Source organism: Thermobia domestica, chromosome 1 (genome assembly GCF_964235325.1).
Source record: "Thermobia domestica chromosome 1, izTheDome1.hap1.1, whole genome shotgun sequence".
Taxonomy (NCBI): Eukaryota; Metazoa; Arthropoda; class Insecta; order Zygentoma; family Lepismatidae; genus Thermobia; species Thermobia domestica.
In genome coordinates, this window is record NC_137454.1 from 186,654,873 (window position 1) to 186,797,281 (window position 142,409).

Sequence of the window (142,409 nt, forward strand, 5' to 3'; positions counted from 1 at the left end):
AACATTAATACTAGATAGTAGCATCACAACACTATTATCCAACTCCACCACAACGACTGATAGTCTCCAAAAAATTTAATTCAGTCACCCAGACGTAGTTAAGTGTGTCCTGGAATCTGTGATAATTTCAGGTTTTTCCCCGCGGGGGGATTTCAATATAGAGGTAAAGTATTGTAATCTTAGAAGTAATCCACGTTGAGCACATAACTAGATATATTGCTGCTAGACAGGGGCGTTATTTCAGGTTTTGCTTTGGGGTGCAACAAGAGAGGAAGAGGGGGATAAATAGATGCACATCTCCACTAGTCTAGTGTGTACATTAGCGCGCTTGCACAAGGTTCTGGTTAGATCCCCAATAGAGAAACATTGAACATACTACAAGGTTAGATCGTTTATGATTATAGCTTAAGCTAATGTTTATACACAATAAATATTTATTTAAAGAAAACACTTGCACCATTCATACTGTAAACTTCCTCTTTTTTTATTATTTCTTCAAAAATGAAAAAAAAACATTTATCCACATTCCGATCTTTTGGTGCTGTACATTTTCAAACCATTTTAAAGCTATATCCGTGTGTTAGCTATATATTCATTAAAGTATATTATATCACCTATAGTTCATATTGTGGAGCACAAATGGAATAGAAGTCACACATCATTGACACATTGCTCATTTTTCTGCAATATCTTAAAATCAATCATTTAAAGAACAAACAAATTGACAATTAAAATCCGTCTCTATTCAGTTCTAACCATCTTTCCCCATATATTATCAGTGGCGTCGGAAGCATTTTTCAGCTGGGGGAGGGGCAAACTGATTTTGAACTACTGTCTTCAAAATAGACGCGGGAATGTGACATAAGTAAGATAATAACAATGAAATAAAATCTTTGAGTTTTACGTCTCACGGTTATGCCGGTTAGGCTAAAGGAGACGGTGATGACGAGTAATGAATGAAACGGTGGAATGAAGAAAGTGGGATGAAACGGGAGAACCCCGAGAAAACCCACGCACACGGTGTTTGTCCACCACAAAGTTCACTTGGCGGATAAGTAAGATAATACGAATATATGTTCGTAATGGTTGGATAATAATAATAATAATAATATAATGCAGCTATAAACAGTTTCATGAGGGTAAAATTTCCATCTACGAGAAGCATCTTGGTTTACATCTTTAAGATGAATAAATCCAGTGCCAGTTTTGTGCTGGATTTTGGTATGATGTAATAATTTTCAACCATTTAAATCACAGTTAAAAACATACAAAATAGTAAAAATTGTACTACTTATAAAAACCGTCTGTTTGTAACTACAATTTTTACCATTTTATCAGGGACGGCACTAAGGGTGGACTGGGGTGGGCGACCGCCCACCCGATGAATGGCCTTGCCCACCCATCCGCCCACCCCAACAGAAGTAGAATAATGAAGGTGACATCTTGTACTTCAAAAGCAACAGGTATTACTATTGATTATAATGTAATAGGTTCTAGGATTCTGTTTAACTCTGCAATGAACAATGCTTTTATTTACAAACATAATTCCAGATACAGCTGAACGCCAATTTACACTGGAATAAGCAGTCTTCACCCCAAAAGTGAACATTTCCTCTCATTTGAGAAAATTGAACCACTTGCACGTCATTATGGATGTGATGTTGATAGTGCAGAGATGGAAATGAAACTTCTCCCGAAAGTTTTGAAACGTTATGAGGAGGAAATGCAATGCAAAATTACCTCCGTTTCTTAGTTTACTGAAGTGATGGATCGTTTCAAAATTGCTTTTCATGAAATTCACAAATTAGCCGTAATTACTGTCACCATTCCTGTATCTAGTTCACCATGAGAACGTTCTTTCTCGTGTCTTAGACGGGTTTAAACATATCTAAGAAATCGAATGGCAAACTGTCGCCTAAGCAATCTTTGTTTCCTTTCAGTAGAAAGAAAACTTGTAATGAATATTGCTGTAGAGAATGTGGTAAAATTGTTCGATGTTGGACATAACAATCAATGCAATGTACTCCATTAAAGTGCAGGTATTGTAAGCTTGTTCGTACCATGTGATCAGCCCTTCATAGTTTAAAATACATTCTTGTTTCTGTGGATCATGATGAAGTTTTGTTAATTGCTATTTACTTCTTTATCCAATTTATAATTTTTTTTTCAACTTGAGTTTCAAATTGAAAGATTTCTGTGTAAGGCATGATCAAACAATTATGCTGTCGAATTTCCCTATTCTTTTAGTAACATAGATCTTTGCTGTTGCAAATAGAGATCACGTCAAAAAATCTAATGTGCACAAATTAAGGATATAGAGAGAAAATATAAATGATTTATACTTTTTTGTCTCCTGCTTTTTTGTAATAAATCTTCAAAGATAAAAATGTTTGCAATAGCCTATTTTATTATTGTTTTACTTTACTTACTTATTGTGTATTTTATGATATTAACGAAAGGTAGAGTATTGTCTGTTAGTCTGTGTTGTTTGAACATTCTTTTATTTCTATGCATTCATGTGTATTCTTGGAGGGAGAGAAGGTAAAGCTGAACTTCATCGACTACACAGTACACGCCGTTATTATTGTTAAAAAAAAAAAAAAAAAAAAAAAAAACTGGAAGTAGAGGTAGTGTGTCTGCTACGCGGAATTCGGTAGATCGAGCATATAGCCACGAACTCCCCCAGCCCATCCTAAGTCTTGCATTTCTTCAGTCCCACCAGGCGAATGCCGGAATTGTACCTTCTAAGACCAAGACAGCTGTTTTCCACACCCTTGTCCCTCCCCTATTTCGGTCTGAGCCTTAGCTAATTAAAGAGTTTAAAGATTGAAACTTAATTATTGTCCAAAAAAATGTCTACATTGCCCAGTTCTTATTTTCATTGTCCGCCCACCCAGCAACTAGGTCCGCCCACCCGATCAAACTTTTCTGGCGCCGTCCCTGCATTTTATATACATATTTTTAACTGTGTTGAAAATGCCCATACGGACATTGTTCGGATAATGGATTCCACTTTTCTAATGTGCTCTGAATTTCTCTGCGGCCTTTCCAGTTCTTGAACCCTATGGCGAGAAAAGTCTATTCAGCTCCTTGCATCAACATTTTACCTGTCAAATGATATGCCTTATACAGTCAAAACACAAAACATAATTTCTGACTATTATAATGTAACCAGGAAATGTATGAAACCATTTCTCGCGACAAGATCGGCGTGCAGTTCATGAAAAATTGAAATCCTTCGGCTGAGTTTTATTTTTTAAAACAGGAATTTCGAACTTTTTCCCTTGATTGGTTACACAAGATCATCCGTCAAGTTCTTTAGGCAAGTTCTGTATGGGAGTGTTGGGGGAATTTGTCGCCAATTTGCCTGACACTTTGCTCAATTTGCTGCTTGGAGGCGTTCATGGAATCCTGTACTTCAAGTCAGGCACATTGCAGAGAATTCTGAGATGTATTTTGTTGTTGTGAACTTTCTGTATGGCACTGGTTGTGTGAAATTTTTTCATAAATACCAGGAAGACTTATATTTTTCGATACTTTCTTTGTTGATGATGTTAGCCTTGTGTCAAGAAGGGTTCTTTTCCGGTTAGGCATAAAGTAAGAAATAAAGTAAGGAACACATGTGTAACGTATGTATTTTCTTGCATCCCAACATAAACAGCAAACGATTTAGTAACGCAAAGTTAACTCTTTTATTTCAATGTCAGACTGATTTACAGGTTTCAGCACTCTCTCTTACATGGCCCAAGGAAACGTTATGTGATTAGGGTAGTTAGGGGATTCAAGCGATCGTTACTGTGTGTAAATGTGTAAACTGAGTGCTCCTTCCGAGAACTTAAGCAGTGTTCATTTTTTACCTGTTGTGCTGGTAAAATAACACAAATCCAAAGACAAAGATAAAAGAATCCAAACACAAATGTCACGTGAACCAAAATTTCAACTCTATAAATAATAATTGTGCGCTGAAAAATTGTTGCTAAGGTTCGTCAACTAGTAATTAGACCATCGACTTTGTGGATGGGATAGGATTTGAATGTTTATGGGCCCTTCAGCAAGTTAGCCCTTCACGTGACTAAGGGATGACGTCCCTCGGCGAGCACACAACTCGGAAAAGGAAGAGAGGAAGGAAAGGAAGAAGTAATTAGAAGATGAAGTTACTGCCCGTAAAGAACGTACCATCCCAGCATTTGCCTGAGGGAACCGTGAAATAACCTGTCAGGATGACTGGTATCGGGGATCGAACCTTGGATCTCCCACTGCGCCATGGATGCTCGGTATTGACTTTGTGGGGCTGATAAACTAATAATAATAATGCTTACATTATTCTATAATCACAAATCATTGGATCCACAGCAAACAGAAAACTATTTAGAGAAATACCTATATTTTGATTTAAAATCCAAGAAATTAAACATAAAGAAAACGTTTCTATCCTATTTTAAAATTTAGAAGAGCTGTCGCATTTGTTTTAAAAATGTTGTTCATTTAGTCCTATCTTTTCAGGGGTAAAACTGAGGGGGAACGCGAGGGGACGCTGTCTCCCCACCTTATGTACGGCGTCCCCCAATTCTTAAAAAAAAATTACAATGGGCAAAAATAGTCAGAGGACGGCGTGACGTCATGCCGCTACCTACCGTCCCCTACTTTCTCAGATTCAATTTTACCCCTGGTGTAATATGAAGAAAATAAATTGATTGTTAGATATAGAACACTCCGTGCTTCCAAACATTATACTGTATTTGCGTTTTAAAAAAAGGCACAGAAACATGGAGAAAACTAAATTCATGAAAGAGGAACACCAAAAGAAACAGTATTATTACACCAACGCGGTTGGGGCATTAACTCAACTACGAACAATATAGTAAACTGTATAATTCCTAAATGTTACGATATTCTTTTAAAACCATCTGTACTGTATATACGTATGCAATGGAAATGTCTGATTCCCACCCTCTTGTTTCTTTTAGTTCAATATACAGAATAGTTGGGATTTCGGGGGAGGTCCGGACCCCCAGGACCCACCCCCGCATACATCCCTGTCGGAAGTGTCCTTAGTGACGTTTGTGAACGTCTCCCCTCTTCAAGCAAGAACGTCTTAAATACTGTCATTCATTAGTACTCACAAGGGATACATTTTTCCTCGCTATAAAGCTTACTGCACTCTGCATATTGTTTGTAAGAATAATTTAAATTTATAGAAAATGTATTTAAACATCCTGTTACGCATTTAAACTATTATCTTTTTTAAACTTTAAAATCTCAATCAACGACTTGTTTCATATTGCTGATTTACGATTACTTAAACAACAATTCTTAAATAATATACAGTGTTTTGAGAATGTACACAAATGGGAAAAAAAGAGAATTTTCAATTATTTTTCCTAAATTTTTCTGTCTAATGTGGCGTGAGAAAAAGCGCCCGTTCTCATGTCTCAAATAGAAAGATGAATCTGGAATAGAGAATGTTTTCACATTACCATCAAGAAACAAAATTTAGTTCATATAATCACTTTTATCCGATGTTTACACCGTCTCAAAGTGGAGGGGCAAAACAAGTACTTTGCCCTCCATGAAAATTTCAGGGAGGGCAGCTGCCCCCTTGCCCTCCGGTTCCGATGCCCCTGTATGTTATCTTTGTAATAGATGTATGTGTATGTGTGTGTGTGAAACTCAGGGGGGCAATCACCCTTCCTTCCCCCTTAAATGATACCCCTGCTCCCGGAAGGAATTATATAGATCCGAGGATTTTCCTCCGGGCCATTATCACTGCATGGAATGATAACGTTAATTGGAATGGATTGAAGGTTAGGATTCCTCTCAGCACCGAGGCAATATGAGACGTGAACCTACAGCTTAGCGTGGGATTCGAATCACATGAGTTCGCTCAGAGAATCGAACCCGGGTCTCTTGCGCCACAGCCGCGTTCTCTAACCATATAACCACGAGAGAGCTGATTGTAACAATTTAGTATTATGATGTCTTACATAGAAATTGTGTTCCTCATTCCTGTTTTAAATGTAATGTTCAAGAGAGAATATTTAGTGTAATGGCTTAGTTGTATTACAATGAAATGCTATAAATTACCTTGGAACTGCTAAGAGCCGAACTTCAAACTGTCACATGCGATTCTATTCGCATTCGTTAAATAGCATAATGATTCTTTAACTAACATTCGTATACAGTTTTAAAGACTCATTTTAAAACAGTTGATTTTCTTAGGTTTAAAGTCCGACGATTAAGCAACTATGATTATGATACTGAGTGAAATGATGGACTGAGAAAAGCAGAAAGAAGGGAGAAGACCCCGAAAAAAACATAAACACGACGTTTGTCCACGACAAAGCCCAGTTGGCGTGAACTTGGATCGGCCAGGGACCCCACACACCAGAAGTGAGAGCTCCAGCACTGGAAAATGCATTCCGATAGCTACGTTGGTAAAACGGTCAATTCTCTTCACGAAATGATACGTTTACTTTAACGAATGTTTATCGAATAAGTAGTAAGTGCATGCGTGTGGGTAGGCGCGCATCCAGAATTTTGTTAGGGAGTCCCAAATCGAAAGTATGAACACGCAGGGTGGGTCCCTTGACAAGGGCGCCGATTTCTCTGTAAATTTGGGGGCCCCATTCAGATGCAAAACGTATATATATATATATATGAAGATTTTTAAGACAAATTACATTCAAATTATGCCAAATGTTGTATATTCATAAGTACAATAGGGGCCCATATGAGCTGTGGGGGGCCCGAGCCCCCCTATCGGCGCCCTTGCCCCTTGAGTATGCAGACAACACGTAAGTATATTAATTAAAATGAAGTAGATTCAGTGTTTAGGAGAGGTCCATACTTGGTGAACTGCCGTGGGTTTGCCTCCAGGGCCGGATTTAAGGGGGTGCATCGGTGCACGTGCACCTCCCCTTCGTTGTAAATATACTCTATCTAAAATGGTAAGCTAGCAGTGAAAATAGCAACGCTTTCCGAAAATTTCTGCTGTCATTTTTCCATTTGGTCTCAAAGCGGAATTTTGCAAAATCAATTGTTTAAATCAATTTTCTGAGTGTTGAAGGAAAAGGACTCACCGAGAACAGACACTTAGCATTTCCAGGGCAATCCCTCATTCACACTTCACACGCCTAAAGATCTTTAAAGAATCAAATTTAATTCAAATGTATTGGTGGTTATTGGAGTACCCCCGTCAGAAAATCCTGGATCCGGCCCTTATGCCTCTGTATGTTTTTTTAAATATATTGTTAGTTTTAGTAAAGGGCTCACAATAATGTGACATCAAAAAGACTAGTGGGATAAGTTTATCCTGTAAATTGTGCCAAACAATAGCCAAAATAATAGTGGAATCCGAATAGCGCAAAATAAGTTATCGGGTCTATCATTATGAGCACAAGTACTCATCCTTCGCTCGGGAAGAATAAAACTTAATGAATACAAAACCGAGATTTTGAGTATTTCACAATTTTCCTTTAGAGGCGGAATGGTAGAAAGTAATGAAACATTTGTTCCCTTATGTGTAATGTAAATTTCAAATAGCGAATTCAAATAAATAAATAAATAACGAAAATTTTAACATATTAAAAATTACACATTTCCCTCTTTAAACACTGAAACCACACATTTCCTTATTAATTAAGAGTTGAAGGAAATAGACTTACCGAGAGCAGACACAGCATTTCCAGGGCAATTCCTCATTCACACCGCATATGCTTAAAGGTATTAAAAGAATCAAATTTAATTCAAATGTGCACCCCCGGCCCTATGTGCCTCTGAATACTGAATTTCCCATCCTCAACTTAAGCAATCCTAACATTGAGCATTTTTTCAATAAAGAAAGATGCAGTTGAATATTATGGAAAGTGTGACTCTTCACGCGGTGAGAGTAGGTTTAATGCAAAATATTTCAACCCACTTCGCCTTAGGGCATGCATTTGAATGAAACTGTAATGATAAGAATCCATAAAATCCATAAGAATCCATTTTACTTTTGGCATAAATTTTGAAACACCATACTTCCACTCAATACAAACTTTAATGGAAGTGACATTAAAAAAAAAAAAAAATCATCTTGGCAGAGATACTGTTTCAAAAATTATTTCAAACGTAAAACCCATCACACGAGAGTTGAACTTGAACTAAAATTGCTTTTGGATATGCCAATATTCATCTCAGCGACCTCGAAAACTATGGATTCGACAATAATATCAGCCGTTTCCGAGTATTTTTACAATTCATCCTCTTCCCACCTCAACTCCGAGAGGTGTCTTATCCTCACTGCAAGCTGAAATTGGACTTGATGGCGTCTGGATGTTCACTATTCATATCTGTGGCCCCTGAAAATATGATTTCGACATTAATATCTGTCGTTTTCGATTATTTTTCCATTCTGTACACCGCTGGTAGAACTAGGGGTGTATGTATTACTCCACAGTACTCTTTTCTTTTGTATTGTAAATCGTATGTACCAAGTTTGTTTGGAATTGCTACAAGTGTTCCAGAGTTATGGTGGAATATGAATATATACACATATACATACATATACATACATACATCTTTATGCAGATGTACTGGTACGTACGAGAAACGCCTTTAGCGTAGCTCCTGTCAAGAAATAAAGAACTAAGTAGGACTAACAACGATGCAACGCTCAGTGTTGCTTCTCTTTATTCCAAGGTAGGTAGCATGGCCATTGTTGCCTAAGCTTGTCTTAAATGTCATCGGAACTGTCACCAATAAACTTAGTGACCCGGAAAACTATGGATTCGACTGTAATTTCGGTAATTTGGACATTTTATTTTCCACTCCTTTTCAACTTCATGTTTATGGGCTCATGTTTATGGCTGTACTTGTACTCAAATATTTTCGGAAATATCACTATTCATCTCAGCGATAGAGAAAATCGTGAATTTTACACTAATGCCAGTCATTTTAGACTATTTTTACAAGTTACCACTTCGCACCCACCACAGGAGTAATAATGGGATCTTAAGTTGTACCTAAACATCATCAATAGTGTCACTATTCTTATCAGCGGCTTCAAAAACTATAAATTTTATACTAGCATCTATCGTTTTCGATTATTCAGTGTAACTGGCAATGTTGCCGACAGACTACGGTCAGGTCCGCCACGAACCGCGACAGATGAGAGATATCCACAATTGTGCTTGCTCTGAGTGTGAAAAGTCCCAAGCGCAGCACTACCACGTGCTTCCGTAATGAGGATTCTCCATGCAAACAAGTGGCATCCCTTCAAGCTGCAGCTTGTCTAAACGTTTCAGAGGATGATCCAGATCGGCGCATGGAATTCGCCAATTGGGCTTTGTCACAATATGACCGAGATCCGCATTTCCCAGCCAGCGTTCTCTTCACAGACGAGGTAAGCTTTTATTTGGATGGGGAAGTGAATCGCCAGGACATGCGATATTGGTCGGATGCAACCCACATGCGATCAATCCCTGCAAGAGGGTTAACCCTGCTCGTATCATGGTGTGGTGTGACATATGGAACACGTCGATCATAGGACCCTTATTCATTCCTGGTACCCTAAATTGGGTCCGATATCTGGACATGTTACAAAAGTTGGTGTTTTCGTTGCTTCTCCGCCCTGATGCCACCTTGCCGCGATATTTTCAGCAAGATGGTGCCCCACCACACTATGCGCTGCCTGTGCGGCAATGCTTGGATCTGCATTTTCTCGACGTTGGATCGGTCGCCGAGGCCCTGTGGAGTGGGCAGCCCGGTTGCAGGACCTCACTCCCTTGGATATTTATGGGGACATTTAAAACACCTGGTGTATCAGGAGAAGATTACGTTGCACACCTACAGGGACGCATTCAGAACGCCTGTGATAGCATCATCCTCGATGTGTTGTTACGGGTTCAGGAGGACTGGATTAAGAGACTCCGGTTGTAAGTTGCAATGGACGGGCAATATGTGGAGCACATCCTGTAGGTGGGACTTTCGAACGACATAACTTTGGAACGGTACATGATAGCGCATTTCTGCTTGCGGGAATGCATTTCCCTGAAAAGCAGTGTTAATTGATGTGTCACATGCCTACCTTCCCATTTGAAAAATAATAACCTGAACCCAAGATGGCCACCATTCACCACGCATGCATCAATCGGTAGCTCCTTTACGCAAATCCGCCCTCCGCTAGTCAGATTTGATTTAACCATATTTGTTTGCAAAATAATCCACTGTACAAAGACTTATGGACCACCCTGTAGATTAACAGACATGTCTAGTTTCGTTATACCCTGAAAAGAAAAAAAAATATCTTGAAAACTATAAACGGATTGTAGCTTTCCACGTTCCAAAACTGAAGTTAAGAAATAGAGTGAAAATAAGCTGTATTTTTATATGATTTCAGGAATGATAGGTGATATTTGATTCTCAAAAGTATCTTGTTTCTTGTTCCCTCATAATTTATATTCTATAAATTAAAAAAGAATGTCATCAGCATTAAATTATCCAACTGCAGTAGGCCTATTCCTGGCACACAATCTGAAGGTCCTCCGGAGTTGACTATCTGCTCTCCCTATTTGGAACTATGGTAAACTAAACTGCTATTACATGCCATTCATGTGCAGGATACATCCTATAGCAACTGGTGTTCCATTGCAGCCCCCTCACACTTTAACTTTGCCCCTACACAAACTTTTCCGGTAGAAAATCTATTCAGCTGCTTGCTGGGGGTGATTTTAGCTACATGCTGCTGAAACAGGAGCAGCACCAGAAATTTTGAAAGGATGTAACTCGTATTGAATTTTTATTTCATAACGTACTGATTTATTACTTCCGTTCTACAACTTGTTAAAAGTCTCTGTATAATTCAATTTGAAGTGGCTGGCTTTTATTTATTTACATTTAAAAAAAAATATATGTATCTCTGTCCAGTCAGTAAAGGTTTATAGGACATCATCACAAAAACCATCTCAAATAGACGATTTAGTTCCTTTTTTTCTTCAGTAAGTTGTACCTTTGACCTCAAAGGTCTGTATTTCTTACACAAAGGACTGTATTCATTCTTGCACAAAACGATGATTAGTTCGGAGGGCGCAAAATATTACTCGCTGTAACACTTGGGAATATTAGCTAGTTCCATTAGCAACAGACTGAGAGCAGATATTTGGTCTAATATATTTTTAAAAAATATATCGTTTCGCCTCGTTAAAATAACTCAAAAAGTTATATTTTTTCTTCAGGGGGCGCGTCCCTGCTGGATCCGCAACTGTCACAAACTATTGGAGTAAGTCTCTATTCTCCGACAAACTACACACAATGTTCTATAAAAATCTGAATGTGTTTAATAAATATCCAGGAAAATGTTGCATAAAATTAGTGAGAGCATGCCCTTACTATTGGTCCATTTCAACTGAAAGCAATTGAAACAATTAAAAATCCCCCCCCAAAAAAATTATACTGTATTCTACAAAATTGTATATTTTACAAAAGTTATCATAGAAGTTTTACAAAGTGGTGAAAAGCAGGGAAGTAGCTTTGGAGGGGCACGGGGGGCACCGCCCTCCCCCAAATCTTGGCTTGGCCCCCTCAAACATTTATTTAAAAATATGTTACAAATTGTTTTTTATCCGACAATAAATGAAAACAATATCCATAGTAAACAAATTATTCATACCTCTAAGAAAAGGTTATTTTTTAAATGCATTTATAGGCTATTTCTTAAACATTAAGTGAACAGTAATGTGAGTATAAGATCAACAACTTTGGGGCTGGAAGTCATCTTCTTTAACATTGCTAGGTTCTTCCAGCCCATAGTGATTCCAGTCTTATAGTCGCCTTGAGGTACTAAGGGCTAAAAATCTATGCGAATGCACTTTTTATAGCCGACTAACAAGTAAAGGGTCCAAATGGATGAATTGAGATGCAGGATGAGACTGCGCCTGATAGAGTATGTGAAAATATTTTTATGTGCAAAATTATAGTGGCTGAGCGCCATGAGGAACGGAGGGGAAGGGGTCAAAGTTGGTGGGAGAAGGGCTATGTTATGTTATGGAAATGATTCCGTGCATTTTCACACGGTGCAATCTCGCACGGTGCTCATTATCGAGCAATTTCACAGGTCGCATTAATCAGTCAGCAGGTGTGGTGCATTTTCACACGGTCCATCTGCAATCACGTGATTCACCCTGAAACTCCTTTCACTACAAGGGGAGGGAGGACAGAACAAGTATGAACTAAGTAAGAACAGAGAAAGAGCAAATACGAGTTAAATATGAACAATTGCAATTAATACTAGAGAAGCTAGAAAAAAGAAAAAATTAACAAACACACGTTATAATAAAGAAGAGGAAAATAATTACAAAAATAAAATAAAACTAATAACGAAAATAATAGCAAATTAAAGTACATGAAAATAAAAATTCAGAAAAACAAATAATCTTGCGAAAACAGACTAAAATGTGTTACTGGTTTCCACTCCAAATTGATATCGTCTCTGCAGGTCGACTTTCAAGGCATTCTGCGGCTAAGTTGATCAAGATCTCTATTTTCGGAAATAATGTATGGACAATAAAGTCATTCTCCACAGCAAAGAATAAAATAAGCACTTTGTTAATGAAGTCGGAACCCATTGTTTAAAAATAGAAAGATGAGTTAAATAAACTTTTATTTTGTGATTATTCTTTTCCTGTTACTGCTTAGTTATCTCTGCAGGTGCGTATGGCCATGGTATACCTGTGAATCATGTCATTGGAGGGTGGGGGATAAATAGGGTATAAAAGAATCGCCCTTGATGTCTAATTCCTTAATTTTAGTGTTTTCGTTGTTGGGTGAACATAGTGATTCAACGTAGAAATGGAGTTTATAACAACTAGCAGAGGTAATCGTCTCTTAGTTCATGCAGGGTTCCAGTACTACATGCAGAGAGAGAACAGGGATCATACAGTATGGGTAAGTATCGTATTAATAGAATTAGGATTTTCTGTAAAAATTCATGTTTCCTTTTTTATGTTCTTAATTTCTTTTCTTTTTTGGGGGGGGGGGGGGCGCGAAGGCTTCATATAATATGACTAGACATCGGATTTTTATGCAAATGCGTTGTTTGCTCGTATGCATCTCTGTTAAATTTGGTAGGGGTTTCTAGAAATAATAATATAGTCCGAATTTGAAGCTTTGTAGTGCATATAAATGCATATTTCAAAGGTTAGAGCATATATCAGTACTCAAGAGCATATTCAGCACATTTTATAAGTTTTTATTTCAGATGTATGCTTACAACATGGAATAAATCCAGTTTTAGTTTATATTTTCAATACATTTACATGCCTATGCAACGGAAGGGCTTTTTGCATGAGAAGATGGAAGAATTCCTAATTTATAGACGACCAATAATGTTAGAAACCGATCACCAGAGCAGAAATGCCCACAATTACCAAAACGTTAAGAGAAATCTGATAATAATAATGACATTGTAATATCGTGTCGACATCAATTCAGAAACAAGAGATACGAGTATTGCTACTCAGTGAATGCTTAGCTCTAGTTGGTGAAGTTCGACACGAGCTCCGGTCATTTTCTGGTAAATTCGGGCACTCCTTGAAAAAAAAAATGACGGATCTTATTGGGAGAAACTCCAACTAAAAATAATTGAAGCCATGGGAAAATATCTCCAAGGGTTAAATTTCAATTTGCCAATATATATATATATATATATATATATATATATATATATATATATATATATATATATATATATATATATATATATATATATATATATATATATATATATACTACACTTGCTCCTCTGCGTAAATATTGTATAGTAACATCTATTGATGTTAATAGTTCATTTTCTGGCTACAAATGTCATAAACGGATACCAAAAAATGAAGAGAAGCATCTTGTGATACACTGTAAGGCTAATTGCGGGAAGAGTAAACCCTTGAAAACGATTATTATTATTATTATTATTATTATTATTATTATTATTATTATTATTATTATTATTATTATTATTATTATTATTTGTACAATGGAAACGTGTAGACTCGTATTATTTCGTCCCGGCGGGAGCTCATGTGGTTCGGATTCCACGTTAATAAGTAGGCCCACGTCTCATATAGACTCGATGCTGAACGGAACGTTAAACTCAAAATCAACTCAACTCGTATTATTTCGTGTTAATTGAATCCACTGTAAAATACAAATGTCAAGAAAACCAGAGATCGTGTTCTCATATAACTTAATTCCATTATTTGTGTGTGTTTTAAAACGTTAAGAGTATGTAACCTATAACTATTATAAAAGTAAATTCTAAAAAGAAGTCCCTGAAGTTGTATGCATATTTCATAAATTTTAAGTGCATAAAAATCCGATGTCTAGACATGACATGTTCTCGTAATACATGTTAGTTTCTTTTAATGAAGTAGGTTGGCTTATATTGTGGATTTAATACATTCTTAGTTTCCTTGGTGGTTGTTTTCATAAACTGGGCACCGATCGTCTAAGGCACTCGAAAATATGCAATAATGTATGGTATCTTACTTTATGATATCTTACATGTATGATGGTATTTTGAAAATTTCGTAACTTTTAATCTTTATCTGAATTACAAGAACAGTATCTGTATTACTTTTAATCTTTATCTGAGAGGACAGTATACTTGCTTCTCTAAAGCATAAATATTTTTTCACGTTGTTTTAGTACTTCTAATATAGTAAAGCCCCAATTATCCGCGGAATTTGGTAGCAAGGGCACCAGAGATGGCGAAAATCTCCGATAACCCAAAAATATTTCAGCATAAACACTGTTTTATTGTACGAACAAGACATAATAAGACGAACAAGACGGAGCTTTACTGTGTTTAAAAATTAACTTTCTTTCATGTGATATTTTGCCTAAACAAATATCTACACATATATAATTGCGTAAAAGGAAGTAATAACACAAATTCGCATGTTTTTATGTTTCATTTTTTAAACAAAAGATACTTATGAATAATAATTTATTTTGTACATTTGTAACCGAGCAAACGCTTTTTTATGTGTGTGTACGTATATGCGAAAATACATTTCAATTGTTTATTTCAGAAGCTGATGTTTTTTTTATTATTATTATTTTAGCTATGCATCAACAGACAGAAGGTAAATTGCCATGGCAGGCTCAATCTGCCCAAGACAGAAGATAAAATAGCAGTTGTGGAAAGAGATCATCAGTGTGTACCTGATGTTGCAGTTTGCGAGATACGAAAGCGACTTTCAAATTGCAAGAAGAGAGCAAGAGACGAGATCCTTACACCAGTGTATGTTATCTTCAAAGAAGAAATGGCTGTTCCAATTAATCAAGGTCTGGACCTAGTAACCTCCATACCATCGTATGATCAGAAGAAAGGGGGTTTAAATGGTGTTAGAAGGAAATCACTCGGCATACATCAAGGTGCACCGACTCCTAGAAATATCTGCTTTCCCGATTATATGATTCGGTTTGAAGATGGTACCTCGTTTTTACAGTACGACGCACTGGAAGGAGACGGACGAATTCTGTGTTTTGGTTACGAGGGTTTGAAACCAGCACTGAAGGAAAGCGAACAATGGTTTTTTGACGGAACGTTCAACAGTTCCTGTAAGTATTTTTCCCAGTTATACACCATACATGCAGACATAGGAAGCACACATGATAAGACACTGGTTGTACCGGTCTTGTATGCATTGTTGCCAGATAAAACAGAGCGAACATACGAACAACTGTTTACATTTCTTAAAACGTGGTCTGGCCAGAACGAACCTCGAGTGTTAAAAATAGATTTTGAACTTGCTGCAATCAATGCGTTGCGTGCAGTGTTTCCCAATTCACAGGTTTCCGGCTGCCATTACCATTTCAACCAGAGTATCTGGCGGAAGATTCAGAGTATAGGTCTCGTCGAAGAATACCTCCACAATGAAGATGTACGCCATCATGTTCGCATGTGTAGTGCATTGGCATTAATACCAACAAGCAGGATCGATGAAGGTTGGCTCACCGTCATGGAGGACTGTCCATCTGGCCAGAAAATCGAAATGTTCAACGATTATTTCATTGAACAATGGATGGATAATCCAAATGTTCCAAGAGAAATATGGAACTGCAACGGTCAAAGGCACAGAACAAACAACCCAGTGGAGGGTTGGCACAATAAGTTAAATCGCACCATATCTAAGAGTACACCACATATCTTTGAGCTTGTGAGTGTATTAAAAGCAGATGCGACAGCTAGTTTTCATGCTTTCGCGAGACAGGGCTTAGACTGCAATTCGGAGAAGCGTAGAAAATTCACTTACATCCGTCTTGACGAACGATTGCAATTAGTCCTGGAGAAGCTAGAAAATGGCGCAGACCTTAAAAATTGCTTGAGAAGCTTGAGCTATCTCCAAAAGCTAAGATAATGGGCTATGAACTGTAAAAATGGGTTGACGACGTACAAAAGTAGAAGGTTCCATCTTAACGACGTGCTGTTCGCTCGGAAAATAACAAGATGACAAGGTTCGTCTTAGAACCGCCTTGGAGTATGGAGCTAATATTGTGTGTTTTACAAATCACAACGTTTTTCTATGCTCTAGGGCGGGCACATTTTTCTTCGATTGTTGAACTACCTGTCTGAATTATCTGATGTGCTGCTTATTTTATTCTTTATTTATTTTAATATTCTATCTTCTGTCCCTAATTATTTTAATTTTTGATTATTCTTTATTTGTTCTTATTTTCATTTGCTGTTCTTTATGTATTAATATCAATTTCCGATAGTTTCTGTTATTTTTTTTTATTTATTTCAATTTCTTATTGTATATGCTATTTTTCTCTTCTTCTTTACTATTGTTTTTATTTGCTGATTTCTTTGTTCTATCTTGTTCTTTGTTATTTTAATTTCTGCTTACTTTCTTCATTATTCTTTTTGTGAAAGTGAAACATTTTCTAAGCTCTCCTTCTCTAATATTAATTGCAATTGTTCGTATTTAACTTGTATTTGCTCTTTCTCTGTTCTTACTTAGTTCATAGTTGTTCTGTCCCCCCTCCCCTTGTAGTGAAAGAAGTTTCAGGGTGAATCACGTGATTGCAGATAGACCGTGTGAAAATGCACCACACCTGCTGACTGATTAATGCGATAACCAGGACCGTGTGAAATTGCTCGACAATGAGCACCGTGAGAAAATGCACGTCACCATGGAAATATATCAAATAAACTGTTGAATCGTAAAAGTAGTGAAAGATAAACAACTCAAACAGTGGCAGTTTCACATATTGACAAGGAAAAAAATGGGCAAAGTAGATGAGGAACCTCCGCCGCTATTTTGAAGTCCGTCATTTTGAAATACTTGATATTAATTGAAATGGAAAGATAGTCATATGATATACTGGTATCAATTAGGGCCAACATGTTCTAAAAAGGCCATTATGAACTTTAGTAATCGTTATCTGCACCGTACTTATTTGGAAAATTTAGGACCATCTTTATAGTTATTTACGAAAATTTAGGAGAATGATAGTCGTATGTTGAAAGTTTAGATTATCACAAAAACAAATATAAGTTAAACATACATACAAGAAAAGAAAACTAACAGTGAAATTTGATATTCAAGTTGTATATTAGTACATTATTATTTATGACATTACTTCCAATTTGCTTTATACAGTGCCGAAGAGAACTGTTCTGGTCTGGAGGTACCGCTTCCGCTTTTTCTTTCTTTCTTTCTTTTTTTTTTCATTTTTGGTCGAAAACTGTGGAGTTGATATAGCTACCTTTTGTTAAATGATATACTTACTAATATAGATCATAACACAATAAAATCTGATAGATTGGAACGCAATTATTACGTACTGTACGTAGACCACTATCTTCTCATCACTTGCTATATTTTTCACTCACCTTACTTTGTCCACTTTTGTAAGCAACAGAAACTTGGGACGAGCTTAGCATGTGATATCTGGATGAAAAGTGGACTACTGCAGTCGAATGTGTTTTTATGATAATCCAAATTTTCAACATACGAGTATCAAGCTCCTAAATTTTTGTAAATAACTATAACGATTATCCTAAATTTTCCAAATAAGTACAGATAACGATCACTAAAGTTCATAATTGACTATTTAGAACATGTTGGCAGTAATTAATATATCACATGACTACCTTTCTATTTCAAAGAATATTACATATTTCAAAATGTCGGATTTCAAGATGGCGGCGTAGGTTCTTGATCTACTCTGCCCATTCTTCTTTTGCCAATATTTGAAACTACCACAATTTTCATTGTCTATCTTTAACTATTTTTACGATTCAACAGTTTATTTGATGTGTTTCTATAACATAGCAAAGCCCTTTTCCCAGCAACTTTGACCCCCTCCCCCTCTGTTTCTTATGGTGCTCAAGCGCTATAATTTTGCACTTACACATATTTTCAAATCCTCTATCAGGCGCACTATGTCTCATCCCGCAACTCGATTCATCCATTTGGACGCTTTACTTGTAAGACAAAACTGAAAGATCATATTGACTCAAAGGCTAAGAGGATCCCTCTTCCCCATTTCTGGGTTTTGTAACGTAGTATCTTATATTTTAATTCGTTTTACGAGAAGGTATTGGGTGTAGATTTGCTCTTTTTATTAGGATGGAATATGCAAACTATTTAGACCATGTGTTCTTGTAATTAAGTTAAATATAGAGAGATTTATAAAATCTGGATATTTTATTTCACATGGAACAAGTGATAAGCAATTGGAGAGTACCTGCAGCGAAACTGATAAGGTGCAAGTTGTTACTGAGGAAAATAGTCATTCGGACTAGTGCTGTCGAAATCGGTTTTTGAAAAAACCGAAAACCGGTTTTTGAAAAAAGTGAAATTTCAAAAAACCGAAATGTCGGTTTAAAAACGGCTTTTGCGGTTTTCGGTTTTCAGAAAATCGGTTTTCTGAAAAACCGAAAACCTCAAATGTCACAAAACTCGACAGCACTAATATCAAGTAACGACGAGAAAACAGCAAAGAATCTTTCCCCACTCCGGCTCAGTTGCCAGATGAAGGGAAATTTCCTTCGGTGTAGGGAGAAAATGCTCAAAATTTGCTGACGGGAAAGAAGGTATTTTTTCTTAAAATGTCTTAAAGTGTAGGGAAATTCTTGGTGAGTATACTTTTACAATTGGCAGAATAAAAAAATAAGTTGCAATTTCTCACAAAGAGGCACGGCTATCGTTATTGGGAAGTAAAAAAGATCTTATATATAAAAGAGAACGCACAAATCCTTTGTTCCCTCATCACGCTAATACGGCTGAACCAATTTCTTTCATTTTTGGGGGGTTATTAGGATTTGGACCCTAGATGGTTTTTATCATATCACTTTAATTTTCAATTACCAGTGTCTTGAGATAATTGACCATTCAAGTGTCCATAACGTACAAATCCTTTGTTAGTTCATCATAGGTAAAAATAAACGTATTTATATGCAACCCGCATGACCGTGTCACTCGGCGGGTTAACATAAATGACAGGCGATATAATGTTAACATTTACTGCAATCTACTATGGTTTTTATCATATCACTTGAAAGCGAAAAAGTAAAAATTATCTAAGTAACAAAGTTTATTGCGTTCCGGGGTGACCCCAGCGAAGCGGGGTGAACGCTGCTAGTACAGAATAAAACATGATCGGTGTTTCCTTCACTTATAAACTATTGCAGGTGCCTGGGACTTGCAATAAAAAAAAAAAAAAAAAAAAGTGAACACATGCAAAACCATAACATTCACATTTATCGGAGTGGCAACAAATCAACAATAAAATTGTGTATTGCGATTGAGATTTTCTTTCTTTCTTTTCTTTTTCTTTTTTCTTTTTAAAGAAATTGAGGTGGTGCTTTTTTGTTAACAAAAGAAAGAGTGGCAGTACTATTTTTAAAAACAAGGGGAAAGAGTAATAATAATATAAAAGATCTCAGCTAAGTGGATATACCTTATTTTCTATTTACCTTCGTGTTGCCATATTACCCTATTTTCAGGTTCTATATTCGTTCCCCGCTTAAACATATCTTAATCACGAAAAACCAGCCGCTTTTGGGATTGGAGAAAAATCTAAGAGGACTTAGTTGATAAAGTGTTGATATATTCAACGTAAACCGCTACGGCTCTGACAATCTCAATCGCGATTGAGTTAAATTTGGACTCGCGCTCAGGCTCGGGCTCTGGGCTATCTGAGCAGTGCGTGTGTGCAGGACCATTTGCTAATAAGATATCTGCTCTAATGCACAATTGTTATCTTTGTGTAGTTCATGTGTTTTTAATGTAATGTATTGGAGGTTCTAATGAATGAATATTCGTTTGTAGATGTGGCAAACATACTTGAATTATTCATGCCTTCATAAGCTACAAGAATGCCGAACGACAATTTCAAGCGTCGTTTGTTAGCCAGGGCTAAACTCAGTTTGAAGCAAAATGTACATTGTGGAAAACAGTTTCGTTTGAAAAGTAGGATGCAAGGAATCAAACTGGACCTTACCTGATTTTTATATATTAAATATTTTGTAAATTAGACCACGAGGAACACGAATCTGAAGGAATTTTGACATTCCGAATTTCGGAACTCGAGATATTCGATCATAAAGTGATCACGAAAGCAAACTGGACCCCACCTGATTTTTATATATTTTGTAAACTAGATCACGAGGAACACGAATCTGAAGGAATTTTAACATTCCGACCCCCGGAACTCGACATATTAAAACTTAAAATTTAATATAGACGCTATCTATCTACAGAGCCGTAGCTAGAGGAGGGCCAGCGGGGTGGCAGCCCCGGGCGCTGATAGCAAGGGAGCGCCGAAAGAGCAAGAAGAAAGAAAAAGTGTTGGAAAAGAGCAAACGACGCGGCGCCCCGTATAAGTATTGGCGGCCTATTAAATCAATATTGTTGTCGGTTTGTAAATAGATAAATTTGTTAAAAATTCTCTTTCTTGCTCCATTCGCAATTAACACGTTTCAATAAGAGTCACATTTTTTTTTACTTATTACTTTGATTTTTTAATGACAATGTGATATAGAAATTGCCGACTAATGACTTATAGTGTACGCAGGAGCGTTTTCAAAATCAGAATCGGTCAAAGTCTGAAATACGTGTTCGGCGTCGTGATGGTGATGAGTTTGCTTAGTTAATCATGCTTTTCTATTCAATCGGATTAATCATGATGGTGGAAATAAAGGTATGAAAATGAGAAGAGTGAAGAGACACTTGCAAGTTGCGCGGGAATGTTAAAAATGAAGGAAACAAGGATAATAATAACATTTTCGAACTTGCAGAGAGGAGCTTAAGGGGTTAGAACTTAACCCAACGAATTTCATCTTTTTCAAAGACCAGTGATTTTTCTCTATTCCATTGACATTTAAAATGCTTCCAATTTGAAGGAATTTATTGGGATCATTTCTCCATCAACTAGTGGTATCGCCAGGATTTTTTCTGTGCATATGTATCTAGTTATGTTTTGTTTTATCTATCTACATACAACAATATATATAATGTGTGTGTGAACGTGTTTTAATGTACTTTTAATATGTTAATTAATAATAAGTAATCTTAAATTCAGAAATTTCATTCATTAAGGAATTAAGGAATTACTAAAATTTCAAACATATGTAGTAGCTAAACTATATTTTGGATTTTAAATACAAACATCAAGCATATTCACCTTCATCGAAATTAACAAAGAAGGCTCCTTTTGAATTTCCGTTATACTTCACTTTTTTTAAAACCGTAAAAGAACTAATTAACTTTATGGCCTATGGAACCCGGAAGTTCAATGCCACGTTCATAAAACCTCTACAATGACTTCTATCCTTACTCAACTGGATCCAGTTTCTACTTTGTATTACTATTTTCACGAGATTCACCTGTCCTCCCATCTGGGCCTAGGCCTTCCTAAAGGACGTTTTCCTATTGGATTTCCAATCAAAACGTTGAAAGCGTTCCTGCTTTCTTCTATTCTCGCTACATGACCTGGCTCCCTAAGCCTCCTAGATTTGACGACTCTAACAATGTTTGGTAAAGGATATAAATTATGCAATTCCTGGCTATGAAGTTTCCGCCATTGCCCATTCCCGTTCCTATCGGGTTCCAATATTCGTCTCAGGATTTTATTCTCAAATACTTTCAGTCTGTCGGAACCATACAGAACAACAGACATGATTATTGTTTTATATATTTTAAGCTTCAAATTCCTCGATATATATCGCGACAACAAAAGATTTTGAACTGAATAATAACTGAATTTCCTGCTTTCAGTCGATATCTAATTTCTTCATGGATATGATTTTAATCCTAGATACTTGAAAGTATCCACTTTATCGAAAGTATTATTTGATACTTTGACGCATCCGTAATTTGCAGTATCACGATTACAGCGAACTTCCATATACCTATATTTAGTTTCTTCTGCATTGACTTCTAAACCTGCAAGCGTTCAATAATGCCTGTGCATTTGTTTCTATTGTTCTCCTTTCATCCTCTATTAAATTTACATCATCAGCATATGCCATAATCTGGTGAATACCACTTAGCTCTAGGCCCTGGTTGCTATCTTTGATTTTCCTTATAGCATACTCCAGAATAAAATTGAATAATAATAATGTCGACAACGTATCTCCTTGTTTCAGGCCATTCTCGACGTGGAAGCTCGTGGACAAGAATTTTCCTACTCGAACTTTACTTTGGGATTCATTTAAACATATCTTAATTACTTAATTACATATCTTAAACATATCTTAATTCATTTAAATATAGCTTTTTCGATATTCCAAATTCTGCAAAAATGTTGTAATATTTCTTTCCTAAAAGATTCGTGAACCTTTCTAAAATCAATAAATAATTGATGTACCGTAGTATTGTATTCCCATCTCCTTTAGAGTATTTGTCGAATGGTAAATATTTGGTCGATAGTTGATCGATTTCGTCTAAATCCGCACTGATATTTCTAATCTCCAATAATTTCATCTGCGTATGGGACCAGTCTTGCTAATAGAATGTTTGAAAGGATTTTGTAGGATGTTGACAAAAGAGAAATGCCTCGATAATTATTACAATCTGCTTTGTCGACTTTCTTGTGAATCGGAACAATGATTCATTCTTTCCACTCTTGTGGTAATTCCTCCTTGTTCCAGATAAGAAGAGTGAGTTTATGTATTTTGTTCCATAATCTTTCTCCCAGCTAAAATTAACTCAGCCGGAATTTCGTCTGTACCAGGAGATTTGTGTTTCTTTAAAATTTCTTTATAGCGATCGTTCTGCTGTGTACATTTCTTTTTCCCTACGAAATGCATTTTTAGCTGCGTGTTAAGCAAATCGTCAAAGAAATCTTTCTATCTATTCAAGATGGCATCTGTATTAATAAGAATTGTTCCGTCATATCTCTTTCAATTATACGAGGTTGATACCCTTTCTTAAATTCGATGATGTCCTTCTACATGTCTCAATTTTTTTACTATTATCTTCAAGTTCATTAATTTTAGCCTTCAAAAAATCGCGTTTCTTTGATCTATACATTTTGGAAGTTTTTCGTCTGATGTCAACGAAATTTTGGATACTTATATCGTTCGAATTTTGTACCCAATGCAGTTTCACCGGTTTTCCCTTCTCCGCTAGTTTAATACATTCCTGGTCGAACCACGGTTTGTTCCTGTAAGCGTAGACATATTTCCGCGTGCCCCATTTTTTATCTTGCTGAAATTTTACTGCTATCCCTAATTTGAATCTAAGTATCCTCAACACTAGTGCTGTCAAAACCTTCTAAAACCGAGAATCTATTCGACACTTCAATCTGTTATTCATCTCTAGCCTGGTTCTCCTCTAATTTCTTTAAACTAAACCTCTTCGTTTTTAGATGCTGAATACTTTCTTTATTCAGCAATAATCTTTCTCTTATTATCGTTGCTACCAGATAGTGATCAGTGTCAGTCAGGTCCTCTGAATGACCAAACATCAATTATGCTAGACTGAACTTTTCCATCTACGAAAAGGTGATCAATTTGATTGTGTATTCTTCTATCTAGCGAGGTCCATGTGTATTTATGAACATTGCGATATGTGAATTTTGCACTCTTCACGATAAGGTTTTTCATGTTGCTAAGGTCACGATTCTAACGCCGTTCTCATTACTTTCGTTATGAAGACTTTCTTTCCCTTTCGCATAGAAATCCCCTAATGGAATTTTCATATGGTATGGTGGGAGTTGGACAAATACCCGTTCTACTACTGCGTAAATACTGTCTTTTATATCGTCATCCTTATCTTCTGTTGGGACATGCACATTTAAAACAACAATATCACACCACCAACTCTTAAAGAGTAATAAAAGAAAATCTATCATTAACAAATTCAGCCCGTTTAATTGTGGTATCAAAGAAATCGAAATTAAAATGCTATTTGTGTGGTCATATAAAGAATAAAATTACAAAAGTCTACAGTTATTACTGGAAATTACGGTAATGCTGTCACCTAATTCGAACATTTTAAAAACACATAGTTTCTAATGTATTGACATTCCATTTCTTATCGATAGTATGAAACGTTGTAAATAGCTGTAAATTTTCATAATTGTTCTTCAAATGGATTTGTATACAATCAAAGGTAGTTATGTGAAGTTTTAGTCCAAAAAACCTCTTGAAAACAGTTCACTTTCAGTACATCCTTTTGAGACGAGATAGTATCAACTTTTGTCTCGTAGGCAGCTCTATTGGCTCAGTTACTATAAATGGAAAATAAAGTTATTAGATGAACGGCTGGTTAATTAAAAACGATCTCCCATCGTTTGGTCTAACCGCCAATTTGGACGAAATAAGGATTCTTGTTTTGCCTAATCCTCGTTTCGCCTCAAATGTCGAACAATTTTTAAAAATCGCAGAATTTTACAATTTTCAGAAGTGGATTCGTCTAGTAACTCCAATGCTTGTTCCTGATTGTTAAGCAAAACAACCTTTGTGTGCAAATTGCGCACTCGAAGCAGTCAAGACGCGAGAAAGGGCAAGGAAGCAGGCGTCCTCTGGGGACATCGTCTGCCCCCAAACATGTCGTATTGTAAGATAGATTAAGTAATATAAAACTATTATTTTCGATATGTAAAGAAATAACTATATCTCCACTTGTCTTCGCCTACTCAAAAACAAAAATTAAAGCTAACGTCGTCGGTGTCCAGAAGTACGGCAGAAAGACATCTTTCACAATTTTTTTATGATGGAAACTTAAAACGGAAGTAATTTGTAATATCTCTGTTAGAAAGTATTTTGAAAGATGTGCTATTGTTAATTTCGCTTTCTGTTTGGAGTGTATTAATATTAGAGACACTTTTTATTGAAATTTAACCATATTATTCACAAGAAGTTTAAACTTATTTCAATTAACTAACTCTATGGCCTATGGAAGCCGGAGGTTCAATGCCGCATTCACAAAAGCTCTCCACCAGGGAGTAATCTACACCCCCCAACACCCCCCTAACACCCCTCCAAATTTCTTTACACACACCCCTGGATGGAAAAGGAATACTCCCCCAAATCCAATTGTATCAATCAGTATCATATAGGTTATTTATTAAATCAAGTTAAAAAAGGTTTAGCGTTTAGGAAGGAAGACAATATTCTTATTTATTTATTTCACTTCAAAATACGAAGCGACTTCTTTCTCATGTACGGCTTCGAGAACCACATGACCTCATTGTTTCGGGCGGTGTTTCGATTGAAACAATTGACAAAACAGACCGCTGATACCTACCCTTCTGGGCTCCGCGGTCGATTCCGAGAAAATAGATTGATGGACAGATGCAGATGACTGACATCGTCTTGAGCGGTCATTCACCTACCTCCTCCTCAATAAAGAAAAATGTGACAATATAGTAATAAGCCTATACCAGATTCAGTTGGTAAGTGCTACTCTGCAACAGGCTCGCAACCAGAGGGGGGCTAGGGAAGGCCTGGCCCCAGTGTTGCCAATTTAGCTACTTTGTCGCTAGAACTAACGACTTTTGGAAGTGTCTAACGACAAAAATTTTTATTTAGCGCCTAGCGACAAATCTAGCGACATTTAGGAATTGAAATATTTTGTTCTATATTTATATTAAATATAGTTCTATATTTATATTTATATTAAATATATAATTTTGCAGTTTGTGATACTAATAATTACTTTTACACACTCGGTTGCACTATTGCTATGAGCGACTTACTTCGTTGGATTCATCGCTGCTATGAGGATTATGCCCTTCTTCACTGCGGTTCGGAAATCCGAGAATTTCCCGTATCTAACTAGTTGCGTAATAGCTGGTAACCTCTTGCATTGCAAAGTGCGTACAGTGACAGTGACGCTGGAGAGCATTATGCTTTTCTAGTTCAGTGTAGTGCATGTGATTTAAATATTAATTTAACTGCGCTTGTATAATATAAATTATACAGAAATTTAATGGGGTGAGTTTGGTGATGTGTTCCAATACGAAAGCAACATGAATTTCCCACCCCCCAAAAAAAGATAATCGTACAGTCAACGTTATAAGAGGGAATGGGAGAAAGCGATCCAAAATGTTAAGTATTTGCAAACTTTTAATGCTATATTTATTAATTTTGTATTCTTCAAAGCGCATAGTGCAGTGGTTTTTTCAAGATGGTCAGTTTTTAAAAGAAAAAAAATACTCGAGTCTTCCATTGTACATGGAAAATATTTAAATTGTTTTAATTTCTTTGTAAAATTATATAGCGACTTTTTTTAGCGACTTGGCAGGAGGCGTTTAGCGACTTCTAGCGACATTAGAGTACTAAACTAGCGACATTTAACACTCGCGAGTTGGCAACAGTGCCTGGCCCTCCCTAAATTTTTCATGTCCCCTCCAGACCTCAATACAAAATGCACAATTTAGATATTTGTAAGAGAATTTTTAATAACTTGACCCCTCCTAACTTATTCATGCCCTCCCACCAAAGCTCTGTGGCTGGTTTCGAGCCTGCCCTGCAAGTGGTGTATCAACGGACGAACGTTAGAAGGGTGTAGTCAAAACGTTTTAGAAATGAAGAGATCGGTCGAATTAAGAATTATATATATATTTTAGACTGAGTCTAGTGATATGCAGGAACGCAATTGGCGCTAGCTTAATTTTTTGTAAAGTATATTTTTATTCACGTAAATTTATTGAGCGGAACAGGGTTCATAGCGAGTCACTTTTTTAACTAAAATTTACTTTTTTTCAAGTTTGTCACTAAAAGTTACTTTTTTTTCAAATTTGTCACTAAAAGTTACTTTTTTGAGAGGTAAAGTGACTTTTTCGTGTGATTTATGTTTTACATTGGCAGTTTTCTAAGAAAAATATAAAAACAAATGGAAAAAGGCAGAAACTTATTACTCATTACTCTTCTGAAAGCTTCAGCACTTGCTGCCACATGTGAAACAGTCAGCTTTATTCTCGCTTCAGCTTTTATTCTTTCTAAAACACAGTGGACGGTTGGTGGGTGCTTAAGCTCTCAAGGTGGGGTTGAGAATCCTTCTGTGTCTATTCTTTCTTCTATCATAATAGTCTTTGAGTCTTCTCTCGTAATAGTTAACGCTACGCTCAACGTTGTGTGTGTGTATTTGTGTGGTTCATCATGTTCGTCTTGTGTTATGCTTCTTGTATGTTCTTCTTGTAATGCACTCCTTCCACAGTACTACACAGTTTTGTTGACATTTAAATGAAGTTATTTCAATTGTGGGCTCGGTTTCTGCAAGAGGACATTTCCTACCAGGAACTGAGCCAAAGTTTGGCCCGGCGTCAACGGAGTCGCCACCCTCACACATAATGGTTCGGGAAATCAATCAGAATAAACAGGATCTCGACGACATGTGAAGCAACAACCTAGGAACTTATCCGAAACGCAAATAATATGGAAACAGAATATAGATTTGTTATATATATTATAACTAAATTTGCAATACTACCATCAACTGAAATATCATTACCATTCTGAATTCAACATTTTAATACATACAGTATAGAATATTACAACAGGTAAGTGATTTGTTTCATTACATTGAATCTTTTGATAATAGGTTGTTAGTAATACATATATATATTTCTTTGTTTCATTTTGTTAGATTAGGTTAATTTCTTAGTAGATTAATTAGTTTAGATTTCATATAAAATATTTATATGTATATGTTCCTATGTATATATTTTACATATATATATATTCAATGCTCTTTTTCTCATTGCAGCTTCGGCGCAAGTATATTTATATAATTTGTTCAGGAAACAATATTAAACAGCGGGAACAACATCAAACACGAGGTAAGTATTTAACCTTTAACTTTTCTTTTAATAATTAAAATACGTCGTAAACATATGCATATAATATTTGCAATATTTTATTAATCTCTCTTCTTTTCATATAAAATTATTTTCTTCTTGTCTATCTTTTCTTATTATTATATTAAAATACATTATTCTTTATTTATTTATTTATTATTATTATTATATTTTACAGGTACGCTGATTCTCCGCTGCAACCACTACTGTTAGTTCCCAAATAATCACAAACGTCAAGCTACTCTTTGCATTGTCTCAAAAGAACCATTCGTCTGGTATTTAAAATATTAAATAAATTGGTGCGCCGGAATTCCACATTTCTACAGAACATCTACAACTGTATTACTAAATTCAAATTCCAACTATTCATCTAACATGTGATTAAGTTTCATAACATATAATAAATTTATCGCACAAGTTTGATTACTCAAAATAATGGACACGTAGTAAATACTGAAGAGTTTAACGTGAAGCTTGAGATTTTGACTATTTTAATCATATTTTACTTTAAATCATGTCATCCTAAAATAGTGGCAGATATTATAATAAGGGGAGAGAGAAGAAATATCTCTCCCGAACAAACGTACAACTATCTATTCATGATCATTTTCTCACCTTTTTTAAACTTCCGACATTTGCAATTTTTTTATCTCATTTTTTTCCCAAATTATTTATTTACGATTCGAAAACATTAATTACTTTTTCTAAATTTATATCATACGGTGCGGATTGGAATCCTTATCACCACTTTATAAATATGTAATGCGCTGTGGTATAGATTCGGAATAGCGGCGCATTACAGACTCCCCGGTGTGTAAACAAAAATTTTATCACTTGATAAAATTTTTCGAAATTGAATATTCACATTTTCTCTACAGTTTTGTGACTAAATAAGGACCAACTCATATGAAACAAATTTTATACATTTCCCAACAGTCATCATTTTCTTGTAAAATAACGTAATCACAGTAACAACAACCAGTTTACTTAAAACAAAACTTACTGGCATTATTAATGGTTTTCAAATTGAACAGGACACTAAATATCAGAACAGTAAATAACATTAACACATAATATCAAAACAGACATACCAAAATATAACATCTTTGGAAGTTTAGGGTTAGCTTAGGATGAATCAACCTGTATCGAATAGAAATCCTTGCAGTCTTATCCGAAACCATGCTTTACTAGTGTCTGTTATATTTTTTATTTTTCTGTGTTCTTTGTTAATTTCCAAATCTTTCTTTGCTTTATGTCTTTCATGTTTCCAATCTGTTTTTGACTTCCTCCTTCCCATTTTCTTATTTCCTAAACACATCTTTTTCTTCTTATTTTTCTTTTCTCTTTCATTTCTGGATTTCATTCTTTTCTTTCTGCACTTCCATTTCTGAATTTCTATTTTTTTCTTTCGCCTTACTTCTCCGCTTTGTCTTTCGAATCTTAGTTTACTAAAGCTTAATTCACATTGTAGCAATTGTTTTATTTTTCTTCTCGTCCTTTTCCGGGTTTGGAATCTTCCTTTCTTTATTTTTGGTGTCCAACATGTAGGAACTTTCTTTCTTTGTCTTTTCCTCATTCTGTTCCTTTCCGCGAATTTTCTTTTTCTTTTCCTTCTTGCATTTTTTCTCTTTTGATGGACTTCATCAGATTCATTTTTCTTCCTTCGATATCTTTCACATCTTTCAACATTTGTTTTTTTTATACTTCTGTTTCTTTAATCGAAACCTTGCTTCTCTTTCTTCTTCCGAGTTCTCATCGTTAATATCGTCATTCTTTCCAATTTGATATTTTCCTTTTTCCACATGATAATATTGTCCCATATTGTGAAACTGGTATTTCTCCTGTAATTGTATTTGCTCCTCGTAATTGCTCTCCTCTTCCATGTGTTGATTTGCTTTATCTTCTTGACAGAGTGTGTTACTTCTATCCTCATTTACAATCATTGTTTCATTTTCGATTTGTTCTTCAGTTAAAATATTTGGCTTTTCAGTGTCTTCATTGTCTATAAAATTATCTTGGTGTTTCTCTTTTTCATCTATTTTTCCAGTGTTAACTTCACTGTTCTTCGAATCTTTCACTTTGTCCATCTTGTTATGATAACAGGATGAGAATTGAGACAAACTAAGACTCGTATTCAGTTCTTTCAGAAACTGCATATTCTGTTTGAACATAAACCGCCAAATTTCATACAGGGTCATCTCATTAAAATCAATCTCGTCAATATCTTTCTCTATCGTCTCGTATTCTTCAGTTGTTGCTTCCCGAAAAACAACAAACGGAATTTTTTCATTATGTGTCCTATTGTGAACTTTCATTAGTTTCTCTCTTGTAGACTTTCTTTTCATTTCTTTTAAGCTCTTTTTCAACTGATCATCACTCTCTTTATTAATCTCTAAACTTTTCTTCTCTCTTCTTTTATGTTTGTCCTCAAAATCTCTCCCTTTTAATTTTTTCCTATCTTCTGGTTCACATTTCTCCTCTTTTCTTCCAACTTTTCCACCAGTGCCTTCTTCCTTTTCTCTCTTCTTGATTTTCTCATTTTCAACATGAGAACTTGTTTTCTTTTTAGCTTCTATTTTACTATCTTCTTTCTTTTCACTCTTCTTTTCACTCTCAATATAGCTTTTCAACTTCTTTATTTCTCTTTTCTTTTCCTCAATTCTACTTTGCAGATCGGATTTTATTTTCTCTCTGTTAGTTTCTATATTGTTACTTCCTTTCTTTTCTCCCTTATGCTTCTTTTTGCCTTCCATATTACGTTTCGACTTTTTTCTTTCTTTTTTATCTTCTTCAATTTTGTCTTTCAGAACGGGTTTTGTTTTCATACTATTGGTTTCTATATTCCAGCTTTCTTTCTTCTCTCTATTCTTCTTCTTTTCATCTTCAATATCACGTTTCGATTTCTTTTTTTCTTTCTTCTGATTTTCAGTATCGCTTACCGTTTTCTTCCTCTCCTTTTTAGCCGTTACATCTTCTGTATCGCTTCTAGTTTTCTTTCTTTCCTTTCTGGCCTTTACATCTTCTGTATCGCTTCTAGTTTTATTTCTTTCTTTTCTCGAATTACCGATTTCAGTATCGCTTCTTGTTTTCTTTCTTTCCTTTTTGGCCTTCTCTTCTTCATTATCGCTTCTTATTTTCTTCCATTCTTTTCTTACATACTCTTCTTCAGTATTGCTTCTTATTTTCTTTCTTACTTTATTCGGGTTCTCTTCATTTTTCCTCGAGTCTCTCTTACATTTTGCGGAATCATTTCTGATAATTGTCGTCTCTTTCTTCTCTTCTTTGTGTCTATGCTTCCGCTTTTCTTTCTCCTTTGATTCACTCTCACGATTATATTTATGTTCTCTTTTAATTTCTTCTTCTTTATCGTAACTTTTATGTTTTCTCTTCTTATTATCTTCTTTATTACTTTCACTTTTGTTTGATTTCTTCTTTTCCTTTATATCTTTTGCATTATCTTTTACTATTTTCTTCTCCTTTTTCTCTATATCTTTTAATTTGATTCTTTCTTTTTCTTCTTGGTGTTTACGTTTTTTATCTTCTTTATCATCGTCTTCAGAATTCTTATATTTACTAATATTACGAACAATTGCCATTATTTTCTTCTATATTATAGCTCGGAAGATCTTCATCTTCTTCCCCTTTTCATATCTGCCATTTCTTTTCTTTTTTCTTTTTTTTTCAAAATATTCAAATTTATTTTCCCAGGTTACTATCACATTATTCTTGTTTTCCAACAACGTTGTTGTCACAATCCAATCCTGATGACTGGGATCGCCATTTTACTGTAATGCACTCCTTCCACAGTACTACACAGTTTTGTTGACATTTAAATGAAGTTATTTCAATTGTGGGCTCGGTTTCTGCAAGAGGACATTTCCTACCAGGAACTGAGCCAAAGTTTGGCCCGGCGTCAACGGAGTCGCCACCCTCACACATAATGGTTCGGGAAATCAATCAGAATAAACAGGATCTCGACGACATGTGAAGCAACAACCTAGGAACTTATCCGAAACGCAAATAATATGGAAACAGAATATAGATTTGTTATATATATTATAACTAAATTTGCAATACTACCATCAACTGAAATATCATTACCATTCTGAATTCAACATTTTAATACATACAGTATAGAATATTACAACAGGTAAGTGATTTGTTTCATTACATTGAATCTTTTGATAATAGGTTGTTAGTAATACATATATATATTTCTTTGTTTCATTTTGTTAGATTAGGTTAATTTCTTAGTAGATTAATTAGTTTAGATTTCATATAAAATATTTATATGTATATGTTCCTATGTATATATTTTACATATATATATATTCAATGCTCTTTTTCTCATTGCAGCTTCGGCGCAAGTATATTTATATAATTTGTTCAGGAAACAATATTAAACAGCGGGAACAACATCAAACACGAGGTAAGTATTTAACCTTTAACTTTTCTTTTAATAATTAAAATACGTCGTAAACATATGCATATAATATTTGCAATATTTTATTAATCTCTCTTCTTTTCATATAAAATTATTTTCTTCTTGTCTATCTTTTCTTATTATTATATTAAAATACATTATTCTTTATTTATTTATTTATTATTATTATTATATTTTACAGGTACGCTGATTCTCCGCTGCAACCACTACTGTTAGTTCCCAAATAATCACAAACGTCAAGCTACTCTTTGCATTGTCTCAAAAGAACCATTCGTCTGGTATTTAAAATATTAAATAAATTGGTGCGCCGGAATTCCACATTTCTACAGAACATCTACAACTGTATTACTAAATTCAAATTCCAACTATTCATCTAACATGTGATTAAGTTTCATAACATATAATAAATTTATCGCACAAGTTTGATTACTCAAAATAATGGACACGTAGTAAATACTGAAGAGTTTAACGTGAAGCTTGAGATTTTGACTATTTTAATCATATTTTACTTTAAATCATGTCATCCTAAAATAGTGGCAGATATTATAATAAGGGGAGAGAGAAGAAATATCTCTCCCGAACAAACGTACAACTATCTATTCATGATCATTTTCTCACCTTTTTTAAACTTCCGACATTTGCAATTTTTTTATATCATTTTTTTCCAAATTATTTATTTACGATTCGAAAACATTAATTACTTTTTCTAAATTTATATCATACGGTGCGGATTGGAATCCTTATCACCACTTTATAAATATGTAATGCGCTGTGGTATAGATTCGGAATAGCGGCGCATTACATTCTTAAGAGTAGGTGATGAATTTGAATATTTCACGTTTTTGAGAACTCTTAATGTTAAGTTAAATATAATGTCTGGGATGAAGAAATTCGGAAATAAGCCAGAACTGGTTCCACTTACTCAGAAGCTTTTTACATCTGTTAAGTCTGCTTACCGTAACTACAAAGCATACTTTGAAATCCTAAGAAAGGAGGAAGCTCAAAAAGAAGTAAAGAAGAAACAAAACAAGAAACAAAGAGAGAGGTGATGGAGAAATTGACAAAGAAAAAAAGGGTCATGATGAGATTTTGGTCATTTTATCGTGTGCTTTCGGCCATTTTTGGTCACTTTTCAACTATTTACAAGAGGCCAGAGACCACTATGAGCCCTGGGATTATTAAAATTAGGGTATATTAAAGAAGACAAAACAGAAAGATACAAAATATTTGTAAATTGAAAAACTGGATTTCTGGAAAACAACTAAATCAATGATTAATTTTCTTATGAAATATATTCAGAGCGAATAAGGTAGCCAGGATAGGGCAGGAACGGAGATTAAGAGATCAAATTATATTAGAAAAATTAACGTTAACAACAGGGTTAGAATATTAAAATAATGAAATTGGAACTATGTACAGTATTAATTACTAAACGAATGTGATTTGAGCATGGGACGAGGGAATTTTTTTCCCAATTAATATTTTGGAAAAAATCACCCACTAAAACTTGCTGGGGTGAATAAATTGAAATAATAGCAGAATTTTGCAAAATAATTACAATAATGCGTATGTAATCAATTCACATGTAATTACTGGGTGAAATATTTGAGGTTAATTCCTAATACAGTGAAATCTCTCTTAACGGGCATCTCTCAATAGTGGACATTTTCATAAGAGGACAAACTTTCTTATTCTTCCATGCCATAAATATGTGTGGTGTGGTGTTATGAGAGAGAACGCTTCCTTTTAGGGATACCTCTCATTTACGGAGAAATGATCGGTTCCATTGATGTCCGTTTAGAGAAGTTTCACTGTATTACTTAGTTTAATAATAATAATTAATGCCCAAATGTGTGAACTTACTTTATTGAACCTACCACTGCAAAGATCTGATATTATTATTATTATTATTATTATTATTTTTAGTAGTAGTAGTAGTAGTAGTAGTAGTAGTAGTAGTAGTAGTATTGCAATAGTTGCGTAACAAAATATACTGTTTTCTTGTTTGAGTTTGTTTAAAAATTATATCACTATTCTGAGAGCACACCCCCCCTTTTATTTTGAACACCCCCCCAAGTAAAAATTTCTGGCGTACTTACTGCTCTCCACTGACTTCTATCCTTAGCCAACTGGATCCAGTTTCTACTTTGCATTCCTGTTTCTGCGAGATCCATCTCAATATTGTTCTCTCATCTGCGCTTAGATCTTCCTAATGGTCCTTTTCCGATTGGTCTTCCAGTTAACACTTTAAAAACGTTTCCACTTTCTTCTATTCTAGCTACATGACCTGCCCACGTGAGCCTCCTAGACTTGATGACACTAACCATGTTTGGTAAATGGTATAAATTATGCAGGTCCTTATATCAACACATTTTTTGTTTATTTAAAGGTTATTTAAAAATTTCAGTAGTCTACTTATTTGTGTTCTGTATTATCTGATTGTTTTCCTGTTTTTATGGCGTAGAATTTCTATGAAAATACAAAAGACAGGATGATCAACAGGGTGGAGGATGGTATTTTAGATAGAACAAACGATTATCCAAACCATCCACAGCTGTGCAAATGAAGCATGAGTAAGTGGAGAACGACACTCTTATGGAGATTCTCCAATTAGGTTATCAGTGTGTAGCTCAGAAAAGAAAAAGTGGAAACGGATGAATGATTGACTTAAAAAAAAAAAAAAAAACTTATAAGCAATATGAAATGTTCATTTTTCTCTTTGGATCCTATGTCATATTTTATTAATCTATATGTCTAGATTACTAAGATACCTAATTAACTGTTTACTTTTAATGCATAATTAATTTGATGATGTTACTTTACATTTAATACCTTTTACATCAATAAGTACTCTGGCTTGTTTCCTCTTATAAGGAACGCCATGGATATATAGTTGTAATTGTGGGAAGGACCTTTGGAAAACTCTATAAATAACTGATTTATTCTATTAGATTTTATTAAGAAGTTCGTCATACGATATTTTCATCTGATTAAGTCGATTATATTAGCAGGAACTAGTATAAACTCTAATGTGCATATAACATGTTGGGAAGCCGCATAAATTTCAATACCAAAAAATAGGCCTACTATTAAATTACGTCTCACCCTCGTAGCTTAAGAAAACTCTATTGGTTACATAACTTAGAATTTTCTAATTATTTAACATAAGCCTGGAAACATAGGGAAATGTAATCTCTGCATAATGTGTTAAATATGTTGGCCTCTCTGTTGCACACATTAGCGGAGTCTAATCATCCAGAATGGCGAGAGATGTTTCATCGTCTGAAGACAGCCATGTGGGATTTCAGGGATAGCCTCCCCAGCTTCCTTAAAAAAATCCATTAATTGTTGAAAATATGACGGGTGAGCGTTGGGGATGCACTCTGTTGGATTCAGCAGCCACCTTTCGTAGTCTCGCAGTCGTTGTTCACTCGTGACTTGGGTACTTTCCACCTTGCCTACACTCATAGCTATCTACAACAAAACAAAAAGTATAATACATTTTTTTAAAAAATCATGATTTCCCTATGTTTCCAGCCTTACGGGACACCCTATAGAATTTATTTGACGGAAACTAACTTGACAGACGACTTTCTATATAGTAATTGTAATATCACAGTTTCCTGTTTCAAACTTTATAATTTAAATTGGATATTCTGCATTAAAAAATATAAAAATTGTATAATTGTAGTTTGTTAAGGGTGTATATTTGATTATTCGTAATGTTACAAGAGTTATACAAAGTTACAATATACTCAAACGTTTACGATGTATCCTTTGATATTGATTTTCTCTTCTCTCTCATTTCTTCTAATTTTCGTTTTAACTTTTCAATTTCAGGAGAACAAACAACAATATTATCCTTTGGTATTTTTTTGCTCTTTTCCCGCTCTTCTTTCCTAAATAATACAAAAATACATTCATTAAAAACAAAATACCTCATTAAGGTTATCAAAACTTTTTGTTTTCTATATGATTAATGTAAAATGAAACAAAATAGCAGAATCTTTCAGGGAAACTATTATTGGACCATTCCATACATATTTTGTAGATTTCGTAATGCCATATCTCTAATGTTTCTTAGAATCTATCACATGATTCTCCTAGTAATATGTAGTTATTTGCAAAGTTTGGGATACATATAATAATCAAAAAAGTGTCAGTATTGGAATGGAAGAAATATTGAAGTATCGAAAATCCAAGATATTATTAAAAATATAACAGAGCTTTCTTCCGGTTAGAGACAACTAAGATGCTAATGTGCTGTAAAGAGTAATAAAAGTAATAGTATGCAGCTAATAAAAATATAACAACTAGGGAAATGTAAAAGTTGGCAAGAAAATATAACATTATTTACGCAAATCTCATGCCCTCTCCAAACTTAAATCCTTAACTAATAAGTTACTCTACAGCGCAAAAACCTGTGTCCATTAATTTTAACGCATTATTATAAGTACACACTACACTCACTTCACTCAACAGAGTTGTTAAAACCAAACCGAATTTCGATGGCAAATAATTTCGGAACCAAAAAGACTGCACACAATAATATATAATATGTGTACTAATCTTGTGGAGTTCTATCACCATACTAATTTCAGTTTAGATTGGATGAATTTTATCGATCTTGTACAATATATTTTAGATCTCCTTGTGATTGATTTTTAAACAAAAATCGAATAAGGACGAAAAAAATGTTTAATGATACTTTTGGTTCGAACTGCGTTGAATTTCCTTCTGCATTCAAAAAAAGGAGGATTGGCCACCTCTTACTTATCAAATCCTGTCTAGAACGTATATTTTCATAATTTCTTTTACCATACTTCACTAGCCATATTTTTTACTCTATAGACCAAAAATTAGTGATGAATGGTAACGTATATGAATAAGTGATTCTGTTGTAACGTATATGTAGCATTTTATTGTGTAGTGTATATTTTACTCTTTCAGATTGATTCTTCTTTGTTTTTATGGTGCTAGAAAAAGAGTAACATGGGGATGTAAGGTGTTCCTTCTTTGTGATTCTCAGGGTACGTTTATAATTTGGAGTTTTTTACGAGTAAAAATTGAGATTCCTGATTATCTGAAAGATAGTAGTGGATGTGGTTATATTACCTTCTCTCTAGCTCAGATTATTCTCGACAATCAGAATTTCAAGATGTATTTTGATAATCGATTCTGCAGTCTCTCCTTAGTAGAAGTTGCATTTGTCTAAAAGAGAAATTCAATGAGTTGGAACTGATCATGCGAATCGAATACTGGGCTGCACTTTTTCGACAGACGCTGAACTCAAAAGAAGAGGAAGAGGGTCGTTGGAAGAGAAGCATTCAACACCCGATAACGTTGATCTGCGTGCTGTGAAGTGGCACGATAAAATATCTGTAATATTGCTCCAGTGCCGAACCATGTGTGAATATTACAAAGTATAACAGAAAAATAAAATCACATGTAGACGTACTGGGTCCTACGGTTATACTTGAGTATAATACGCACATGGGAGATGTAGATGTTCTGAACTCCCTTGTCCCATTATACAGAATATATATTCGATCAAGAAAGTGATATCGCAGAACTCTTTTCTATACATTGGAATTTTGCTGCATCAATGGATGGCTGCTTTATAGAAGACATTGCCAACAACTGGGTATCCATCGTAAAGATCAACTTAGCTGCTTGTATTCAAAGCGCAGGTCGCAGAAGATTGTGTATAGTACAGAAATCTCAGGAAAGGAAGCGAGGGTGCTCAAGTCGCAGCATTGACAGTCTAATTGAGGTAAACAGAAAGAAAGATTCAACGACCGTCTCCCTATATCTGCAGTCAGAAAGAACTGTGTACACCATTGGCCTGAGTTTGTAGATGCAAGAGGGAAGTGGAAGGAAATTGCAAAGGTGCGCCAAAAGTGAAGTGCGAAACGTACAAAGTGCTGTTGTGCTTCACTACAACGAAAAACTGCTTTCAAGAGTTTCATTTAAGGAACAATGATATTGCGAAAGGAAAACTATAGCAGGGCCAGCAAGAGATGGTCTCTGACGTTTCTTACTACATGTGGAGGACTAAATGAAGTCCCTACATTGGTACTAGTGTTACCAACCTCAGACACCATTAATTAAATTGCCACTATAGACGTCACTGCGAGCTGTCAGTGAACTTCTCTTGCTGGCCTGCTATAAATCCAAAAGATATATGAGCTTGTGTTTCTTTTACATTATAATTTATGTGAATACGAAACAATACGAAGTTATACTGTAGTCTCATTATTACTGGATGCTTTTTTTTTTAAAAAAAAAATTAAAGTTTGAGACAATTCAAAACATAAATGTAAAGGGAAAAGTATGAAACATAATTTAGAATACTTCCAGAAATGTAACACTTATAATCTCTAAAATATGATATTGTATTTGTGAAATATTCTCAAAAAAATGTACATTAAAATAGAATATGCATTGTACATAAAAAATGACGTATTATTGCATGATGTGATCTCCAAGTTACAACCCTGTCATACACAAACGGATTGAGGTAAGACATTTGTTCTTACTTCAGTCCTTTTCTGACATGAACCTAAATAAAATAATTCATGCAATATAGGGTTACCATTGGCATGAGCGGTATTCTGTCGTGACGGGACGGAACTGTTCCAATTAAAGGCAATACACTTTCAAAGACAAGACATCATGACACATTTTCCAGACGAGACAACCTCAACTCTTATCTCGTACTGTACCCTAGTTAGCTGTGGAATAAAATGGCCGTTTCCAGTTTTTTGATTACCTCTAGTGTTTATAAGTGCTTCAATATGTTTGTTAGAAAAAGAGCTTCTGGAAATGGGCAAAGAATTTCATATACTATTTTCTAATAAGTGAATACTTCTTTCTTTAAGGATTGTATACATACGAGAAAATAATTTCTATCTGAAGTGTAGATATAATTTCTTTTAAGAAGTTTGGTTTACCGAAAATTCCTTTATATAGTTTCCATGTGTTCATCCGAGAGACAAAATCTCAAGAATTACCTGATGGGTTCTTACAGTCAATTTTGGCCAGATTATAGAGGGTCAAGCTAGGAATCGAGTTCACTGATGAGGGTGATTATCCAGTTGATCCTAAGATATGGATAGTCAACAATCGGTTACCAATGTATTTCTATGAGAGTAATTATGGATATCATCCTTGCTTGACAGACTACCTGCATTGCTGTTGAGATTAGTGGGTTAGTATAAAGTTCAGGATGCAAAATACTAATCTGATCGTGGAATACAATGCTAAAATGAAACTAAATTACTTCTGGAAGATTTAAATATTTTCTATTTTTAGATATTCATTTAAGTTAAAGTATATTTCACTTAATTTGAGGTAAAATGCCTCCTTTAAGCCTAGGCTTAGTAAAATTTAGTCAATTAAGGAGATTGAATTACCAAAAACTAAAACTCATTCACGTAGTATACACTGTTACACTATTACTTGTTTAAAATTTTTACTTATATGGTCTATTTAAACCCTAAAGAAGATACTAAGCTTTATACAGAAAGAAAAAAAAATCATTTACCTGAGCTGTCGATGGTAGTTAATAACTTCCATTGTAGTAGCAAGCATTTCTTCTTGTCTCTGTCGCTCTTGTCTTAATTGTTCTTGTCTTTCTTCTAATTCATTTTGCAGTTCCATGCGCAGGATGAAAACTCTCTCCTTCAGCTGCAAAATATACATCATCATTAAAACCATACATAAATCAATGGACGATTCTAAATCTGGACTATGAAAAGTCGAAGATTTTCGACTTTTTGCGTCAACGAATTATCCTAATTCTGGGTCTTCTAATTCTATGAACGCACTAGTGAAGTATTTTTGTTTCAGTCTTTCGATTTGCTACCTTAGATCGATGTGCTGAACTTATCAGTGTTTTCGTTTTGTTTTAAAGTGTCCAAAAAAATATCAAAATTGTTATCTTAAATTATTAAAGGGAGCATAAACGAGCTTCTATCATTCGACTTAACTGAATCTGAGTGAATGTCAAGCTGTTCTATGATAACTCTTCTAAAAGTCTCTTATTCGAATTTAATTCAATAGTATTCATTTTCTTTATTGCTTTCCAATAATCAGCATTACTTGCAGTTGAAATTGGTCAAGGATAGGGTACTAAAAGGGAGTAAGTTCCTTTTACCAGCTCCAAAACCATGGCGAAGGGCGGTAAGAGGCCCGGCCTACCCATTTACTTTCAGAAATTATAATTTATAATTCATTCATTGTCCTTGCACAGAATGTAAGATAATTTTCCAAGTTGAAAAATGTTTGTCCGATGATAAAGAAAATAAATAGTGGCTAGCACCACTGTTGTGAGACCCTCCAAACAGTGTCTCAAACTGCAGTAAAATTACTGATAAGCTATTCCCGAAAATCCCTACGAGAGAGACCGGCCTTAGCGCTTATCGACTTTCGTTTCTGCATATGTGTACAGCTGTAAACCATATAATTTGCAAAATGTCTGCGTAATGAATTGAAGGAACCACTGACAATAGGTAAACTTGCTTATTCCGATCTGGGTAAAGTAATTCCTGAACAGCAGTTACTTTGTAAGGTCGTAATCGTGCTGCCTTGGCAGCTTTCTGGGACGTAGAGTAGCTTAGTTCAGGACTTCAATCCTTTGAAGTATTTTCACGGTTTTCCAGTTACCACATTGCTTACATACATTGAACACTACCACAACGAATGGTGCATAACATTTTCATCCTTCCTACGTCATTTGCAACAAACTGCATTAAAATTGAATATTTTTTGTAGATGTTATGACCGAATGAAATCCCCCGTTATGTTTCTGTTTGAACAATGTCTTTTTAACATCTATATTTCGGTACATTAAATAAGTATTCCCCATCGGGATGAAATACAGGCTTAAAAACTTCTTCATATTATACAAAAAAAAAATCTACATTAGTATTAGCAACACAGTGGCAATGATTGAAATAAGGCAAGTTGCATCAATACATAGTTGAAATTATGGACCCCGAATGAATTATGAACCGAATAAAATTGAGACTTTTATTAAACAACCCAAAATATAGATGTTGATATACCGGTACATTGTTTGTTTACTCAGAAGCATTAAGAGGATTAGTTATTTATCTCTCTATATAAAACTATTATTAGTAGAGACCGGATGTTTAGGCACTAAAAACCTGGAAAATAGGCAGGCAAATAGGCACTAAAAATTTAAGAAATAGGCAGTAAAATAGGCACTAAAATGTTACTCGGAATAATGAAAATGAATACTCAATATAATTAAAAAATAAATTCAAGTCATAGATAATGTTCAAAGAATATAGAAACATACTTCTTTGTTAATATCTTCTTTTATTGTACATATAAAAACGAAGCTTGTTATGCATTCCATATATACTGGGAGAACCTGAAAGATGTGCACATACGTCAGGAGGTGATTGATGATATCAAAAGAAGACAAAAAGTCCTTTTGTATGTTGTCGAATTCCGCATCGTGTAGGAGTGACAGGGGGCGAACTTGGAATCCAAAATCAAATCCTGACAATTGGAACGAGACATAAAGGCGTGCACATACTTCGGGAGGTGATTCCTGACATTCAAGAGGACTTTTTGTCTTCTTTTCATGTCACGAATCACCTCTCGAAGCATGCGCACATCTTTCGGTTTCGTTCCAATTGTCAGGATTTGATTTTCGATTCCAAGTTGGCACTCTGTCACTCGTACATGACACGGAATTAGACACAATACACGAGGACTTTTTTGTGTTCTTTTGATATCACTAATCACTTCCCGAAGTATGAACATATCTTTAAAGTTCACTCTGTATATATATTGCAACGTATCACGTGCTTGTGTTTATAAACACCTAATATACACATATATGTGTGTATTATTTATGTTATATAAATTACATTTTTCCCAATGAAGGCTTAATTTGAAGAAAACGCATAGAATAGGCAACATTAGGCACTAAAGCAATTATTTAGGCAGTAAAGGTCGAAATAGGCAAAATAGGCAAAATAAAATTGGCTTAAATCGAAACTATAACCCCCCATATAAACTTTAAAACGTTATTTTTAATCATATCTTTAATATTAAAGAATAGGCATTTTGCCTAACATCCGGTCTCTAATTATTAGATATATGGACATTATGTATTAGATATATAGGTAAGCTTAGGATCTTTTTCCAATGAGTGCCTTTTTTTCGGTTGTAAGATTTTCCGAACATTATACTAGAGCTATTTACGTATCTGAAGTTAAAATTGTAGAAATCTTATTAATCTGAATTAGGTAAGTGTGGAGCGGTGTTCGAGGTTTACTAGCCTTTTCCAATAATAACTATAGAGTCCAAATGAGAACATCATTACTTCCATTTAATTACAATATCATGTTTGGAAATGTGATAATTTGAAAACTTTTGTGAAAGAATTAAAATAAGCGTACCCATATTACCTATCTTTGATAGTGGTAATTATTACTTGAGTTAAAATTGTTCCTTGCAGGCAAGCACAGGGCGTTGTCATCAGTTTAAATACACATTAGACGTGAATCATAAAAATTATAATATCAACCACCTTTTTCCATAAACTGTTAATCCTTTGTAATTTCCATTTTATTTTGACTATATTAGTTTCTTTGCTAGTGGCGGAAGTAAGCATGACTAAACGTTATTGTTTTGTTTGCAGAAGAAAATAATATTAGTACCTCAGCTAATGACATTTCACAAAGCAGTCCTATACCAGAACTCTGCGTGTCATCAAATGCTTCCTTTTCAGCAGATATGCTTTCCAGAATCTTAATTTCTTTAATCATTTCAACTCTTCGAGCAAGTTCCTCTTGTTTCTGGAAACAAACAAACAAACATAGATAGATAGATATAGATATAGATATAGATATAGATATAGATATAGATATAGATATAGATATACATATACATATACATATACATATACATATACATATACATATACATATACATATACATATACATATACATATAGACATTATATTTAACCTCTACATTACATTACAGAAAACACAGAAACATAATAAAACATAGAAATCCTGTTTTCATTTTGGTGAACCACAAATTTTCGAACTCTTTCTGAATTCATCTACTGAAGGAAAATATTCTCTTAAATACTGTAAACCACTGACGTAACAAAATCCTAACAGCGTAAATATTAATTTAAACTCTATCTAACACCTTTAAATGTCTTATAAGAAAACCTTTTTCTTTCTATTCATAAACGAACATGAAGTGTAATAAACTGCTACAAAATTCTCACTTAGAAAGACTAATTATTAATCATATTTCAGAAATTTTGAAATGTATTGTTCATGATAAAGACAAGCATATAACATTAAAGGTAATAATAATAATGTAAAGTTCATTTGTACATGAATTCATCCTTTCTATATAACCCTATTTTTTCACTATTAATGAGCACAAAGTGAAAGGCATTTTTAAATCACAAATAAACACATATTGATTAATCGTTTGTGTGTGAAAATTATTAGGCATCATATTAGAATATTTTGTAAAAGTTCTTAGAACTATATACAGTTCTTCTTTACTGTAAAATCGTGAAATTTTTATATCAGTGTAGTTTCTATATATCAGTGTGAATATCAGTAAAACTGGACTATACATAGTAAAGGAAAAGAGTTAATGCAAAAAAAAAAAAAAAAGGCAAACTAATAAATTACCTCTTGAAGATATCTGTTCATCAGTTCAAGACTTTCTTCTTGTACTTCTTTAGCTAGTTTAAAAAAAAAAAAAGCATAATTATTATTAATAATAATAATAACAATAAATAGTACTAACTTATAAAATATACGTAGAGTCAGCGATAAAAGTTCTTTCCGTTTGATAAAATTTATTTTGGGAATGACGGTGGTATGGCTAACACGTAGAACGATGATACGGCTGGAATGTAAAGAAAATTACATTCTTTTTTAGTTTACTGAAAGCTGTACTCAAATTGTCCTCCATTGTGAAGTTATTTACAAAACTATTTTCATCAAACGGAAAGAACTTTTGTCGCTGACTGTAAAACAGATTCTAGAAGACAATGAAAAATGAAGAATAATACACATTTAGACTCCTTGTACCAAATATTGTTTTTCCCTGTTTTTAATTAAACGAAATCATTTTATTGTCGATAATAAGTAACCTTGCAGAATGCATATTCAAACTCATTCTGCAAGGTTATTTCAAGGACTACTTCTTTCTTCCAAATAAAAGAAAGAGCTCTTACATGAATTAGGTAAAAACCTGTATCATCTAGTCAATGACAGAATTTAATTTGGAGCGCTTCAGTTTATCAATAATGAAATGTTATTGTTTTATTAACGATTATTTTACAATTTACTATTTATAATTTGTTTTCACGTTCATTTTTAATTTTCTTCATGTTATCTTATTTGTAATAAAAAATAAGATACTAAAGCTATCGTTTCATAAGTTGTAGTATGTAATGAATAAAGGGGTTTATTTAGGCAAGTTAAATTTTTACTTGTTTAGAGAAAGGGAAAATAAGAATGAATAACACAGTGTAAAAAACACCATTCGTCTTCATACTTTGGAATATCACGCATCCCATAGACAAGCTACACCAACAAGTGGTTCGGGCAGAAGTCGGTATTGAATTGATATGCTATTCTATCAAAATTTTAATTTTGACCAGAGTAGGAGTAAGCCCAGTATCTCGTCGAACCCTTCAATTGTAATACTTGTTAAAATATTATGTTATACATATATGTTTGTGTTGAAGCTAAATGTGCCTTTTCAACAGTGAGGTTATATGAGGCCTAGATAGACAGCAGCTCCTGGGAACCAAACCCGGTGTATATCCACTAGAAATTGAAGCAGGGACTCCAACACCGAAGAAAAGACTGTTCTCAGTAACTACTAGGTTGTCTATGCACAACACTCAGATACAGTACAACTCAAGCTATCTAAGTTGACTTAAATCGAGCTCAATAGCGATGATGTGCAGCTAGTTTGTAGAAGGATTGGGTATAGTAGTGATTAACACACCAGAACGATTTTAGTTGCAAACCTAAATTTGATCCCTGACCACTCACACACTTTCATTCTCTGAGCATTATTGTGTTTTATATGTATTGTGATACTTCAAAAGTATTGTCGATTTTATACATACTTGTATAATTGGGACCGTTACACAAAAACCTCTAAACCTATTAATGTTAATAGTATATTATCTTGAAGCCAACTTTAATTTCGTTTTAACGTCAATACTGATTGACTAAAATTTACATAAAATTACAACGTTTGAATCATAGCTAAATCCAGTCTAAGGTGATTGTAAAAACAAAGAAATGTACGTACACTAAAATCATATACTCTCAGAAAATCAATATGAATTTCTAGAAGAGAAGTCAATTAATAATCCTATAGTAAATTTTTATAGGCTATTTACATTGCGACAGAAAAGAAAGAAATAGCTTTTGGTCTTTTCCTAGATTAGTTTCAAGCTTTTGATCTTGTAAACCATAGCATCTTATTGACTAAGTTAAATCGTTACGGTTTAAAAGGATTGGCGTCTGACTAGTTTCAATCGTACTTAAAAAATAGGACGCAATTTGTAGAAATAACTACAAAAAAATCGGACTAACAACTTATCACCCATGGAACCTCAGTTCTTTCAACATTAGGGCCAACTCTCTTCATTCTTTACATTAATGACTTCCCACTGTGATAAGTCCCACGATTCAAAAATAGTTTTAAATTTCCCAAACGAACAATACCGAATTTTATCAAATTGAGCAGAAGTTTGTCAAATAATGGAAACATGAACAGCGAACAATAAGTTTCGTATAAACTAAAACAAAACAAGTAGAATATTTTTTAGTCAGCAAACTAATACCGAATTATACTATAATTCTTTTCATATTAATGGTAAACGAATACAATTTAATAAGGATGCTGAATTTTTAGGAGTTTGGATATCTGAAAATCTGTCATGAGATAAACATATAGCAGAATGCTATACTGCTGAAACTTTTACTAGCTATACTGCTATTACTTTTACTATTAAAATAACTACTTCCAAACTAAGGTACTCTTTATTTACGGACACGGGTACATGCACACAAACTTCAAAAGTACTTTACTAAATTTTATCCCCATGCTACTAAATAATATTCTTCACATTACTTCTAGCAAGCCCACTTGCATACTCCAACTTCATTCTTGCTCCCACGAACTCTTTGACCCATGCCAAAGCCAGCCATCCTCATGCTCATCACAGACTATTGACAATAGTGTCACACTCTTCACAGACTATTTGCTATACCACGTTCTCCACAGATTACTCACTATTTAACTCTTCCACATTCTTCACAGATTATTCACTATTACACTCTTCCACATTCTTCACAGACTATTCACTATTACACTCTTTCATATTCTTCACAGATTATTCACTATTACACTCTTCCCCCGTTTTTTTTTTTTTTTTTTTTTTTTTTTTTTTTTTTTACAATGACAATCTATTAGGTGGTCTCCTGATCCTTCCGGATTTTCTTGGTAGCTGCCAATCTTGCTGCTCTGCTGATGTTCTGACACCTCCTGGATATCTTGTTGGTAGCTGCCTATCTGGGTCTCGTACTGGTGTTCTGCCATCTTCTGGGTGTTGTCTTGGTAGGTGTTGATCTTGCTCTCTGACTGATGTTCTGTCACTTTCTGAATTTATGTTTGGACTTCTAGGCAGTTATACATCTTCCACTGCTGCGTCTGCGAGCGGGTTCTTTCGGCAAAGAAACCATATATCCTCCTGACATTTTCTTGGCATGTTATCTTCTCGGTCTTCCTTTGCTTGCGGAAAAATTATTTGATGTCGATGGCACTTCCGTATTTTTCCTTGTATGCTTACCAAAAATACGACTGGGCTCATCTGCCTGACCAGTTCGCCTTTGATAAACTTAGGAAAACGATCGCGATAGTTCTTCACCCAGACCACTTCATTCTTTGCTTGTTGCTCCACTTCTTTCCTGTCTTCCTTGCCGCGTTCAAACACTCCCTTCTGTACAACATTAAACATTGTGCGTGGTTGAAAATTTAACATCAATTCCGCTGGTGGTTTCCCTGTTGCCTTACTCGGTGTGAAACGAAGCATGTATAATATTTCTTTCAGCTTATGCTCTCCTAATCTACGGTTCCATGTATATTTATTGTCTAAAAACTGTTTTCTTAAAAGCTGCTTTACTGTCTGCACGGCTTTTTCAGCGATTCCATTGCTTTCTGGGTTGTATGGTGGGGTTAGCACTGCCTTGATATCTCTTTCCTTTAGGTATGTCGTGAACTCAAATGATGTGAAAGGAGGTCCGTTATCTGATACTAAAGTCTTTGGATACCCGAAAATTTGAAAAAACTCGTCTAACTTTTGTTTAGTTTCAGATGCTGTCGTTGAATTTACATTCCACACTTGGATCCATTTTGAATAACTGTCCACTAACAGCAAAAATTTAGATCCCACACAATCAAAGTGATCTACATGCACTCTTCCCATCGGTTGTGCTTCTGCTTTCCAACTGCTATATTGATTTTTCGAGTTATTCCTATGCATGCTATTACACGTTTCACAAACTTCGCTCATTTTTTTGATATCACGGTCTAAACCTGGCCACCAAACTGCTTCCTTAGCTACAGCCAGCATTCTCCAAGCACCTAGGTGATTCCTGTGTAGCTGTTCCAGATATTTCTTTCTTAGCTTATGTGGGAGTACAATTTTGCCTTCCATAATCACACATTTGTTCACAACTGAAAGTCTTTGCTTGTTGTTAAAGAATGTTCTCAACTCTGTAGTATTATGTTCTTCCTTCAACTTCCTGGGCCAGCCTTTTATTATCCATTCTCTCACCTGACATAATAGTCGGTCTTCTTCCGATGCCTCCATGACTTCTTGGAGCGTTAATGGTGCCAACATTATTTGGCTTATGAACTCTTTTTCGTCTATTTTTACATCCACTGGTGCCTCATTAATCGGTAGTCTGGATAGGAAATCTGCTACTTCCACTTGCTTACTATAAAGGATTTTGAAGTCGTACGAAGACAAGAACAGCATCCATCGTTGGAGTCTTGGTGAAGCTGCGTCTGGAATAGCCTTTTCTCCGAATATGATCTTGACTGGCATAGAATCTGTAATAATTGTAAAACGTCTACCGAACAAATATTTATGAAATTTCTTTACTCCGTGTATTATCGCTAATGCTTCTCTTTCGAACTGGGCATAGTTACGTTCTGCATTGCTCAATGTTGCTGACGTACACGCTACCGTCTTCAACTTGTTATTCACTTTGTTACACAGCATAGCGCCGATTCCATCCTGTGATGCATCCGTAACGAGTACCACCTCTTCCTTCTCATCAAATGGGTGTAGTATTTCCGCCTTCTTCAGGAGTTCTTTCGCTTGTGTAAATTCTTGTGCATGTCGTTCATCCCAACACCATATGGCTCCTTTTCTTAGTAACGCATACAACGACGGAATTTTTGACGCTAAGCCAGGTAGTTGTCTATGGTAAAATGAAAGCATACCTAGGAAGGCCTTCAGTTGCGTTACATTCGTCGGTTCGGGACATTTCATGATCGCTTCCACCTTATCTTCCATTGGTTTAATTCCTTCTGGACTAATATGATGTCCCAAATACTCTATTTCCTGTTTGAAGAAAACACACTTGTCTCCCCGCAGTCTGATATTCAGATCCTTGAACTTTTGTAGAAGTATCCGTGTCTTTTCGTAACAATCATACGTATCTTTTCCCCATATTATCACATCATCCAAGAAACATGCAGCCCACGGTAAATCTTGCAACACTGACTCCATAAACTTTTGAAAAATTTGTGCTGCACAGCTCAACCCAAATGCTAGTCTTTTGTGTTGGTACAAACCCCAAGGTGTGTTCAGCGTCATGTATTTTAATGAATTTTCATGGATCAACAATTGTTGGTACGCCTGCTTTAAATCACACAATACGAAACAATTGGCACCCTTCAACTTGTTTATTAAGTCTTCAATGCGTGGTAGTGGGTACGATACTTTTTCCAGAACTTTGTTTACCGTCACGCGAAAGTCCCAGCATAATCTGATGCTTCCATCTTTTTTTCTCGCTAATACCGGTGGCGTCGCCCAATCGGAATAATCCACTTGCGTCAAAATTCCTTGTTGCACCAACTTATCTAACTCATCTTTCACTTGTGGTTTCAAACTTACCGGTATTTCGTATGCCTTCTTGAAAATTGGTACCGCTTCTTCTTTCACTGGTAATACCACTTTGTACCCTTTAACTGGTGTGTTTAAGTCTCCCTCAAACACTTCTTTGAACTCATCTTTGATTTTACTTGCTAAGTTGTCAGCTACAGTTACGTCATCTGTTCCTATCGAAGCAATATTACTACTAAACTGTTCTTTCCAACAGGGCCAAAGTATATTGATCCATGAACGTCCCACAATTGGTTGGTTTAGTTTAGCATCCAGTACATATAATGGTAACTGCCACTTACTACTTTTCCACTGCACTTCCACCATTATTTTACCTTTAGTGTCTAACGGTCTACCATCGGCATTGCATAATTTAATGGTATCCGATACCACTTGTTTCTTGGGGAAATGTTCGTTGCATGCATCTCTACTGATTACTGACACTGCGGCACCGGTATCTAGTTCAAAAAACACTGTCTTACCGTCACATTTTAGCGGTATGTTACATAAGTCCTTGCGTTTACCGTCTGGTACGTCCATTGCCAATAATTCAACGATCTTATCTAAGTTTTCTTCCTGCATTACTGACGTTTCTGGGGATGTCACTTTAATTTCTTTCACTTTTTCTGTTACTTCTTCTGCGTCAATAGTCCCTTGTACTTCGTGTCTTTTAAAACACATTTTCTGAAAATGGCCTTGTACACCACAAAAATTACACTTCACATATTTCGCAGGACAGGAGTATTTGTTATGTTGTTTCCCGCACTTACCACACAAAAGTTTACCCTTGTACCGTTCTGCTTTATTACTATTTCCACTGTTACTGCTGTACCTTACCTGTGTTTGATTTTGCTTATTTGGCTTACCTTGAAAATGACTCAACACATTCACCTGACCAACCTCTTCGAATTCTTTCTTTCTCATGATTGCCATGTCGTTACCAATAGTTTCCGCTTGCACTGCCATTTGAACAGCTACTGTGAAGGTCATATTGTCTTCTGCTAACAATCTCTTACGCACATTATCGTCGTTGATGCCATATATAAACTGATCCCGTAATGCTTCTTCTAAAAATGTGCCGAATTTACACAATGCTGCTTGCTGTCTCAACGTGGCTACAAATTCGGTAACGGATTGACCTTGTAACTGTTGAATAAATCTGAATTTGTACCGTTCTGAAATTGTGTTGAGTTTTGGTCGGAAGTGTAACACTAACTTGTCTTTGATTTTTGCGTAGGTCAGATCTTGTATCTTTTCCGGTTCACAAATGTCTCTCAATAGTTTGTATGTTTTTGCCCCGATAGACGCGATCAATGTAGGCACTTTCTTTGCGGCCGGTAACTCCATGGCTATGCAGAATTGATCAAACCTGTCCAAATAATCACTTATTTCCTGGTCTTCCACCTCAAATGCTTCAAAAAGTTTGGAACCTGCCATATTGTAAATCCTTTTTCCTCGTCGCCACTGCTATACTGCTGAAACTTTTACTAGCTATACTGCTATTACTTTTACTATTAAAATAACTACTTCCAAACTAAGGTACTCTTTATTTACGGACACGGGTACATGCACACAAACTTCAAAAGTACTTTACTAAATTTTATCCCCATGCTACTAAATAATATTCTTCACATTACTTCTAGCAAGCCCACTTGCATACTCCAACTTCATTCTTGCTCCCACGAACTCTTTGACCCATGCCAAAGCCAGCCATCCTCATGCTCATCACAGACTATTGACAATAGTGTCACACTCTTCACAGACTATTTGCTATACCACGTTCTCCACAGATTACTCACTATTTAACTCTTCCACATTCTTCACAGATTATTCACTATTACACTCTTCCACATTCTTCACAGACTATTCACTATTACACTCTTTCACATTCTTCACAGATTATTCACTATTACACAGAACTATCTAAGAAGTTATGCAAAGAATATTTTTATGTCGTAAATTCAACCAAAATATTATCAATCACTAATTTCACAATTGTATATTATTCATTTTTCATTCACTGTTAATATAAGAATAATATTTTAGGGAAATTCCTCTCTAGCGAAAAGTAATAGCAGTTTGCAGCCTGTACATACGTATTTCCTTTGACATCTGTTTAATTTGAAAACAGTTTCATATACTAGGTGCTCACTCACACAGTACTTTTGAAATAGATTCGGAATTTCACTTGTACGATACCAGGATATCTACACATTTACACTTACCATGATTTTTTTCCTCACAAAATCCGACCATACAATTCTATTTGAGAGAACAAACCTTTGCAACAAATCAAATAGTAACAGTTTTAACACACGGTCAAAAACTTGCAACAAAAGCACCTATTTTACAGTGTTGATCAATATTCAAAAGGAGTGACTACATCAATTAGGATTCACCCAATGTACATTTTTACCATAACTTAGAATTTATGTATATAACTTTATGTATGTACAAATACTGTTTTGTGTTGTATTTTAATATATGATGAAACCGTCGAGTATAACACACATTAAGGTGAATAAAATCAATACATCAATTAATCAATATTAATTATCAGTACTGACCTGTACATTTACGTGTAAGGGGATTGAGTATAGATGTATGTGAAAAAAAAAGGAAAGAAAGAAAAGATGCACCCCAACTTCTGTAATTATTTTGTTGTTCGCACATTTAAGCCCTCAATGATGAAAGAGATATAAATGCAATTAACTGGGAAGCTCATAGCTCTTAAATTGAGTTCTGTTGAATTACTTACCCGTTTGATGATTTTTCTTTTGTACAACATCCAATATATTCTTCAAATTTGCTCGTAATTTTTGACTCCTGTCTACAGCTCTTTTCAAATAAGCCATTTGTTGATCTTTCCACCTTCTTAGAGATCTTTCCAGCTTCTCACTCTAGTTAAAAAAAGAAAAGAAAAAAGAAAGAAAGAAAAGTACTAAATTAAACATACTAAAAAGTTTTTATTTGTGAGGAACAGTTGTATCTTCATTGTAGAAAAAAAAAATATTTAATATTTATTTAATGAACCGACAGGAAGAATATTTAATAACGAAATTCTAACCTTCAACTTATTTAAGCACTCCTATTTAGTGATTTATTAAGAAACATTTCAATGACTGCTTGTCGTCATTCTCAGTAGATATTTATTAAGGATTCATGCATTCATGTTACAGTAAATTTCTGTCCTTAGAAAAGCCACTACTCTACTTCGTTTACAGCAAATTATAACTGTAAATTTTTACTCAAATAAACAACTTGTAGGCTTTATGTACTTCAGTATCACACTGTGTTTAGTCTTCTGTATACTTTTATGATTCAATAATTTGGGAATGAGAATTCAACTTATTTTAATTTTTCTTCTAAACATTTTCCTCAGTTAGCTGGAGTCAGCTTTTCGGATCGTTGTCCTCCATCTGTATCTATCTTGTGTTACATGCACTGTGACACTACACTACGCAATATCATTCTTTACACAATGTCTCACTTTTTCTTTGGTCGGCCAAGTGTTTGTTGCCCATTCACTTCTATAGCATCTACTGGTGAGCTATGTATTTTATAAGTCTTCTTCTTACACATTCAAACCATCTAATTCTAGTTCGTTGCAGTTTTTCTACTGCTGGTCTCGCCTTTACTGTTCCTCGGATCACTTCATCCTTAATTCTATCCACCCGCTTCACTTCACACATCCACCGCAACAACTTCATCTCCACAACATACAACTTCTCTTCTTCTCCTTTCTTCGTCGTCAACGTTCCGGACGACTCTCACTACTGGTTTGTAATCTTTTCCTTTAAGGCGTATTGGTGCCCTAAGGTCATACAATACTTCTGCCGCTTCTGTCCATGTTATCCAACCGTTGTTAATTCTGCTGTTTACATCTTCTATTTCAGCATTTTCATGTAGTTCGTGCATTCGTAGTATTGATCCTAAGTGCTTGAATTTCTTCACCATTACCACCTCTTCTTTGTCCAGTAGTATTCTTGTATTATTGATTACATTTTCGCTGAATAGGCGATGTAAATATTCTGTCTTGGTTTTATTAATTCTAAGCGCTTTGCTATTCAATACTCCTCTCCAGATATCAAATTTCTATCCAGTGCTACCTTGGTCTCACTCACCACCACGATGTCACAACTGCTCAAAGATGTAGGCTAAGACTAGATCCCTGATGAAATCCCACTTTAACTGTATATTTTTCTATTATTCCAAACGCGCTCCTCACTCCTGTCCTATATCCATCATATATACTTTGAATTATACTTATGTATATGCTCGGAACACACTTTTGTTCAGTCCCCACCAAACAAGATTCCGTGGTACTCTATGATACACTTTCTCTCCTTGGTCGAAGAAAACCACATGGAGGTCCTTCTGGTAATGTCTGTACTTTCCCTAAGATGAATTTTATATCCGTTGTTGACCATAGGCTTCATTGCAAGGCTCGTAAGTTTTATTCTCTTGTACTTGCCATTTTCTTGCACATTTAATTTGTTTTAAAAACCGGTACAACAAAGCTGCTTCTTCATTCTTTTGGCACATTTCTTGTTTCCAATATCCTATAAATATGCCGAGCAAGCCACTTTCCCATACTTCGATACAGATATTATCCGTTCCTTGAGCTTTACCACTTTTCATCTTCTCCATAACACTTTGTACTTCTACCTAGTCAGAGGCTGAACAAGTTCCTGATTTTTGTAAGTTTCTCTCTTGTATTCTATATTAAGAAGTTTCTGGAAATACTCCTTCCACCACTTCTTTATCTTCTTCTCACTTGTCAGAACTTCGTTATTTTCGATCTTGATGCAGCGTACATGCAAAATATCTTTCTTTCTTCTCTCTCTTATTTCTGAAAGCTTGCATTTATATAATCTTTTCTCCCTCTTTTGCTTCCAGGTTGTACAATTCATCATAAGTCGTGCTTTTCCTATACTAATCGCCTTCTTGACTTTCTTCTTCTTCGTTTTCTTGTAATCCTTCAGTTCTTATTGATTCTGAGAGTTCTGTCGTTTTTTGTATCGTTCCTTTCTCTCCTTCACAACTGCTCGAACGTCTTATTTTCACCAGCATGTTTCTTTATCAATGTGGCCTTTTCCTTTTGTTTCTTCCATTACTTTTCTTGTTGTTTCCCCGAGTGCTATTGACACTTTGGGCCATTCTTCTTCCACATCCACCTCCTCTTTCTTCATTCGCAGTACTTGCGATTTGGTTATTTCCTTTCGAGTCTTTTCAGCACTTGTCCCATCTAGTTTCCACCACTTCGTTCGGACAGAAACATTTTGTCGTCTTCTTCCTACTTTTTTCCTGATGCAGATACCGGCTACTACGAAGCAGTGTTACTCCGTTAAATTGTCAGATAGTATTGCTCTTCAGTCCTTTGTATTACGTACGTTTTGTCTTCTCCATAAGATGAAGTTGATCTGAAACCTTGAGGTGCCACTCTTATATGTAATAATAAGCTTTTATTCTTCCTTCTTATAAAAGGTATTCAGAATAGCAAGATCGTATGTTTCCATAATTTGTAATATGTTCTCGCTTTCCTCATTTCTGTCTTTCAATCCATATCCTCTATGTATTTTGTCATATCTTGATCTACCTGAACTCTAAAATCAGAGGTTGGTTTTACAGCTTTATTTTACGTAAAAAAAAAAAAAAATAAATGAATAAATAAAATAAAATAAAAAAATAAATAAATAAAGCATAATGCACAATGGTTTCATAGGGAAGAAATTCTTCAAAGTGCCAGTTTAACAGTTAGTATGGAGTTAATGTGAGTGGTGCTGTTTGAGTTTTTAAAACAGTGTAACATAATCGAATAATACACTTAAAATCGAAGAATGTGAAACAAAAAGTAATTTATCATATTCTGTTATTAATATAATTCAGGCTCGGTAAGTATTTACAGTCTTGGTGCAAAATTAAAATAAGTTGGTTCCATATTCTCGAATGATTTAGTCAAAAACATATATATGAGTCCACTGTATGTATACTCGGGAAAACCCTCAATGCAATGCAAACAGGCTAATAAATTCACACTTATGTTTTGCTGTAAACGAAGTATAATAGTGACTTTTTTAAAAACATACATTTACTATAATATGAATACATAGCTTAACAAAATAAAAATTCTTCAAAGATACGTAGCAAGGATGACAAGTATACGAATAAAGTAATAAATAATGGTGCTTAAGTAACTTCAAGATTGTTATCTGATTGTATTTAATCTAGTTTATTCGGTACTTAAACAATTATATAAACCATAAATTAAGCGTCGGTAGGAAAATGAATATTCAGTTCTCATATATTTTGTAGGATAATTTTGAGTTAATCTAAAATGGTCGAATTTTCGCAATCACACCATTTGGGCTCCACACTGGTAAGATATCCTGTGTTAAATGAAAAAGCAAGATTGCCAGTAAGATGCTACCTTGGTCCTCACCATACCAACAATACAGCATTCTTGAAAAACGGATTTAAGTGCTCTAGGTTCCCTCACACAACAATGTCACTTTGTCATTTTTACGTGTGCTTACGTACCGTTCAAACAGTCTGCTGAACTCGAGACATTACCTCTTCGTTTAACATAGAATTCTTTACCAATGGAGAGCCCAAACGGCTAGTGCAACTTCCAAAATTCCACTATTTTAGAGTGAAAAAACACCCATTTCAAAAACTTTCCTCTCTTTCCATTTTTTTTTTCCGTATCTTTAATCATAACGGAGTTGACCTATGGCCCCAGACTTTTGATACACCCGCTACTTAACACTTTCATTTACAATATTGTATTTACGCTAAAAGTTAAGTGTTGATTTATATATATATATATATATATATATATATATTAGATTTCTTTCTTAAATTGCAGTTGTAATTTCATCCATGGCAGCTTGACTTGAACATCACAATTTATTTTTCTTTACGTGAGGAAAAAAAAATATTGAATCACCGACTACTGAAACAATGTATGTACATTTTTTATGGAATTTAACTTAGTTATTAAGAAATTTTGAATTTGTATCGGTATATGGATCTTTGAAATGTTTTCAGATATCCCTAGCATTACAAATACTGGGACTGAATATCAAATTCAGTGCATAGACATTATTAATGTGAAAACTGTCCAGATTATTCACTAATTCTAAAAGTGACTCATGTATTTTTTGCAATCAACTCGATTACTCTATCTATTAACGTGAAATATACATCTCGTAAGAAAAGGATATGGGATTAAAATGGTGTCTTTTTAGTGTCAAGAATTCAGGTGAAGGATATTGATATATCTATTGTGTTTGGCAAGAAGACTGGAGAGATAAATGGTACAAATTAGATAATGGTGCAAATTAGATAAGTCAATATCTTGCATGGCTTAAGCATTCTGCTTTGCTTTTAAGACAATATCGGGTGTTCTAGAAATGCGCCCACGGACCACAGAGCACTATTCTACAGGCCAAAATAAAGCGAAAATGTTATATGATGGAATTGCCTCCGGAACCTCCTGCAGCCGCTATGAGGAATCAAAATTTCACAATGTGGCAACGTCGCAGATTAACTTAAAACAATTAGTATTACTCTACGAATACATCAAGCAATGAAATTGATTACTACAATAATAAGTGATGCTAGTGTCAGTCTATATCGACTTTAGCTGCCATCTGGAAAAAAAAATCGATGTAACTATTTCATAGATTGATAGATCTACCCTATGGTTCTTTGTTTGCGACGTTACCGCATAGTGCAATTCGTGTCTCCAGACGAGGACCCAAAAGGTGTGTATATATATATATATAAAGGGCAAAATAAAGCATATAGGGGAAGGTAGTACACAGTGGATCATTGTACACAGTGGATCAGAAGGCGTTATTCATTTATTTATTGCACAAATTCAGCTAGCGCATGTCAGTTATTCTGTTTTCACATTACACACTTATGAACGAAATGTCAACAACAATGGATGCTTCTTATTTGTGGTGAAGTGAAAAATATGTTTTCCTTGTGCTGAAGTAAAAAATGAAGTAATAGACGTGAATGCTCTGACTCTGTGATTTATCTTGTAATTTAGAATATCGCGGACATGGGAGGTAGGTAAGAATGTATTTGTAATATAGCATTGTTTATATTGTTCTTCTACTTTAATAGTTCCTTGTTGTGGGAATACACAGTGGATCACATCGGTGTGGTACACAGTGGATCACATCGGTGTGGTGCACAGTGGATCACATCGGTGTGGTGCACAGTGGATTGATCCACTCTGTAACTCATTGTGTTTATGGAAGTTCAATGTATTTGGCATACTCATTTAGAAACAAGTCATAGTATTGGCATTTCACGGAGCTTTTAATATCATGTTACACGTTACAGATTAATGGTTTAACCACAAGGAAATATACGCAAGGCAACATGAAAGACATTTATTTAGATGAGAGAAGCAGTGCAATTAGTGGTGGGGCAGGGATATTCTATTAGCAGCGTTGGTAAATTGAAGAACATTGATTACACAACTTTGAGCAGATGTGTCAAAAAATAAGAAAGTACCAGATGACAATGTTAAAATGAAGTCAAATTATTCTGTACGACAAATATTCACTTCAGAGTTGGAGCATTTATTTCCGAAATATATAAAAATGTGCAACAAAATATCTTAGTCTACGTTGCCGTGAGGCGTTTGGCATATGAAATTGATAAGAATAATATATCGATACCTGCTTAGTGGGAAAAAAGCAAAATTCTGGTCTAGAGTGAATCGTAATAAAGATCTTAGTATTCGAAATCCCGAAGATGTGTTGAATAGCGTCAATCTTAGACTCTCAAGATTGATGTCATTCAACAAACACAATGCTGAGGCATTCTTTAGTAATTTACGTAACTTATCTACGAAATATCCCAAATTCTGTAGCCTTTCACGTATTTCCAACTTAGACATGAACTAGAACAGATCATACATCCAAGAAAGTAATAACAGAGAAATAAGCCCATAAATAAAAGGGGTATAAATTCAGCAGCAATCTGAAGCAAAACGGATAAAATAAAGACTTTCAGTCCTGAAGAAAGAAAAAGAAAATGATAGTTCAACGGGGAATGATGATTTTAAGTCAATTATATTATAAGATTCTTTAGATGATGATGATACTTTAGAAAACGAAATCTTTCAGTTTAACGTCACACGATTATGCCCCTCACGCTAAGGAATACGGACCATGTTACTTTAGAGACAGAAACTACTAGCCTACTTATTGATGATTTGGAACAGAGTCAAAGAAAAGTTCAACCTGGTGATTACGTTCTTGTAAGATTTCTTTCACTTACATTGGTCAAATCACGACTAGGAAAGATAATAAAAAATGATTTTTAGATTTCGTTTCTAAGAAGTGAGAAGATACATGAAAGTCCACGTCTCATATAGCCTCGCTGCTGAAAAGGGACGTTAAACTCAAAATCAACTCAACTCAAGATACATGAAAGTTTCGTCCACCCAAATAATCCAGATATTTTACCCACACACAATATTTGAATAGTAAGACGGCTTCCAAAACCTCTTATTGTGAAGAATAAAATACTGTCTGTTAATATCAGGTTGCCGGTAGAGTTCCATGGAATTGATCTCCGCTAACCTTTTGAAGTTTCAAAGGATGATAATGTCGAGCTGGATATATATTTTTGTCGTCATAGTGAAACTGATAATTTGAATAATCAGACTAATTGAACTCAGTACAGAAAGTTAAATTCTCCATTTTATAACAAATTGATTATGCTATTGTGCATAACTACTAAATTTACTAATCCAAAACCAAAGATTCTCCGTACAAGATATCAATTTAATTGTCTAAAAAGTTTGTTTTATAACAGTCGTTTGTATTCTTAATTTTGGTAATCAATTTCTGAAATTAATACTATGCTATTAAGATGCTTGTAATACTTCGATTCTAACTTTTATTTAGAATTTTAAAATTTATTTTGTATTGTGAGTAATAGAGATTTTGACAATAATGCTTACAATTTTATGTAGATTTGGAGATTTTCAGATGAAGGGCCCCTTTGTCATACGGTTTCTATTCATTACTTTCAATACATTGTTCCTTTGATCCACTGTGTACCCATATATGATCCACTGTGTACGATGGTGGTACACAGTGAATCACTTTACAAGCATTAGCGTTAACTGTAACTGTAAAATACAGAGCAGCGCTTCATATTAATAAATTACTTACGAATGTAGTGGAGACATGTGTCCATGTTCTACACTAAACAAATTCCAGTAATAGTTGCATTAAACGGATTTATATATATATGCTTTATTTTGCCCTGTAGAATAGTATTCTGTGGTCCGTGGGCGCCATTTTCAGAACACCCGATATAAATTGGGATCTCATAGTTTAAATTCCATGAATCGAATTTGATTGATTTTATTTAAGAAATAATACAAGTAAGCTTCTTCTGTATTCTTCTTCTTTTGTTTTCTTTTCCTGCTTATTAGTGTTTGTTAATGGTAACTTCAGGGATGTTTCTAATTTCATCGAACTAAAAATTACTAAAATGCGTTTTACCTCAAAAATTAATGATTGAATTTAATTGGTGCTGATAAAAATGACTTCTAACAAGTAAACCGTTACGTGAATCAGATCGAAGCCTGCTTTGAATGTTTGAACACAGTTACGATAGCTATAGAGTAGAATGTGTGCAAAAATTAGGAAAAAGGGCAGTTGTAAAATGATAAAATCAAAGATAAAATCTCGTAAATAATGTAATGTTTTTAGTATTGTATTCAGAAGACTGTTTCAAAAAAAAAAAAAAAAAAGTTTAACAAACAACAACTGAAATATTAGAATATCGTTTCTTACCTCCTGCTTAACTTTCTCTGCTTTCTTTTGATTGGCTTTTCTTGCATCTTCCTTTGCAATAATAGCTTCTTCGAAAGAGATTAACCCTTGAAGATGTCTTCTTTCTATCTCTTCTATTTGCGCCCTCTCTTCTTGTTCCCTTAGTTGCTCAATCATCGCTTCGATTTGCTTTTCATCAACTCCTCCACTCATTATCTGTTCTATTCTAAAATAAAGAAAATACAGATACAAAAAATATCATTGCAGCTCCAATTAAATAAAAGCAAAAGTAGAGAAGCCATAAATAAACGTAATGTGTCAGTGTGTCGTGTAAACGGAATTAGCAAGGAAGCCGAAATAACTTCACAATTTATTTGTTATTTTCAAATACCTTCAAGAAAAAAATAGAATATCATATTTTATTACATTGTAAGAACATTATTTTATTTATATTTTATAACTATGTTTTTTTTTTTACATTTTCTTTCTCATGATTTTCTGTTATTTCTTGTTTACAAATTTCTACCTTTTTATAAAATTACCCTATAGTTTGTCTTACTTTAGTGGTTTGCTCTTTCTTTTAGGAATTATATTTTTTTCTAAGTTCATGCTCTACTGATAAACAAATACTTACGTTTTTCATCTGGTCTCCCTATATATTTTTATATACTTTATTATATAATTATAGTTCATTATTAATTAAAAATAAAATATATACAGTTTTAACTAGCAAATTCTTTATGATGCTAGGAGATCAACGAAATGTTCAAAATTCTTTTGCTGGTACTTTAGAACTTTTTCTATAAATGTTTTTAAAATGTATATAAGGCATTTTCTAGTCTTGCCAAATGCGTTAATTTACGAAGATCAGTGCGTTGCTAAAGCTTCAAGTATGACAATTAATATTGACTTAACTTTTACTTTGAAGATTTACAAATTAGTATAAGTGAAAATCTCTAATTTCAAGTTCAAAGTAGTATATGATTTAGTAATAAAACTTCTCAAAGTTTTAGTTGCAACAATGTATTCATTAATTTTAATATTATTAACTGTAGTTTAATACATTACCATTAACCGAGCAATATTATTATTTTTATAAGGTATTCTAGAGGCGCTGTGCAGTGAACTTTAGTAGTATAATAATTTAAATAATCTTTTTAAATTTGTTGAAACTTCCGAGATTTATTTATTTATATAATATCTAAAGAAATAAAATTCTGAACGTATTTTTTCGAAATACTATTATTGTTAGGGACTAAAGCAATTTAAATTTTAAACTATCATCTTCCTTTAACATTTTTCCCCTTTCATTTTACACAATCTTTCCCTATATCTTTGTATATAATAAAACTTTCATAGCTGGATTTTCTTTCCACATAATAAGGTCTTACATAATCTCAATAAATGGTTAAAAAAAATCTAAAAAAGTGAAGTTTATCCACTCCGTCAATTACTACCTTTTAATTTCCTTCTCTTCCTCTTTTAAATATCGCGCTCCTTCTCTTAGAATAGTAACAGCAGTCATCTTGGGAAGTGGAGGAATTATTTTCTGGAAATAAATTTAAAATGGTTCAGCATAAGAATAATTAAAAAACACACAATGTAAAAATAATGAATGAATATTCAATAATAATTGTTAAAATGTATACTGTATTAAGCGTATTGATATTTATCAATACGATTATGACAAGTAAAGAAAGAGATTAAACAAATACTAAATTATTGACCTCTCTTCTCGTAGCAAACTATCAAGATTAACAGTTGAGTATTTGTTTACAATACACCTTTGTGGATGTTTTATTATTAATATGAAAAGGAAAAGATTCAGAGAAATTATACAAGTGAACGAGCATACCGAGTTATCAAGAGCTTGGTAGATTTTTCTTTTTAGTTTAATGCCCCCCGATTGTGTACAAAAGCAAAGGAAGAAAATGATGAGGGATGGAGGATAATAGTGGAATGACAGAAGTACGAGAAAACGTAAGAACTAAAAAAAAAAAAAAATGCATCATGTTTGTCCATCACAAAGCCCAGTTGGCGGAATCTGGGATCAAGCCAGAGATCTGACGTGCCAGAGTTGAGCGCTTAGTTTGGTGGATGATCAGGTGAACAGAAGAAGGAAAATGTTGAAACATTAAACTATATATATATATATATATATATATATATATATATACTACTTTCGGTATAATATAATTCAAGCTTTATGTAATTAAGATTAAAATATCGAATGAATTAGATTATTTAAAAAATGTATAATGACTTTGAGTTATTTAATTAACTATAAGCCTCTTCTCAACACTAAGGCTGTAACAAACGGATTTCAAATTATTATTAACTATCAAATATTTTATAAATATTATGCATACAGTGAATAAAATTAAACGCAAAGAATTTTAAAATGAAATTCCAATTAACAGTGTTAAGTTGTTACAGATGAGAAATGAGTAAATAAATAAGCAGTACAACCGAGGTCTAACTTCGACCGAATTAGGTTAAGATATAAACTTAACAAAACTTAACAGAAAAACACGATCAACAGCCCAGGTGCATTGGGAAAGTACACAAAGCAAATTCAGAGCTCGGAGACAAGAGTAAAAATTACGAATATGTGGTGCCCAACTTTAGCGGCGATCACAAGTTAAACCCAAAAATCGGGCTGTCAACAAATGAGAGACGAATATCACCGACGTACAAGGCCGAATCAACAAGGCAAGTTCGTTGGTGGCTGAAGTTTACAGGCACAGTTTTTGGCCAAGAAACAGAAATCCTGTCTCATTCGACCAACGGGGCCGCGGTGGCTCAGTGGTAGAGCGTTCACCTCTGGTGCTTGGGGTCCCGGGTTCGATCCCAGCCCCCGCCAAGTGAACTTTGTGGTGGACAAACACCGTGTGCGTGGGTTTTCTCGGGGTTCTCCCGTTTCCTCCCACTTTCTTCGTTCCACCATTTCATTCATTACTCATCATCACCGTCTCCTTTAGCCTAACCGGCATAACCGTGGGACGTAAAACTCAAAGATTTCATTTCATTTCATTTTCATTCGACCAACGAAGAAGACGATTTAAAGTCAGTTGAAACTGTCGAGTAACACCGTGAAGGTATCTGGTGCGGCAATGAATAACAAGATGGTCAACATACAACACAGGAACCTGAACCTGTGGCGACAGCAAATAGTGCAATAACATCGAGAACACCGCCTTTGGGACACCGTTTTCCTGTAGAAATCATTCTGAGAGACTAGTGCTCAGAAGTACCTTGAAATAACGTTCATACAAGAAGTCTTTTATGAATTTCGTCATACGAAAACCTCGGTCATATAGTTGATTTAAAATTCCGTAATGCCAAGTTGTATCATAAGCTTCTGTCAAAAAATATAGCAACAAGGTCCTGATGCTGGAAGAAGGCTTCTTCAATCTGGCTTTCGAGGTTAGCAAGATTATGTGTAGTTGATTGGAAGAAGCGAAACACACATTGAAACATGCTCGACAGAGAGTTTGATTCTAAAAAACAAATAAGATGCTTATTCTCCATGCGCTCAAAAAAACTTTACAGGCATAGCTCATAAGGCCAGTTTTTCTCTGGTTTCAAGATTGGAAGGACCAGAATCGCACGCCATCGAAGTGGGAACGTCTTCTTCGCTCAGATACAACTAAACAGCTGGAATAATGCAAGTTGTGAATAAGTCAAGACTTGTGCAACATATCATGAGATATATGATCAATCCCTAGAACAATGTTAGACAATTCACGAAAAACAGAATTGAATTTGAGATCAGTAAAGGAAGCAATATAATATTTATTATTGGTGCTACGGAAATTTAAAGGATTCTTCTCTGCACGAGTGCGAGAACGATTACATTCAACAGAATGTCAAGCAGAGTCAGAGATAGAAAAAAGTGTTAGACTATTATGTTGCTATCTCGGTGCTGTTACTCTCCAGAACCGTATTTGCTAATAGAGCGAACATATTAGTAGTAGAACAGTGATCATTTATGTAGCGAATCCAACGTGAAACAGTAGTCACATGGGTTCGACTACTAAGAGACTGTGCGTGATCTTTCCAACTTTGGCGCTTCGAAAATTTTATCAGGTATTCAGCAAGGGTACGAAGAATGAGAAACTGCTTAAAGTGTTCAGCATTTAGATGCCGAGTGAAAGTGGCAAGAGCACGCCGACGAACTAGGATAGCTTCACGGATTTCCGTGGATCATTATGGAACCCACTGTCATGGACCGTAGCCTTCCTATTGTGATATGCAACTACGGTCAGTATCGATGGCAGCCTGTTCAAATAAGAAGCACATACGGGCAAGTTATCAGGAGGATGAAACTCACTAAGTTCCTGAAATGTTCGCCAATTAGCAAGCTTCAAGGTGACGCGTCGAAGATGACATGTATTAACAATAGCAAACTTCAGTAATCACTGGAAAATGATCACTGTCACAGAAATCTAGATGCACTCTCCATGTGAAGAAGCCACAAGGGAAACACGATATAGGGAGAGATCAATGTACGAATAGATACCGGATCCAGTAGAGAAGTGAATAGGACTGCCGTCATTAAGGACAAATATCCCACTGTCATCAAGGAATTCCCTTAAGTGGCCGATTGACAGTCATTAGTTCGGATAGATTCCCATAGGATATTGAATTATAATCAGAAAATGCGTCTATTAGTGATTTTGAATTATCAAAATTATATGAACAACTTATTTAACTTGTGCACAAGATCATGACTTGAATCCATTTTTTTTTTTTTTTTTTTAAGATGCAGAAGAAACTGTAACTATATAATTTTACATATAAATCTCGATGCTTGGCAACAGATCAAAATTCGAGTCCTTACCAGTCAAAAGCCTAGATTTTTCTATGTGATTACATTGTTGAGTGGTACCCTTAGGAATTCAAAGTGCATTACACAATTTGTAGCTGTTTATAGTTATTCAAGGGAGTTCTACTGACCAAAGCAGAATTAGATAAAAACTTTCGACGTTTAGAGAATACATTTTGCCAACATTAATGCCTTGAAACACAGGATCCATGATCCATAAAATATATTGATCAAAATATATTTTAGACGATTTGTTTGTTAGAAATTTTTGCATGTCGAATTACCGTCTAAGGCAAAAAAGACAAAGGCAACTTCTGTTTTTTCTACACAAAATAATTACAGTATCAAAGTCTACTCTAGTGAATTATTTTTCTAATAAAAAGTAGTGATTTTATAAAATAAAAATATTTTTCTGACATCAAAATGTCAAAATGAACTTTCCTCTAAAGATCCTTCCTGGCTATATGGCTAATGGACGCGTCTTTGACGCGGAAGACCTGGGTTTGATTCCCGGTGGGACCTCATGTGGTTTAAATCCCACGTTAAGCAGTAGATGTATGTCTCATATAGTCTTGCTGTTGCAAGGAACGCTAAACTTTAATCAACCAATTAATTCTCTTCCATGAAGAATATCTATATTTGAGTCCATGAACTAGATAGAACATTAAATTACATAGCATGATTGAAAGAAACTTTTGTAAATCGTTATTCGCTTATACAGTCATCGACAAAAGAAAACATTGTACTTTTGTGAGTAGTATATCTATAAAATGTGCTAATTTCTGCTGTTTACAACAACAAAGAATAATCATACTACACTAAAATAATAAAATTCTGGATTTCAAATTATTACATTATTTATATATTCTTTCAGTATAATATAAGCAAAAACCGATCTAATTCAATGTAATATGAAAAGAATTTGGAAATAACATATAATATATACAAAAATAAAAGAAATCATTAACCTTAAAATCAGGCATTTTTCTTGGAGGCTTCTGCTGTGGTGGCTTCTCTTCTTGCATTTTTGGCTCTGGTCTTTTAGCCAGTTCACATATCCTTGGATGTTTCTGAGCTTCTTCATATATCTCTCGAGCCCTCAATTTGTTCAGTTCCTTCACTACATCAATCTTTTCTTTCTCTGGGCGTACATAAATAGATTTTGGAACAGGACGAGCATGATGAACCCTTGATTCATCCTGAAAGACATAAAAGTTTGGATTACTTTAAAATCCATCAATACAAGAAAAGAGTAACGTTCTCGTATTCTTCTTACAAAGTTCAAATTTCTATAATGTACTTCTAGCGTAATAACATTATTTTCATATATTCAAAAATTCAAAAACTTTATACGATATATAAACTTTCCAAAATGTTCCGTCTCTTTGTCTGTTAATATTTACATTTCCATTCTATATTATTTACTTTTTTGGAATTATCATACAGTAAATACTAATTGACGGTGATGCTATTCAGCTGGTTCGTACCGGTTAGCTAGAACCAGTTCTTAAAATATTTCGAGTTCGCAGAACCGTTTGCTATAACCAGACATAACAGTAATTTTATCCAGATATACCCAGGAGCACTAAATTTTAGTTAAACTATCTTTGCTTTTAGAAATTCTTACAGCTACAAGGTTAAACATGATCTCTCTGAACAAGGTATAAGCATTTATTTCATAGTCTCAAATGCTCAGATATCAAGAATGAGAACTGCGATCACATGAGTGTAGTGGTGAGGGTTACTTGTATTTGAAACGAATATATACCTTTATCAACAATTGTTGATCCATTGCTGGATTAAGGTCTTTCTAATACTTTCTAACAACCCTCTATCTTGGATAATTCGCTTCCGACATATTCGGAGTGCTACCTAATTTAGTCACATCACCTTGTATGGTTTGCTATATAGAACCGGTCATTCAAAAATTAGAATAACACCATTGTTAATTGATAATGTAAAATAGTGCATTATAATTAAAATGTATACAAACTAAAATACAGTGGATTTTCGTTCATTCGGACATAGATAATTCGCAATTTTGGATAATTCGAACAAAAGTTCTTTTCCCTTGAAAACAATATTCAAAAGAGGTAAATACTGTGGATAAATCGAACTTTTGAGCCTTCTGTTTGAATAATTCGAAATACAATACAAGAAGTTTTAGTATTGAACAGTTTCCAAATAGAAGAATGCAGTTGCAACTGTTTTTTAGTTATCTAGAGGCAACCGCGTGAAAGAGTGACGCAAAAACACAATTCAACAGATGATTATAAAAATGACGACGAGATAGACAATGAAGTAAAGAAAAACGCGAGTGCCAATATCATCTGAAGTTTCTGAAATGATTGAAAAGTTAAGATCTAGTGGGTTCAACTGAATCTTATTAATGGAGTATTTTACGCAATAAATAAAACTGAAGATTTTGCTGGCGTTGTTAAATCAAATCAAAGAAAACGGAGATTACAAATCTCTTTAAATGAGAACCGTTGATTAATGTTATTACTCGTCTATGTAGTTTAGTGTGTTACTTTAATGTATGGAGTACTGCACTTAAATGTGTTTTCCATGGTACATGTGAGATGTGGCTTAATTTATGTGCGAGCAAATGTTTATTTGTTTGCGATATTGGATCACACAAATAATAAGCTGCCTTAAAGGTAAAGTCTACTGCATATTACTTATTTATTTATTTTCACGTACAGTAATTTTGTTCGCTTGATTTTAGATATTTAAAAATACATATATTTTTTTTAGATATTTCGAATTTTGGATAATTTGAATTTTCTTTGCATAGCTTGGTCTTCAAATTTAAAAGAGTCGCTGTATTAAAAGAATCGAACTTATCAAATTCTATTTTACTCAGAGATATAATGGGTTTTTAATATATTTTCCTAATTTAAACACTTGAGACTGTCTATCCTTCATATCTCTTCTTAGCATTTGTGTGGAAACTGTCAGTTTCAAGATAGAAATTATGACAAAAAGCAAACCTATGCACTTAATCAGATGTTTTGCTGACAGCAGGAGTAAAGTATGTCAATTTAGTTGCTACAGTGGTAAAAAGCAACGACAGGTTAAGACTATGTAATTTTTGGTTTATTCACTATTCAGACAGTATGCTTGAGAAACATATATATTCATAATTAAAAATATCACTCTGCTCCTGAAAAACACATTTAAATAGCCATAGGATTAAATACATTATTTTCATGATTTATTTAAAAGGCATTTAAATGGTAAAATACCAAATAGTAAAATTGTCAATAATGTAAATTTTGTTAACAGGACATTTTTTATTATCATGATCGTACATGTATTTTATCATTTGTGAAGCCTTTATAGTCCAAATAATTTGTTTAGTGCATCAATATAATGTTATCTGTCTGTACTTTCCTTAGCAGCACAAAATTCTGACCATTTTGACTCTCATGAATTAATTTTCGACATAAATTCCTCTTTACTTTTTGATTTCACAAATAGTCAAACCATACTCGTAATCTGATTGTAAAATATGAAATAGTATTCAAATTGCAGAAATAGCCAGAAATATATATATATATATATATATATATATATATATATATATATATATATATATATACAGTATATGGTAAAAATTGCAAAATGTATAACAAACGTTTTAGCTAAAGACAGTACTTTCTTTATAGTATTTTCTGAAATTTATCTTAGTTCAAAAAGACCAAAATGAAGAAAGAAAAAAAGATTTCCATCTCCTACCAGAACAATATTTCAAATATAGAATACTTGACTTTTCAATAGAATGAACATAGAAATATACACACCTACAAAGTATGTAAAATAGGGTCAATTATATGCTGTAAAATTCTTGCAAATCATATATTGCATATATTGGAACGTAAATAAGAGTGATAAAAAAGAAATCTTAAGATTTTCTTCGCAAATTTCTAAAGAAAAAAGGTTAAGCCTTTGACGTAGAATTACCGTAAATTAATGGGTACTATCATTATAACTAATTAACTATATTTTCATAGTCGACAATTTCATCTATATACATAAAAATGAAACCGGCGTTTCCAAATTACATCATTGCGAAAAATTTAACTGAACCGTTTGAAAGAATTTTTATACGTAATTAGTACTTGGCTGGATCTGGGACTTTTATCATGCCATTTTGAAATTCTTATCCTAATGGGTGACGGAATGTAAAATGTATGCCAAAAATGAAGTATCTCACAAGATTCTCAAAAGTTAGGAACATGAAACTCAATATATAGGCTTCTCATTAAAACTAACTGGATTCGTGTCCCAGCATTTTCGAAAATTCAGATTGTAAAGGGATAAATTGGGACAATTTTCATAATATTTGTTACTCTTCATAAAAATGAAATTGACTTTGTGTGTTACATCATCATCACGCAAAAACGGCTGAACGTTTTGAAATGAATTTTGGAACACAGGACTTGGCTCAAGCCAAGTTTTTATCATGTTACTTTTATTAAAATGCGTATCCTAAGGTGAATTTCAAAATATGCGAAAAATAGAAAATCTCACAAGTCCCACAGTTAGTGAGATGAAAAACTTGGTATATGCGATTCTTATTTGTAAAAAATGATTGAGACGTTCCCTTCTGTTTCCAAAACTTCCGCTTCTAAGGAATAAAGGAGGTAATTTTAAAACTTTTTTCAATGTTACATGTTGCGTCATCATGGAAAAATGACTATACCATTTGAAATGAATGCTTTGAACGTGTTAGCACCAGGGGTGGATCCAGGACAGACTTCTGGGGGGACGGTGGGTTGTAATACTGCTACTTAGAGCTACTTTAGAGAGCTCCAAACTCTGGGATAGGTTTTATTTATATATAAAACAAGAAAGTTTCCTCTTCTGAGGAAGGGAGGAGGAATCGGGCCGATCGTCCCCCATGGATCCGCCCCTGGTTAGCACAAGTTCAGGTGAGTCCAATAGACAAACGCTCCTACTACCTATTGAAACTTATAATATATGTTTCTGGAGTTTTTTTTTTTTTTTTTTTTTTTTTATAGGAAGAGGTGGTACAGAAATTAGTAAGCTCCATAGCACTGTGTTCCACTGATACAATAATTACCATCCTCTTATCTCTCTTAGGCTCATTCCTGATCCAATTCAGGAACGGTAAAATTGTTTATGGATGATTAACTCAAATACAACATGACGAAACTTATCAACAAATTGAAAAAATAAGAAAACTGGCTTACCGGTATTGGAGTTGATGGGCGACAAACAGTTTCATCTGCAGTAGGAATAACAATTTGTCTTTGTTCACCTGTAGATTCTTCAATTTTGGTAGAAAACAAATATTCGGGTGCTGTTTTAGCTTCCAATGAAGCAGTCTCTGCAAGATGTCTTGTCTTCTTTTCTCTTTGGGCTATTTTAAAAGGCGATTTTCCCTCAAGTTCAGCTCGAAATTGCTGCAATCAAAATTTTTGCTGTTACTCCAAGATGAAAGATATTCATCCTTTTTTTTCTTACTTCTTATTCACCGTTCAAGGTTGCAACGCCTTACATACGCTTAACTATGTGTAAATGTTCCGTATACGTAAAATTAATAAAAATAATAAGAATAAGCATGCAGTATTTAAAAAGGTTTACAGTGATAGTTTCAATAAGTAACGTTATGAAAAAGTCATCAAGTTCTTGATAATCTTATATAATTGCAATTTATTATAATTACCTCCAATTTCTCCCAGCTTTTTTTTATCAGTTGAACAGCTGAATAAGAAAAGGCTCGAAAACCATTTTGAGATTTTATTCATATATTATTCTTAAGTTTTATGTTTACAGAGTGGAATCATATCGTTCAAAATGTAGAAGTTATAATGTGTACTGCCTTTAGGTTGTTCACTTCAGTCTGTACAAAATATAGTAGAATAGTGAAACTGTTGCAAGATTTTTTTAAACTAAATTACAAATACACATTATCAGCTTCAAATTAATTTCTTTACGGTGTTACATATAGGTATGCCTTTTCCTGTTCTTTTTCCGTAGTTTCTGTTCTTCGTAGCAATGTAAAAAAAAATATCAAATATGATTCCCTTCATCTGGTTTATCTCAGTATTATTCACATGTTTGCATTGATGACCTCTCAGGAAAAACATCAATTCGGGAAAAAGAAAGAACTCAGTGAAACAAAAATCAGGAAAGTTGAGGGCAGCAAAATCAATGAAATGCCCTTTTTGATAAAACTTTGGTAATAAATCATGAAGTACGATAAATGGGATTCTCACTCTGGATCATCGAAGTATCTTCACATTTGATCAGACGTGTTGAATTCCTCTCTTTTTTTATTCTTTTCCGAATGCTTACGGTAAGTAAGTTGGAGTTCATCTGCCACATCTGAAAATGCATTATTCTATGATATTTGAAAATTAGTGTTCTTGATAGAGCATCCTCTCCAAATGCCTGTGTCTATTTCTAGTAAGTTCTGCGTTATCATCAACTTTCAGACAATGTTTAATAGAATAAAGTTGTTCACAGTGTTGTTTGATTTCTTGACACACCAACACATTATGCACTGATACAAATTAGCAAAATTGCTAATACCAAAGTTAAGCAAGTCAAATTTGTACTGCATATACCAAGTCAGTTAAATTTCAATTTACACCCTTCCTCCTGACTTATTTCAATTCCAAGTAGTGTACCCTATCGGGAAGCCTGAAGGAGAATATACGCTATTTCGTAGATACCTGTGATTTTTAGGAATTTTGTCGTTTATGTACGTGTATATCTGTATCTATATATATAGTATATAGATATATATTATTAATTATAACTTTGGATATTCCACATGTATTAATAAAATATACACTGACAAAGCACTAAATATATTTAAAACACTACTGTAACAGTTTCGGCAATGTATCAATCCCTTCATCAGATATGTTTTTGTTTCCATTATTGTTAGTATGTCTGATGAAAGTGACGATATATTGCTGAAACTGCTACACAAGTGTTTTTATTTATATTTAGTGCTTTGGCCAGTGTGTTATATATATATATATATATATATATATATATATATATATATATATATATACACTCATCCCTCTGTTTTACGGACCACGATTCAGCGGATTTCGGAAGCAATGGATAAAATCTAGAGCAGTCGATTCGGTTTAAAAGTCCTGTCTTCTTAAGGCTAAAAATGTTGAATATGCTGTAATATAGTGTACAGTATACCAAGTGTTCCACACTCTCAGATTGGATGGTATGCTTGATTAACAGTACAGTTCTATATTATTCCTCTTTCTTTCGTAATGTGATTGTGAATATTAGCGTTGTAAACTTAGTGTCGGATCTTAAGGATAATTAGCAACATCGACCAACTATTGCCCATTGTGGTACGTAAAAATGAGGGATGAGTATATATATATATATATATGCGCATGTGTGTGTATTAAGATGGAAATGAACTCATTTTGTCTAATTTCAACCCCAGTAATTCTTGAAGTTCCAAAGAAAGCACTTGTTATGTTTCATAATAATAATAATAATAATAATAATAATAATAATAATAATAATAATAATAATAATAATAATAATAATAACTTATTTGTACTTTACACCCAAAAGCGATTACAAGGTGCAAAATGTATACACATACTCATCAAAGGATGTTCAACACCAAATACGAGGGCTATCCAGAAAGTAGATTACGTTTTGGAATAAAAAATCAACAAAGTATAGGAAACAAATTTTATTATATACAGATGAAAGCCACACACAAATACTACTTTTCGACATAGTCACCATTCAAATTAAGGCATTTATCGTAGCGATGTACGAGCTTGGAAATTCCTTCGTCGAAAAATTCGGCCGCCTGCGACTTCAACCACTTCGTTACCTCTTCTTGCAGCTGTTCGTCGTCATCAAAACGCTGCATAGCCAGCCACTTCTTCATTGCTGGGAATAGGTGGAAGTCGCTCGGTGCCAGGTCGGGACTGTACGGCGGATGAGGAAACAACTCCCACTGAAAAGATTCAAGAACTTCACGCGTGACATTTGCCGTGTGGGGCCGGGCGTTGTCGTGAATCAACAAGATCTTAGAGCTCAACATTCCTCTGCGCTTGTTTTGAATTGCTCTTCTGAGGTTTTGCAGAGTTTGGCAATACCTTTGAGCGTTTATTGTAGTGCCTCTTTCCAGGAAGTCCACCAAAATCACACCTTTTCTGTCCCAAAAAACAGTCGCCATCATCTTCCTTGCCGACATTGTTTGCATGCATTTCTTGGGTTTTTGGGGAGAACCTGTGTGCCCCCACTGCATTGATTGCAATTTCGTTTCACAGTTCACGTGTTTCACCCATGTTTCGTCACCAGTAACGATGCGATCGAGTAAAGAGTCACCATCCTTATTGTAGGCGTCCAAAAAGTGCAACGCTGCAGCCATTCGCTGATTTTTGTGGTCCTCTGTCAAGATTTTTGGAATCCATCTTGCACAAAACTTGTGGTAACCAAGCTTTTCGCTGATGATTTCGTGCAACAAACTTCGCGAAATTTGTGGAAAACTCAAAGAAAGTTCCGTTATTGTGAACTTTCGATTTTCACGGACTTTAACATCGACTTTTTCGACAAGTTCGGCAGTCACTTTGCTGGGTCTCCCACTTCGATCTTCGTCGTGAACATTGGTTCGGCCATTTTTAAATCTTATGACCCACTGTCGCACTCCACCTTCAGTGATAATGTTGTCCCCATACACTTCACACAGCTGCCGATAGATTTCTACCGGTTTACAGTTTTTTGCTGTCAGAAACCTTATTACTGCACGCACCTCGCAGCTCGCGGGATTTTCAATTAACGCAGACATTTCAAACCGTCACAGTATCTTAACGGAGCACAGCACGAACCTCTCACTAGCACGGCTAGATGCCGACTGAGCTGCGCAACGCTCTGACCCCAAGATGGCCGCGCTAGCCCCGCCCCTAGCGGACACAGACGAAAACGTAATCTACTTTCTGGATAGCCCTCGTACATAACTAGTAGAGTAACCTGAAATTACAATAAGCATTCTTTTTCTTTTAGTTATAATGTACAAAAAACATTCTATAATTTGTCAATTAGCAACTAAAAAAAAAACTTTTGCCTAAGAATCTTAAATTCAAACTAAAATACACACATGCCCATAGACTCTATTTTATTATAGCATCACATAATGTAAACAGTGGAGAATTTTCATTTACATTTATTCAATTATCAGACATGTAAAAAACATGTTTAACTTTCAGGTTTTGCTGAGAATAATAGAAAGGTAATCTGCTTAATAAAAACGTGTTACCTTCTTTCCTATCATTTTTTTAAAGATATAACACCCGCTGTATATACCTTCTATTTTCAAGTGGTAATAAATTAAATCTTTTCAAAAGTACATCATAAGGAATAATGTGTTTGGATACTACATATTTTATAGGCAGGATATTTTAATAACTTACTATGATTTTTTTTTCGACAATGATAAAAAAGGATCTCAAACTATAGATGCATATTCCAGATTTGATCGAATAAAGGCATTATACAATGATAATATACTTTTTTCATTTTTAAAAGTAATGACTTGACCTTTCAATAACTCACAGTATTTTAAAATATTCATTAGTTATTATATTTATATGATGTTTATATTTCAAATTCATTTCAAACTAAACTCCTAGGTCTCTTATAATTTCCTTTCCTTTTGATGTTTGATTTCTTATAGTATATTCAAACATACTTCGTTTTTATTAAAAGTTATTATATAGCATTTAGAATTATTAAGTTGGTATTTATTTGCCCTACATCACTCACTATGTTTATTAATATCCGATTGTAATTTACTATAATCGTTTTTCATGTAGATTTCTTTATATAAGTTGGTGTTATCCACAAATATTAAACATCAAACATATTTTTAAATTTTCAGGTATAGAGTTTAGCATTATAAGAAAAAGCAAAGGCACCAAACTCGATCTTTGAGGTACCCCATAATATAATGTATATTGCTTAAATTTAATATGATTAAATGTAACATATTGCGTTCTTTCAGTTAAATATGAATAAATCAATTTAAATAATTCCTGCGATATGCAAAACATTCTTAGCTTCCTAAGAACCACTTCATGATCAATCGGATCAAAAACTCGTTCGAAATTTTTATATACTACATCTACGTGATACCATTTATTGAAAGAATCAGTAATTACTTCATTTATAATCAGTAAATTTGAAATAGTTGACTATTGCACCTGAATTCGTATTGAAAATTGAATAAATACATAGAAACATGATTAAACTTATGTAAGTTTATAACCCTGTATTAATCTTATTGAATTTCGATCGAAGTTTACCTTGATTTAAAGACAAATTAAACAAGTAAATCAATGTTGTACCGTATTTTAATCTATCACGACAAGAGTGCAATATTTCTGTCTGTGGTTGCCAGGTGATACATACCGACTCTGAGGAGACTGGCAACAGGACCAGCAAAATGATCATCGATCTAAAATATACGACGTATCACCTGAAAACCACAGGGAGAATGTAAAACAGTGATTTAATAAGAATTTCTTTACAACCCTTAAAAATATAAGACGGTATGCTATCATGACCAAATGGTCTTTTACTTTCCACTTTATATATTGATTTTTTAACTTCAACTTCATAGATATTATCTAAAAAAACATTATATATACATGTGAAGGAAATTTGATTGAATAAATTTAATGTAAATCTATATTAAATGGTTAAGTACTATAAATAGATTAAAAGTCTTAGAAAAACTTCACATTTTAATTTATTATCGATAACTTTTCCGTCTTTACGCTTAAGAACGGACTGACTTCTGTTCAAGTTTAAACATCTTTTATTATTTATACTGTATAGTTCCAGAATTCCTTAATTTTTTTTAATAATCCTCTTTTTTATCTTATGAAAATTTTGATAAGTCAGTTCAATACTATACTTAATTTCTTTCCTGTATCAATAAAACATATATAATACACGGTCTCTCTTCTTCAATTTTTTTATTATTTCAATAATGAATCAAGGAGGGTATCAACGTTTACTCTCATCCTTTTCCGGTGGACAGTCATTATGTATCTTATATAATATAGAATAAAAGAAATTAACTTTCGTTTACATCATTAATTATATACTAGGAATTCCAGTTTCTTACCTTCAAGGGCTGATATAACTTTAGAAAATCACATTTGTTAAAGTGATCACTAAGTTCGTTATATATATAAGTGTTTTAGAAATGAAATACTAATGTTCAAATATTCGAACACACGTGGTGTCTGTCTTGTTGGGCAAAGAAAACATCACATTTGAAACTTTAATTTTAGGTGTTATCATAGTTAACACTACATCTAAAATTCTGTTGCTTACGTTTCTAATAGCACAGAGTGATTTTTTTAAAACTTACGGATTTCATTTGGGTCTAAAATTTTTAACTAAAGTCCGATTTTCATGCAGTTTGTGGCAAATGATCAAGGAAGGATGGGAAATTTATGGAACTATGTTTTTTGTATTAAGTTCATCTAGGGTAATATCGGACACACCTTAAGAAAAACAGCAAATATTCGCCAGTGTACCTTACAATTGGAATGAGGTGCGTGCGGTGCGGTGTGGAGATTTGAGTTTTCTTCGTTAGATGGCAACCTCGCCAAGGTCAATAAGAAACAGGAAACTGGGTCATTGTATTGTTAATTGTGCTGTACAATTCTGTGCTTGTGTATGATCAGGACACAGTGAGAATATTGTACTCTTTGGAGGAGCATGAGTTTATCGTTAAAACTTTTTGGAGAACGAAATCTGTTGTTGATATGGAAAGGGCATTTAGAAACAAATTTGCCTCACGTTCTGCCCCAGACAAGAATATAATATGGTCGCTAGTGAATAAATTGGAAGAAGCAAATCGCTTCTGAATGAAACAGGGAAGTATCGGACTCCGCAGACGGGTGTTGTGGAAGATGTCAGTTATTGACTCCTTGGTCGCTCAAGAAATATCTCCGTCGTTTGTCGTAACAAACCGGTTATAGCTATTCATCATGTGATATATAGGTGTTATCACTAACACTTAATTTGTATTCTCCCTAACACTTAATTTATATTCTGCAATTTCGCTTCACAAATCGAAAACGTCATTCCAATTGTAAGGTATACTGGCGAATGTTTGCTATTTTTCTTGAGGTGTGTCGATACTACCCCGGATAAATTTAAACCAGTATACATAGTCCTATAAATCTCTCATTCTTCCTTGATCATTTGCCACAAACTGCATGAAAATCGGACTTCAGTTTGAAATTCTAGACTGAAATGAAATCCGCGAGTTTTTAAAAAATAACCCTGTATTAAAGTATGAAAATTTTTAAATTCCATTTACGTAGAATGTAAGTAACTAGTCATGGAAGAATAATTTCCATTCATGTCTCAGTTATAATCCGAAGATTAAGGTAATCTAGAATAAAATATTTTAGGATAATGATAATTCCTTGAATCTTTCAATATTCCTTTTAAAACAAATTGCAAGTTTTTCCTTTGTTAAATGACGGATATAAATGAATATGCAATTTCAGCTTCATAACTCTAACTTGATCCATAAATATTCATGGTTCGGTAATTCAAATTTACTTAATCTCTTTGAAATGTAGTACTGTTTGCAGCTAAGAGTATACCACAACGTTCTAGATTTCTATCCTTCCTAAAGATTTGATACCTGTCGTCAAATAATTCACAACTAAATATTTCATTCTTTTAGCCATGACTCAGTAATGGCCACACAATCAAAATCATACACAGTTGAGCTCAGATAAAATTCATTAACTTGGTTTTAAAACATTTTAATTTCTTTATTTAACTACTGAAATACTACTAGACTGTGAATTATTCTTGCACAATTTTCGATTTCCTTTTTATACGACAGAACAATAAATTTTGTCTCATACTACTATATTGATTCATTGAATATGTAATGTATCAGTCATCATAAATAAATAGATACTAATTGTATATCATGATCAATACTGAAATTACAAGTCTAATGTTCTAAATATTGAATTTTTTAATACACCCACCCACCCAAGGTAGTTCATTAAGAATCTGTATTTAATATATGCCTCAACCATTATTTTCATTTATTTACTAAGCGTATCCAGATACATCAGTCAATTAACAGGAAGTGCCTTGATAGAATTAGGAAAACCTGGTACGTCATCTTAAGTTTTTACAACCATGACTAGACTGCTTTCATTTTTTTCCAAGATCGGATAACTTCTACGAATTTTATGATGAGACATTTCTTTATAAAAGATATGATAAATTCACCTTCATATTCTTGATGTTTTTTAATTCCAAACAATTAGTAACTAGATTTTCTTTTTTAAAAAAGGAAACAAGACATCAAAATTGAATATTTTTTTAAGTTATAGTGCAAAAATCATAGTATTAGTAAAATATTTATTAACTTTTTTCCACCAAGTACTTACGCGTATATCAACTATAACCGACTAGAAATTATTTTGTTATTATGATACTTCATATATTGCCCAAAAGAAAGTACACTGCAAACTCTGTAGCTAGAGTAGATTTCATCTCCTTGTATTGTAAAAGCGTTTTGCTCATATACAGTTCCAGAAACTCAAACACTCAGTCCCCTTCCCTCGTAACCACAAAATAGAACCTAAACTATGCATATCCGCCAATCTTCTGCCAGTGCAACCTATTTATCGTGTTCTTCCAGGTTGCCTTATGTTCGAAACTTTCCGTAACATCTGAAATCCTTTTAAAAAAATGTCAACAATTTTTAATGTCTATTTCAACCTCAAAACTAGTGGGAACATAATCCCCTTTTTTGTTAATATTTAAGGTTGTAAAATTAAAAACATCCTTTTATTTCGAGTTAGGATCTATTGTTTAATTTTCAGAAAAAAAGAAAAGAAAAAGAAGAAAATTCGCAATCTTCACACATATATACTCACAAAGCGGCAGAAATGCCTCGAAAATAAGGTACCATAGAAGACTCTCAGCTTCATTGACTGTCCTGTAACAGATCATAAGTAAGGTGCACACTAGGTTTGGTGACACACTGTATCACCTACTGTGCGAAAGCACCGAAGTGCAATTATACATGAGAATAGCATAGTATCTCTCTATATATACACTTGATGGATTTCAATCTGAGTAATTAGCTACCTAAGCTTCAAAAAAAGAAACTCATTAGTAGCGTACGCAACAGAGGAATGGGGTTTTAACCTTCCTTGACTAATATGTTATCGAAAAATAAATATTTACCATATTATAAGATGTATACAGACACTAAGATTATATGAACTTGGTAGTTTGAATCCCTTTGACGAACTTCTGTGTATCACTGGTTTACGCCAAACTTCATTAAAAAAAGGATACATTTGACGAAGGGTATTGTATAACATGCACAGATGGATAAACAATTTATTTTGAATTAAATGGTAGAACCTCATTCACGCTTGTTTCAATAATTCACTTTATATTACCAAGAGATCATTTACTTCAAAAGATCTTAATTTACTTTATACAAAACACAATAGACATCTGAAAAAAAAAATCTTCGAAAAAACATATTTACCTTTAGCCATGTAGAGTTTTCTAGAAACGGATTTTGGAGTCGAGTTTTAACAAATTCTATATCATAAGATTGGCACCAAATAGTCTTCAACTTTATAATGCATTCACCTTCAGTGAGATATTGCAAAAGACTACGAAGTTTCCATGCTTCCAAATCTTTCACTGACTGCATCGTTGCTTTAATTTCTCTTTGTGTTTCCTTGTTCACTTCAAACATAATGAGGTACAGGAAAACTAAAATAAAAAAATTAAGAAAACTAAATATTTTTCTTTTTTCCTTTCTTTCTTATTAAAGTTATTATAATAAAAACCAGTTGAGAATGCTCCAAGTGTATTGCCAAAACGAATTTAAAATAAAACATTTTTTCTTATTAACTTTTACAGGCTTTATATCAATTGTTTTATGTACTTTATTATTATACTCATTAAACAATTCTTGTAATATATCTATCCATTTATAATTTCCTTAAGTACTAAATGTTTTCCACGTGTTTTGTTTAAGAGTTCTGTTAAAACGTTCTACAATATGTTGTCTTACGAAGACACATGCTCAAAATGAAGGGCACAAAATTGAAAAATTTGCAAAATATCATCTCTCTATGACTTACAGTTCCCGAGATGGCTCCTTAAATCTCTCAAATCGTAAACTTTTGGCCAATATCTCGGGAACGATATGAGTGACGCAAAAAATTCCATCACTTCTTTTAGATAGTTTTTGATTCTCTATCGAACAGAAGGCTCAAAATTGAAAAATTCGCAAATAACAGACACACACACTCACACACACACACACAAACAAACACAGAGACATAGGGAATTAGGGAATTCAGTAACGAACTTTTTAAGTTCGTTGAATATATCAGTTTTAAACTTCTTCGTTTCCTAACCTCCGCTAAATCTAAATTAGAAGCATCTAAAGCTTTAGTCCTGTGATTCTTATGAGTAAATTTTCTTATTCTCGTTTCTTGAAATCAATACGAAATGAAATGATTTTTTAAATTTTACTTCCCACTATTCCCTGTAGGATAAAGGAGTCTGATGATTAATGAAAATTAATGATGTGTGAAATAAATGGTGGAATGATAATGTGGGATAATGTACTGATAAAACCTCAAGAAAACTAATGGACAAGATGTTGTACATCACAAACTTACATGATCCAGGATCGAACCTAAGACCCCTCGCACCAGAAGTGAGCACTCTATTACTAAAAGTCACTAATATACTCCCCTCCTCCCTGAAGTTATTACAAACCTAATATTCTAATGTTATTTATTATCTCACTCTATTATTTTAATTGGTATATCTTAAATGTATTTATATTTGTAAAGAGACACCTAGAGGATGTCCTTACGCGAACATAATCATGATTCAAAAAACAAACAGAACTTTTCTATTGTAGAATACAGAACTGTATTATATGAAAAAGGGTGTGAATACGCTGGTATCATGCTTTACAATAAACTTTCCAAAGATATAAAGGCTCAGGAATCTGTTGTTAAATTTAAACAAGAATTTTAGGAATGGTCCAAAAAAATGGATCAAAACATTGCGATCTTGGCCAAGAATTTTAGGAATGATCAAAAAAAAATATATCAAAAGATTGCGATCTTGGTCAATAATTAGTTTTTGGATCAGGGGGGCACAAAATTTTTGAACGGTCCCTAAATCGAGTTTTCGTATTTTTTATGGAATAAGGACATCATACTGAGTTAAGTGATAGTTTGGGTTTGGCTGCACTATACATACTTCTCGGGATATAACTCCTACAAGAAAATTTTTGGTTGAAATATAATGGATTTTTTTATCCGAAATTGGATCAGGGGCCACAATTTTTTAATGGCCCCAAAATCGATTTTTCGTATTTTTTACGGAATAACATCATCATACTGAGTTAAGTAATGGTTTGGGTTTGGCTACACTATATGTAGTTCTCCAGACATAAGGCCTACAAGAAAATTTTTAACTAAAATATATTGGATCTTTTGATCCAAAAAGAACTTCAGAAATGTTTATTACAACGCTGCTTTTACTCGGTAGAGGAACACATGAATTGTTACCTGCATTAAAATTTTGCACGGTCTACAACAAATCAGTGTCATTACTTGCTTTTAGCATTAATATATATATATATATATATATATATATATATATATGCAAGGATTTCTACATACACTGCAAGTAATAATTACTTATTCTAAGTTATTTTTAATAATATCATGCAAAATGTAAGGTATAATAATGATCATTCAAATTTAAGACATAATTATTAACCTAGGATGTAATTTACATCAATATTATTTCTTTTACTTTTGTTTTTACATATAAACGATGTGACCACTTCAAATGCACTGTAATACAGCATAAAATGTATGAAAAGAAGGACGAAAATAAATACAATACAATACAATATTACTTGGTTTGTAGCAATGAAATCTTCTACAGAAAAAATAATATTAACTTATTTCAAGTGTGATATTTCAGAGTAGAAATTCACTTCTATAAAGCAAATACATAAAATAATAGTAAAGAAGAAATCAGTAACACTGAATCTGTTTTTCTTTTTAAAAAATCCTTCATTTCAACAAAAGCAACAAATAATAATAAATCAAATTATTGATTTAGAAAATACATCGTTTCCAGTGCATTAGCGCCTAGTTTTGCTATCTTCACGTTGAAGAGATTCCATCGCGCTTGTGTAAATTTGCCAAACAATTCTTGTCACCTGTGTGGGTTCGATTGGGGGACCATTCGAAAAGAACTAAATCTAATATTGAGTTCCCTAATATTCCATTCGCTATTAAACCCATACTGCTTGGACCTGAACTCCCAATCCTTAGTCCACCTTCAAATCTACGTCCTTTGACCCAAGTTATGGGGCAGAACCAAAAAAAAAAAGCCAGATTGACCGATTTGCTGAGCGATCTGTCTCACTAAGTATCAGGATCTAGGCCAAAGGAGTGGAATCTACTGGGTCCCAGTACTAGAATTTCAATTTAAAGAACAGGAATGATTTTTATTTTAAAGTTTTTATTTTTGTTATTATGTCACTTAAAACCACTCTGTATTTGTAGAGGTATACATAAGTGGGTCATGAAGGCACTGGATTTTCAACTCATACCTGAAGAATGGAAACTATTTATCGACTCCTCAAAACTAAACTTTAAATCCATATTTATACACAATGGGAAACACTAAACTATCAATATCAGTGGCACGTTCCGAAGCATTAAGAAAACACGTGAAATTATCTGTAGCATTAAATATGATTGGTTATAACAAGTACTGCTGGCAAATTTGTGGAGATTTAAATATCGTTGCAATACTATTAGGACTGCAGGAGGGATATGCAAAATGTTTTTGGTGCTTTCTTTGCTTGTGAGATAGTAAAGCAACTGAATCACACTACACCGTGAACCACTGGCACTTTTCCCCGAGAATTCCGAAGCTGTGAGCGTCAAACAAGGAGAAAAGTTCGTTCAGACATGTACTAAAAAAGAAAGAAATAGCTTAAGTTTTAAAAATATTCGTCATTTTCATTACACTTTATCCATTAGCTTCATATTTTAGTTTAATACCACTAGAAGTAGTGTAAAACATTAATTTTTAGATACATTTTACAATTATGAAGAAAAAAACATTTTTATTATTTTTAAAATTTGATTTAATGCACCAAATAAAATCTGAAATTACGGCCTAAATTGTAATTAAGATCTCAATTTTCGTTTAGTAAATTACACCAAACTTAAAATGAAGATACTTATCGCAAAGTATTTACGTCAAAACTAAATTTACGAAAGTAGAATTAGTTTATTGTGTTCTGTTATCTTAGTTGTAAAATTACTGCGTTCTGTAATCAGATTCCGTACTTAAATACATATAATAATGACATAATTAAAATTGTCAACAAAATAAACTATTTTGTAGTTTTTGCCAGAATCTAACTCGCTTCTGAGATACAAAAATCTTACGTGTTACTAAATTTCTATTGTCATTTTTGTGTTCAGGAGGGTCGAGTTAGTTAAGATGGCCTGTTTTCATCCATGTGGCAGACAGAAAGTTTAAAATTGTTGCCTAGGGTAATCAGTTGAAACTAATTTTTGATTTGGGGAAGAGAAATGACTATAACTTTGACATTTTGAAGAGTGGAGAATACAAGCTTTGGGATTTTTTTTTAAAATAGATCATAATAAGACTTCGTGACTACAAATGGATATCTTTGTCCTTTTAGCCAAACTAGAAAATGGTAAAAAAAATATGGTTTCAAAGTTTCATTTAAATCACCTAAAAGTAATGAAAAGTAATTTAACAAGTACAAAATCTATTTTGTAGATAACTCAGTCCACTCTGATGTTTGTGAGGAGTTGAGAATCTGATAAGTCATATTTTGTTATGTCGAAAATGTATATAGGAATCAGAATCAGGAAGCACCTTAGAGAAGATAAGGAAGAAGAAATCAGTGGTCTCCGACTTGACCTTGCATTTAAATACTTATAATATGAAGTTTAAGACTAAAAATTTTACAGAAAATCCTCTTCAATGCTAGAAAGAAATATACATGACTCATACTATATCAAGAGAAGGAAATCCAATAGATAATCATTGTAAGGGTAATTTAAACGTACAACGCGGTTGTTTTATTAACAACTTTATTCAGAAGTATAAAAATTCACATTTGATAACTCCTCAGCAAATATCGACAAGGAAAGACAACTATATGTTCAGCTTCTCAGTAAAATAGTGAACATGGTTTATAATTCTACTTTTATCCAAAATGCACATTACTTTTAAAATCTATTAAAAAAACTAACAAAATATTCTCATACAACATGAGCACGACGCCTACGTATTGTGGTTTGATGTGCTGTCTATATCGTATATTTACCCAGCTAAATACAGCTCATTCTAACTTTGGAACTACCTATAACTTTAATTTTAAAAAAAAATCTGACCATAATATTATTGCTATTAATGTGTGTCAAGGTTTTGGGAATACACCTGATGAAGACAATGATATATTGCCGAAACTCTTAACATAGATTAACAATAATAAAAATTTGCTTCGGTCAGATATTATTTTTATTTAATTTTTAAAGAACTCTTTTTAATATAGTTATATTATTTAAACACAATATAGAACTAGTTGGCTGACAACTATATTTCAATTTGCAAGAAGGCGGGAAATTCGTTGAATCGCATCGAATATACAACGTAAATAAGCTTCTTCACTTCTATTTGTATTTCAGTGATCGAGAGAAGATACCATCTCGATGTCGAAATCATAAGAAATATAAAAATTTTTAGGTGTAATTATGAATCTTATATATTTGATAAAGCGAGCATCATTTGAGTATAATGTCAAAATACAATGATAGTTCCTATGGCGGGTAATTCATCATCTCTTAAAATGGAAAAGAACATAGCAGAAGAAGAGACAAATTTTTAGAGAACAGCACAAGTATTATTGCTGTACGAGAAGTCAGAGGAAGGAAAAGAAAATTAAAAAAAAAAAAAAAATGGAAAGAATAATGCATAATTTTTGATTCTGTTCATACAATTAATATTTCGCTATAAACACTAAACTGCGTGAGGCAAAACCATGAAATTAAGCAAAAGCACAGAAAAACAACTGGAAGTACTAGGAACATTGCATAGAAAAGAAAGGAGAAAACTAATTGAATGAAATCGAAAAATAATGTGGAATGTTGGAAAAAATGAAGCAGAGAACAAAATCGGAGAGAGAGAGAAAGAGACTATTTGGGAAGAAGTTGTATTGTGAAGGATGTAATAGAATGATCTCCTCCTCTCCCCTCCTAAACTCCTGTATATTACCCACGAAAGCTCTGGAGATATAGTAAGAGTTGAAAATATTGAATATTAATTATGACCCAACTTTTGAGCTTTTCTCTGAATCAAAGTTTAAAATTACGTCTTCAGTTTACGACTATAAAGCCAATATGCTTAGAAAGATCTTCTTCAATCTGTACCATTGTTTCTAGGGTACGATCACTCAAAAATTATTATAAAACATGTAAGAACAATAATTTAAGACTGTAGTAACTTCGAAAAGTAAAATAACCTATCTACAAACTGATGGATAGTGAACTAGCTATTTTCTAGAATTTCTGTGAGCACCCTTGTGGTTTCATATAAATTAAACAAAATCTTTACAATTTCCTTCGGGTTAAAGGAGACGTATGCTTATGAAATAATTGGTGGAATGAGAATGTAGGATAAAATTGGAGAACCGCGAGAAAACCCAAGCACACGATATTATCCACCCCTAAAAAGCACACATGGCCTGGAATTGAAACCAGGGATCCCTTGCACCAGAGGAGGGAGCTCTACAATTGAACCATGGTGACCGCTATGCGTTTTAATAGTTAGTGTATTTGGCATGTGAAGCTCGGTTCAATCTCTCGTGCGAATACATATCGTTACGTCCTAACTCTTTGAGTCTTAGTTATTGTTTCATTGAGTGTCGGTGTAGAAAAGAAACGCTAAGCTTCAAACAAAATTCAAAATTTTCCTTAGACCTGGAATATGTATGTTCATCGTTCTACGTATAAACATTAATTATTAATGGACAATAAAATATGTGCACTCTGATAAATTCCGAATTAACACATTAGCTTCATCTACGTATATTTCTTTGTCTTGTCATGGTTTAACTTATAGACTAAGTATTTACTTATAGGTGTTATAGGATACATGTTGTTCAAATGAACTAACCTATACGTAATTTTTTAAAATTTATATTTTTCATTGCATTACAATAATTTATTATTGTTAACACTTTAAACATATAGTTCAAGTTTTAAAACAATTTTCAGCAAGCCTCGAGGAAAATTTTCTTTGAACTTGATGAAAATTCTAGAAACATAGTTAATTTAGATTGAATCATTGCTTTTCAACATAAATAACATTGTAGTTCGCTGCGTGTGACTACATCATTTCATGGAGGAATCATACTTTTTCATCAAATTAACAACAAAATAATCTAATGAATATCAAATTGGTGCAGCTATAGACAAATAAGGGATTTATATATTTCATAGAATTAATGAACATGATGTTAGTGGATGTTTTTAATTTACACTTTATCATTTATTATTACAACCTTATTATTCTATTTAGAACTAAGTTAATTTTAATATTCATATTTAGAGAACAGTTAATTTTAGACATTTTTAGGCAAGTATGAATTTGTGTTTGTTTAAAATTGTTCGAAACAACTATTGCAGACCTAATGCTAAACAGGTATTGAGAAACATCTTTTCTAAACCGCAGCTTACAATTCTAATTAGTTTTTAATTAATTGATTTTTATTAAAGCAATCTATAATTATAGAAAACTTATTTATTTATATATGTCCGTAAATCTAAAGATAGACATAACAACATTGTTTTAATTTAACTTACTATGTCTCAAGTTTATCGTGTTTGAGTGAAAACGTAGATAACTTATATAAAAGGTTTCCAAACTCTGCTAAACTTGCTGAAATTTGAAATACTGCACTCTACTACCTTTGAAAATGTTTCTGTCTTTGGCACTGAAGTATTTTCCCCTTTCTTTCCAGAATATATTCGTCACATCATTCAGCAGAGCCTTGTATCGTTGCATGCTTAAGAAGATTTTTGCAATTGAAGAGTGAAATTTTTCATCTACTTCATGCTGAAGAAAAGAATTGAAAATTTATTTACATTAGTGTATAGTACTAGTAAAGAGTCTTATTTCTTTAAGTGATTACTTTTATCGTCTCTTTACATACTTACTTTAAATAAATTTCATACACAAAGAGTAACTAACAGGACCAGGACTCGAACCCGGGACCTCTAGCATACCGTGTCGATGCGTTAACTACTACGTCACTCAGTCCGCTTCCGAGAACAGCCACTCACTCTCTCACTCTCGAGGTCGGTGCTTTCATCTCGGACCAAGTGGGCTATACCATAGCCCCCTGTTGTGATTGGATAATCCTGTGTCCATATACCAAGCACCTTATGACGGTTGTGACTTCACATTTACTAATGAAAGGAGGAAATAACCGATTTTTTTTTTTATTTTACACACCAAACCCTCTATAGATGCGAATTTTAACACAAAGAGTGAAAATGTGACTGGACCGGGACTCCAACCCGGGACTTTCGGTTTACCGTGCTGATACGTTAACCACTACACCACCCAAATTTGCTACGACAAGAATGAACTATAGAAGAATTAACATATTATCAGACTCTTTAAATGAAATATAAAAAAATACATGAAAATCACACATTTTTGAGTAAATATTATTACATTGCTAACGATACTGGGTTCCATAAAACTATTAAAAATATTTACTGTACTTTACTTCTTATAGTAATTATTTGTCTCTAATATATATATATATATATATATATATATATATATATACACAGTGGTGTTATTCCAATTTTATAACAACCGGTTCTCTCTCTCTCTCTCTCTCTCTCTATATATATATATATATATATATATATATATATATATATATATAAAATGTATTATTTTGTGATAGGTTAACACGTCTGTTGTTATATATAAATTAGGGATGGCCAGATCCAGACACTGGATCCGGATCCGAAAATCCGGATCTTGAATCCGGATTCGAAACTCCGTGTCAGAAAATTCGGGTGTTCCGAATCAGCAAAGTTTTCGAAATTATTGACAAAGTGATTTTCAATCCTATGCTTAAAATAAGATTCTAAGACACTTCTGGTATGTGATCGTGTGACAGCCTTGCGTTCTCTTCATTCTGTTCATATTTGGTTTTTGTGCCTTAATATATCACAATTACTCCAAATTTGATTGACTAAAACTGTCGACTTTGGTGAGAGCAATCTCTCTGTCAGATTCGATTTTAGCGGAAATACTCGATCGAGAAGGTAGTAAATCTTTTTTAAAGCGGTCGTCCTGATGGAAATTTGTCCTTTGTTTTCTGTAACACTAGTCAAATGCTGCGATGAAACCTTAGTCTCAAGCCCAAGCTTCTTCATTAGGCTCAGGTTGCTTACTTTCCTAATTCTTTCTGAGTTATTGTGGTCATTATATATAGCGCGCGCGAGAGAGAGAGAGAGTAGATGGATGGATATAACTCTCTTAGGAAACAAACCATACAAGGTAGACAAAAGTAATTTCTTTCTGGATACCAAAAGTAACAAGTATCAACCTACACAGCATCCTAATACAAGGTGGGTGATGAAATTAAGTAACACTGCAAATATCTTGGAAACAAATTATTCAAGGTAGATGATTCTCAAAAGGTATTGGAAAGACTTTAATCCAGCATTGGATTAACAATTGTTGATAATGGTATGTATGCGTTTCAAATATAAATTACCCTCGCCACTACACTCATGTGATCCCAGTTCTCATTCTTGATAGATGAACATTTGAGATTAAGAAATAAACGCTTATACCTTGTTTTGAGAAATCATATGTTTAACCCTGTAGCTGTAAGAATTTCTAAATAACAAAATGAAACTAAAATTTACTGTTTCTGGGTACAACAAGGTAAAATTTACTGTTATGTCTGGGTATAACAACCGATTCTGCGAACTGGAAATATTTTAAAAACCGGTTCTTGCGGACCGGTGCGAACCGGCTGAATAGCACCACTGTATATATATATATATATATATATATATATATTGAGATACTGAACTTAAAAAAATACTGAACGTTTGATTTTAAACATTATGTTGGAGTTTACTTAATCTTTATAACCATATTGTGCCTTTTCGTTGCTAATTAACTAACGTCTGTGCTTGTGAGTGGTCAGGTCTCTCGTGAGGATGCTTGTCCCGAATTAAGTAGTAGTTCGGATCCCATTTTAATTTGTAAGTTCTGTCTCATATAGTTCAATTCCGAAAAGGCACGTTAAACACCAATCAATCAATCTGTATTATTTTTTATTTGTTTATTTACTTGCTCCAAACATTTAAATATTAATATTAGGAACAATAATAATATTCACACCTAGAAAATATCTTTTACGATGTAGTCTTGATCGATTACAAAACTTATTAGTTTTAAATCTCGGAAAAGACAGCAATGCAAATCAGAAATTACACAATCATTTTGAGAAAATTCTTGGCATCCCCTATATTTGGCTTAGATGTTTTCCTTTAAGAGATTAAGGCTTTCTCTAAAGGCTTTACCAGTTCTATTTGCCTTCAATTGTAGACCTAATTGGTCTACAAGAACATTCCAAGCGGATATCAAGGTATGGAAATTTCAGACGCAGTATATTCGTTATATGGAGGGGAACTTCAGACTTCATTACCAGAAAAGAAGAGTGAATCAATCTGACTTTTAATACTTTTATTAAGAATCAAGTTTCATGTTACTTACAATAGACCAGCCCTTAGCGTGACTTTGAGATGTTCCTTTCGGACGAATGTCAGGCAAATTAGGCTCCTGCAATTATAAGAAAATTATAACTATTTAATATGCAACGACTCTCAACCAAACATCATACATTTAAATGTAAATTCCAAAGAATCCTTGATTTATATTGATCTATTTTCTGGTAATTCATTAATTATACACACATAAGCGTTTTTTTTTTTTTTTTTTTAAGTAGTATCACATCACAGTTTGCTACACAAAGTCATAGAAATGCAAGGCAAATGAAAAATTGATAGAAAAATGATGCGATATCATCATCTATAACCGAATTGAACAATATTTGCGACAGAAAATAGTGTATCATCGTCATTTCTTCATAACAATACTGTCATCTTTTGTCTTCAGATGCGCTTGGAGTTCAACGTGACATGTTCTCTTGAAATCTCAACGTTGTTCTTTTAAATCCCTGTTAGATTCTCAATAACAGAGACCAATCAACCACTGACTTCACGATATGCTATTGACGATGCCGAATGACTAATAACAAATTTATGAGGAGCAAAGAATGAAAAAAAAAATCTAAATTTTATTAATATATAAAACTATTGAAAATCGTTTCAATAGAGGTGAAAAATCTATACTTCAAGAAAATACGTTTTCTTTCAAATTCCAATTCTTCGTGACTGAAAGCAACAACAAAAATAATTTCCCTAACTATTGTTATAAACAGAACAAAATATCCTCTTAAGACTTGGAAATACACAGTGGCCTGGAAATCAAAGAATTCCACACTTAATTAATCTCGAGGAGAGAAAACTGCGAGAGGTTCAGGTTCAGAAAATGAACGGTAAGTAAATATTTATATTCGGGAGCAATAATTCCTTTGTTGTACTCTGGTTAACGTCAAGTAGTCAAGTGTTTAACTTTGAAAGACAGCAAAATTACAATATCTGACTTTGAATTATGTTTCACGGACTTAGCTAGAAGACCTTCTACTTTCCAGTATGCGTAAGCGTTACCTATTTCTTTTGATTGTCATGAATATTAATATACTGCAGAATTGCAGTAAGGTTTCACAGTCTCCTTATTAATTATAATATTACCGAGAGACCTGAATCAATTGATTGTTTAATAGTTGGTTTGGGTTATTTCCTCTTCAATTTGTATAACTGCAAATTTCTATTTAAATAAGTATCGTTTCATATTTGATTTAGGGAATGAGATATATCATGTTATCTCTTTTTCCTTTTAAGTTTTGCATATATACATATATGCATTACAGTATTTCACCTGCATTGTTCAGAGACCGAAGCACGCCAGGTATTTTGGTGAATTAATTTGAGCTTAGTAGCCTCTTTATGGTCGGTACTACTTCCGAACTGGGCATATTCTCATTTACAGTATATATTTTACCTGTGCCTGCCGTGTCGCCCTCAAATGACAAATGAAATGAAATCATTGAGTTGTACGTCCCACGGTTATGCCGGCTAAACTAAAGCAGACGATGATGATGAGAAATGAATGAAAACGGTGGAATGAAGAAAATGGGAGGAAACGAGAGAACCACGAGAGAACCCATGCACACGTTGTTATTCCAGCACATAGTTCACTTGCCGCGTGCTGGGATCGAACCAGGGACTCTATGCACCAAAGGTGAACGCTCTACCACTGAGCCACCGCCGCCTCTCGCCCTCAAATGAGAAACACAACTTCTCATAGAGGAGGAATTTCGGCACCCAGGTTGTCTTATTATTTTTGTCTTATTTTGATGTCAGAATTCCCCCCCCCCCCAAAAAAAAAAAGTGTACTGAATTTGTTTCCGAACACCCTGTATATTTAACGTTTACTTCCTAAAATGTCATAAGATTGATTGCAAAATCTTTTAAAAAAAACTGATATATACCTAACCGTATTTAATGAGATATTAACCAGAAAATATTGAAGTCATAATCACACACCAACACGAATTTTTCAATATTTTCTTTCTTTTTTCTTCCTACTTCTTTCTCTCCTATCAGATAAAGCGATTTAGCGAAAATGTGTTTTTAATGTGTAAGTATGTTTTCACTGTTTTTTGGGAAATAATTCATTTTCTGTTATCACTTCCTATATTTAAGTATGTGTGTGTATATGGAAAAGGAAAGCCAGAAAAAGCAACCACAAAGAAAAAAGACGTGAAAAGTAACAAATGGTGATAAAAATTAAATAAACTACGTGCTATTAAACAATAATAAATATATCATTCTAGATGTATATCAGTTCTTCTAAGCGAACTCAAAATTTTGAGCATCACAAGATGGTGAGATACAAACTTAAATACATTTAGAAAGAAAGAGATTTATTAAAGGTAAACCAACGTCCCTTAGACTTAGAAAATTTAGCATCTAACGAACATGAAACTAAACTGAGCTATTATGTAACACGTTAGATAGAATAGGACATCAATTATAGTAATAGGATCTGACTGAGATAATACAAGAGACAGTACAGAAAATAGCAGGGTTTATAAATAAAATAGAAAGCAGGATTTCAGAAAACTTTTGAAGAAGGAAAGGGAAATGGCACAAGATGATTGCATTCATAGAACCACAGAACTGAACAGAAGAAAGAAAATAACAGAATATAAGGAAATATAGTGAAACTTTTATTACAGAAATAATGCAGGAAAACAAAAGCTTGAAAAAATCAAGCAACACCTCGTGATAAGAAGAAAAATAAAATTATGGAAATTAAGAGATATGATGGAAATGCATCTAGAAGTAAGGATGAAATTTAAACAAAAAATGAAAGTGAAACTTTCAATAGAATAGCTTACTATTCAGATGAGAAAAGGGGAAAAGTTGAGGAAGAAGAAACATACGTAGTAGTTCTGCAAATAATGAGTAGAAAAGTGACGAAAATAATTAAAGAAGCGAAGAATCTGTAATTGATGGAATTATCAATGAAGATGAGTAAATGGGAGGAAAAAATTAAAAATAATAAAGAATTCACAAAACTATTTGCATTCAAGAAGAGAGAAATACCATAATGTTGGAGTGATTTAGTTCTGTTATACAAGAAATGGGATAAAGAGCATGTTGAAGATTATCAACCAATCAATATACTGGTCAGACATGCAAATTGTTTATTTCCTTTATCCCTTTATAGATCTCATTGTCGAAAAGAATTGGCCACAAACATGTAAACCTACTAGTTTAATATATAGATTATTATTATTATTATTATTATTATTATTATTATTATTATTATTATTATTATTATTATTATTATTATTATTATTATTATTATTATTATTATTATTATTTTAAGCAGATTGTATTGTTTCGTCTTCTTTGGCGTATTAAATTTATAAAACTAAGTAAATTGTTAACAATTGATCAATCTCTGTTGAGTTAAGGATTATATACATAATTTTGAGGTGATCAATATACCCAAATAGTTTTTTTTTTTTTTTTTTTTAATTTACCTATATACTCCATTTCTTAGTAGAACTTATGGAAATGATAAACGTTAAGGTGGAATATGGTAACGAGAAGTGTAATTGTATTGTAGATGTTCTTTCGACAAGAACACTTAATTAATTTTCTCTTTTTGGTTTTCTGCACTAAAAAGAAATTATGTTGAATCACTTTCATTGTCAGTTTCTACTACAGTAATTATCGCTAAGTTATTGTTGTAATTGAAACTATTAATACATACAGTAATAATGTCAGGTTTTCTAAAAAATACAATATATGAACAAGTATGCATTGTTAAAAATTAAAAATCTATATTACAAACAACAACAAAAATTATCATCATCATAGCTATTTTGCCATTATTGGCAGGTCATCTGCCGCAACTGAGAATCTTCCAAACTCCACGGTCTTCCGCTAACCTCTTTGTCTTCACGTACGATTTTCTGTCTTTATATCGTCCATTAATTGTAGTTCTTCTTTGCCTTCTCCCTCTCTTTCCTGCCGCCACCCTCTAGCACCTCCCTCATGCTACAGTTCTTTCTTAACCAATGTTCGAACCAATTTCTTTTCCTCTTCTTAATATTATTTAAAATTGTTCTTTTTCCCACCCCATTCTACAACCCTCCCATTAGTTTTCCGCTCGACTCAGCTAATTCTCTCGATTCTCCTCCACACCCCATATTTCGAAAGTTTCCAGTTATTTTTCATCCCTCTTGCATAATGTCAATGCTTCTGAACCATACAGTACAATACTACACACGAAACATTTTATGAGTCTTTTTCTCAACTCTTTATTCAAAGTCCCATAAAATAGTATTTTCTTCCTTCTAAAGGCTTCTTTCGCCATTCCTATCCTTGATTTTATTTCACATTCACACTTCATATCATTATTAATAATATTACTCAGATATTGAAGGCCTGTTCTCCCCTCCTACTTCTATATTTTACACCGACACTTCGTTCCAATTACCATGGCTTTAGTTATTCTAACTTTTATTTTCATCCCATATGCTACAAAGCCCTTCCTCAAGTTTTCTAGCATTTTATTGATTTTTTTTCTTCAGATTCTGCAAAAAGCGCCATATTATCTGCAAACCGTATACACCTAATCATTCTACTTTCTACTGAAATGCCGTCTTCATTTTGTAGTTTTTTTTAACTACCTCTTCTAGATAGATATTAAATAATATAGACAAGGGACAGCATTCCTGTCGAACTCCCCTTCCATTTGCACTCTTCTCTGTCATTTCCTCCCCTATTCTAACACTTACATGTTGGTTCATATATAAGTTTCTTATGAGTCTTTGATCTTTACATTCCAAAACAACGTTTTTTAAAACTTCCAACAATAATTTCCAATTCACACGGTCAAACGCCTTTTCTAAATCAACAAATACCACACATTTCTTTTCCTTTTTCTATAAACCTTTCATCAATCACCCTTAACAATCCAATTGCATCTCTTGTGCACCTACCTCTCCTGAACCCAAACTGTTCCTAATCAACTTTCTTCATTTGTTCTTCCATATAACCTCCTGTTCAGAATTCGAAGCAAAATTTTTACTGCATGAGATATGAGACTTATAGTTCTAGAATCCTCACATCTCTTTGGGTTCGAATTCTCGGCTATCGGGAAGTCTTTTGACGAATTATGATCGTCATCGGGAAGTCTTTTGGCCACTTTAACATTTCATTGCACGGTCGGAACAATTCTTTCTTGCCCTTGTCTCCATATTCTTGATGAATTCGATTGGTATATTATCTATCCCTTTTGCTTTCCATTTCTTATCTCGGATATAGCTTTTTCAAGCTCATCCTGAAGAATATTAAACCCTTATTATTCTCGTCTACATCATTTTCTACTTCAGCATCTAGGTTACATGGTCTATTCCTACTTTCATATTTCCTACTCTTCCCATCTTCCTAAGACTTCACTTCTCTCGCTGACTACCTTCCCATTCATATTTTCTACTGTCATCGTAATACCCTCTTGTTTCCTCCGAAGTTCCAAAGATAAAGTATTGTTTTATATGTTCAATTGTTTATTCTGAAATTAATTGGAAAAATAATGTCAAATTTTAAGCATTATGAAAAGAAAATTTCATGATGAGAAAAATTCAACAAATAATAATATCTTCTTGGTGCAAATTACAATTTGACATTTTCTTCAACTCAGCAGGAACAATCTTTGAATTTAATTCCGTTAAAATTTTATTGTATAATTTAAACTAGCAACAGCTATAACTTATATGAATGCACCAAAAAAAGAGCCAAATTAAAAGATTAAAAAAAATCGTATATAAAGCATACCCGTAGAAATAATATTGAAGTTCACTCCTAAAACTTGAACACAATCAAGGCATAGAACAAGAGGAATAATGTAATTTAAATTATGAGTCTTCTAGTTAATACTGCTGAAATCGTTCTACAATATCTCAAATCTTCTAATAAAGTAACATATAAAAGACACAAATCTATGTATTTAAATCAGCACCTACAACGACTCACCAAAGGTAGTCATCAACCTGGTTCGGCTAATAATATAAGTAGATTTCGAGTGGTAGTAATTGTTTACACATTAAAATATCTTCTGTGATTACATTTACTAGTATTCTCACCTTTTATATTGAAATCACAAATCGATGATACGTATTAAACAATTTTATTCGTTGATTTTCTTTGAACGAATATGCACATAGACTGTATTGCAATCGTACATGTTTGTTAGGTTTCTATCAACAACTACATAGCAACTAATTATACAATAATGTATATATCTTATATATTTTGAAAACATTCTTCTTTTGTTATTTTTAAATTAACATTATATTTGGTATAGTGCTTATGTAGAAGCACTTTCTGCCCAAAAATACAAGTAATTATCAATTTATACAAAGTATCTCGTTGTATAAAAATGTCGCCCGACGATGGGACTGAATATAAAAGTTACAAGGGAGCTTGGTTTTTATATTTAAGAACCACTGGTCCGTTTATAAGAACAATATTCCATAATTACGTCCTTTACATTTTGATCGACCCTCGCATATATATAACATTATTTATTTTCATTCATATAAATATATTTATAATAAATCTTTCATTTCATTATCATTTATTCTTTATTACATTAATATATATTTTATTATTAAAACGTCGTCGCTTATTTATATAATTAACGAAGGGTACGAATTCAAAATAGTAAGAAGCAATTACATTTTAAAACATGAGTCACCATGATCAAGGGCGCATTATATATTAATTACTTTAGATGATACTCTACAGTATGCATTGTATCAATTAGGCGTCAGAATATAGAAGAATCTTATTCAAGTAACATATAAGATTGTGCATGAAGACAGTCGTTGAATAATTAGCTTAATAGAATGAATCATATACTTAACATAATCTTTTTGACAATTAAGTTTCAACATAAATCAAATATACTATAAATAACCTTTGCTTTTAATGAATCGAACTATAATTCTTCATATTAACAAGAAAGAATTAAAATCATTTGAAAATTATCATTTGTTGGAACAAATGTGAAAAAAATATTTATGAGTTCATTAACTAATCCTATCAAGTATAATGCTTGTATATCGAAGTCATAAGAATTGTTTTCATTATTGATATTAACACATAGACTTAAAAATAAATATTCACAAGAATCTATAGCTGGTATGGGTTTAACCCTTACTTCATTAACTAGAGTCAGTTTAAATTTGTATTAGCATATGATTCTAATAAAATACATTGTACTGCACTATCATGATTAGGTTCCGCAATATTTTGTACATGTATGGCGTCGTGATTCTGATTTTGATACGAAGTGCCATCTCTTGAACAACGATTATGTCTATATATAGAATTTGTAGCATTTCTAGAATTTCGCCATGTATTTCGATTGTTTTTATGTCTACTTCGGTTGAGTGATCTGACATAATTATTGTCACGATTGGTTAGGTTAGGTTGATTCCCAACATAGCTTTGCCTATTTTGCTCGTTCTGATTGCTTGAATTTACTCGGTTTAGGTTATGTTCCGTATCGTTCATACTACGGATATTTAGATTCCGAACAGGTACAAAATGATCTGAATTATTTTTACTTTTACCTACCGGTACTCCTGCTTGTTGATTCAGAGCATGGTATTGAGTTTCATAACATTGAACAAGCATTAATAAGTGGTTAAAACTCATACACTGGGTAGAAAACAGGATCTGTTGTAGTCTAAACGGTAACAAATTTCGAATTGATGCTATGATTCTAGATTCCGATTGCAATGGATTTACAACTTTTAATTCGTTGTATGTATTTACAACAAACTCGACAACAGATTTGTGCAAACGAGGATTGAAATGTTGGTTTCTAATCGTGGCATCTTTATTTGCAAGCAAAAAGTCATTTTCGTAATTTGCGATTAGCGCTGCTTTGAATTCCTCATACGTACTAACGTGATCTCGTACTGCTTTAAACCATAAAGAACATGGTGGGAGTAATAAATGAGGGATTAGTTTCATATATTGTGATCTATCTATACACATTATATTGCACTCGTCCTGAAATTTTTCTAGGAAAGAAGTAGCATTCTCATTACATTTACCACTGAACTTACTCATAGCACGTATTTCACTCATCTTTACGCTTAACTTTACCTTCCTTTTATCATTCCGTGTTCTTGTTGTGTGACAATTCCTACCTATGGCGTGATGTGTAGTTGCACCATCTCTTTTCCGCCCATCTGTACTCCTCGGATGAATTTCTTCCAAAATAATGTCCTCATCAGATACGGGTGAAGGCGAAGTCATCTCTTGTGAACAAGGGAATTCTACACGATCATTATCCATGTTGTTGTGGTATGTGTTGTCCTTGATCTGTAGTGTCCTGATTTTCTCTTGTAAGGTAGCTATCAACTGTGTATTCACACGTATTTGGTTGGAGTTATCCGTGACCTGAATCTTTTGTTGCTGTACAGAAGATTCTATTACTTCCAAATCCCTTTTTACACCACTGACTTCTTGGATTAGATGGTTTTGATTATCCTGGCAATCCTCAGATATTCTTTTTAATTTTTCATCAAACTGCGAAGTGATGTCATTCATTGCCTGGATAATAAATTGTTTCGTCTCATCTGACTTCTGCTCCAATCGTCTGTTGGATTCCTCGGACTTCTGCTCCATCGTCTGCTTTAATTCTTCATATTGTCTGTTGGATTCCTCGGACTTCTGCTCTATCGTCCGCTTTAATTCCTGCTTCATGGCTTCCATATCGTCTTTTCGGCTTTGTTCTTGCCGCTGTAAGACTAGTAAAATTCGGTCTTCTAATGTCATTCCTGGTGCTGCACTTTGTTCACCGTTATTACTATCACTGGTTCCTTTCTCCATTGCCTCACCGTTCATTTCTCTTGTGATTATTCTACCACTTCTAAGTCTTGTCAAGTTCGTAGTCATTAACCTTATTACAGAAGTAAATTCACCCTTACTTTACTTCGGGATATGAATTTACAAGAATCCCGGGTGAGGTAAACCAAAATTTTTACAACGACTCACCAAAGGTAGTCATCAACCTGGTTCGGCTAATAATATAAGTAGATTTCGAGTGGTAGTAATTGTTTACACATTAAAATATCTTCTGTGATTACATTTACTAGTATTCTCACCTTTTATATTGAAATCACAAAACGATGATACGTATTAAACAATTTTATTCGTTGATTTTCTTTGAACGAATATGCACATAGACTGTATTGCAATCGTACATGTTTGTTAGGTTTCTATCAACAACTACATAGCAACTAATTATACAATAATGTATATATCTTATATATTTTGAAAACATTCTTCTTTTGTTATTTTTAAATTAACATTATATTTGGTATAGTGCTTATGTAGAAGCACTTTCTGCCCAAAAATACAAGTAATTATCAATTTATACAAAGTATCTCGTTGTACACCATGTGTAATGAAGGAGTCTATTAGTACTTGAGCCTAGTTCTTTTAACGTTAAACATGTATGATCGGTTAATTTCACGTCAGGTGGCAAGTTAAAGACTTCGGAAAAGGAACACGTGTTACGAGAAGAAATTCAAGCATTCTCAAAATGACGAGATTTCAGTGCTGAAAGCTAACTATCTTTCTTCCAGCGTGTCTTCAGCATGTTTAGATCTATTTTCACATATAGGCACATACACATACGTATATACATGATATTTAAGGAGATTGGGGTAGAAAGGAACACACAGACGAGACTGGTAGCGTGGTCACGTAATCTCCAGCGTTGTTGCAGACAAGATAGTGTAGTGGGGAATGGTCCCTATTAAGAGATGTTCTTTCTTACATTAAGGTCTATGCACCCCAGGCTCTGTCCTTCGCGGTGTTCAATAAGGATGTAAGATATAAAAAGTCAACTCAACTCAACTCAACAAGAAATATGCAAAATTGATACACAACTCAGTTTTGAGCTTGTAGCGCTCATGTTTATAAATCTTTCACCAATTTACTTTATTAAATAGAAAAGATGAATTATTATTATTATTATTATTATTATTATTATTATTATTATTATTATTATTATTATTATTATTATTATTATTATTATTATTATTATTATTATTATTAAATAAATGTATATCATATCACCTCTGTGTTGATACTATTTACCGATACTCTTGATACTCTTCCATACTAATGCCTGAAAGTCAAGCAACATAAGATATATCATTGAGGTATCGATTTTTCTTTCTTAATGTTTGGAAGTTTGTTGTTTTCTAGACAATATGGTAAACGAAAATGTTGTGACACACTTATGATACTCATACCAAAATTAATATATAAACACAAAAGTTATATTTCTAATGATATCATTCAAAATGTAAGATATAATAATGATATTATGTAAAATGTTAAAAATATAATTATTAACCTAGTATGTGTAACTTACATTATTATTGTTGAAATGAAAATGAAATAAAATCTTTAAGTTTTACGTCCCACGTATATACCGGTTATGCTAAAGGAGACGGTGATGATGAGTGATGAATGAAATGGTGGAATGAAGAAAGTGGGAGGAAACGGGAGAACCCCGAGAAAACCCACGCACACGGTGTTTGTCCACCACAAAGTTCACTTGGCGGGGGCTGGGATCGAACCCGGGACCCCAAGCACCAGAGGTGAACGCTCTACCACTGAGCCACCGCGGCCCTATTATTATTGTTTCTTTTACGTTTTGTGTTTATATATAAATGGCGTGTCCACTTCAGATATATTGTAATACAGTACTAAATGTATGACAAAAAGTACGAAAATAAATACAATACGATCATGATCATTCAAGTACACGTCACAATGAACTTGTTATAATACACCTATCTTAAAAGAAAATAATTTTTCTGGCACACTTTCAAAACTCTTGTATCTTTCAGAAAATCGGGTCATTTAAGTGTAAAGAATCCATTGCCTAGTAATTCAATTAACAAGTGTATATAAGATGTATCTGTTACCTACATCCCATGTATCACCATAAAGTGGTCGTTCGAAATTTTGAATATTTTTCTTTATGGACTTTATAGTACGAGGTTTTCATTCGCAGATGTTATGCTACCAAGGTATCAAGCGATTTCAAAACAGACTGCACAATATTTCTTTGTTTTCAAAGAAATCTTCCCTATTGGTTCACCATATTTGTTTAGCCTATAAAAATCAAAGTAGTAACAGCCAGGCCCGAAACCAACCACATAGGTTAATAATAGCATTTTGTATTGAGGTATAGGGGGCCACGGAAAGTTTAGGGGGGGGTCAGGCTCCCCCTAGCCCCCCTCTGGTTGAGAGTCTGGTAACACCAATCACTTTTGAATTCCATATTTGAATGTTACGATCTAGTTCATCCAGTGGTTACGTTTCTCTCAACGAAAATGCATGTTTTCGCTTTTATTGTTAAGTGTAAGACTTGCAGTTTTGAGATTGATTAAGTTTTCTTGTTGCCTTAAAAACTGAGCTGTGCAACTATATTTGATGTAAGAATTTCACTTTTTTTTTTTTTTTAAGTTTAGTTTAACGACCCTGGGTAATGCTCTGAGGCTAAGGGAGACGGTGATGATAACAATGAACAAAATAGTCGAATGACGAAAGTGGAATAAAAAGGAAGAACACCAAGAAAACCCACTCACTTGATATTTGTATAACGCAAAGCTCACTTGCCGCGAGCTGAGATCGAACAAGGATCTCCATACACTAGAGGTGAACGCTCTACTACTTACCCACCACGGCTGTAGCAATATCTTATGTTACATTTTGTTTTCTTTCTCTGATAAGCTAGAAATCTTTGAAAGTTCGTAAAACTGTTTGGGAAATCTTCTAACTTATATAAAGTTCAAAACTATATTGGTCCATGTCCTTCTTTATCCCATGTTTTAAAAATTCTATTTGTTAGAAATCCAAATTAGCCCTTTCACGATTAAGCATAGTTTCTTATAAAACTGATAAAATTAAATTGCCTGTTAAGAAGTCCAGAAGGACCTAAGTCGGCCAGCCAAACACATTCCTATCAAAAATTTTAATTTAGATGGACACGAAATGCAATCTTTTCAATATTTTTTTGTCGATGTAAGTGAAAAAAAGTTCACCAAAATTTGCCAATAAACTGGAGTTAAAGTATCTTGCCAATGTCTGAAGTAAAACATATTTATAAAAATGCTCTGCTTTAGATCACTAATGTTTCCAGTAGTTTTATCCTGAAACTTAAGCATATTCTGAAAAAAAGACATAAGTTGAAATCAATTATTTTTTATAGCTTATAGGTATAGTATCTTTCTACTTTGTGATTCATTTTTACATTTGGTAATATGCTTCACTTACTAGTTTTGATAACTTTTTTTCCAGAAATTCTTCTGGCGTCATATCATCAGCGAAAGTATCCAGAAGATGAATACAAGAAAGGACGACTGGAAGCTGAAAACTCTCCGCCATCTTGAATACGATACCTAGAACATAAAGTATTTCCTTTTTTTCTTGTTTCTATAACCCATTCTGAGTAAACAATGTCTAGATTTTTTTTTTTTTTAAAGGAACTATATCAACAAAGAATACAAAATCTTGTACTTGGTACACTGTCAATCAGATATGCTGTGTAAATCTCTATTTCTTTTATCTATTTTCATGGGAACAAGTAGGTCAACTTTTTTTTTCTTTATGACACCCCTCTTTCATAATACGAGAGAAAATAAAGTTTAATTCTGGTAACATCCAAAATAGATACAGTCTTGTTAAAAAAAAAAAAAAAAAAAAATCTTGGCCAGCCACCTTGCTTTAATAAGTCGTATTCTGGCAATTGTAAGTAGGACATTCTAATACTTTGGTTCTTAATGAAGACCTTAATTGGCCAAAGTAAATTCAAATTTGTTTGATTTAATTCCAACTCTAGATAAGAGCACAGGTCCTTTGAAAGAGATGTGGGTGGCCAGAAGTTTTTGAACAAGACTGTACATCTGTCGTTAATAGACTAAATTGATTTATATTATTAAATATAATGGTAAAAATAATATAAAATCGCCCAGAATTTAGATTACGTACGTAGAAATTAATTTCATACTGGAAACGTTTTTTTAAATCGTAATTGATATTTCATTCAATAGGGTTTAACATTGTAAGGAATAATAGAACAAAAACAGTTAACATGTTAAATGTAGATGATGGATGTAAATAAAACCAAAAATATCTAAATATATTTATCAGTTAGGAATAATTTACAAGTAAAAATGACGTATTTACATGAATATAAATACGTTATTTTTTTGTTTTTCTTGGTTTAGTTAGTTGATTTTCTTCTTTCTTCTACATAATTTAACATACGTTATTGTGTATCCATAGCCTCTTGCCTATTATAAACTTACAAACCTATTACACCTTTCTTATCTTGGAAACATCATTGAATTTTTTCAGTACTAATTAAGATTTTTGAGTTTTTCCAGTAACGTCTGAGAAAGCTTACCATTGCTGAACGTAATGTTTTAAAAAAAAAGTTCTGATCGCTGTTCTACAATTGAAATTTTACATTCATATATTTCTATAATTAAGCTTTAGATACTTAAATACTCATAAGAGCATTGCAGTATAATTTACAATTCATGAATTTCAAATTGAATCAGAAATAGGAAAGACAACAGTCTACGGCAAGTAGAACGCCTTTTAGGTGTCAGTGTTACAATATTTCAATCCCCTTTCTTCTAAATAAGAGATTAAAGAAAGAAAAAAACAACAGATAAATGGGTTACCAGTAAGTGTATCTCTAGAAATTAAGTCAACAAAGTACGTTTTAGACTATTAATTGTAGAATTACTTGAAACGATGATGCAAGCGATAACTAGATTTTTAAAATATGTTTAGAATATAATATAATTCGTATGCTGCATAATATTATTACAAATATATAGTTATAAGTCTGTTAGTTCCTTGACATCTGTTTGCATAGTTTACATTTCCTTGGTTGTATGTAAAATAGCTTTAAAAATGAAGAAAAGAAAAATAACATAAAAATATACATTTTTGTATCAAATTGATTTAAAGTATGTATGATATAAACACGTAGAGAAATATACAATTTACAGCTGTGATAAACTTCTGCAATATACTGACATACTTGAAAATGATACTTAGTTTTGCATTAGTAAACGCAACTTCGAGTCATAATAGTAAGTTAAACTAAAGAATAGTAAGTTTGAAGAGAAAAATTATAAATTTAAGGGGAAAATGGTGTAATTGTCTGCGTTGCTGGGAGAGATCAACACCATCTTTCAGTCTTCTTAATAATAACCATGTCCAAACTCTCGAGGCCGGCTTTTGGTCTCAAATGTCGTCGAGCCCAATAACTAAGCGGGAGCATTTGTGAGCATGAGTGCTACAAGCGAACACTATATTAGCGCTAAGCCAGAATCTAAGTCCAAGCGAGCTCGAGCTCTAATGAGATTAGTGAGTGTGAGCATGAGTGAATGCGAGATCCATGAGGGATAGCGAGTTCGCAAACCCCAATGAATAAATTGGTAGTGATATCAAGCTAGCGCGAATGTTACTGGGGACAGCAAGGCCGAGATCGAGCTGGTACGAGTCTTGAGTAAGGTGAGCCAAATTACGATTAGTGAGCAAGAGCACCTTTGAGATTAGTGAGCCTGAGCCCATATAAGCCCGAGTGGACTCCAATTGTAAAACGGACATGTATAAATGTTAAAACTACAAACGAACGACGATTTTGAATGATTTGAAAAAGTACCAGGCTTTTAACAAAAGAAATTGTTAATTACCAATATATCCTCAAATATTTTCCAAACGTATCGAAACAACAAACTAGTTCCGTCTTCAGTAGTAAGGTAGCAAGGATAAAAATGGATTAGAGAAATATGGCATGGGAAAAGGAATACATACCACCAAAATAAGTATAACGTAATATGTGGGTACCAGGCTTTTGTTTAAATCCTTTGCCTTTTCTAGGTAGCTTTTCGTTGGTCTCTGTGTGTATACGTATTTGTCGTTGAACAGCGCCTCCATTGTCACTGGCGCTATTGCATTGCCATTTTGCCATTTACCAGGGATGGACTGGCTTCATAAAAAAGCGGTGGTACAGGTAAGGCGCCATCTCAATTGTTCAAAAAAGAGGCCACTACGTCATTCATAGTCCGTCGCTATATACATGTCGCACTAGGTCGATGTCTATAATCACATAGGATTTTACTGTTCCATAATATATAATTTCGAAATAAAGATACTTCAAACGAATGTTTGATTACAGAAGGCAGCCACGGCAATATAGCTGTAGCCTTATGTTAGCAAACCTTACATGTGTCGTGAGCAGTTATTACCAACAAAGATACATATTTTGGTGAAATTTATATGCAGAATTTTAGTTTCGTTATTAAATAGATATTTGGAGGAGCGCTATAAAAGGAAGGGTGCACCGGATATTTGCCAGTGGCTCAGTTACAGCTAACCTTGGACCTGTCTGGTCCTTTTCTGACATATTGTGTGTTGATACTGAGTCGGGGAAGTCTCGTAATTGTGGGGACTCTACTCCGCTACTGTCACTTGAGAAATTAATAAATGTTTCGAAAAAAAATCTCAGGAATTTGTAGTTACAAGATTGAGTCGTAAGTCTTGCAATATTGGACCGATTGCTCCCAATCGGGCTTCGCGCCTAAGGGGGTCCGCGCTAGTGCCATCTACTCTACTGTCCAGTCTAATCAACTCTCCAGTGCAGTTTTAACAGCATATTAGGCCCCAGAGGCAAACAAGTGTGTTGTGGTCCCTATGACTAAATTTTACTCCTAATACATGTAATTAATACATGCCATTCTGCTCGCGGGGCACGGCTAAGTGGCTATGGTACGTTAAGATGCCTCCGCTACTCTCGGTTGTCAAGTATACACAACAACATATTATAATACAGGTACTGTACATCCATGGACTCCACAAGGGAGGGTATTTCCTCTCCCTTACAAGTAAATGAATAGTTCGTATTAAGTTTCCGGGCATAAGCAAATATTTTCTGAATTTAACGCTGCAGTAGTTTCTTTTTATTTCTTTTACGCTAACGACTTCTGTTGTAAAAATAGATATTATGTCCAGGGAGTATTCTGCACACCCCCAAAACCCCTAACACTCCCCCAAATTTCCTTACACATACCCATGGGTGTAAAAGTATTGTTTTCTTTGAGTACCCGACTAAGTAAAAGTTCCTGGCTTTCTTACTGATTATGTCATGTGATACTATCGTGAGTACCGAGATGGTACCAAATAAATCAGACTTAGTGTGACTTTTTCCCATATCCTTTCTCTTATTATAGCTATAATCAAAATACAAAACCACAGGACAAACTGTGCCCTCTCCTGCGAAAAATCCCGTGGATGTATTTTTTAAAAAATCAAGTCAGGAAAACTGAATGTGTACTAGTACATATTAAATAGGTGGCTACTTATGAAGGTTTGTCTTCTAACTCAAAAATCCAATGGAGAATATGTAATCCATCTTCCATCAGTTCCTTAAGGTTTGTGATCGTCTCATCACTATTTCATTTTATCTGCAGTAGATAACGATTTCAAGTTGATTATACCTTTCATAAGTAGCTACCTACGATGTTCTCACTAGCGTATATTAGGCTTTCCTAACTGGAATTCTTTTCAAGAAGATATGCCTGTTAAGACATCTTTGAGCCAACGAATTCATATCAATGTGCATTTCATTATGTCTTACAAATATAAACATATGGAAACGTAGACTTCACCGTTGTATTTCTCGTAAAATTTAGCCCAATTTGATATATTACATTACTCCCTTCCTATTTAAAAAAGTCGAGCGAGATACAAGATGGCCGACTTCAAGATGACGGTCATGATAAGCATACCTCAAATAGATGTCTATTTCCTCCCGATGTCGGTTAATGTTTTTTTTTTTTTTTTAATCCCTCTACCCGTTTTACAAATAAAATGAAATTTTCAAACTAGAAACACTTTGTTATGGCTTATTCCGATCAATCAAGTTTTTGGCCACTGCGGCCATCTTTATGAACGGAAGCACTTTAAATTTTGCTTACGCTCGTTTCTCTATATTCCACACTTCTCTGCCAAATTTGGTCAAGAAATTAGATTTCGATATAGATAGGTTTACTTGTAAGAGAAGAAAACTGTGAAATCCTGGTACAGAGCCTTCTTAAAAAGTTGCGAGACACAAGGGTGAAATATGTATTTTAAAGTTCATTCACTGTCTGCATTTCCATTTGAGTTATTTCTGTAAAAAAAAAAAAAAAAAAAAAAAAAAAACTGCTATAAGCAATGAAAAGGAACGTTTGCACCAAAACATTTTGCAGATGAAAAAACATTATAAAGGGAAATGGGTATAATCATAAGACCAGAAGGGAGAACGACATCTATGTATTGGTTCTACAAGCCTTGGTGTAAGTTAGTTGTAAACCTGGGGCCCCGCAAAATGTTCCCAATCGGGCCCCGCACCAACTAAGGCCGGCCCTGATTCTGGTACACACATACCTGTGTATTACAGTGCATCGAAAGCAGGTTAACATTTAAAGTATAGCCGTGTTGGATTATACAACCACCTCCCTCCCAGTTCCTTGATTCAAGGTCGATACCACGTCTTGTCCTTACAGCAAAGAAATAAGTCACTGTTGTTTCCACTTCCTGTTGATTTTTGAAACATTATGATTTCAGGAAGTGCGCTATGTAGCGAAACAAGTGGTAGTCCGAAGACACAAGGTCGGAACTATATGCTGGGTATGGCATCAGTTCAATAAATCAATTTCCTTCATTTTTGAGTTTTTCATTTTTCAGTGTGGTTTTGCGTTATCCTGTTGCAACATGGTGCAGTGCAGCATATATCCGCTGCAATTGTTCGGAATAAAGAACGGCATTGATAATACGACCGTTAGGAAAGAACTCAAAGTGAATTACCCCTTTGTAGTTCTACCACGAACATAGATAATTCCACCAACGTAGTTTCACCACGATTTTAACTAAAAATAAACCAATCAAATATCGAGACTTCCCTGAAAACATATAGGCTAACACGTCCCGCCATTTATATGCACTCACATAAATTTTGGAAAGTCGGCGCCGTTGCATAGAATTATTTTTTGCTCTAAACTGCCCTGTTCGACAACCAGTTTTGGAAGTTGGTCTTTGCTCAACCACTGTTTTTACACGTTCGGATTTCGAAGAAACATCCATTTTTCGTCACGCGTGACAAGTCCGTTTTAGGAAACCCACATCACGCGGATTTTGCAGCAGTTGTCAGCACACTCTAGCCATTCTTTTCTAGGTTTAAGCTGGGGTCAACGAATATGACACAATACGGCAGCTCCTGATGTTTTTTCTGAGTTCATGAATGTAACGTACTCTAGTAGACTAGGACATGCCGAATTGGTTTGACAATCGTCATGCGCTGATGGATGCATTTTTCTCAATTGCTTTTCGTATGACTGTAGAATTTTTACCCTAGGACGGCCTGACCTTGGGTGATCCGCAACATTTTTACAACCTATACGAAATTTCTGGAACCAACGAGTTGCTGTACTTTAGTTCACTGTTCTTTCCCATTTCTTATGAAAAATGGCTTGGGTCGCTGCGGCAGCGTTATTCTCGAGTTCTAATTCATATAGTAACAGTTCATATCAGAATTTGTTGAATATTCACCATCACTGCCACTAAAAGCTGGCTAAAGATACTGACGGAATGGTGGCCTAACAATTAAATAGCCCACTTACCACACTATCTCTTGGGCCTGTTTGACCTATTACTTACAGTCGATCATTACGACTATTCTTGCGTTGTGAAAATATTGAAAGACTTATGACTCATCCTTATACATTTATGTTCACTAATCGTTATATTTTACTTTCTTTAATAGTAGTACTGTCACTTTTTGTTCAGCGCAATGAATAGTGAACGTAAATTACGCCGTAGCGTTTACAAACACCTTATACTACAAATAAACTGTGCTTCAAATAACACCACAACTTCTCCCCAAGGTGAAGATATTGACATCCGACTATTCGAATGCAGACAATCGCATTCATCTTCAGGGATTGTAATGAAGAGATCGGAGACGTGAGTACGTATATATAGTGACTATTTAGGAGCAGAGCTGTGAATGGGGACTTGTGATTGGCTGAGGGAAAAATTCAAGTCAATCAGGCACCTGCTTCTCTCAGCCAATCAGAAAGCCAAAATCGTAGGATGTCAATATCTTCACCTGTTTGATAGCCTGAGAAGACTTATTAAAATCAGATCGTCAGGAAAAATTCAAGTCTTTCTTCAAATTCCTTTACGGGAAGGATAAATTTCGCAGTATACGTCATTTTCAAGAACTGCGATTCAAGAAGGCTCGTTTACTTACGCATCTTCCCTTTCTACTGATATGCAGAGACGAAGACTTAGTTCCTGATGTCATAAAACTTCGCTTTCATCTACACTCTCCAGCAATCACACGGATCTTGACACGCACCAGTCAGGCTATAGTGAGGGAAAGGATTCACTTTACTCGCCGTCAATTGGATAAGATTGACCGTTCTCACCTGCTTTCCCACCTGAAAGTTTTTTCGTTTCTGTCACGATTTGACTGGGAATATGTGGATGCAGCTACCACTTGTAGTGTCGACTTACCCCCCCTCCCATAAAGTATCTTCCAAGCAAGTTTTCACCCCTGCAGATCAGGCCCGCAACCAGACACATAAGTTTAGGGGGGCCATGAATAAGGGGCAAGTCGTTAAAAATTCTCTTACAAATATCTAAATTGTGATTTTTGTATTAATAATAGCATTTTGTATTGAAGTCTGGAGGGGCCATGAAAAGTTTAGGGGGGCAGGCCCGCCTGGCCCCCTCTAGTTGCGGGCCTGCTGCAGACCAAGAAAGCTAAAGCACCGAGATCCAATGAGAAGTGCATCGTTAACCTTAAGAGACAAAGAGACGACGCCAGCACTTGAGTGCTCAAGAAAGGATTAAATTTCGCACCCACGCCGAAGTATATCCCCACCGAGGAGATCATAGCTGGAATTGAACGAGCTGTTAGCCACCTGCTATCGGATATGAGTGACGAGATACGAGTGGAAGCCAGAGAGGTCTTTCTGGGGCCATTCTACCAAAATCCAACATAAAGCAGAACGTACTGCTCTTGAGTCGCTTCGTGATAACCCAGAAATAACAGTATTGCCAGCTGACAAGGGAAATGCCACCATCCTACTGTCTACACAAGTTTATAAAGAAAAGATAGCTGATCTACTAGATGATCCTCGCAACAACGAACTAACCAGAGATTCTACGTGAACCGTTGAGAGGAAAACTAACCTGTTTCTGAAGAAGTCTGGACTTCCCGAAGATCTGAGTAAGGGTCTGTCCGCATACGGAAGCCAACCACCTCGACTCTATGGTTTACCAAAAGTTCACAAGATTGGTGTACCTCTGAGGCCGATTGCAGCGACATAGGGAGCCTAACATATCACCTAGCAAAGTACCTCACGTCAACTCTAAATCCGATGGTTGGAAACTGTGGACACCACATTAAAAACTTCTCTGATTGTGTTAAGATCCTGAAGAACCTGAAAGTGAATCCAAATGACCTCTTGGTCAGTTTCAACGTAGTTTCTCTGTTCACAAGTATTCCTATCAAGGATACGATGCAGCTGATAAGAAATCACTTCAGCCCGCAACTAACTGACCTGTTCCAGCATGCATTGACCTCCACGTACTTTTTATGTAATTTATGTTACTATGAACAAATGGATGGAGTAGCCGTAGGGTCTTCTCTATCTCCTGTCATTGCCAACTTCTATATGGAGTGATTTGAACATGAAGCTCTCGATGCGGCGGTTCTTAAGCCGTCCTGCTTCCTTAGATACTTTGGTGATACTTTAGCTATTTGGCCACATGATCCTGAAACACTACAGTATTTTCTGGAACTTCTCAACAGTCGTCACCCTCTAATCAAATTCACCATGGAGGTGGAGCAGAATCAATGCCTTCCCTTTCTTGATTTTCTTGTTCATTGTAAAGTTTATGGAGCAGCTTCCGTAAGTGACTTGGAAAGTTTACAAGAGGAATTCAACCATCTTTGTTCGACGCTACAAGAGAATGGCTACATTCTTAGATATCAACATGCCCATAAAAAGAGCCGTTATTTCGCAACATAAAGTGATCAAAAAATGTTAAGAGTGAGGATTATATTTCCACTACCGTATTACTTTTCATCGGCCGCACCTCCGGTAGACTCAGCAGAATACTTGCTAGACATGGTATAAAAGTTATTCATAAACCTCCAGCCAACATCAGATCATAACTCAAACCAGTGAAAGACGACCTTCACCTGCGTACACCTAGTGTATACTATATACCACGTGAATGTGGCAAAGCATACATAGGAGAAGCTGGACGTACAATAGAACAACGATGCAAAGAACACAACAGCTACATAAGACTTCAACAACCCAAAAAGTCACGACTAGCAGAGCATAGCCTAGAGCTTGGACAAAGAATCGATTTTACAAATACCACTATATTAGTCAAATCCAACAATTTTTGCACAGAACAATGAAGGAAGCCATAGCTATCTCACAGGAAAGAAAGAGTCTTAATATAGACAATCTGTTTCAACTCAGCCCTATCTGGGAGGTGCTTTTCAGGAACAAAAAGGAGACATTCAACAAAGCCATTTCTCGTAGCCACAACAGCCAATCAGGAGCTAGAATCCATGGGAGGAGCTATGGGGACATGGAGGCATTGCCCCCAACTTTTTTTTTGACAAAAATGAGTTATTCATATTAACTCCTTACTCATCTAGGAAGTATTCCACAGGTCCGAGCAGACAATTCATAACTCCGCCCATGCCAGTAATCTTTAACCAATCAGAAGTCAGCATTTCCCTTGGCTAATCACAAGCCCTCATGCATAGCTCTGCACCTAAATAGTCACTATATATACATACTCACGTCTCAGGTCTCTTCGTTACAATCTCTGAAGATGAATGCGATATCTGCATTTGAAACGTCGGATGTCAATATCTTCACCTGGCTGACTGCCCGAGAAGACTTATTAAAATAATGTTGCCAGGAAAATTTCATTGTATTTGCGATCCTGTTATTATCCGTACGCCATATGAAGAATAAAATTTAAAAAAAAACTTAGTACATGGAACAATTTTTACCTAAGCAGCACTGTATTTTTTTTTATCGTAACCAGTCCAACCGACATTTGATGTAAAAGGGCAAAAATATTTAGTGAAATTTTGTGGCGTAAATACAAAGTCAACTGACATGATTTGTGACAGGTTTAGTGCAATCTATTAAATTCCAAATACCTGCAAAAAGTCAGGAAACAAACGCTAATATTGTAGCTATTCATGTGTAAGTCTTAATTAAATCTATAAGCAGTTTTGCTTTCACCTGTTTTACAGTTTTGATCATTTGTTTTAGCCTGCCATCTATCAACAAGTGTATAAAACACGATTTAATACTTCTATGATTGTACAAATTGATTAATACTTCTACGAATGACGTCAATTACATTCAAGAATCTTGTTCAGGTTTCTTGAACAATATTTCTTTCAACTGACGTAAATTTGGCGCATTGAATGATCTTGTTCAAGCTTTCTTTGACCGTGTATAATAAGCATGAGGGGCGCCAGTTCAACTTTATACCGAGGTGTGTACCGCAATGTCTTTTAAGTCCAATATCCGAGATGTTCGTCCAGACTATGAAGATCAGTCATTGTGCATTTAATGTTGCGATTGATGATAAAGTACGCTGTGTCGTCCGCGTGTGTTGCGACTAGGCAGTGACATGGGGTGATGAGTGTATTGTGTATATAAGAGAGGGAGAGAAGGGAACGAAAGTAGAAATTGGTTTTGTAAAGGAAATGGCTAATCCGAAGCGAACAGCAAATGTTAGGTTGCTGAGGAAGGAGCCAATGATGCCCAGAAACATTGTGGGTATCTACAGTGTGGAGAACTTTTAGAGGAGTCTGTCATTCTTTTGGTAAAAAGCCTACTTGACATCCGAAAATAAGTCAAAAATACGCTCTCTGTTATTGAATGTGCCCATCAGATGTTTGAGATCCAACAAGCTGTGTGATTGAGTCATCCGGATTAACGGCAAATAAGTTAGTCCCAGCCCAGGCTTGTAGATAGGGCGAGTAATATGTTATCGAACACTTCACTGAGGTAAGATAATAGACTTATGGGGCGATAGGTTGAGGTAAGGGGGATTTTGCCTGGTTTGGGGATCATACAAATGAGAACTATTTTCATGTGGCCGGAAAATGTCCCGTCAAGAAAATGGCATTGACAATCCGAGTAAGGGCTACTGTTCGTTTTCGAGGAGTGGGTTGCTGCTAATCTGCGAATGACGTAGATTTAGTCAATGTGTAGTTCTTCTTCAAGAATTGGCTGTCTGTGGTGTCGCTTTCTTAGTAGTCATCTAATCGTTGCAGATATGATTGTGAATTTCGAATCGTAGCTCCAGTCAGTTTGCTAACAGTTCTCTCTTCTTTTTCGGAATGAAGCAGAAACCAGTAGGTCCGTGTAGTCTGGCTGTCCGAGAGCCCAGTTGGTCCTTACTTTTCATTAGTTTCCAGAAACTAAGACTGTCCAAGTAACCGAATGCGAGTTGGCCAACAGTTGATTTTTGGTAGAACTACTATTTTTAAACGGTCGGTAATACCTTGATTATGTCCGCTTTGCATACTAGTTTTCAACTAGCCAATTTTCCTCGGAAAAACAACGAAATTGACAACAAGTTTCCCTTAAAACCATTCAAAAAAAATGTTCTTCATACGGTGAACATTAATTGATTGAATTCGACAAAATTAGCAACCATAAATTATAGTTGAATTAAAAGTGAAAATTCTTTGATTAAAATCAACGGTTTTGACTATATAAAATTCTTGTTTCCAAAGTTGTTTTATGCACGAAAAATCACCTCAACCGTTAAGCAAAGTTGGGCCAACTATTTTGTTTACTTGTATGAAGGCTTTGTGTTCCTGTAGTTCGGTGTTCCATGCTTGTCTCACTCGGTGGTGTAGTCTTTTCTTAATTCGGTCGTGTAATTTATTATACGACATTTTTAAAACTGAACGTGGAGTTTGGAATGCTGTTGTCAGTTGACTTGTCCATAGGTATGTTGTTTAGCCAATTAGATACTTGGGTCGTTCAGGGCACACGGGTTTCAATCCATTTACTAAAATTGTAAGAAAATAGAATGTCAACTAAAAGCAATGAATTCGTGTTATTATTCAGTTCAAAATATCTTGTCGTCGCGAATTCTGTCGAAGAATTTGAAGCTTAAAATATGTAAAACGACAATTATGCCTGTTATTCTGTATGGTTGCGAAACATGGTCGTTTACTCTGGGGAAAGAACGTACACTGAAAGTATTTGAGAACAATATCCTGAGACGAATAATAATCGGACCCAAGAGAAACGGGAATAGGGAATGGCGGAAACTTCATAACGAGGAACTACATAATTTATACCGTTTATTAAACATTGTTAGGGCCTTCAAATCTAGGAGGCCCACCTGGGCAGGTCATGTAGCCAGAATGGAAGAAAATAGAAACTCTTTCAAAGTCTTAACTGAAAGACCAACTGGTAAACGACCATTAGGAAGACCTAGGCACAGATGAGAGGACAATATTAAGATAAATCTGACAGAAATAGGAATACAAAGCAAAAACTGAGTCCAGTTGGATATGGATAGAAGTCGGTGGAGAGCTTTTGTGAACGCGGTATTGAACCTCCGGGTTCCATAGGCCATAGAGTTAGTTAGTAAGAAAATATACTCACAAAGTTTGTGCTCTCCGTTTAAATACATGGCGAACTTTTTTTTTTTTTTTTTTTACATTAAGAGCTATTTACAATATCTGAACAAAAATCTTCTAAGCACTGAAAGAAAATCCAAGTAGATGTCTTAAATATGAAATATCTGCAAAATAACCAATTGTGGATTTGAATCCTTTGTGTACTGAGCTCTTCACTTCATGATCGAAGCGATGGCATCGTTTATTGTTTTTGGTGTGGTTATGTTTAAGTGCAGTAAAGACCTCAATTCGTGAGCTTTTTTTTTTTTTTTTTTTTTTTTACATGTGTTATAACGTATGTTGGTGAAACGGTTAGGGTGACTGGGTTATGGTTTGAGTGGAGGTAGTTAATGGAGTTAGGACTATCAAGGATGGCAACATTTTGGAGGAATGCCATGTCTAAGACATAAGGTGCAACCCTATTTAATGGGAAGTGCGCGTGTGTTCTAGTGGAATTATTAGTATAACGCTACTGTTAGTGAGGGTTTGGTATAGGGTTCTCCCGATTGCAATAGGTCGCCTGGATTTCCATGTTTGATGATTGTTTAGATCTCCTGCTAGTAGGATGAGGATGCTAGTGTATTCACAGGAATTATTTCATAGTGAATCATTACAAAATAATAGTAAATGTCTTAAGAATTCCTTTTCGACCAAATTTAAACCATTATAATAGTGAATTGGTGTACACATCATGGATCGATTCTCGATGTGAGAACATGTCTTTTCCCTACATCAGACTGTATATCTCTTCTCATATAGTATCGGTATGGAAAAGAGAAAGTAAACCTAAAGTTAATTTATATAAATTTCCTTTAAGTTAACCATCCCACGTTGACACTCTGAAGCTAAGAAAGGCGATGATGATTAATAAAATGGCAGAATGAAGAAAGTGGAAGGAAATGGAAGAACCCCGAGAAAACTCACGTACATTGTGTTTATTTACCAGAAAGACTGCTTGACCCGAGTTGGGATAGCACAAGTGACCCTACGCTCCAGAAGTGAGCACTCTACTACTGAACCACCGCAGTCCCAATTAACATCATGACGTGGATTTGTTCAGAACTGAATACTGGTGCCGTATCATTGACATTGAATTATATTACACTTAAGGTCAATTCTGTACGTCCACGTCCGAGTTTAATATATCTAATTATTGTGAAGGACATGTGTTCTTTAAGGTATTGACTTCGCTAAGCCCTGCCAGCTTTCCAACATGACAATAATGACTTATGAATTGGTTAGGTTAGGCTAGGTTTGATTTCCTTCACTTACTTAGTACATAGGTTTGATAAGGAGTGGCTTATCAGAATATAACCCTTGTTTAATTATGTGGACCTGGGTGCAATAATGGTCTAACCAACATCCATATCCCTAGGTCCACAACATAAATCAAAAACAAATTGCAAAATAAATCTTAACTTCCTGTATAAATTCTACCGTGCAACATACAAGTTAAGAGTTTCGTAGTATTTGCTGTCAAATATTATTATTATTATTATTAAGTATTTTGCCTTTTGGAAGGGACTGAGTCTAAAGAGGCGTTTCTCTCTCTCTCTCTCTTTATTTTAAATAATTTTGGACCTAGAAACGTTTCTCGATCTTCAGCTTCCACTTTTAATTCCCAATATGTTCTTTTTTTCAAATCATAGATCATTTACGTTCTTCTTCCTACTCCTCGCTTTCCTTCCATCTTTTCTTCTATGATGGTATGAAGGACAATTTCTTCGCAACATGTGTCCGATCCAATTAACTTTCCTACGAAGGATGCCAGCTAAAAGCGCTTTTTTCTCTCTTATCCGTTTTAAAACATCGCTTATTTTCTCCGTCCATTTTATCTTCTCCATCTTCCTCCAACATGTTGAAATTCTAAATATTTCTTCTCTAACTTCCATAATGTCCAAGTCTCTGAACCACACAATCCAATGCTTCATAAATAGCACTTGGCCAATCCTTAATCCAGTATTAAGCCTGCTGGTTAAGAGTGATCTTTTCTTATTGAATGCTTCTTTGGCTATGGCAATTCTTAACATAATCTCTTCGGTGCAATAAGAGTCTTTCGTCAAAACACTTCCCAGATACTTCAAATTATCGAGCTCTTTAAGTTCTCTTTGTTCTACTCTGACAAGTAAGAGGACGTTTCCACGAGATATTCTCATGACTTTCGATTTTTTAAATGTTGATTTCCATTTTTTGATTGTCTCCCAGTGTCAACTATTTTGTCAATCATCTCATGTAGTCGTTCTTCGGTTCTAGCTATAATAACTGCATCATCTGCATACCTGATCTTGTTAATGATCTGCCTCCAATCTTGATATCTCAAATTCCCATTAACGCTTCCTTCATTAAATATTCATTGTAAATGTTGAATAATTGGGGCGAAATGCTACATCCTTGTCTGAGTGCTCTTTCAAGCTCCATACTATTGGTTTCTCTTTCACTTATTGTCCTATGTACAAGTCGCGAATGAGTCGTCGGTCTCTCCAGTGGACCCCAAAATATTTTCAAAAATTGGTCCAATTGATCTAGTCAAACGCTTTTTTTTTCAATCGAAGAATTACGAACACAATTCTTCCTTTACGTGAAGAACTCGTTCTGATATAATTCTCATCAACCCAAAAGTATTTCTGGGGCCTTTTCCTTTCCGGAACCTAAATTGATCTTCCTTGCTTTTTCTTGGTTAATACAATCATTGTAACATCAAGAAAATCCTTTGGCCATTCTCCACTTAGGTAGATCTTGTTAATAAGTGAAGTCAGTACTTTCATTGCATTGTCTCCTAATCCCTCGAACAAATCTGCTGGTATGCCGTCATCTTCAGTGGTCTTTCTCCTTCGCATGTCTTTGGTGGCTTGTACTACTTCACTTTTCAGTATACTGGGTCCTTTTTCATCATCATTCACCTCTTCCTCTGCTTTGATCGCAATATTTTTGGGTGGTTCTTCTGATCATACGGATCTTTTGTTTATTCCTCCCAAATTCTAAAGATTCTTTGATGATCAGTGACTGCATGACACTGTTGATCTTCGATTCCAAACGTGTGTATACTTTTGTTAGCTTCTCTTCCTAATTCTCGTGCTTTCTGATATATCAGATCATATCTACCGCACCGCTGAAGTTCCATGATTTCTTCACTGTGTGAAATGATTTTCAGAAGGGAGTAGACAACTTTAAGCCTGTATTTCTCATGTTTTATTTGTTGTTAGTTAGACTATTATTGCACTCAGGTCTACAATGATCAGTCTAGTCAACATGAATCAGTGGTTATGTAAATATAACTAACTAACTCTATGGCCTATGGAACCCGAAGGTTCAATGCCGCGTTCACAAAAGCTCTCCATTGACTTCTATCCTTATCCAACTGGACCAAGTTTTTACTTTGTATTCCTATTTCTGTCAGATCCATCTTAATAGTGTCCTCCCATCTGCGCCTAGGTCTTCCTAATGGTTATTTACTGATTGGTCTTTTAGTTAAGACTTTGAAAGCGTTCCTACTTTCTTCCATCCTGGCTACATGACCTGCACACCTGATCCTCCTAGATTTGATGACCCTAATAATGTCTGGTAAACCGTATAAATTATGTAGTTCGTCATTATGAAGTTTCCACCATTCCTCATTCCCTCTCCTCTTAGGTCCGAATATTCGTCTCAGGATTTTGTTCTCAAATACTTCAGTTTACATTCTTCCCTCAGAGTAAGCGACCATGTTTCGTAACCATACAGAACAACAGGCATGGTTATCGTTTTACATATTTTAAGCTTCAAATTCCTCGACAGAATTCACAACAATAAGATATTTTGAACTGAATAATAATACGAATTTCCTGCTTTTTGTCGACAGTTAATTTCTTCGTGAATATGGTTTTGGTCTGTAAATATTGATCTTAGATATTTGAAAGTATCCACTTCATCAAAAGTTATGTAAATATAAATTTGACAAATTAAGTATTAAAATAACACAACTAAACTGCTTAGTGTATTTGTATCTTCGTTTAGAATATGTTCAAATAACTAATAACTCCCTACTTACCTGAACTTTAAACAGATCCACCCACGAAACAAATACCTTGTTAATTCTTGTATTATCAAATGATTTTCGTCTTTTTGGCGTAAAGAGACACAATTCGCGTTCTTTCTTCTTTCAAAGCCTTGGTTGGGGTTTGATATATTCAAATGCAAACATGACTCCTTGTCACCTGTAACTAGTAATTGTTTTGCAGTGTAGTAATTTAAATTTAAAAATTGATGAAAATAGAGATTAATTATAAAAGATCTCTGATAAATTATGGTCTTCATTTTCTTCTGTAATTTTAACTAATCATTTAAATGCGATACAACATTTAAAGTGTATAATTTATTCTTCTTTCTTAACCCAAATTGAATTTCTAAATCTTCAAGTGCAGACGTAGGTTCCAGTTAGTTATATCACTGAGTTTTGTTGTGAATAATTGACTTGTAATACGGGCGTCATGTGGGCAGGGCATGGGTCAATTGCTCCCTGGGTTTGAAAATCACATGCATTTTTAAAACTTGTATACTAAAATATTAATAAAAAATGTGAAAATCTTATGTCGGTGAATAAATTGCCCGCCTGGCAAAATCTGAAATGATGCTCTGATTTATATTATAGTAATTATAACCTAAAAAATGATGAAGGTGATGAATGATGAAATGTGGCAGAATCATTATCTTTTCGTGCTATTTTCTTCTTTATTTTCTTGCAAAATTTATTTCGATGTGTATGATTTGTAATAGAGCTCCGCGACCCAACAGGTAGCTTGCACCCATTTTCATTAATTATTGAATTCAGTTTGATCTGGTCAAATTAGTACCTTATAAATACTTGTATGGTGACAATAATAACGAGTTGTCAAAATAAGTACTCAGTATATCTTATTCAATTTACACATGTTTTCAATACTGCTCTTAACACGATACAACAATATTATCTGTTTTTGTCCCAATCTTCACCTGTACTTCCAGTAAAGTAAATTAACTTCGTCGAATCAAAAATTTGAGTTCTAATTCATACACTTCATGTTCTTCTGTTTGTGGTGACATGTTCTTCAGTTTGAGTTTTTGTGTTTCGCGTCCTTATGCAATACCGAGGTTATGAAGAACGAGAGGTACCAAGAGCGCCTGTTCTGGTGGGCCGTAGGCAGACCCCCAATGTTCATATGGGCACCCCATTGATTTTTATGAATATGCATTTTTGTATGTATTTTTTAAATTACTATATGTATTTTTTTATGAATATACAATATTTGGCATAACTTGAATTCAGTTTGTCTTAAAATCCCCATATATGCCTTCTTAAACCCTTGTCTGCAACCAAACACACATCTGAACGCTCCCTTCCCCAAAGTTACAGAGAAATTAACGCTCTTGAGACGTACTTTTAAACGGATGCACACACTATTATGTAATACCAACGCTTACAGTAAAGGCCGGAGCACATTATATTATCTCGCCTCCATGAGTGAAGGATAAACAAAACCACACCACCGGCCATAGCAACATGCTAAGTTATTTCAACCTCATAGTGAACTCTTATGATTTGTAAACAATACTAGAATGCAATAGCAATAATAAATAATGTCAAATAAATATTGGCTAATCTTATCAGCTATGTTTGTCAAGTAAATGTCATATAGTATCTGCCCCAACAATTTCATTACCTATAAAAAGGTCGGAGAATGTAAATTACAGTTGGTAAAGCAACGAAGTCATTATTCTCTTTATTTTACAGCTGATGATGGTTATTTTGATACTTTAATGACAGAGGACTCTGTGAAAAGATGATATAGAAATATAAAAGTGAAGCTACTAGGAAGAAGAAAGTGGCGTTCAAAAGATGATTTCTGATGAAACAGCAGTTTGAAGTGCATGTCCCTGCATTTGTTTGCGATGAAAGAGCGGAAATGTCCACAATTGGAGTCACGTCATTCCTTTGGAACACAGCCAAGGATGTTGATCTTTTTATTTTTCTGTATAATTCAATGTGTTAAGGAAATATCATCAATAACAAAGAGAAAAATGCAAGAACACATCTCCCCAAGAAGTTGATATTGTTATTATTATTATTAGACTGCATCACCATATATGTATAGAACATAAAGGCAATCCTTCCGGAAGTTGGCTTTTCACTCTAACACAAGTGTCCAAGTTCATGCAAAGCATACAATGGAGAGATGAGGATGACTGTTCCAAAACTGAAGTGACATTTGGCTTTCTCGCCAAGAAAATAGAACCACTCGCTTCTTTAACGAAAGAACGTTTCAGAATATTTCAACTAAACAATATTCAGAGAAATTCTACTGCATTTGTAGTTTAATAATAATAATAATAATAAATACATAACTACTACTACTACTACTACTACTACTACTACTACTACTACTACTACTATTACTACTACTACTACTACTACTACTACTACTACTACTAATAATAATAATAATAATAATAATAATAATAAGAAGAAGAAGAAGAAGAAGAAGAAGAAGAACTCTACTCGCGACTAAACAACTTTTATTGAGGAGTAAGAGCTATTTTGGTTATAGTGGATGTGACTTCTAATATTTTTATGCTTTTGTAATTTTGTAATATATATATATATATATATATATATATATATATATATATATATATATATATATATATATATATATATATATATATATACAGGTATATATGATTTTGAAGCAATATGACGCACATCTCCTTAAGATTTCACAGTGATCTCCACTACACTAAGTTAAAATCAGTGAAGAATCAGGGGTGAATTTGCGATCTCCACTCATTAAAGGCATGTTCCAAGATAACATTTGTATGTAGACAAAATAATCATTTTTTAAATTTAAAATTATGACATACATATATTTTCCGAGGCTTCTTTGTTATGCTCACTACTAGGGTTTAAAACCAGTCGAGAGTGAGAGACTAATTTTTTCGCCCCCTCATGGTGTCGAAAAAAATGTTTTCTGAGGTCTTTTCACAATCCATACTGCTTGGAGTTAAAATCAAGCAGTAATGCGGGAGAACTTAACTCTCCTACTTTCTTTTTAAAATATACACGGTGTTAATGAACTATACCGAAAAACTGTAGGAGGTGATTCCTTACATCAAAATAAGAGAAAAAGTTCATATGAACCTGTGGGGGGAAAAGTGCATAGTTTCAGAGCTAAAGCTGTCCAAAATCGCAAAAAAAGCCGAATTTCAAGGGGCCCTATTTCGAATTCGAGAAACTGAGGAAGTGGTCCTTATCAGCGTAAAGGAAGTCACGCATACGCAATTCAAAAATGCACATTTCATTAATGTTCAATGGGTATATAGAGTATTCCATACATGGTGAAATTCCCAGACATGCCATCAACCTAATTTTGAGATATGCTCTGACTATATGATTGATCCAAAGTAGACAAACGATAAGCCTTAATCACAGTAAACATGGAATCCTTTGGCGCGATGTCGGAAGTGTTAAGGATCGTCAGCAGCATTGTCTCTCGTACTCGGGAAAACGCATGCTGCAATGTTTTCTTTCACGCTTATAAATGAAGAGAACGTGAAATATACCGTGACGAAATACATCGCATCACACCTTATTCCGAACATAAAAATCATGGAGCTGCCGGTTCCTAACACTACCGACTTCCCTCCGAAGCACTGTATGTCCATTGTTGTCAAGGCTTATTTCCTGCCTACTTTAGACCCTCCTTGAAATCAGGGTATATCCGGAAACTCTATTAAGAGCATATCTCAGAATTACACCCTGTAGGAAATACCTTGTACATCTATTGAAAATTGACGAAATATGCACTTTTGGATTGTGTATGTGTGGCTTCCTTTACATTGATAAGGACCACCATCCACAGTTTCTGGAATTCGAAATAGGGTCTGTTTAAATTTGGCTTTTTCGCTATTTTAGACAGCCCTAGCTCTGAAACTACGTAGTTTTCGCCATAGGTCCATATGAACTTTTTCTCTTATTTTGATCTGAGGAACCAGCTCTTACAGTTTGTCAGTTTGTCGGTATAGTTCATTAACACCCTGTATGTTCCGCGAAATCGTAAAAAAAAAAAAAAGAAAAAAAAAGAATCTCTAATGTAGATTAGATGCATGAAACATAGGAAAATTGGTAAAGAGTAAGGTGTTGAAAATCTCCAAAAATAAGATCTTACAAAAAAAAAAAAAATCTTTCATAGTTGCTAATGAAAAATAGCTTAAACAATTAACAATTTAATTCATTATTGATAACAAACTATAATTGTCTCATTCAGTGTTATCTCGTACATTGTTATACTCAATCAAAGTTCCCCATAATTGTTACTGCAAATATTTCTCTCTGCAAACAAAATTCAACTTATACCATTAAGTTGTGTGTTAAACTACATACTGCAAACCTTCAATTACATTTAGATCAGCGTCTTTTGCTACCACAACCACATATGCAAGAATTCAATTTTCTGCTTATTAGAACACATATTAAAGAAACCATATATTAGCTATGGGTTACTATTCTGTATATCAATATATCACTTGATATGGAGAGCGGGAGAGACATGTAATGAAAAGTAACGAAAGAAAAGTAATTTCAGATAATAGATGTGAATCATCATATGCACCTGTATGAAGTTCAGTTGCTAAGCTCGTGCCTAAATAATTAACCTTTTACAGAGGACCGAAACACACATCAAAGACAGTAAGTTGTTCATTCATAGTGCATGATATCTATAAGACTTTGTACGTATCCCTATTTCAAAAATTTGGGAAGGTACTGCATTAGTTCATCCTTAATCATCTAAGGAAACTACAATGGTTCGTATCTGGTCCTACGTGCCCATCAAAGAGAGTAAGATGATTACCCATAGGACCATACACACACACACAGCACACGTCTTAGAGGACAAGTAACGACAATAGCTTTAAACTTCGAATTTTTGAAAAATTTTACCTAGCAAAGCAAACATTTAAACACATTCAAGGAAAAACTGGGGTACGTAACTGGTCAGAAAAACTATGGAAGAGTATCGTAGAATCATAAGCACTATACATACATATAGGATCATAAATAACATTACAGCATGAGTTAAATAATTCCCAAAATTCCCCAATTTAAGGGGTAGGAATAATACTCCATCCAAATGAAAGGTCAGAGTCAATGACCAAGGATCCCGTGGCCTTATGATGTCACACTACGTGACCAAAGTCAATGTATCAGATCACATGAATTCAAAGTCGCCTCTGTTTGCCTGAGGACCAATTCAGGAGAAAGGAAGTCCATACTACTACATGCTACAAGCTAAATTTTATGCTTTCATAAAGAGGCGCCATTTACTGAGAGTTGAGTAAAATATGTGTATTTAATGTTTTAGGTCAAAATTGAGAAATTATTTATTGATTTGAAAATAGCATTTTAAAAACAGATATGCACAATTTTCTTGGATAACATTTGACATTTTTTCCGACAACACCATAATTCCTTCACTATAGAACTTCTGTGGTTTGTGGCCAAAACATTCTGACACGTGGTTTTCACAAGGCTCTTAACCTTTCGGACCCAGGTTACCAAAGTGGCACACACGGGTGTGTCATTTTTTTAATCTGCTCCTGTTTGGACACTAATTAAAGTATATATCGGTATATTTTTTGGCCAAATATGATTGGACCATAGTTTATCATATTAGTTTCTTTTTCTTTTTGGTGTCGAATTTCCTTCTCAAATTTCAGCCCAAAGTCAAAAATTCAGATTTTCGAATTTCGATTTTTCTTTTTCCTCTGTAGCTTCCTTTGTTGTAAAGAGATTTCCTTAAGACTTGTCAGGTAGACACCTCGGATGGATACCTATTTGTTTACATAAATTGTACCAGCTACAAAAAATATTGAAATTCGGTTAGAGAATATTTTGTAAATTTTCATCCCTACATTTAACTCAATAATTTCCCTCCCGTTAGTAATACTGCAATGTAACTTACACCAAAAAATAGCCACATCCCTCTTCTAAAAAACAAGGCCTTAACCATATCAATCGGGTAAATAGTTTTTGAGGAATAAGTGACTAACTGAAAATGTAGGAAAATACCAAAAATGACCTGAGCCCGAAGAGACGAAAACAATGATATTACGATGATGCTATGTCTGGATTGCACTAAACCTTCATTAAACCGAGGATGCATTAAAACCTCCCAGGTACGTAGATGTATGCGGTTTGGTGTTATCAGCGTGAGACACGACACCCTTCCTGTTGACCAATTCCGGCCGTTTGGTTTGGATTTCTAGACGTACTTGCGCTAATGTCGGCAGTTCCGAGTCTATCGTTCTGTTCAGCAGCAATAGATCGTGGTACATGATGCCCTTCCAATCCCACCAAACGCACACCACAGACTTCTTGGACATGAATGTGGCTTTGTTACAGACTGTGGAGTTTCTTCTCGTTTTGACCATGATCTAATTTATCCACTTTTCATCATTCGGCATCAATTGCTCGATTCCTTTATGCTTCAGTAGAGTTTTCAGTAGAAATTCAATCGAATAAATATTTTTGGGTCAAATCATGTAGTACACAAACGTCAAGCTTCTTTCTATAGCCAGGTTTCTCGAAATGTTTTAAAACTGTTTGCTGATGTATGTTTCAATCATTTCCGACGTCATAACTCCTTACATGCCGGTCTTGCTTGTCTTTTGCAAGAATATCATCCACTTTTGTTGTGCTTGGTCGCTCACAGGGAGGAGCATCTTGAGCAACGCAATTTCCAGGACAAAAACGACTGAATCATTTGGTTGTTGCTTTTGATGTATCTTATCAATAACAACACACATTTCTTCACGGATCTGGACAGTATTTGAACCTTTATCAATATAAAATTGTTGAGTTGAGTTGAGTTGATTTTAGTTTAGCGTCCCTTTCAGCAGCGAGGCTATATGAGACGTGGACCTACTGATTAACGTGGAATCCGAACCACATGAGCTCCCGCCGGGAATCGAACCCGGGTCTCCCACGCCAAAGGCGCGTACGCTAACCGCTTAGCCACGGAGGAGCTCCAATATAAAATTGTAAAATATAGCACAGTTTTGCGGTGAGTTCACTTATCTTCATGACGCATTACCTTCCATCTAATTATACGTATGAATTCCAACCCTTTCTGCACACCAATTAGCTTTAAGTGTCAGCTGTCCAATGATGTTATAGTTGATCCGCTGCGACTCAAAAACCTGAGATTTGAGAAACTAATGCCATCTCATCCGCAGACGGCAAAATACTTTTTAGGCAACTTGATACTTTAGTTAATTCTATACTAATGTAGAGACTTGTCAGGGAAGTAAAGATATAAGCGACAAATATGGTATACTGTAAGTGTATTGGATGCAAAGAAAACTACACTGTTACAGAGGCTATCTCTCCTCGTAAGTGATACCAATATCCAAATAACTATTCAAATGCAGAATAAGTTCTTGTAAACAAAATCGTATTCATAAATGAACCGCGCTTGCTCCTGGAACCACGTCGTGACTTCTTCCCTGATCTCATCGTCGTGGTCAAAATGTTCTCCACCAAAATCTTTCTTTAGGTGCAGGTACTGACGGTAGTCGCTGAACGCGAGTTCGATGCTCTATGACTGATTATCACGATATCCCATTGAAAATGTCCTAACAACTCCTTGGTGACATTTGCTGAATTGGGCTGGGTGTTTATAAATGAAGTGGATTCCGCATGACATACTCCCACGATTGTTTTGAATCATATCGAAAATGTTTCGAAGTCTGACAGTATGTTTCAGCATCTAATGTTTTTTCCAAGAGGCATGAGTTCCACCAGTAGGATGCCGTAGAAATTTCACAAAACTATTCTGTCACCTTGATGGTTAAAAATGAGATCTTAAACTTTTTTGGCTTTTGGGGAATAAATATGGTTCCAGTGCAATGACTGCATCTAAAATTCAGACGTGTGGTGGAACATCTAGGATCTAGCTCTCATTACCTGTCATGGTGTAGTTTAGGAATGCATCTCTCTTTGCTGTGTAGCACTCAAGAATATTCAGTGACTATTTCTTTTGTTTGGTTTTGTGTTGTTAGGCAACTGTTTCGGAATACAGTGCGCACACAACTTTTTGTATCTAAATTCAATCACAGCTCACCAACAGTATTTCTTGAAACGCCAGAAAACATCAATACAATTCTCTAATGTCATCCGCATGTTTGCACGCACTTCTGCTTCAATACAATTACAAGTCATCAGTGGTTACGGACATCCTCCCGCTCCTTTCTTTATCGTGATATCACACCAACCTTTTGCGAAGGCACGGCACTACATTTTGCTGATTCGTTGCATTCATGTACTTAGATACTATTTCTGGATGGGTCTTGAAAAAAAAAGAAAGAAAAACGGTTTCATTATGTCTCCAAAAACCGGATCAGGCTGCTCACTTCACACCCGACGAAATTCGGTATTGTCACTGTCCATCATGGGCGCCCGAAGAAAATTTTCTAGAGAGGGGCCCATCTCCCTGCTTTCTATAATACGTTTGGTACTTTTTATTTGTGTTAAGAAAATCTTAAGAAATTTAAGTTGTTTTCGTAACCCAGACGGTGGCCCGAGCCCAACCCTGTCCCCACCTTCAGGCGCCTATGTCACTGTCATTTTCAAAACTTGCTCCTCGCACAAGCCTCAGTGCAGTGCTGACAAATCAATCGTAGTGCTCGTCATACGGATCAAAGCTACTGCAAGTGTTAGCAACTTTGATATGCATTTTCCCCTAACTTGTATCTTTACTTTCCTGACAAGCCTCGCACTAATAAACGGTGTGAAACTCTTACGTCGGTGAAGAATCTTGGTCCCATGGAAAATCTGAAATGATTATGCTGCTTTGATGAGATTTCACAGTCATTTTTAAGCTCTTTCTTGAAGAATAAAAATAAATATACTGCAAAATGAAAATCTAAATTGTATTTACTTGAAAATAACTATTTAATTTATTCTATTTTAAAGTCATTTTTCATATTGATAATATAACTGTCAGAAACTCCCTATATGAAGTTACTCTATCGATTTTCATGTGTACGGTACAATATCTCTGCCCTCCTCGCTAGTTTAATGATTAGCTAGTGCACCTTTGGGAAATTCGTTTATAGCAAATAGAAAATCTACTATCCTATCATTTATACTATTTGGGTACTTTTTTTCAGTGACCATTTATGAAATATATATATATATATATATAGCAATACGTATGTGAGTAAATCAATATCTTATTCTTAGTTAGTTGTTTCCGAGTTTACTGTTTTGTTTCAGCATCAAAATTATATGATATGTTCAAACGCAGCTTAAATCTGGTACCTGAACTACGAGTTCGTACCGAAATTCGAACAGGTGTTTTCCACACCGAAGGCGGTAGCATTAACCATTTTTAAAATATGATTCTTTGATCACTTGAATTTACGTAGATTAGTATATCATTTGTTAACGTTTGAATTATGGATGGCAGGGACACCAATCTAGTGAATTACCCTTTGCCATGCAGCAGAATGACACCTTACGATGCATGAGGCTATTTATGTATGATCACTGTCGCCTTTTCATTCACAATGGAGCTCAGGTTTGTTATTGTAATCGCTGATGAAAAGTGAATTAAACAAAATTTTGTATGTACGTAGTTGCTGGATGAAGTTTAGCGTCTCATTACAGCAGTGAGGCTGTATGAGACGTGGACTTAACAGTTTGAGCTGGAATTCTAACTGCCGTAATCCTTTTAAATGTGAATCCTCTCCGAACGGAAATCAAATCCGGGATCATGTGCTCCAAAGATGTAGTTGTTATAAGAGTAGAGGACACAAAACGTTTATGTACTGTACATTATATGTGTTAAACAAAATATTATATAACTTTGAAACTTTATCATAATAATCACAAATTCTTATTCTTAGTACTATTAAACAGTTCTGATTAGATTGACTCATCACATATTAAGTTCAATAAAAGACTTCTATTCCTGAGTCGCCGATCTTCGGATTTCTTAACCTATGTATGGACTTACCAAGCGAATCTACTTCTAATAAATAATATTATCCACTCAAGAGAAAATGCTTTTGTGGTATTCTTGTATCCGAATGACTAGAACACCTGACTTTGGGATCTGTGATCTTGATAGCAGCACAGAATTTGAAGCATTTATTCTTAAGTCATTTAGCAACAACTTGAATTAAAATTTAAATTTACTACAGAACTGCATTTTAGTAGAGTAGAAACAGCACTGTAGATATGCTCAATATGTTGATCAAACGTTATCCAGCAATAAGCCACTGTGTGCTAAAGTGACAAGATTATGTTTCTTGATTCGTAAAATCAATTAAGATGTTTTGGGGTATGATTCCATCCAACTGCTTTCGAACTAATCCAATAGTTTTAGGAACATTTTAAATATTATTTTTTAATGCCCTAGGAAACTTTTCTACTACATCCATAAGTATGGTTTACAGAAAGGTGAGAATCAATAATTGTGGTTTTCACGAAAGCAGGTATATCGATATTATTTATATATTCATTCCTAGTCAGGAGCTCCCCTCGCAGCTACGCATTTTCGGCGCGGGAGACCAGGATTTAATTTTTAGTGGGAGCTCATGGTTCGAATCCCATGATAAGCCGTTGATTCATGTCTCATATAGCTTCGCTACGGAAATTCTAATCTAATCTTTCTAAATCGGGTAATTTCTAACCTGATATTTACAGTTGATAATTCTACATTCCCCCGGGACAATCGTACTAATATATACAATGAAACCCAAAGGACCTTTAACAACTGGGATCGAACAAGAGACACATCTTATTAGAGGTGAACGCTCTACCACTAAACCACCGCGGCCAGTGAATCTTAGGTAGCAATCACTTATCCTTTATTTACAATACAAAATTATTTCTGTCACTTTCGGTACAAATATTCACCACTTACCCTAAACTACAACAACGTAATCCAAAACTCAAAAAGGACAATTGAGTGTAGGTAGAGGGTTGACCATTTATCTTCATACACCCTTGTAACTTTCAAACTAATAGACAATAAACGCTGAAATTTTGTACCATGCAAATATCGGGAAGGGGAATTACTTCGTGATACCATAAGGTTAACAGTATGGCTAAACTATCATAAAGTTGTATTTTTTTCAAACGGTACTACGTCAAGTTATTACATATTTCAAATCTATATGTAAGACGAAAACATACAATACTATAGTGCTGCCAAAATGTCTTGATCCGTGGCAAAAATGCGAACTAAAGCTCACCCTCGACACATCCATGCGTTGAGCCAATAAGGATTCAGCTGCTGCTAAGCGACAGAGCATTAGCGAAAGGGAGTGGAATTCCTTCAACCAATAACAGCGCTTAGAACGGAAGAGTTGGTGTCAAATCAATGTGGTATACCTATACAATTCTCATGAAGTGTTGCAAACTAAGGACGGTACAGTATCATATACATCGAAAAAAAATTGGAGAGTTCTACAATAGTAATAACGCAAATGAGACCAACGGGATAATGCACATTGAAAGTACCTTAACGTCGAATATTAGAGTCATTATATTATGTATTTCGAAGAAGTACAAACAAAGTTACAAGGGTTTTTTAAAAAAATGACTTTTTACAAAGGTCTTTATTTCGAAAAAGTGTTTATACGAGTATCAGATTGAATTACGTACATAGTTTTCAATAGTCATAAAGATCATAATGCCGTTTTCAACAATCTGATATCTCAAACCATTCGGGAGATATAAAAACACGGATAATTTGTTATATTGCTTAAAATGTCGTATTTGTGGGAAATTTTTTAAAATTATTTTTGATTTAGTTTGCTTCTACAACATTACATTAGTACTTTTTGGTAGATGCAATTCCAGTAAATTCTCGAAATTACATAATTTTAAACAGTGTTATAAACTTAACAAGTTGTTACCACATATCCAGAACGGATTGAGATACCGAATTATGAAAACGACATTGTGATGTTCAAATCTATTAAAAACCATCTATGCCATTGAATGAAGTAGTTATATAAGCATTTTTCGAAATAAAGGCTTTTGAAAAAGTGAAATCTTAGTAACTATGTTCGTATTCATTCGAAATCCATCATATCATGACCACAGTATTAGACACTAAAATATTTTGGACAAGTCTGCCTCCTTTGGTTTATTACTGCTGTGGAGACCATTAAATTTGAATATTTGTTATAGTGTAGCGTCCTTACTTTGCAATACTTGTTTGCAGTACATGTTTGAGATTCAAGATGGCGTCAAGCTCGAAGTCGATGCAAAGTGGTGCTCTTATTGTTTATCTTTTTCTCGTGGTTATGTGTAGTGTTTATGTGCGTGCTCTACTGTCTTCATGTAGTAACGGTGCTGTGACTTTCCCAAATGAAGCATTGCCAATGAAACATGGACTGAAGTGTAGTGGAAGATCATTTCATTTTATTGCTGCTGCCTTCATACCAAGAGGACCGCCATGTGCTCTCTCTGGTACTGCTAACAGTGACGGAGGAACTACCAGTGATTTTGTGACAAGGTATGAGTCAAAAGCAAAAAAACAGTGCCTCATTCTCGTTTGTTTTCTCCTCCTTTGTGGTGATATTCACGTAAACCCTGGCCCACCCTGTTCACATTACACTAATGCTTTCAATATATATTATCAAAATGTTCGTAGCATTAAAAACAAATTACTTGAGTGCTCATTGAACCTCGGTGAGATAAGGGAACTGGATTGTTTCGCAGTGTCCGAATCGTGGCTGAATGAATCAGTGAACGACAGTGAAATTAGCTTTTCTAATAATTTCACCATTTATCGTAAAGACCGCATAACTCGTGGAGGTGGAGTGATGATTTGTGTAAATAATAAGTGGAAGAGCAAGAGAAGACTGGATCTCGAACGGGATTGTGAACTTATATGGGTGGAAGTATTTATTCCAAAGCGTCGTTCTGTGTTTATTGGATGCTTCTATAGGCCGCACAAGAACACCCCCCAGCACATCTTAGAAGCTTGCCATGACTCACTGTTACATGCGTTGTCACACGGTGACGTCATCCTATTGGGTGATTTCAACCTTTCCATCACGTGGCAGGACAGCAAGCATGGAGTCGCTAAAGATGGAAACGACAGTTATTTCATGGACAATTTTATTCATGGACTTGGTCTAGGTCAACATAATATGCATAATACCCGCAATAATAGCAATCTTGACTACATTCTTTCTAACTTAGAACCTCGTTGTGTTGTCCCATGCAGAAATCTTTTTCCTTCGGATCACGATTCCTTGGATGTTTCTTTCGATTTCCTCCCCTCCACTACTACAAACCAGGCCCTCAAAAGTAGGTCACAACTTCTATGGAAGAAAGCCCCCTGGGGTGACATCTGCCGAGCTATTGAACTGTTTCCTTGGTGTTTGTTAGAGGTAGGAACTGTTGACGACGCTGTGGACTTATTTACATCCGTTGTCCACTCAGCCATAAAGGACTTTGTGCCGGTGAAAGCATCAAAATCGAACAGGTTTCCGGTCTGGTACGACAATGAACTTCGTGACCTTCTTAACAGCCAAGGACTTTCACGAGTTTTATTTCTCCGTCCAGAGATGGAGTTAGCATCGCAGTCGGTCTTGCCTCCGCTCGCAAAAACGTGTGTGAAAATGTTTGTTGTTTAATTCGATGTTGCCATCTCAATAATGAAAAAGTGTTAAATACAGTCAAATCAGTTGACAAATAATGAACATAAAGAACATAATTGTTTTATATATACACAATTCTTCTGTATATTTATACGTGTATGTTTGTGTGTATTGGTAAAATAAGTCATAGTTTTCGTCTAATAATAAGAAAACAGTCTATAACATGTCATGAAATCTCAAACACCCTCCAATCGCCCCTTTTTGTTCCAAGCCTCGTTTAGAAAGGAAAACGCCTGTGGGGGCGTTAAGCCATTGTTAAGAACCAGTGATCGAAATAATGAAAATAATTTCAAGATTCTCATCATTATTCGGACCCCCTTGAAGTCTCAGAAAAAGGAAAAAATAAGTACTGAAAGTTTTTGATAAATGGGAATTTCTTGTTTTATCTTCATTCTTGTACATTTTCAGAATACGAAATACCAGTAAATTAAATACATTTAAGTAGAGAAAAGGAAGAAATGAAATGATTATTGTTCTGTATTGCTTGGTATATAATGTGTTTCTATGGAGTATCTGATACGTTTTATTATTATTATTATTATTATTATTATTATTATTATTATTATTATTATTACTCTGTGCACGAAAACGTGTACCAATGAGTGCAATATCGCGCTAATACACTTACGTTATTTTTATTTTTGTAAGTAACCCTTTAACTTCTTCCTTCTGTTCCCAATATTTATATATTTTCAACCCATCAAGTCTTTTCTTCTGTTACGAAATAAAATACTAATGTATTTAAAAACATTTTGTTCGATTTAGAGATGGAAATTGTACAGTAATTTGGCTGTCCGCAGATGTACATCAAAACCCGATTACCGTACGAAAAAGTGCGATAATTTTAAATCTTGAGCTCTTATTCCTCAATATAGTCCCAAAAACTATTACTGTTTGTAATAAAACAGTAATACTACTTTTTAAAGAAGGAAAACGTTCCGTTTAGCTGATTTTGAGGAAAAAAGAAAACACTACTCAGCCGAGTAAGGAAGTTTAAAATGTCGGGGGAAACCTATTTTATTACGCTTCCCTAACAGATAGATAAAGGGAGTAAGGCATATGTTTACATCTCCCGTGACTGCAATATTACATAGAATTATTTATTCTTTTATTCATGTTTATTTATACATTATGTTTGGAGGGTTCATTTCACATATACAGTACAAAGAAAATTTATATAGTAACTACTTTATGTACAAAAAGATTCTACGAAGGCAGACCGTAGTCAGTCAGCGCCGACAAAATAAATAACTAATATACTTACTTTTTTGTTTGTAATATTGCCTCCCTTTTGTTTTATTGAGGGCTGCAAAATGAATCTTATGTACCTTTGACGCCCCTCAAACTCTATCAGTATTGAGGGAGGGGCACCTCTCTCTTGGTCCTTCATCTTGTTACGCCACTTATCCTGCTGGACAAAATATTTTCTATTTATGTCACTGAATACTTGTCAGAATCATTTTATTGAATAGTTTATTTCCCAATAGTATATGCCACACATAGGCGTAAATTGCGCCCCCACAAGCCTTGCGGCCCAGGGGGCACATAACCAAGGGCTATGGGGACTCTGAGGCTTCAAGTTACGCTACTGTTGCCACATATCTTATAACGTTTAAAATATGGTGGTATGTTTTTAGCTGAATCTAATATAATATCTTATAAATCAGAAAACAATCTTAACAAATCATGAAACTGTTATTCAAAAGAGTACAGTAATGTTAAATATGCCTATATAAAATTTTGTTTATATTATTTATTACGAGAAACCGAATTCAGATATAGTCTTCACCAGAGACGTACGCAGGAATTTATGTCGGAAGGGGTCGAAAGTTTTTGGGCGGGTTCAAATACAATTTGAGGCTAAATTATATTAAACTTTGTATTGCCCCTAAAATTAGACTAAATTTACAAAAATGTCGGGATATTGGGGGGTCCGGACCCACTCCCTGAGTACGTCCCTTGTCTTCACAATCCTGATGTGATGTGATGTGAAGTTGGTCATCTCAAAATTTTATCTTGTAGAACACGTTATGCTCTCCTGGTCTGTAGTTTGAATACAGGTATCAAGTTCGGATACATGAGAACTTATTTGATTTGATGGGAATTTAATCACTATATATTAAGCACTTATCCAGGTTTTCTTTTCGCGGAGGGGTGACAAGGGGAAGTCTCGTAAGCACGTAATTCTAATGTTTTAAAATATCAATTTGTTTTCAAAATAATAATAATAATAATATAATGCAACAGTTCTATTCTTGCTTAAACTTTTCCTTACTTTTCATTATAAGAACCAGTTTAGTTTGAACGAACTGTATTGTGGCACAAAGAAAGTCAAACAAATATTTCCGAGAGATATGTAACTAAGGAAAATGTCTGCGATAGCATATAACAAGAATAACAAGAAAACACTGAGTGTATACTTCTATTACATTTAAAGTTGTAAACAGAACAGAAACGAAATTTTAATCCTATTTAAAAGTGTTCTTTTTTATTCCACCAAGGGGCAATGGTATCACGGTATGTTCTTGGACTTAAAAGAAGACGACAACACATTGACCAAAATTTTGACAGACTCGAAGTAATTTGAAACAAAAGAATCTCAAAAACGTAAAAGTATGTTTATTAAAAACGTGCTTCAGTTTCGGAGGGGACATGAGCCCCCAGGTCCCACCTGGATACGTGCCTGTTATATATACTTGCTGTGGTGGAAGCTTCACGTTGATCTGTTTCAATAGTTTGAATGGTTGTTGCCATAATTCATCGATCGATACAGAGAAAAATACATAGCCTTTCATATCACCCCTAAAGATAAAGTATCTGTATTTGCCTCAGAGACGTACGCAGGAATTTATTGTGGAAGGGGTCCAAATCATTTCGGAAGTTCCGAAAACAATTTAAGGTTAAATTATATTAAAATGTGTAAAATTACCCCTAAAGTTAGACTAAATTTAGAAAAAAGTCGGAATTTCGGGGGGGGGGGGTTCCGGGCCCCCAGTACCCAACCTCTTCGTACGTCCCTGGATAAATGTATGAAGAAATGTTAGAAACTTTAATTGAAAATCCCAGGGGTACCCTGTAGAGATAGTCAATTCTGAAATAGCCCTCGATCAAGCCATGAAAAGTATTTTTTGGAGAAGGTGTACTTGTTAGAAAATGTTTTTTCTGCCTTATTTTATCACACATGTAATTTCGTTTACGTTATGTTGTTCCTCCATGCATCAATATTCAAACTCCCCCAGCAAAAATACAGAATCCGAGACAAAATTCTGGGAAAACCCCTGGTTGGGGCCGGTGCAGGGCCATACACCGTCGTCTGGTTACTCTGGTTTTATATATATCATTTGTTATTATTTATCAAATTTAATAAAATTTTGAAACGACAATATAACAAAAAAAAAAAAAAAAAAAAGCCATAGAAACCTCTTCTGTCGCCTTGAAATACAAAAGCATCAAATACGAATTGAAAGGATGGGATTTCAAGGAAAAAGAATGGCCCAAAAACTTGTCTTGAGAACCAAGTAATTAGAAGAACATGTTTGGTAGCAGCAGTCTATATCTATAGCACTAACCGTGGCGGGGGAGTTCTTTCAATGGTGGTATACCCATCCTTCTTCTGTTCAACGCGCGATCAGTAACCCTCCCCGTGTAGAAGCTGTCACTCACTCCAAAAAAACTCGTCCTATAGAGCGGAGATGTTCATTCTTCCCTGACGTACTTCGCGCTCACTGACCCTACTGGTCGATCTCCCCTTCACACTTCTATTCTCTCTACATAAAGATATACACAAAATACAAATGACAGGAAAAGCAATCGGCAACTGTCGCTCAGCATTCACCGGGCTTGTGACCGCCAAGAATGTGTAACACAGTGATTCTCAAACAATTTACCTCTAGACCCGCTTTAGAAGTCAGTAAAAGTTACGACGTCTCCTCTTTGTATAATACTAATGTCACAAAGTCATTTACGAATGAATATTTTTAAACTTACAAACTCCTTGATATTTTACCGATTTTGGGAGTTGTTACCAAACAGTTTGAGAAACACTGGTACAATGTCTTCTTGGCTGCTTTCCCAGTTACCTGGGGCTAGTCAGACTAGCGATTTCTTTATTTATACTAAAATACAAATAATGGTATGATTGTTTGGTTATTCAGCGCAAGAATACAGTTACTACATTATAAACTACATTTAAAAACTTGGAACTTGGAAATAATGTTAAGTGGTTATTTGAGAGTAACATAAGTACATAAGAGTCTATGTGAATAAAAAATATGTAACAGAATATTCGAGTAAAAATAAAGTGTTGCAATGATAATTTTCATTTTATAAATTATTTACACTATTTAGATCATTCTTAGTTCTCTATTTTGAGTCTTTATATCATATAATAATACCCTAAGTTACTTTATTCAATATTAACAAGTACATCAACATGAACAAATTCAAATACATACACAGCTTAACTATAATACAAAAACAACAAATAAACACACATGGTTATATTTCCTAACCATGATCCAGTAAATCATGGCATTTTCCAGCATTTCGAATAACACGATACAAGCAGTATTATAAAACATTACAAGAGTAATTAACGAACTGCAAATATACAATAATAGTAACAATAATTATATACACATGCTAAACACGATTATTTAGAACACAAATTCGTTGCAGTAAGTATGTACATTATTACACCTATTTCATCTTTGCTCGATCATTGTCTTTTTTCTTGGCGATCTTGCTTTGAGCACTTAGGATATATTCCGGGTCTCTGCAGGGCATCCCACGTTGTACCATAGAATCTACTATCTCAGGAAGAATACACTCTTTAAAAAACCGTATAAGTTTCGGTAGCATAACATTTTCCCATAATTCTTCATCTCTTCTTACCTCCACAATGTGTAAAGGTGACTTATCATCAATGTATACAACTAAAAAGCATTTGTCTAATTTTGTAATATTCAACTGGCCCTGAATTTGGTAGTAGTAGTTGCTGTTAGTATTTAGTCCTATAGTTCCGTCTGGAAGGGCTCTAAGAAAAATGCCCCTTTCTTTTTCTTTATCTCTTCAGTGACATCCTTATTTCTGAGTGAAGGAACACACTTTACTTCCACTAACGCATCATCTTCTACTACATATCCTGAAATATGATTAGGAGGGAATTAATTGATAGACTAGAATAAAAAGATTTTTTTTTAAGTAATATAATAATCTGTCTGTCCCTTTTCCATAAACAAAAAGGAAGTGGTTTGGTTTCGTTCAGATTCAGTTAATACCTCTAATTATAGCACACTGAACAAACAGTACTTATTAGAGTTAAACAATTATTATATTATATCAACAAAGAAGTTGAAAAATATTTCTTACCATCTGGACTAGTAGCTAAGAAACTATACTTAGAATCAATATATAATCCTCGTTTCTCTACTGTCACATTCTTCTCCTCCGCAAACTTTCGTAGAGCAACATCTTCATGATTTCTTCCGTATTCTATTGATGGTGTCGATAGATTTCTCTTGTGTAAAATGTCTTTCACCAACACATGGCACGAAGTGTGATCTTTACGTTTCACAACTTTACCGAACGTGGATGACGTTAGACGGTTGCGGCGATGTTCTTCATAAATCGAATTCCCATGCTGTCCGCGGGAGGATACTTCAATAAAGTACTTTCATCTGAACTGACCTAATATGAAAAATAATGTAAAGTATTCTTGAAACAGGACAGGGTGAACTGAAATTTGTAAGCGATATTGTAAGCACAAATAGCTACTTTTCCTACAAATATTAAAAGGAATGTTTATTAAACATATCCTTCAAAATTATCTTTGTCGAGGTATATGTTTGCGAAATATGTAAAAACGAAGTTTCGAGACAACCTGGAATCGTAGAGTTGAAACATATTTTATAATTACATGAATCCACAAAACTGATAGGCTCCCAGAAATTCTCGTAATTTTCTCTACTTACTCAATGTGTATCCATCCACACATAAATTATAAGAATTTTAAAAGAATTTAGCTTGATTTCAATTAGTGGAGCATGACATATCAATTCTGCGATTGACGATTGTCTCTGAAAGAAGAAACAAGTAAGTATCGTTCCACAGTGTGAAACTACGGTAGACTTCCAAACTATACAAATTACATAGTAAAACTGAAAATAGTAGAGACCGGAAGTAGTTGATTTCTACCACTTTTGGTTTAAATAGAAGATTGTCGAAGGAGATTGTACCTATTCTTGGAACGATGAATCGATTCTCAGAAACCTCTTGTCGATACCTCTTACCGTTTTTGAGTTATGACAAATACTGTTGAAACCGGAATTGGCCGATTTGTATAGCTTCCGTTTTAACTTGAAGATTGGTGAAGGAGATAGGACATATTCTTAGGATGCTGAATCGATTTCTGAAAACTGCTTGCCGATAACTCTTAAAGTTTTATGTCAATGAAAATCAATATTGAAACCGGAAGTAGTAGTGAATTTCTACCACTTCCGGTTTTAGTGGAAATACAGAAGTCGAAGTGTTTTGTTTCCTTCACACCTTGAATCGATTTCTGAGAACCGTTTGACGCTTGATATTATCGTTTCTGGGTTATGACTATTACTCTTGAAACAGGAAGTGGTAAAAATCGACCACTTTCGGTTTAAGTAGGAGGTTTTTGAAGGAGATGGAATCTGTTCCTGGGATGCTGAATCGATTCCCGAAAACCACTTGTCGATAGTTTTTACCGCTTAAATTGTATGAAAATAGCTCTTACCGTTTTTGCTGTGATACCTGTTGACAGATAGACAGACGGACGGACACAGCCGTTCTAAAGGACTTCAATTTCTTATGCATAGCATAGTTTGGAAATCTAAAATTAATCCAGAAGTTTCAGAGGCATCATTGTGATACAATGATAGCTACGTGATATATATAGAGACGTGCAGATGGACGGGGGTCTTACCCAACCCATCCCAGAAAATTCTGAGCAAATGAAAACAAATACTCCTATAGAAAAATAAATAGCAAATTCCACATTTTAGAAGTTGGAAAAGTCGGATCTCACTGAGGAATGAATTTTTTCTTCTATCATACCACTTTTGTGATGCAATAATTATCAAAGCTGGTAATTGCGCGTCATTTTTTTTTTTTTTTTTTTTTTTGCGAATCACGTTTTCGGACGTTCAAAATTCTCAGCAATTACATTTTTTTTTTAGTTTCTACCAGGAACGTAGCCAGGGCTCTGATTTGGGTGGGAGGGCATATATACTAAACTAGTAGTATAAATAGCAAACTAGTATTTATATACTAGTTTAAATATTTGGAAGGCAAGTCAAGATTTGGACCCCGTGCTCCCCCTAGCTACATCCTTGGTTTCTACACAACTTTTTTTCCGCTGTAGAATTAAATAGTAGCCAGTACCCAAGTGAATTAAATAGCTGCATAAATTGCTTGCTATAGTACAACATGTAAATAAATTCTAGAGAAAAAAATCATTCAAGTCATAGCCTACGATGCGGGAGCTTGCGAATATGATTCCCGACTGGCGTTTTTACCATGCCTTGAAAGAAAGAAAGCGAAACAGATACCCTACTATGGCACCTGAAATGCCCGCGGCTGAATCAACACTTACAAGTTAGAAACATTTTGGCGGAACAAGACAGGAAAACCAATCCGGCAGGAGGGGGAGTAGAAATGACATGCCAATTCCAATGTGAAAACCCTCTGTGCAGCACAAATGAAAAAAAAAGTCTTATCAGATCCCCTCGTTTGCTTGCTTGCTTCTCAATTCTTGGAATTCTAACCCGAAGCTAGTCAGTCACGTGATGTGCAAAGCAGAGAAATTCTTCGTTCATCTCTTCCCCACCGTACCGTTTACGAGATAGGATGTACTCATAACTGATAGATGACATTATTATTATTATTATTATTATTATTATTATTATTATTATTATTATTATTATTATTATTATTATTATTATTATTATTATTATTATTCAAACTAATGAAATAAGGAACTTCACACTTACCCGTCCGATTTTCAGATTTTTCACCTCAAATCGTTAGTTTAGGTTAGTTGCTAAAATTATTATTTTCGAAAGAGTTCTTTTATACTAGACATAATTTAGAGAGAGGAGGGATAGTGTGAAGTTGTCCACCCATGAACAATATCCATATAGTTATACTGCATTATATAACTAGTTGCTCATCAGTTTACGCAGTTCTGAAGCTGCCTATCTCAGTTTTGCAAAAGTAAATATTTTATTTGACAAATATGTTTGAGGACCAAGTGGCATGTAATTATAATCGTACTTCTTCTCTTTAATCAACATCATATTCGTATACATCGCTCATTGTCATGATATGTATCATCATAATTAATTCCACATAATCTCTAGTCCATTAACAATAAATTATTATTATATTGTGCTAAAGATCGAACAAAATGACATGCACAAATTTTATACGTACCATGGAATATTTCAGAACGAAAATGATTCTCACATGTGAATATTATTATATTATTTAATCGTCAACATTATTTATATCTTGCTTACTGTCCGATCCTAATTGACAAATATTATACCTACGTAAACCAAGATTTCGAAGATAGACCCCCCCTGGTATGGCGTACGGTTCACGGGTATCCTTGCGAGCCACTGTTCTTAGCACTCTAATTTATTGAAATAACTTACAGTACAATAGTACCCTTATTTGGTTCACAGTGAGAGAGTATTAAATGTAATACAATATTCCGTCCCAGTCTAAATAGTGAGTCAATATATTAGATTGTATATAGAAACTGGTAGGTACTGAAAACAGATGCTAAACAACGAAAACAAAACATAATTAAAAACCAGAGACAAAAATAATGTAAATATACATTAAATAATAAGTAAAACGAATATAAAGAGTTATCTACTAACATACTCCAGTAACACGAAGCTTATATATATATATATATATATATATATATATATATATATATATATATATATATATATATATATATATATACAATCTTAAATTTCATCATGCTGTATTGAATCTTCAACGGTTCCTTGTTCTTGATAACATGGAAAAGAATCATCAACAGAAACAACAATTTCAGTTTTGCGACGTTTAGCTGCGGCTCGAGCAGATTTTGAGCGCTTATTTCGTTTTCTGGTTTTTGATAAAGGTCGTTTACGAGCCATTATGTATTTGCAGTATATCAGCTCACGCCTGATTGGTAACACCTTCAACTCGTTAGCTACACTGCGAAATAGGTGATGGTAGGACCTTGTAGTTGTAGAACATCTCGTCGAAAATGCGAGTGGCGCTAGCGTACAGATGTTCCTTTTAAAATGTTAACACTTTGTGCATTTA

At 34.4% G+C, this 142,409-nt stretch overlaps 1 protein-coding gene across 3 annotated transcripts; it reads right to left on the reverse strand.

The window, feature by feature from the left end:
• Positions 1-36,428: 36,428 nt before the first annotated feature.
• On the reverse strand, positions 36,429-119,591 carry LOC145691950 (cilia- and flagella-associated protein 99-like). Of its 3 annotated transcripts, XM_081767254.1 has the most exons (14): positions 119,386-119,591; positions 102,875-102,999; positions 90,570-90,635; positions 87,722-87,869; positions 80,197-80,429; positions 70,823-71,035; positions 66,572-66,802; positions 62,233-62,324; positions 60,797-61,001; positions 52,717-52,858; positions 44,443-44,495; positions 43,438-43,575; positions 40,284-40,426; positions 36,429-36,636 (listed from the first exon to the last, which is right to left on the reverse strand). In XM_081767254.1, the coding sequence occupies exons 2-14, from the start codon at positions 102,983-102,985 to the stop codon at positions 36,501-36,503; spliced, it is 1,911 nt and encodes a 636-aa protein (XP_081623380.1). In that variant the 5' UTR covers positions 102,986-102,999; positions 119,386-119,591; the 3' UTR covers positions 36,429-36,500. The 3 variants fall into 3 exon arrangements, with proteins under 3 accessions (XP_081623380.1, XP_081623392.1, XP_081623385.1); XM_081767266.1 differs by lacking the exons at positions 87,722-87,869; positions 102,875-102,999; positions 119,386-119,591; XM_081767259.1 differs by lacking the exons at positions 90,570-90,635; positions 102,875-102,999; positions 119,386-119,591 and having other exon boundaries at positions 87,617-87,755.
• Positions 119,592-142,409: the final 22,818 nt, after the last annotated feature.

Coding starts and splice junctions, on each gene's coding strand:
- LOC145691950 (XM_081767254.1), bottom strand. CDS start 102,985: ATGGCGGAGAGTTTTCAGCTTCCAGTCGTCCTTTCTTGTATTCATCTT. Junction 90,636..102,874: donor AAAAAAAGTTATCAAAACTA/GTAAGTGAAGCA, acceptor TTATAATTGCAG/GAGCCTAATTTGCCTGACAT. Junction 62,325..66,571: donor GAAAAATGCCTGATTTTAAG/GTTAATGATTTC, acceptor ATTTATTTCCAG/AAAATAATTCCTCCACTTCC.